This window comes from Prionailurus bengalensis, chromosome X, assembly GCF_016509475.1.
Source record: "Prionailurus bengalensis isolate Pbe53 chromosome X, Fcat_Pben_1.1_paternal_pri, whole genome shotgun sequence".
Lineage (NCBI taxonomy): Eukaryota > Metazoa > Chordata > Mammalia > Carnivora > Felidae > Prionailurus > Prionailurus bengalensis.
In genome coordinates this window covers 122,145,562-122,289,740 of record NC_057361.1, presented here as the reverse complement: position 1 = coordinate 122,289,740, position 144,179 = coordinate 122,145,562, and the positions used below count along the sequence as shown (strand labels likewise).

Genomic DNA, 144,179 nt, shown 5'->3' with positions numbered 1-144,179 from the left:
TTTGTATTCCTTAAATGATTTATAATTAGAATTTGTCATTTACATCAAAACAATTCAATTTGTTTTAAAATTTTAACAGATGAATGAAGAAGTAACTTTGGGGACTATTTAGTGAAATCATTTAATTTTATGTGTAAGAAAATGAGACCCAATCAAGTAAGACACCATTTCAAGGTCACACAGTGAATTAGGGCAAAGCAAGACTTGAATCCAACTTTTCTGACCCCCAGTTCCAGGTTCACTCCACCACACTCCAATTCTGAAACAATACTGAGGTTCATTAACACAGTAAAAAGGTACTGCCACTTCCCAAACCTGTGCTTTGTTCTTTTTCTTTTCTCTACACCTATTTTAGAAGAGTCTGATTTCTCTTAGTGTCAGCGCAATTTCTTCTAAACCCTAAGCTCAAAGGCCCCCTTTTAATTGATTTCCTTTTTATATTCAGATGATCTTTTCCAAGACAGCATGGAATGTACCTCAGCAAAGAGATCAGGGGGCACCTGGGTGGGTAAGTTGGTTAAGCGTCTGACTCGATTTTGGCTCAGGTCATGATCTCATGGTTTGTGAGATCAAGCCCTACGTCTGGCTCTCTGCTGACAGCATAGAGCCTGCTTGACACTCTCTCTCTCCCTGTCTGTCCCTCCCCTGTTTGCTCACGTGCACACGCTCTCTCTCTGTCTCTCAAAATAAACATTTTTGGGGTGCCTGGGTGGCTCAGTTGGTAAAGCGTCCAACTTCAGTTCAGGTCATGATCTCACAGTTTGTGCGTCTGAGTCCCGCATCTGGCTCTCTGCTGTCAGCGCAGAGCCTGCTTCGGATCCTCCGTTTCCCTTTCTGTCTCTCAAAAATAAACACTAATAAACAAACAAACAAAAGAACATTTTTTAAAAAAGAAGAGTAGTTAAAATTCCATACATGTAATTACTTAGACTAAGAATTTCTATGTAACACAAGTTAATCATTCTAACATTTGTTCCAATCTTGTAGCCATACCACATGACACTTCACAGGTTATACACCATCCTCACATCTATTACCTCTGGGTTTCTCACCAATCCTGAGACAGACATGCAGACGGTGTTATTAACCCCAAAATGGGTAAGCTGGAAACTAATAAACCAAATATCTCTTCTTATACCTAATTTTGTTTCTATAATCTTTAAATTACTTTATTCAAGAGGGGCCCCCAAGCAGTATAAGCTATGGACCCCACAAAACCTGGATCTGACCCTCATTTCACAGATAGCAACGAAGGTTAAGTGAAATTAAATAACTACCTTAAGATTTAATGGTCATCAAATTATGTGCATACAACATGACCTACTTAATTATTCTGAAGTCAGTATTTTTTCACATGCAATCATGGCAAAACTTCCCAAACTCGAATACATTTCCAGATAGTTGGTAAGTGAGTTAAGGTGACTCAGTGGTAGAATATCCTGAAATATTCATTGATGTTTTCCCACACCAACATGTCCTTGCATCACTCAAGCCCAAACAGCTAGAGAATTCCACCTACATTGCCTTCATGTTAGGACTGTCACTGCAGAGATGTAGAAAAGAAAAAACATGTGATGTTCCCCTTTTGAATTTCAGCTTTTGAAGCCCATGGCAGAAATAACGAATGGAAGGTGACAGTCTGGTAGGAGTTCCTTGCACCACCACAGCATGGGAGTAGTGCAGACAACTTCTGGAAACACCAGGAGCAAAATTAGATCCTGAGACAGCCCCAGATGGTGTGAGAGGAAGAGAGCAGTGATGCCTCCTTACTCCTAAGAGAAAGTATGAGCTGGTGGGCCCAACAGAGTCATATGGTTGTGAAAATGGGACAGTGCCCGATAAAATGTCACAGACCATATGGTGGGGGGCCAGGAGGAGATGCAACTGTGTCAGAGAGTGCTCCGTGGAGGTGACAGTGGACAAGAGCCATGGGGGATGGTATATGTCCCACCAGCAGCTGGCATGCCTCTCCCTTCCCCACGCCATAAAGTTTTATAAGCCTCCTGTAACCTAGCAGGCAGTCGCGGAAGAGAGTGAGGAGGACGCTGTTGTGAGCTAAGACCTAAAAGTGGCTGAGATTACACGTTGTGCTATCTGGAACATTCAGGACATAAGAAGCTAAATTCGCTTATAGAAACCGTCAGCTAACTTGCGCAACTGAGTTGTGCGGACTATCAAATTTGTAGCCCCTATACAATTCTTTTGAAACCAAACATTACTACGTTGGCTAAAGAAGACATGATTTAGGAGAAAAGGCTTCTCCTTAGAATCAGAAATTCTCTCTTCAAATCCCAGCTCTGCCATTTATGAGCTTTGTGATCTTGAGCAAGTAGTTTAACCTCTCGGAAGCTCTGTTTTCTCAGGCACATGATGGAATCCCTATCTTGCCTTCACCTCGGTGCCATCATGAATATGAAGGGAAATCATCTAGGAGAAAGTGTTTTTCAAAATGTGAAGTTCTCTACACCTATTAGGTGTTATTACCCATCACACATTTCTTCTCACTCATCTTGTACTATCCTTTCTCTTTTTATATTTTTAGATATTATTGTCAGTGTCTGGAGAAACATCTGCTTTGCAAATATGCTATGTTCCTTTTTCATAGAATATACCCAGGGACACGTGAGTTAGATAGTGCAGGTCCTCATTCTAAGCCTAGTGTCCAAGAGAGCAGCTGGGTGCCGGGTGCCGGGTGCTGGGTGCTGGCCACAGGTAAGGCTGCCAACTTTTCCAGTGTATTCATCATTTATGGCCGCAGTAACAAATTATCACAAACGTAGCACTTTAAAGCAATACAAATTTATTATCCCGTATTCCTAGAGGTCAGAAGTCCAAAATGAGTGTCAGTGGGCTCAAATCAAGTTGTCGTCAAGGCTATGTTCCTTCTGGAGGCTATAGAGAACCCACCTCCTTGCCTTTTTCCAGCTCCCAGAGGCCACCCGTATTCCTTGGCTTATGGTTCTTTCCTCCACCTTCAATGCCAGCAGCAGAGCATCATTAAATCTCTCTGCTTCTGAGCCTCCTGCCTCCCTCCTACAAGGACCCCTGTGATTATATTGGGCCCACCCCCAATCAATCAGGAAAACCTCCCTATCTCAAGATTTGTACTCTGAATCACATCAGCAGAGTCCCTTTCCCATGGTATTAGTCTTCTGGGGCTGCCATCAAAATGTACTGTCTCTGGGGCACCTGGGTGGCTCAGTCGGTTAAGCGTCTGACTTCGGCTCAGGTCGTGATCTCACAGTCTGTGAGTTCGAGCCCCGCGTCGGGCTCTGTGCGACAGTTCGGAGCCTGGAGCCTGCTTCGGATTCTGTGTCTCCCTCTCTCTGCCCCTCCTCTGCTCATGCTCTGTCTCTCTCTCAAAAAGAAATAAACATTAAAAAAAAAATGTTCCGCCTCCCAGTCTAGAGGCTGGAAGGCTGAAAGTCAAGGTGTTATCAGGCATACTCCCCCCAAAGGCTCCGGAGGAGGAGACTTCCCTGCCTCTTCCCGCTCCCGGCTCCTGGGAGTCACGGGTGTTCCTTGGCTTGCAGCTGCAGCACCTAAATGTCTGCCTCCATCATCACATGGCGTTCACTGTTCTCACGGTCTTGGGTCCAAAATTCTCTCTTCGTGTAAGGACACCAGTCATACTGGGTTAAGGGCCTTCCCTGCTCCGATCTGACTTCATTTAAGTACATCGGCAGCGACCCCATTCTCAAATAAGGTCACATTCTGCGATATCTGGGATTAGGATACCAACATATCTTCGGTGGTGGGGGATGTAAGTTGATCCTTAACACCACGTAAGGTTCTGGGGGTCGGGACAGGGACATCTGGGGGGTCAGTGTTCTGCCCAATGTATCCAGATTCTCCAGGCAGCTTCGCTTATCCACACTGTCAAGACCTCCAGGCCTCGCAGGAGAGGCCAGGGCCAGCCAGCAAGGACCAGTGTGGTGACGTGAAAAGAGTCCTTCCCTTGCCAGAGTAGATTCAAATCGATCCCTACTCCTCGCAATTGTACAGGCTTAGAGCAAACCCTTTCGCCTTCCTGAGTCTCCGTTATGTCGTCTCGAAACGGGTCTCCTCACCTCCAGTTCCCAAGGTAGATGCCACGATGCCATGAGGCAGGTCTGGAAAGCACACGTGATATGGGAGCTGCTATCACGTGTCCCTACACCCCAACTTTTGAGAAACAAAGTAGAACTTTGTTCCACATAATTATTCTCACTGACACTTCTATTCTACTTTGAAACAGCAAATTTTTCTGTGTGACCAGCTGGCCCTACCAAGGCACAGGAAGAGCTAAACGAAGAGGCCCCAGGCCAGGTGGGGGCAGGGACCACTCCAGGGGCCCACAGCCTCCCATCCTGGCTTCTCCCTTTTGTCTGCCCGTCTTCCCTGGTCTTGGGACTGAAAGCTGCAAAGGACACCAACCTGGGGAGACCCTGAAGCCAAAGGCCAGGGTAGTTCTGAACATGCGAAAGACCCTAGACTTCAAATTCTAAAAGCAAGAAAATCTATACCGTCAACCCCTCGCCCAGTGCCCTTGCAATCATCTCTCCTCTGTCTCTTAAGTGAGCACAACCTCACTTGAAGCCAATTTTGGGGCCGAGCCACAGTTTTTCGGGAGGGGGGAGGAAAGAAGCAGTGCCGGGCACTTGAGATCCGAACTAACTTTGCCACTGTTTGACCACAAGCACGGAAGACTGGTTGGATTGGAGGTTCCCATAGGCTAATGCCGTTGTCAGGGAAATAAGAAAAATGCTTACTCTACGGCTTCTGAGGTTTTCTCCCCCGCCCCAAGTTTTTATCCAAATTCCAGCGAGGTAACATTCAGTGCAATATTGGTTTCAGGAGTAGAACCCAGTGGCTCATCACTTATGTGCGACACCCGGTGCTCATCCCAACAAGTGCCCTCCTTCGTGCCTGTCACCCACCTAGCCCACCCCCCCACATTGCTCCAGCAGCCCTCAGTTCTCTATCTTTAAGAGTCCGTTTCCCGGTTTGCCTCTCTTTTTTCCCCCTATGCTCATCTGTTTTTTTCCCTAAATTCCACATATGAGTGAAATCATATGGTATCTTTCTCTGCCCGACTTATTTTGCCTAGCATAACCCTCTGGCGAGTGTTGCGTTTGGATGAAATAATGGGAGAGGAAGATACGGGAGAGGGATAGAAGGGGGGGATGAGACACAGCACAAGGAAGCAGACGTGGGCCCGGAGAGAGCTAGCAAGCCTGTGACACCCCTGCCTGAAAACATCCTCCCTGCGACGCAATTTCATGAACAGACCCACGTTAGCAAGGATGTTGTATTTATCTGCTACAGCGGCCATAAAAAAGGTACCACAAACCAGATGGCTTAAACAAGAGAAATTTATTGTCTCACACTTCTGGAGGCTAGAAATCCAAGATCCAGGTGTCGGCGGGGCACCCTATCTTAGCACGCCTTTCTCTTAGCTTCCACGCTGCTGGCCTTCCCTGGGTTCACCCCACTCTGCGGCCATCTTCGAGTTGCCTTCTCCCTGCGCGCTTCTCTGTCTTCACCCGGCTGTCTTCCTATAAGGACATCCATCGGTCATGGATCAGGGCCCACCCTACACTAACAGGACCTCCCTCACCTTAACCCTGCATCTCTAGAACCCTCTTTCCAAATAACGTCACATGTTGAGGTACCGAGGGTTCAGATTTCAATATATCTTTTGGCGGGAGACACAAGTCAACTCGTAATAGATGTGAATTAGCCCACGTGTGCCTCACCCAAACCCACAATGCAGACTGCTGTCAAGGCCATCGTGTGCTACGCCAGTGGGGCGGGGCGGGGGGAGGGAACAGCTGGCAATGTCTGGAGACATCTTGCTTGTCTCATCTGGTGGAGTGGGGGAAGGTGTGACTGGCATCCAGAGGGGAAGGGCCGGGGATGCTGTGAACCTCCTACAGAGCACAGGACAGCCCCCCGCAACAAGGAGAAATCAGCCCACAGTGCCAGGTGGAGAACCCTTATGCCACAGAAAAAAAAAAAAAAAAAGCAAAAAAAAAAAGCAAAAAACCAAAAACCTTGTCTGCCTCCCATACTGTCCCCATGGGAAGAGTGGCCCTCTGTCCCCAGCCTGCTCAGAAAGGGCTCCCTCTCAGGAGCGGTCCAGCCCTTTGACTTTGGGTCCAGTTTCCTCCCCTTCCCCTTCCGACTTCAAACTGATGATTTCTAAGGTTTCTCCCTCTGCCGTGCTGCGTGGCTCCGGCCTGCCTGCCGCGCCAACAGATGAACTTGTCAGGGCTGCTGGCTTCCCCGTGTCTAATCCGGGCCTCGGCAGCAGCAGGGAAGGGGGCAAATGCTCAGTAGCAGTTGTTGGCAAAGAAGCACAGCAGCGGCCGGCCCCGGTGATGCCACCGCGTGCACAAAGGCCGCTTTAGCAAATTTCTCCTAGGTGGTCAGATCAGCAACCAGAACAAGGCCCTCTGCTGTGTGTGGGTTCCAGGGAGAGGAAAACACGGGGCTCCTTCTTAATTCTGTGCTGGTTAAGTAGTTTGCATGACTGGCTGGGATCTCGTGTTTGATTTCACCTCTGTTATTAATATTGGTAGATTAAGCTGATCTGTGAAATGCAGTGGGGGATGAGTTTATGTGGCAGTAAAATATAAAGCAGAAAATTTCCACGTGAATGTGGTTTCATCTAAAGTAAAATGGCTTCTGCATTGATTAGGGATTGATCAGCAAACCATAATAAACTACTCCCTGGTTTGCTAGGTTACATTAATTACTTAGTGACCACTGATTAATGTTAAATCACTTTATGATTGGGCACCAATGTGATTTTTGTTCCCTGCTTAAGCCTTGGCTTTCTAGTCCTGTCTCTTTTTTTTACATTTTTTGGTTTTATTTATTTTTGAGAGAGAGATAGAGACACAGGCACAGAGACAGAGTGTGAATGGGAGAGAGGCAGACAGAGGGAGACACAGAATCCAAAGCAGGCTCCAGGCTCCGAGCTGTCAGCACAGAGCCCGATGCGGGGCTTGGACTCAAGAACCATGAGATCATTACCTGAGCCGAAGTCGGACGCTTAACCGACTGAGCCACCCAGGTGCCCCTCAATGAAAATCCTTTTAATTTAGTGGAAGACCAAAAAGCAAGTTTTATTTTTTTTTGCATATTCTTATGCATTAAACAAAAATGATTTGACTCCTCTATTTTTGTCTCTTAATGTTATTACATTTCTTAATCAAATATCTATGTGCCAGCGTTCAGTAATTTCCCCTACAACTCCTGGCCGGTAACATCAAATAGGGACATAGCCTTGTATTTAATTAGGGAGGAAAATGTCTATTCTTGAGATTTAGCATTTGGGCCCTAGTTACCTATTGTTTTGATCTGGTTTGGCTTTGGGATTGAGGAATTGCTAAAACATTCCCATTGCCCTTTTGTTTTCAGATCCGCCGTGCAATTGCAAGAGAACACTCACCCTTGCTCAAAAAGCAAGTGGCTTAAGAAAGCTAGTTAGACACTGCTTTCAGACAGGGTTTGTGTCTGTTTCTAGGGCAGAATATCCCTCCTCCCTTAGTACCTTCTCCTCGTTCCCTTTGCCCAGAGCTCCCCCGTGTGATTTGTCACTATACTCTACAGGGATGTGTTTAGGAAAGCTCTGCCCATCTTTTTATTTTGGTATATTTTGCTTCGGTTTGAACAAGCATGACCCTGTTTCTGGGAGTCTGGAACGTCAGGAAGTGACCCTATGCTGGGCAAAGGGAAGGAGAATTCTATACTCTTCATCAGATACGGAGGATGATGTCCTGAATTCCTTCAACTTACCATTTTAGTTTTATAACTTCATTTCTCATTATCATTTATTAAATATTTATATTAAGCAAAATTATACATCATTCAGCTACTCGCCACCCAGATTTAACAGAAGTTAACATTTTGCCACATACGCTTCTGACCTTTCTCTTTTTTAAGATATAAAATGTTATAGCTCAAGCTCCAACCCCCTCCCATGTCTTCCCTCCTTTTGCTTTTCCAAAGTAACCCACTCTGTGTTGTTGTTGTCGTTGACAGACAGAGAGAGAGAGAGCACGAGTAGGGGAGAGGCAGAGGGAGAGAGAGAATCTTAAGCATGTTCCACGCCCAGCACACAGCCCATGGCGGGGCTTCATCTCACGACCGTGAGATCATGACCTGAACCGAAATCAGGACTCAGACGCTTAACTGACGGAACCACCCACGTGCCCCTTTTCTCTCTCTCTTTTTTTCTTGTAAGTAGGCTCCACAACCCACATGGGGCTCGAACTCACAACCCTGGGATCAAGAGCTAGATGCTCTACCGACTGAGTCAGCCAAGTGTCCCATAACCACTTTCTTGAAGTTGGTGTGTATTTTTCCCATGAATGTTCTTTTTATTTTTTTTAAGTTCATGTTTTTTATTAACCCATATACAATTACTTGTCTTCCGGTTTATTGAAGCAATGGGTCCGACAGTAAATATCCCCATGAATGTTCTCATTCTGGTCTCTATATGTGTGTGATTTTTAATTTGCACAGCTGGCATCAAACTGACCACTTGTAGGTTTCAGTCCTAGGAAACCTTTCATGCACGTGCACAAGGAGACATGTACATTATAGTATATTCATTGTACTACTGTTTGCAACAGCAAAACAGAAAGTGAATACAACCTAATCATCCACCAGTAGGGGAACAGATAAATAGAACTGTGTTTTATGCATACAGTGGAATACTATGCTACAGTTAAAATTAATGGACTAGATCTACATGTATCAACACAAATAAATCTCAAAAATGATGCTGAGTGAATAAAGCAAGTTACAAAATCATACATGCAGAATACCAACTACTCACCTGTTTAACTCCTCTGTAACTTTAATTTTTGTGATGCCTATCCCTTCACATTTAAAATACAGATATCATGGGGTGCCTGGGTGGCTCAGTCCGTTAAGCGTCCGACTTCAGCTCAGGTCACGATCTCACGGTCCGGTCCGTGAGTTCAAGCCCCGCATCGGGCTCTGTGCTGACCGCTCAGAGCCTGGAGCCTGTTTCGGATTCTGTGTCTCCCTCTCTCTCTGACCCTCCCCCATTCATGCTCTGTCTCTCTCTGTCTCAAAAATAAATAAATGTTAAAAAAAATTAAAAAAAAATACAGATCTCAGGGGCGCCTGGGTGGCTCAGTCGATTAAGCGTCTGACTTCAGCTCAGGTCACGATCTCACAGTTTGTGAGTTCGAACCCCACGTCGGGCTCTGTGCCGACAGCTCAGAGCCTGGAGCCTGCTTCGGATTCTGTGTCTCCCTCTCTCTCTGCCCCTCCTAGCTTGTGCTCTGTGTGTCTCTCTCTCAGAAAAAAAAATAAATGAACATTTAAGAAATTAAAAAAAAAAAAATACAGATCTCAAAATAGTATTTACAGTTATTTCATTTAAATATCTTTCCCAATTTGCAAAGCACTTTCATATACACAGCCTCATTAAAAAAAGGCAAATGCGAAGATGAAGGCTTAAATGTTAAAAAGTGCTTCTTCAGTTTTTGAAATCCTGAGAATTGTTAGCAAAGACTTGGTTAGCTTGAGAAAGCTACTTGGATGGGTTGTATTCTCATCTGCAGTACCGTCCTGCCCAACATGTGTAACCCATTAACAAACATAAGCTTCAGACCTTGGTCGAGCCTCCTAATCAGCTATCCCTGGAACCAAAGAAGAGCGGGAACTCACTCCCAGGAAGGTACTGCCTCTACAGATAGCTCACTCCCTAAAATAACTTGAATGTTTCTACAAGATTCATCAGAGGCAGGCATGAAATAGTTCCTTGTTTACGCTTTCAAAATTCTTCTAGAACATAAACTGATACAGCTTTATCACACCGTAGGCCCTAGAGAAGGTAACCCTGATACACAGTTCTTCCCAGCTGTCTTCTCGCGTTATGGAGAAGCCAAATATTTTAAAGGCAGGAATGATGCCTCTATCTTTGCATCCTGCAGGGCATGGTTTTTGCACATACAAGCTGCTTAATAAAGATATAACAGAATACAGAGCAGTGGAAAACATGCAAGCTGAAGTTACTCTAAACAGGCCTGCCTTTGAGGCACCTGGCTGGCTCAGTGGGTAGAGCGTGGGGCTCTTGATCTTGGGGTCGTGAGTTCAGGCCCCACGCTGGGCATAGAGATGACATTGTAAAAAATTAAAAGAAAAAAAAACAGGCCTGCCTTCAAGTCGCAGATCTACCACTCATTGAGTCAATGGATCTGCAACTGACCTTGTGTTTGGGTGGCCTGATTATTTGCCAGTTTCAGCAAATAAAAATACAAGGCGCTCAAGTTAAATTTAGCAGGCATATTTATACAAAAAAATTGTTCATTGTTTATCTGCAGTTAATATTTTACTGGGCATCCCATATTTTATCTGGTGATTCTATTTTAAGCAAACTAATTCTCTGTGATTCAGGCAGTTTTCCCTGGAGAAATGTCCCACAGAAAATCAGCCTTCCCTAATCTGAGTCACAGCATGGATGAGGCAGAGCCCTGGCCCATTCTGCCTCTCCAGAATGGACTCCAGGCTACTAGACACTTAGTGCCCTGAAGTCAGAAACGCTTAAACAACCTACTTGTAGCCTTTCCCAAAGAAGAACGGTCCCTCCCAAAGTACAAATGGTGCCTCGGGGGCACCCGGGTGGCTCAGTAGGTTGGGCGTCCGACTTCAGCTCAGGTCATGGTCTCTCAGTGCGTGAGTTCGAGCCCCACGTCGGGCTCTGTGCTGACAGCTCAGAGCCTGGAGCCTGCTTCGGATTCTGTGACTCCCTCTCTCTCTGCCCATCCCCACTCATGCTCTGTCTCTGTCTTAAAAATAAATAAAAAACATTAAAAAAATCTCTCCTCAAACAAACGGTGCCTCATTTGAGAAGCACTTTACCAGATGCTTGTGGGATTAGGGCAACTGTACTTATTGTACTGTTGAGTTGGATGTGTTATCATGGATAGAAATTGCTCTCTTTGACCATGTATGGTCCTTTGCCACAAACAAAACTGGGATGGTGAAATTATGGGATAACAAGTGAGAGAATGAGCAGAAATCACTCCAATTCTGTTGCCATCACTCCAATGACAAGCAACAAATTGCCATTCCTCAATACTCATGGTTTTCTGAGAGAAAGTTCTTTAACTCAGAATTTGTTCAGACAAGACACTGGACAAATGCATGTTATTTCTCTACCTTGTTATTATTTTCCCCAATATATTTCACTAAATCCCAAGCATTATAGGAATACACGGAAGGTACTATATAGCCTCACCCCATAATCAGATACTGCAAATTGCATGAAAGGAGGGGGAAATAAGAGGATTCTTGTCTTACATCTGCACTGGAACAATCGATTATTCCATAATCAGAATAAAAACCAGAGACTTTTGGCCTGCCTGAATCCTTGGGTGGGTATCTTAACTCATACTAAAAATGTTCCCTCCCCCCCTTAAATGCACTATTACCCTCAATATTGCAGAGTCTGGTCATACATTGGGCCCAAATGGAGGAACTAAGGGGATAATAAGAGTAAAACAGAAAAGAGATCTCAGCAGTTCTCCTCAGTGTCACGTAAGGCAGTGACGCTTTGGCCTCAGACACCTGGGTTCAAATTCTGGCTCTGCCATTTACTAGCTCTGTCACCTTGGAAAGTGATTTAACCTCCTCGTGCTTGTCTTCTCATCTGTAGAATGAGGGTAGTAACACATACCTTGAGGAGCCGTAAGCATTAGAGAAATAATATATGGCAAGCATTTAGCACAATGCTAGGCAGAGAACAAGTGCTCAATATTTATTGTTAAAGAGATCCTCTCAGAGAAGTTTCCCTTCTGACACCACACCAACACAGATACACTCAGGCTAAAGTCAGCCTTGAATAGCCCATGTCTGGACAATCCTAGGGGAATCGCCAGCCTACCTCCCACCTCAGTAAAGCCTTCCAGGAAGCACGCACACGCGAAGCAAAGTAACAGGAAAGCAATTCACATATAACTCAGATTCAATCACATACATATTGAAGGAAACAGCTTTTCTTTTTTTTAAGTTTATTTGTTTTGAGAGAGAGAGAGAGAGAGAGAGAGAAAATCCCAAGCAGGCTCCACACTATCAGTGCAGAACCTGATGTGGGACTCAAACCCACGAACTGTGAGATCATGACCTGAGCCGAAACCAAGAGTCAGATGCTTAACCAACTGAGCCACCCAGACACCCCCAAGGAAAAGTTTTTCATAAGCAACTTATTATTTGGGGAAAAAATGTGATTTATAAATTCTCGCTTGAAGATATTTGGCTCAGATGCCAGTGCCAATAACAAATGCCATTTGGGGGACAGAGTCATCTATAGAATGTCTTCCATAAAAGTGAAAAATTAATTCCCATTTTAGCCAGTGTCTAAAAAGACTATCTCACTCGGCTTTACAAATGGACAGCAATATCTCCATTGTTGTAACTTTCAGGGCCTTCCCTAGCCGGTTACATCCAGCCGCTAAGCACTTTTGACTCATGGTTGTGTTTGACAGTGTCCTTGGACAGTTTCCATTCCTGCCCTCTTCCATGTACCTGCCTACAGACCACGGGGATGGAAAAACAAAAAAGTCAATTTCCCAGGCTCTCTTACATCCAGGATTCTGGATGCGAATTCCATATAGCCACTGAGATGCACTTGCACAAGATTTGGAAGGTGGAAGCGAGGCGAAGACCACCTTCCTGCTGCCGTCGTCACTGCTGGTCGAGTGTCACTGAGAAGTAGTGGAGGCAGCAGCACTGTTGGCAGGGGCTGGAGCAGCATCTTCTGGCCTCTGGGTCCCAGTTACAGTGGTGCCTCCGGATCCTCAATCTTTGAGTCCTTCCAAGGATTTTCTAGGCACTGAACCCTGACTGATGCAATTCCCTAGATGCTCTAAACACCGTAAATACTTCAACAGTACTGAGGCATGAACTCCATCTCCTCAGGGTCTGGGAACACAGCCCCAAATGACCGTCGCAAGCATTAAAGGTCTCAGGCTCATGTTTAATTTCAGAAATGAAGGCAAAATTGGAATTCTGATTCATAATTCATCTGCTTGTTTTCATAGGACATTTTTTTTTAATTTTGTACCTTCAAATAAAATAGATGCTAGAGGAAAACACACTATGCCGATTGTGTATCATAGATCAGTAGCCCCCAAACCAGGATGTGCATGAGTGGATACGTCAATAACTATAGGCTCTTGGACCCAAACCCAGACCTTCAGAATGAGAATCTTTGGAGATGCATGATGGACCATGGAATCTGAATTTCTAAGAGCTTCCCCGTTGATTCTGATGTGCAGCCAGATTTGAAAACAATTGGTTTGGATCTTCAGGAAGATATGCTCCTGCACTGTATACCCTCAGTTTCTCCAAAGAAAGTTTTTCAGTGATTGAATTGTAACTGGATATTTTGTCTGCGTTTCTAGAGATGGTAAATGGAGAAAATACTCAGTCAAAGGTTTCTGTGTCTTTTGTAAACGTCTAATCAATAACATTGTCCAATATGTCACTCAATGTTGCTTACCCAAGGTACCATACAATAAATTTCTTGTAATACTCTTCCTTTAGTATAAATACAAACAACAGAGCCAACCTGCTTGCCTTTTTGGCTTGGGAACCAGAAAGCTCAGAGCTAACTCTGCTCTCTGCTGTGGAGAAGTCATTCCATATTCCTCGTACAGTTATCTCATTCCTTCTAAACAATTTGTCCTTTTAAATTTATACGTTTATTTTTATTGTTCCATTTCAGGTCTTTTAATATCGTAAATAGCTTTGAATGTAGAAAGGATATAATTTATAAGTTAATTAATTGGCATTCTTTGGTTTGGGGTCTGTTCAAGATGAATGACAGAATTGATTATACTGAGCAACAATTATATTCAGCATATGTAGGTCTCAGAGGATTGTGCCAACATATGCTCCCTTTATATCGTTATTCAGACTATGTTCTCATTAAAAAAAAAACATCTTTGAAGGTGCAGGGGGAAAGAAGTTAAAAGTTCCTTTCTAAAGATATACCTATTTTACTATTTCGTCTCTCACTTGCAGTCACATTGCTAACTACTGTTAGTTCATAATCCTCAACGAGGAATCCTCTAACATTAATGAAGTTGAGAGAGCAAAAACATGATAAGAATTCAGTAAATGATACTTTAAACCAACTGCACACTGCCAACACAGCTCAAATGGGCATTTTATTTTCCTTTGGTTGATTCTAATACATGAGCCTTTAAAAAAAAAATCCATACCACCCAGATAGTAAAAACAAAACAAAACAAAAAAAACGCATACCACCCAGATAGCCAGATCAAGATGTTTAGCAGGGATTTTCTTCTACAATCAAGTCAATACACAAGTTTTGAAGACAGCTATCTGCCAGGTTGTTTTTCAATTCCACTGAAAACAAAGCCTCCTCTTTGGTTAGTTCATCAAAAGAAGAGTGTTATGTGGCTCGTATTGCAATCTGTGGAAACTTAGTCCTGATCCAAACCAGGAACTTTAGAAGGAAACCAAGAGGCACAGGTGACACTCACCAGACAGTAGAAGCTTTCTGTAGTCACAAGAAGCTTGGCTTATGTTGTCATGAAAAAGTGAACTCCTGAGGGTCTCTGGGTGGCTCAGTCAGTTAAGCATCTGACTCTTGATTTCAGCTCAGGTCATGATCTCTCGGTGTATGAGTTCGAGCCCCTCATTGGGCTCTGCACTGACAGCACGAACCGGGCTTGTAATTTTCTCTCTCCGTGCCCCTCCCCTCTCATGTATATATATGTGGGGGGGGGGGGATAAATATTTTAAAAATTAAAAATGAACTCCTTTGATAATTGTTTATAAAGAGAAAGTTTTATATGGCTAGCATCTCCATTGACCAATAAACTATTTTTCTTTGGGAAGTAAAACAATAAACAGATGCAAACAACAGATTCTGTTTGGCATGGAATTGCTTTATGTGACCACAAATATTTTGCTAAATACATTTGATTTTGGTATGTGGGTTTGGGGAGTAGGGTAGGGCGGAGGGACATGGAGTGTCATATTCACACCTAGGTCTTCTTTTTTTAATTTTTTAATTTTATTTCTTTATTTTACATCCAAGTTAGTTAGCATATAGTACAACAATGATTTCAGAAGTAGATTCCTTAATGCCCCTTACCCATTTAGCCCATCACCCCTCCCACAACCCGTCCAGTAACCCTCTGTTTGTTCTCCATATTTAAGACTCTCTTATGTTTTGGTGCCTCCCTGTTTTTATATGATTTTTGCTTCTTTGCTTCTCTTCCCTTGTGTTCATCTGTTCTGTGTCTTACAGTCCTCATATGAGTGAAGTCATATGATGTTTGTCTTTCTCTGACTAATTTCACCTAGCATAATACCCTCCAGTTCCATCCATGTAGTTGCAAATGGCAAGATTTCGTTCTTTTTGATTGCCGAGTAAGACTCCATTGTATATGTATACCACATCTTCTTTATCCATTCATCCATCGATGGAGATTTGGGCTCTTTCCATACTTTGGCTGTTGTTGATAGAGCTGCTATAAACATTGGGGTGCACGTGTCTCTTCAAAACAGCACACCTGTATCCCTTGGATAAATAGTAGTGCAATTGCTGGGTCATAAGGTAGTTCTACTTTTAATTTTTTGAGGAACCTCCATCCTGTTTTCCGGAGTGGCCGCACCAGCTTGCATTCCCACCAGGAATGCAAGAGATCCTCTTTCTCTACATCCTCACCAACATCTGTTGTTGCTTGAGTTGTTCATGTTAGCCATTCTGACAGGTGTGAGGTGGTATCTCATGGTGGTTTTGATTTGTATTTCCCTGATGATGAGTGATGTGGAGCATTTTTCCATGTGTCAGTTGGCCATCTGGATGTTTTCTTTGGAGAAGTGTCTATTCATGTCTTTTGCCCATTTCTTCACTGGATTATTTGGTTTTTGGGTGTTGAGTTTGATAAGTTCTTTATAGATTTTGGATACTAACCTTTATCTGATATGTCGTTTGCAAATATCTTCTCCCATTCCATTAGTTGTCTTTAGTTTTGCTGATTGTTTCCTTTGCTGTGCAGAAGTTTTTATTTTGATGAGGTCCCAATAGATCATTTATGCTTTTGTTTTCCTTGCCTCTGGAGATGTGTTGAGTAAGAAGTTGCTGCGGCCAAGATCAAAGAGGTTGTTGCCTGCTTTCCCCTCGAGGATTTTGATGGCTTTCTGTCTTACATTGAGGTCTTTCATCCATTTTGAGTTTATTTTTGTTCACACCTAGGTCTTCTGACTTGCATCCATCTATATCCGTTCATTCCTACATCAATCCATTTAACAAATACTCATTGCCAAGGCACTGCATTAAACTCAAATACTTTCAGAGAACTTATTACAGAAAAAAACGGTTTAAACTACCACCAACTCTAATGTCATTGAGGCATTGACATAGTGCCACTTTCTTGAACCCCTCAACCTTCTCTGTTTGGGGGGTGATAACGGACTACTCTGAGACATGGTGAAAGTTGCGGATATTCTCACCAGAAAGAAATGCCCATACACACAGCATTTCAGATACAGTTTGGACCAAATTTAACAAAATGGTATTTGAATAAAAACAATTCATAGAATGACACAGCCAAATAGCATTTTGTGTTCATACTTATGTACAATTTTTCATATAAATGTGTTCACAAAGCAAAAACAATCCTTTGTTGGATTTCACATCTTGCTTTTCAAATCAGATAATAAGGTCACCTTATAGAAGGCTGCAGAGAAACACATTTTAAGAGTGTTCCTCTACTGCCATCTTGTGGATTTTTGTTGGGAAAAAAGAAACAGTAAAAAGCTACAAGGGTTTTCTTTTCTTCATTTTCAACCCCAAATACCCCTCACCTGTGTTCACCAACTGTTAACATCTTGCTACACCCAGTCCATCTGGCTACACACCCACATTTCCTTTTTTTCAAATCATAGAAAAGTAGGTTACTTTCATCATGACACTTCCCCATGAAATATTTCAGTATCCATTTCCCAAGAATAAGATCCCTTCATTTAACTACATTTGCACACTCCAAAAAAATCAGCAGAAATTCAGTATTCAGCATTTAGCCTTTACTAAAATTTCTTCTGTTGTCCCCAAAACGCCCTTTGTGGCTTCTGTTTTTCCAATCCAGGATACACTCAAGACATTCAGAGCATTTAGTTTGTATCTCTTTATGGTCCTACAATCCAGAACAATCCCCCTGACTCCTTCTGTCCTTCATGACATCAAATCCTTTGAAGACTCCAGCTCAGTTGTCCTTCATCATTCCCCACATTACAGAATTGTCTGTTTCCTCATGATGAGATTCAGGTAAAACATTTCCAGCAGGAACATCACACAAATGACATCGTGTACCTCCCACTGGGTCATACTGAAGGCACTTGGTGTCAGGCTAAACCGTTACTGGCACTGCCGGGCTTAACTCCTTGGTTAAGGTGGTGACCACTGGAATTTCCCATTGCAAGAGCACATTCTCCCCTTTATTAAAAGTAATCTGTGGAGTGATAATTTGAGACTTCCCAGGAACATTTTACCCAGTCATATTTGCATCATCTGATGATCTTTACCTCAACCAATTATTTTGAGAGTTATAACCCTCAATATTTTGAGGGTTATAAAACAGCAATTTTCACTTTTTAAATATATATCTATTTTACAGTTTTTAAATGTGTATTTCTGAGAGACAGAGAGAGACAGAGAACAAGCAGGGGAGGGGCAGAGAGAGAGGGAGACACAGAATCAGGAGCAGGCTCCAGGCTCTGAGCTGTCAGCACAGAGCCAGACTTGGGGCTCGAACCCACCATCCATGAGATCACGACCTGAGTCGAAGTCGGACAACAGCAATTTTCTAATTAAACCATTCCTTTTACATTTAATAGCTGGCATCCTTCTGTAAAAATAAAAACAAAAACAGAGCTTTCCTCTTTTATTCTCTGATTTTAAATATTATCATGGAGTCATGAATTTTCATAACTCAATGTATTATAAGGTATTACCATCATTATTTTTTTTAAGTTTATTTATTTATTTAAGTAATCTCTACACTCAACATGGGGCCTGAACCCATGACTCCAGGATCAAGAGTTGCATGCTCTTCCAACTGAGTCAGTCAGGTACCCCTACCATCATAATTTTTGATGTTCAAATTATTCCAGGCTTAGCTAGTTGGTGTCCCTTCAGTTTGGCTTCTGTGTCCTTATGACATGTTCCCATCATTCTCTGATCTTTTTCTTTTTCTTGTTTTTAAGTTTTTTATTTTGAGAGAGAGAAAGCACAAGCAGGGGGAGGAACAGAGAGAGAGAGAGAGAGAGAGAGAACCCCAAGAAGGCTCCACACTGTCCACACAGAGCCTGATGCAGGGCTTGAACTCATGAACCATGAGATCATGACCTGAGCCAAAATCAAGAGGTGGACACTTAATCAACTGAGACCACCCAGGCGCCCCTCTGATCTTTTTCTTAATTTCTGGTCCAGCAAGATACTCAGGCTCATCTTGTACTTTCCTTGAAATTAGCTATTTTTTCAAGGAAACCTGATTCATCTTAGTTGGAAATGATGTATAGAAACCAAGATCTGAGTGGTAGGAGTGTTCACTGCTACTGGAGAGTTTTTGCTCCTATCTCCTTTTTTTTTTTTTAATGTTTATTTATCTTTGAGAGACACAGAGAGACAGAGCATGAGCAGGGGAGGGGCAGAGCGAGAGGGAGACACAGAATCTGAAGCAGGCTCCAGGCTCTGAGCTGTCAGCACAGAGCCTGAAGCTGGGCTTGAACTCACAAACTGTGAGACCATGACCTGAGCCAAAGCCGGACGCTCAACCGACTGAGCCACCCAGGCGCCCCACTCCTATATCCTTCTGATCAATGTACAGAGATAAAGGGAAATGCATGAATACACATACACACACATTTTAATCATGAGTTCAGAAGACTTCTGTGATAGAGCAGCCTTCTAGCAGATCAATATTCCAATAAGAAAAGCTAGAAAAGTTGGGTTTTAAAAAACATCTTTTGGGAAGGAATCAAGGGACTACTGAAGCAGCCAAGACTTGAGAGATCAGATCAAGAAAAAAGAGAGGCTCATTAAGATAAGCCTTACTTTCTGCACATTACTTTTCCCTCAAGATCTTTTCGGCAGAGATCATGAAACAAAGAAGCCGGCAGATCAACTTTAGGTTAACTCATGGGGTTAGGAAGACCAACAATAAAGTTTGGAGTTGCCAAGACTGTTGAGAGACCAAGATCCTAGAGAGATAGGACGTAGAATAGAATCTAACACTTGGATCTAACACTTGGTTTTCTTCTAGAGGCATTTACAGTTTAAGTTGCGCAGACAGAATGAGGCTAAGAAGTCAGGCAGAAAACATCGGCAAGGCAGAGCATTTTTATAACAAGCTCACAGTGCTGGGGAGAGAAAAAGAGGAGGTTATTACCCGTCAAGAAGAAAGAGCTGTAGCAAACAACCCTGATTCTTACGCGGAATTCCTAGAGGCCTACACCCTAGAAGTGGGGGTGAACCAGAGGCAAACCTGGACATATAAAAACTGCAAACTAGCCTTGAGTCAGCAAAGTCTCTAGTTGAAGTAAGCCAATCTGAATCTCTGTTCCCTGCCCAGAAGAGAGGGGTAATCCTCTCTGGAGGAGGATAACATGATCTGGAGCCTCTACAATTTTTCATACATAATTTTGGGCACTCAATCAAAATTTACAGTCATACAAATAAAGACCAGGAGCAATAGAGAGAAGATAGAAACAGAAACACGGGTGATACTGGAGTCATCACACACACACTCTGAAAGAACTGTGATGAAGAGGTTCAAGAAAATACATGGCAAGAGAGAAATTTTCCTCAGAGAACTGGAAACTATAATAAAAAGCCAAATGGGAAGTCTGCAACAGAAAATAAAATAACTAAAACTAAGACCTCCACAGATGGATTTAACAGCAGGTTGGGCAAAGTTGAAAACAGGATTAGTGCATTAAAAGATAGGTCGATAGATAATATCTAGAAAGAAGAATGGAGAGCAGAAAGGATGGAAATGAGACATGGTAGGAAGTGTACTTGGGAGACCCAGGAAAACAAAAGTGAGAGAAGGGGTCAGAAGCAGCGCTCACAGAAGCAGACAAATTTCTTGAGAAACACAATTCAATAAAAAATGACACAAGAATGGGAATGCAAGCTGGTGCAGCCACTCTGGAAAACAGTATGAAGGTTCCTCAAAAAACTAAAAATAGAACTACCCTACGACCCTACAACCAGTAGAGCAATTGCACTACTAGGTATTTATCCAAGGGATGCAGGTGTGCTGTTTTGGAGGGACACATGCACCCCATGTTTATAACAGCACTGTCAACAATAGCCGAAGTATGGGAAGAGCCCAAATGTGTGTATATATATATATATATATATACCATGCCTTCTTTATCCATTCATCCATCGATGTATGTGTGTGTGCACACACACACACACACACAATGTATGTGTATATATATACACAATGTGTGTGTGTGTGTATATATATATATATATATATATATAATGGAGTATTACTCAGCAATCAGAAAGAAGGAAATCTTGCCATTTGTAACTACGTGGATGGAACTGGAGGGTATTATGCTAAGTGAAATTAGTCAGAGAAAGACAAAAATCATATGACTTCACTCATATGAGGACTTGAAGAGACAAAACAGATGAACGTAAGGGAAGGGAAACAAAAATAATACAAAAACCAGGAGGGGGACAAAACAGAAGAGACTCTTAAATATGGAGAACAAATTGAGGGTTACTGGAGGGGTTGTGGGAGGGGGGATGGGCTAACTGGGTAAGGGGCACTAAGGAATCTACACCTGAAATCACTGTTGCACTATATGCTAACTAATTTGGATATAAATTTTAAAAAATAAAAAATAAAAAAATAAAAAAAGTGACACAAGAAGAAAGACTCCTATATGTGTGTAAGAAATGAAACTTCTTATTAAAATCCCCCCGCCAAACAACGAAATCATGCCATTTGCAGCAACGTGGATGGAACTGGAAGGTATTGTGCTGTGTGAAATATGTCAGTCAGAGAAGGGCAGATATCATATATTTTCACTCATATGTGGATCTTGAGAAACTTAACAGAAGTCCATGGGGGAAGGGAAGGGGGAAAAATAGTTACAAACAGCAGGGGAGGGAAGTAAACCATAAGAGACTCTTAAATACAGAGAACAAATTGAGGGTGGATGGGGGGGTGGGGGAGAGGGGAAATGGATGATGGGTATTGAGGAGGGCACTTGTTGGGATGAGCACTGGGTGTTGTATGTAAGCCAATTTGACAATAAATTATATTTTCAAAAACTTAAAAAAAATCCTCCCCCCAAAAACCTCTTAACAAAGTTAAACCTCATACCTAAATGTCTTCACTGATAAGTTCTTTCAAACACTTAAAGAAGAAATAACATTGATCTTACACAAACACTTCCAGAGATCAGAAAAAAGGGATATCTGCCAACATGTTTTATGAAGCCAGCATAAGCCAAAACTTGGGGGAAATTACAAGAAATGAAAATCACAGAACCATAATAATGAAGGGGGCAGGAAGGAACTTTGGAAGGTGATGGGTATGTCTATGGTCTTAATGGTGGTGATGGTTTCACAGGTATATACTTATCCCCAAACTCATCAAGTCATATACATTAAATATGTACAGCTTTCAACATGTCAAATATAACTTAATAAAGTGGTTTAAGAAAGAAATGAAAATTGTAAACAATAATATATATGTATAAATCTAATCCAGTGGTATTTAGCAATGATAATACATCTGTACCATGTGAAGTTTATGAGAAAATCAATTAGTGGAATTTAGCATATTAACAAGAAAAAGCTAGAAAATTATATGATCATTTCAATAGATGCAGAAAAGGCATTTAATAAAATTGTGCTCCCACTTGACTTTAAAAATAACTCACAGCAAACTTGGAAGAAAAGGCAACTTTTTTTAGTCTGAATAAATGTAACTACCAAAAAATTTGTTTTTTATTTGAATTGATACTTTTAAAATTTTTCCTGAGATCAAGAATAAGACAACGATATCTGCTAGCAACACTTCTATTTAACACTGTCCTGGAGGTCCTAGACAGTTAAATCAAGCAAGGAAAACATATAAAAGGCATAAGGAGTCGAAAGGAAGAAATAAAAAACTATCATTGACATGAGGCATGATTGTTTACATAGGAAATCCAAAAGAATCTAAAACAATGAATTAATAAGTGTATTTAACAATGTTGATATAAAGCCAGAGTTTAAAAACCAATTTAATTTATATAGATCAGGATAAGTAAAAAAAAATTGTTTAATATACAGTACCACCTAAAAACAATCAAATACCTAAGAATAAATTTAACAAAAGATATGTAAGATCTTTACACTGAAAACTAGAAAATATTGTTGACAGAAAATTAAAGGAAACCTATGTAAATGTATAAATATACTATATTCATAGGTTAGAGTCTCAATATTGTTAACACTTTTTTTTTGACAGGAAGAAGGATTTATTGGTGGCATGAACAGGGAGGGGGGCAGTGCCGAGGTTCTCATGAGTGTAGAGCCCACCATTTGTCCAAGGGGCCACAATTAAGGATGTATATGACCCCAAAGCCATCTTGGATGAGACACTTTTCAGCCACCATGTCTTCAAATTCATCTATATTAAACTTAGTAAAGCCCCACTTCTTGGAAAGTGGATCTTCTGGCAGCCAGGGAACTTGAACTTGGCCCTGTGTAGGGCTTCAATCACATGCTTCTTGTTCTGTAGCTTGGTACAGATGGACATGATGATTTGGCTAATGTGGACCCTGGCACACCTCATACCTGTCTGGAGCCTAAATTGGTGATAGCGTGAGGTCAGACATCAATGTCTACTGGAAAGGGCTGTCTCCAAGGTCTCTTAGGGCAACCCATACAATCAATAGGCTGCATACACTACCAAGGAGGCTACTGTTTGCAGCCATTGCACACTGGGCCCCCATGAGAAACACTGTTAATATGTCAATTCATCCTTGATTTATAGAGTCAATGAAATCCCAATAAAAACTGCAGCCGATTTGGGGCACCTGGGTGGCTCAGTCGGTTAGGCGACCTACTCTTGGTTTTGGCTCAGGGCATGATCTCATAGTCTGTGGGCTCGAGCCCCATGTTGGACTCTGTGCTGACAGTGCAGAGCCTGCTTGGGATTTTTTCTCTCCCTCTCTCTCTCTGCCTCTCCCCCTCCCCTGCTCACACTCGTGCTCTCTCTCTCTCAAAATAAATAAATAAACTAAAACATTTTTTAAATAACTGCAGCAGGTTTGTTATGAAAACTGACAAGCTGATATTTAAATTTATATGGAAATGCAAAAGTCCAAAGCAACCTTAAAAAACAAAGCTGGAGGAACTTACACAATCAGATATCAAGACCCACTATTCAGCTATAATGAGATAGTATGGTATTGGGGACAGCAAATAGATATGAAACAAAATTAAATATATAGATAAATATATGAAACAAAATTAAAAGTATGGGAGGGGCACCTGGGTGGCTCAGTTGGTTGAGTATCTGACTTCAGCTCAGGTCATGATCTTACTGTTTGTGAGTTTAAGCCCCACATCGTGCTCTCCACTCTCAGCATGGAGACTGCTTTGGCTCCTCTGTCTCCCTCTCTGTCTGCCCCTCCCCCACTTGCTCTCTCTCTCTCTCAAAAATAAACATTAAAAACTAAATTATAAAAAAATAAAAAGTATGGGAACAAACCATAATTATATAATCACCTGATTTTTATATCCTTAGGATATATCCAACTGAGATTGGTCAGAATCAAAATCTACTTGAATTCTGTCTTCTGTGATTAAGTTATCAACCTGATAAAATTAGGAACATTTGTTTTTATATGCATTCAACTTAAGATTTGCTTTTCTTAAATATCTTTTGACTCTACCTTTGGATATGTTAGATATTTACATGGTTCAAAAGTCAAAATTATATTAAAAGAGTACAAATTAAACAATACACTCCTTCATAACCATAAGAAGAAATCACAAGGGCGCCTGGGTGGCTCAGTTGGTTAAGCGTCCGACTTCAGCTGGGGTCATGATCTCATGGTTCATGGGTTCAAACCCTGCATTGGGCTCTGTGCTGTCAGCTCAGAGCCTGAAGCCTGCTTCGGATTCTGTGTCTCCCTTTCTCTCTGCCCCTCCCCTACTCATTCTCTCTCTCTCTCTCTCTCTCTCTCTCTCTCTGACTCTCTCTCTCTCTCTCAAAAATAAACTTAAAAAAATTAATTTAAAAAGAAGAAATTACAAAGAAAATTGCAAAATACTTTGAGATGAATGAAAATAAACACAACATAGCAAACTTATAAAGTACACCTAAAACAGTGTTTAGATGAAAATTTATAGCTGTGAAGACCTATATTAAAAGAAGATCTCAAACCAATAACCTCATCTTCCAACTTAAGAAACAAGAAGAGAAAGAGCAAACTAAACCTAAAGCAAGCAGAAGGAAGGAAACAATACAGATTAGAGCAGAAATGAATAGCAAGTTGAAAATAGTGATCAATGACACTAAAGGTTGGTTCTCTCAATAGGTCAACCGAACTGACAAATTTTTAACTATACTGACCAACCAAAAAGAGAGAAGACTGAACTTATTAAAATCATAAATGAAAGAAGGAACATTATTATCAACCTTATAGAAATAAAAAAAGGATACATAAATAAAAAGAATACTATAAACAATTAGATGCCAAAAACTTAGATAACTTAGATGAAAGGGATAAATTCCTAGAAAGGTACAAATTACTGAAACTCAAGAAGAAATACAAAAATCCAAATACACCTTTAAAAAACAGAGGTTCTACCCTATGACCCAGCAATAGCACTGCTAGGAATTTATCCAAGGGATACAGGAGGACTGATGCATAGGGGCACTTGTACCCCAATGTGTATAGCAGCACTCTCAACAATAGCCAAATTATGGAAAAAGCCTAAATGTCCATCAACTGATGAATGGATAAAGAAATTGTGGTTTATATACACAATGGAATACTACGTGGCAATGAGAAAAAATGAAATATGGCCTTTTGTAGCAACGTGGATGGAACTGGAGAGTGTGATGCTAAGTGAAATAAGCCATACAGAGAAAGACAGATACCATATGGTTTCACTCTTATGTGGATCCTGAGAAACTTAACAGAAACCCATGGGGGAGGGGAAGGAAAAAAAAAAGAGGTTAGAGTGGGAGAGAGCCAAAGCATAAGAGACTGTTAAAAACTGAGAACAAACTGAGGGTTGATGGGGGGTGGGAGGGAGGGGAGGGTGGGTGATGGGTATTGAGGAGGGCACCTTTTGGGATGAGCACTGGGTGTTGTATGGAAACCAATTTGACAATAAATTTCATATATTAAAAAAAAAACAGAGGTTCAATTAGTAATTTCAACACTATCCCCAAACAAAAGCCCAGGTCTAGATAGCTTCATTGAGTTTCATAATCTCTTCCAGACAACAGGAGAAGAGGGAAGTCTTCTCAACTCATTCTATGAGGCCTTTATTACTCTGATATCAAAAGCAGACATAGCCCTTTCATGAAGATGGTACCGAAAGTGAAGAAGGAGGCCCCTGCCCCTCCCAAAGGTGAAGCCAATACTCTGGTTTCTCTTCAGATCGTATAAATCTTTCACCTTTTACCAAAGCTGAAGCCAAGGCAAAGGTTTAGAAGGCCAAGAAAGTGGTGCTGAAAGGTGTCCACAGTCACAAAAAATATATATCCACATGTCACTTACCTTCCGATGACCCAAGACACTGTGTCTCTGAAGGCAGCCCAGATATCCTTGAAAGAACACCCCCAGGAGAGACCAGCTTGACCACTATGCCATCATCAAGTTCCTCCTGACTACTGAGTCAGCCATGAAGAAAGTGGAAGGCAACAACAACACACGTTCATGGTGGATGTCAAGACCAACAAGTACCAGGCTGTGAAGCTGTGAAGCTCTATGGCATTGATGTGGCCAAGGTCAACACCTTGATCAGGATCATTGGAGAAAAGAAGGCATATGTTTGACTGGCTCTTGACTATGATGCTTTGGCTGTTGCCAACAAAACTGGATCATCTAAACTGAGTCCAGTTGGCTAAATCTGAATTTTTTCATGATAAAAAAAGACACAGACATCACAATAAAAAAGATGACAGACCAATATCCATTATGAATATAGGCACAAAAATTCTCATCAAAGTACCAAATCCAGCAGTATATAAAAAGGATTATACACCTCACTAAATGGGATTTACCTCAAGAATGCAAGGTTGGTTCAACATACGAAGATCAATCAATGTAATATGCCATATCAATAAAACAAAGTGAAAAACCACATGATAATCTTGATAGACACAGAAAAAGCATTTGACAAAATCTAACACCCCATCGACAATAAACTAGGAATAAACTAGGAATAAAAGGAATCTTTCTCAACCTGATAAAGGACATCTACAAAAACTGCACGCTGTACTCAAAGATGAAAGACTGGATGTTTCTCCTAAAGATCAGGAACAGGAAAAAGCTGCCCATTCTTTCCACCTCTATTCAATGTTATACTGGAGGTTCTAGAAGGGGCAATTAACCAATAAAAGAAATAAAAAGCATTCATATTAGAAAGGAAGAAGCAAAACCATACTTTCTATCTCTGTCTATACATAGAAGATATTATCTTTTATATATATAATAGTAAGTAATCTGCTAAAAATAACTATTAGAACTAATAAATGAGTTCAGCAAGGTTTTAGGAGACAAGATCAATATACAAATATCAACAGTATTTTTATTCACTAGCGATAAAAAATAAGAAAATGAAATTAAGAGAACAATTTCATTTACAATAGCAACAAAAAAGTAAAATCCTTAGGAATAAAACTAACCAAGGAGATACAGGACTAGTTCACTGAAAGCTTTAAGGAAATAACTGTGAAAGATATTAAAGACCTAAATAAATGAGATTGTCTTGGGATTGGAAGACTTAATATTTTAATATGGCAGTACTCCCCAAAATGATCTTCAGAGTCCATGAAATCCTTACCCAAATCCAAGCTGCCATTTTTACAAAAATTAATAAGCAGACACTATAGCTCAAATGGAAATACAAGGGGTCTGGAAAAGTAAAAGCAATCTGAAAAGGAAAAAAACAGTTGGAAGACTCACACTTCCTAACCAAAACTCACTATAAAGCAAGAGTAATCAAAACAGTGTGGTACAGGGGCACTTTAGTGGCTCAGTCGGTTAAGCCTCTGACTCTTGATTTTCCCTCTGGTCATGATCTCACGGTTCCATGAGTTTGAGTGCTGTGGCAGGCTCTGCACTGACAGTGCAGGCCCTCCTTGGGATTCTCTCTCTTCCTCTCTCTTTTCCTCTCCCCCATTCATGCTCACATGCTACCTCTCTCTCTCTCTCTCTCTCTCTCTCTCTCTCTCTCTCAAAAATAAATTGATTAGTATTTAAAAAATTTTTTTTTTAATTTTTTTTTCAACGTTTATTTACTTTTGGGACAGAGAGAGACAGAGAATGAACGGGGGAGGGGCAGAGAGAGAGGGAGACATAGATCGGAAACAGGCTCCAGGCTCTGAGCCATCAGCCCAGAGCCTGACGCGGGGCTCGAACTCACGGACCGCGAGATCGTGACCTGGCTAAAGTCGGATGCTTAACCGACTGCGCCACCCAGGCGCCCCTAAATTTTTTTAATTAAAAAATTTTTTAAGTTTATTATTTTTTAAATATAATTTATGGTCAAATTGGCTAACCTACAGTGTGTACAGTGTGCTCTTGGTTTTTGGGGTACATTCCTGTGGTTCATTGCTTACATACAACACCCAGGGCTCATCCTAACAAGTGCCCTCCTTAATGCCCATCACCCATTTTCCCCTATCTCCCACCCCCCCATCAACCCTCAGCTTGTTCTCTGTATTTAAGAGTCTCTTATGGTTTGCTTCCCTCCCTCTCTGTTTGGAACTATTTTTTCCCCTTCCCTTCCCCCATGGTCTTCTGTTAAATTTCTCAAGTTCCACATATGAGTGAAAACATGGTATCTGCCTTTCTCTGACTGACTTACTTCACTTAGCATAATACCCTCCAGTTCCATCCACTTTGATATTTTTTAAAAAGACAGTGTGGTATAGACATAAGGATAGAAATAAAAGATTAATGGAATAGAATTGAGAGTCTAGAAATAAATACATTCATGGTCAATTGATTTTCAACAAGAGTGACAAGACAGTCAAATTGGGAAAGGATAGTCTTTTCAAAAAACGGTGCTGGGACAACTGCATACCCACATGCAAAACAATGAATTTGAATTGAACCCCCGCCTCATACCATATAGAACAATAATCTCAAAATGGATCATATACCTAAATGTAAGGGGTAAAAGTATAAAAGCCTTACAAGAAAACTTACGAATAAATTTTTTGACATTGGGTTAGGTAATGCATTCTTAAATATGACACCAAAAGTACAAGCAACCAAATAAAAATCAACAAATTAGACATTGTCAAAATGAAAAACTTTTGTGCCTCAAAGGATACTATCAAGACAGTGAAAAGACAACCTTATGGAACCTTTCCTTAAGAGGAGAAAATATTTGCAAACCATGTACCTGATTAGAGACTTTTATCCAGAATACATAAAGAAGTCTTATAAGTCAAGAGTGAAAAGACAACCCAATTAAAAACTTGGCAAAGGATCTGAATAGGCTTTTCTCCAAAGAGGATCTAGCATTGACCAAAAACACCTAAGAAGATGCTCAACTTCAACAACCACATGGGAAATGCAAATCAAAACCACGGTGCATTACCACTTCATACGCACTAGAACGGTTATAGTCAAAAAGACAGAAAATGACAAATGTTGGTGAGAATTTGGAGACACTGGAACCCTTATGCATTGCTAGTTTGGCAGTTCTTCAACAGTAGTACCATATGACTCAGCAATTCCAGGTATATACTAGATATATACTCAAGAGAGATGAAAAAGTTGTACATGAAAGTTTGTAAGTTCATTGTTCATAATAGCCCCAAATTGGAAGCAACTCAAATGGCCACGAAACTAATGAATGGATAAACAAAATGTGGTATATCCATACAGTGGAATATTATTGAACTATTAAAAGGCATGAAGTACTGACACATGCTACAACCCGGATGAACCTTGAATATACTCAGTGAAAGAAGCCAGACACAAAAGGCTGCATTTATAGGAAGTATCCAGGATAGACAAATTCATAGACACGGAAAGTATATCAGTTGTTGCCAGGGGCTGGGGAAGGTAAGTCAAAAGGGTAAGTGTTAATAGGTATGGGGTTTCTTCTGGGGTTGATGAAAATATTCCGGGTTAGATGGTGGTTATTATGAAAAACTTTGTGAATGTACTAAAAACCATTGAATTGTACACTTTAAAAGGGTGAACTTTATGTATTGAATTATATCTCAGTAAGGCTATTTAAGAATACCATGCTAAGAGATACTCAGAATTCTTACCCTCATCCATGTTTCCTTTACCCTATTTCTACCCACCCCTTCTATGTAATCATTTTTCTTAGTTTCCAGTTTATCCTTATGTGTCTTTTTGTAAAAATAAGTATATATTCTCATTCCCTTTTCTTTCTTACACAAAAGGTAGCATATTATATAAACTCTCTTGTACCTTGCATTTTTCACTTAATAATATAGCCAGGAAATCACTGTACATCAGCTTGTAGGGATCTCCCTTACTCTTTCTACAGATGCACGGTAGTGCATCGACTGGTCCCTTGTGAATGGTCAGTGAGGTTGTTTCCAATATATTGCTACTACAAATAATGCTGCAATAAATAACCTCGTACCTATGTTGTTTTGCATTTGTGGAGGGATATCTTCAGGCTAAATTCCTAGAAGTGAGACTTCTGTGTCAAGGGATAAAAATCTTGCTAAACCTTTCTCCACAGGAGTCATTTGATAATGATTCCATACTCCCACAAGCAATGTTTGAGAGCAGCTGTTTCTACAGAGTGCTGCTCACAGAATGTGATGCCAAGCTTGCCAAAACTCCTCCATCCTCACTCTCAACTAATGATGTTGCTTCCTACGTAACTGAGAAAACCAGAGCAATAAGAACTTCCAGAGACTCCCACTGCCACAGCCTTTGTTGTCTCTCTGCCTCCTTGCCTTTTATTGTAGATGAGTCTTGCTTGCCCGTGTCTAACGCCACTTCTGCATCAGGTCCCTCCACCCTCATCTGCTGAAGCACATGACCCTGACAATTTTACAACCTCTCTCCTACATCATCAATGTTTTACTCTGTACTGGATCATTCGCCTCAGCATACAAATATGCTCTTATTTCTCCCATGAGAGACAAAGACTTCTTTTAGGGCAAAGACACTTGAACAACATAGAGATGGGAAGGGGGAGGCAAAAAGTATACCTTCTGCTCTTAATGAAGAAATGGAAACATTCTCTGTTAATGATTTTGAAGTACATTCACCTGATAATAATGCTTTCACCAGTGGCTCTCAAATTTTAGTGCGCAGCAGAATCACACTGAAGGACTTGTTAAAGCACAGATTTCTGACTCTGTACGTCTTGGGGTGTGTGGGGGGGGTGCTAACACTGGCATTTCTAACATATCTCCCAAGTGATACTGATCTTGCTGTTCAAAACCTCACTTTCAAAACCTCTGCTTTACTTCCTCTTTTTCCATTTGACACGTCATGTCTTCATTCAACACGATCTGCATTAATTGTGCCTTTGTCAATAAACTTCAAATGGGGAAATACCTTTTTTTTCCAATTATGAAATACATTACCTTAAGAAAACCACACTTCTCTTTAAATTTTTTTTTCAACATTTATTTATTTTTGGGACAGAGAGAGACAGAGCCTGAACGGGGGAGGGGCAGAGAGAGAGGGAGACACAGAACCGGAAACAGGCTCCAGGCTCTGAGCCATCAGCCCAGAGCCTGACGCGGGGCTCGAACTCACGGACCACGAGATCGTGACCTGGCTGAAGTCGGACGCTTAACCGACTGCGCCACCCAGGCGCCCCAAGAAAACCACACTTCTCTTTATCTCAGTCCCCACCACCTACCAACCACTCAACCTACCAACCAATCAACCACTGCTTGATTTCTTTGTTCCTGTCTGAAACAAAACCTCTCAAAAGAGTTGCCTATATCTGTTATCTCTAATTCCTCTACTTAGTCTTTCTTAAACTCATTTGAAGCAGGCTTTCACTCCATCCACTCCACCACACTGCCCTCATCAAATTCTACAATGACCTCGGAATTGACAAGCCTTCAAGTGTAAGCTCTCATCTTATCGACCTATTCGCAGCATTTGGCCGTGGATCACATCTTGTTCAGTAGCACAACCTGTGCCTCCTGTCAGTGCCACCCTGAACCCCTCCTCTTCTGCTCTACTTTTTACTTTTTTCTATAGTATTTATTACATTCTAACATACCACATATTTTACTTATTATGCATATTATTTCTTCTCTTTTTAACACATGCTATGTTCCAAGGAGAAATGGAAAGAATGCTCTTCTCTCCATAGGACCCCTGCCTAGTCTATGGGGCCAATCAGAGGAACAGACACTCTACTCACCAGTGATCACTAAGATTCTGCCCCCAGTGGCCAGACACACACCTAACCAGGCCCCAGGCCTGATGTAATGAACCAATGAAAATGGATGTCTAGATATATCTAAATCTTAGTTTTCACTCAGATAAAAACTGCTACATATAAAATGAGGTGACTGGGGGTGCTTAGGTGGCTCAGTTAGTTAAGCATCCAACCCTTGATAATGGCTCAGGTTGTGATCTTGCAGTCATGGGACTGAGCCCTGCATCAGGATCCATGCTGAGAGTGGAGCCTGCTTGGGATTCTTTCTCTTCCTTTCTCTCTCTCCACCCCTCCCCTGCTCACACACTCTTTCTCTCTCAAAATTAAATAAATAAATAAATAAATAAATAAATAAGGTGGTTGGATTACACAATTTTTCGTCTTTTCTAATTCTAAATGTTATTACATTTAAACTTAGCTTAGACAGTTAAAGTCCATTTTCCAATGAACTAGTCATTTTTAATGCTTATTCCAAGTATGAATGACCCTCTATTTTAAAAAAAAATTGTAAGTCAAATTGTCTAAAAGCTGTTCTGTAACCAATTTTATCATGAATATGCATCCCATGTCTGTCTATACAGAGTGAAGGGCTTAACATTCTGACTGATCAATCATTCAGTTCATTAGGTGATTTTTTTTCACCCTTCAGTGAATCAACTGGTCATTGACTAAACTGTCAAAATAAACCAGTTGTAGAAGAATGTTTTGGAATGTCATTTCTCTAACTGCAGCAAGACACTTTGGCTTATATAACAGTGAAGATGAACAAGGCTTTTCAGGCTATATTTACCTTTTCATTGTCTAACACATTACTCAGGAAGACACACAGATGTGTCAGCCAAACCTCTTCTCCCAACCATGGGGCTCAACTAAGACAAAGTAGACAGAATATCTGGGAGTCCTGTTGGCTTTTCCTGGGTGATGTTAGTCTATAAGACCTAATTTTTAAAAATTTTATTTTGAAATAATTATAGATTCACAGGAAGTTGCAAGGATAGAACAGAGGATTCCCACATATCCATCACCTAGTTTTCCCCAGTAGGTACATCTCATTTGGCTACAGTGCAATATCAAAACCAGGAAATTAACATTGGTACAACGTGTGTGCATGGTTCTTTCATTTTTTCACATGTGTTGGTTCACTGTTACCATCACTGCAATTCAGATACAGAACTATTCCATCACCTCAAAGATCTCCCTAGTGCTACTCCTTTATATTTATACACACCCACTCCTCTCTATGTAACCTGTGTTTAACTCTTAAAAGACTAAACTGCCTCAGACGGGATTTCCCTATTGTGACACATATATACCTAAAAATTCCAAGAGCAGATCTCCATCATTTTCACGACCAAGAAATCCCTGACAACTCATCAAAGCTGTTTTGAGTCTGGACTCACAGCTATTTATTTGCTTTATTACCATAAAAAGAAAAAAAAAACCCGACATATATCAGAGCCTTTCTAAGAATATTTAACATTCAAATATATTTTAGTTAACTTGTCCTGGTTGAAGCATAGATTTTACAAAATCCCCTTAGTAAGCGATTGTTTAAAATGCCTGCTCCAAGGACCTAGTTGCATGCTCAATAAGACAATGCAATCTGGATCCAAGGCTCTGAGGAATAACAGTTGATCACTTTCTCTCTCCAGTGTGAGAGAAGTCATACAATGTGAAAAAAGAGAAAGAGATATGGGTCATAAATGTTTAAAATACAAACCCTCTCACTACAATGGAAACATTCCCTCTGTGCTACTTGTCCCAATCTTCACCAGTTTGCTTTTCCTACCCTACCATCCTTCCCCTTTTCCAAACTGCTCAACCTCAGATTTTTCTCCCCTACCCACAATAATCCACCTTCAAAAGACACTGAAGTCATTTATGTCTGTAGAAATTCTATTAGCTGTCTCAAAATTTTCAAAGACATGAATACATGACATATTTTGTAATAAAAACAGTACTCAACTATACAGTTATGTAATCTTTTTCACTCTACACATGAACATTTTCCCATGTCATTAAACATTTCATTATTCTTAAAGGTTCAATAAGGAGAATTCTGACAAAAGAGCAGATTGAGCTGATGTAGATCCATACCTTATGCTAAAAATATCTAGGAATATTGGATAAAATATAATACCCAAACAAATTTTAGTACATAGACTAGCTTGAAAGCAAAGTAAATTTCCAGGGGTTATAAGGGGAAAGAAGAAATCAGAGCCATAGCTAAGGTGGCTGTCTTGGGTTTAGCATGGAAAGTCTTGCATCCAAGAAAACCCCTCAGTTCTGGACAATCAGAACAGTGGTTATCCTTGCTCGGAGCAATAAGTAAAGGGAAACTGATATGCAATGGACTTGTTATGGACTCTAGGTGCTGGATATAGCACTCTTAACTGTTTTACTAGTCCCAATTGTTTGTTAATTCTCTTGTATTTTCTACGTAAATGATGACACTGTATGCAAATGACAGATTTCCTCATCTAGTCTTTAAAAGATATGTTTCTTTTTTTATTAAAGAAAATGTTTTAATATTTATTTACTTATTTTGAAAGAGAGAGATGCAGGGAAGGGACAGAGAGAGAGAGAGAGAGAGAGAGAGAGAGAAGGAGAGACAGAATCCCAAGCAGGCTCCACACTCAGCCCGAAGCCTGACGCAGGGGGTTCCATCTGATGACCAGGAGATCATGACCTGAGCTGAAATGAAGAGCCGAATGGCTTAACTGACTGAGCCACCTAAGCTCCCCTAAAAGAGATTTGTTTCTATTAAATGATTTCTTTGGCTAGATCCTCTAGTATTATATTAAACAGCAGCTTTATGGGGTGGGGGGCAGGCTGGCTCAGTTCGTGGAGCGTGTGGTACGACTCTTGATCTTGGGGTCATGGGTTTAAGCCCCATGTAGGGGGTAGAGTTTACTTAAACAAAACAAAAACAAAACAAAATAGTGGCTGTGACACCAGGCTTCGTTGCCCTGTTCCTGACCTTAAAGGGAACACCTCTAAGTTGTCTTCATCAATACTTACTGTTTATTGGATTTACTTTTAAAAGGTTAAGGGAGTTTCCTTCTATTTCTAGTTTTCTAAGGTTTCTTTAAATCATAAATGGGTGTTGATATTTGTCAATTGCTTTCTTCTGTACCTTTTCAGAAAATCATGTAATTTTTCTCCTTCAGTTCATTAATGTAATTATATTCTTATGCATTTGAGGATTGGAACATCCTTGTACTCCTGGAACAAATACACCATTGGTTTGTATACGCGTGCGCGGGCGCACACACAAACACACACACAACTTGTAGGATTTTTGTATCTATGTCCTTAAGTTAAATTGGTCTCTTGTATTCTCTAATATATTCTTGCGCTATCTTCTTCTGGTCATGGTATCCATAGCATACTAGCTTCATAAAAGTGATGAGCAGCTTTTTCTGTTATTCTACTTTATGGATCAATTTGTGTACGATTGGGATTATGTGTTCTTGAAATTTCAGTAATATTCATCTTTAAAATATTAATCTTTAAAAATTGTTGACTCCCCATTGTTGACTCTGGGAACAATGAGGGGAAACTAAAGAGTGCAAACCCTTACCCTAATCATTCTGCCATCTGTAGGCCCTGGCCATTGCCTACATTTCCCTTCAGGTACTGACCTTGCCATAAAGCTTTTAAAGATAGATTTTTAGTTGCTAAGTTTGACACGGAGTTCCATTAACTTCTCTATCACTTTTTGGGCATTGGTAAGGGTGAAGGTTGGGGAGGGATCCATATATGATAACTCAATTTGCCATATATGACAACTATTCCTGAAGGCTGGTTTCATGGGCATACAACCTGTGCAGTCATACACAGGCCCAGCTCTTAAAAAGGCCCTGTGCTTGGTTAATGTTCTGCTGTCACCATTTTGAAATTATTTATTATTATTATATATTATTATTATTATTAATCTCTACACCCAATGTGGGGCTTGAACTCATGACCCCGAGATCAAGAGTTGGTGCTTTTCTGAGGCACCTGGGTGGCTCAGTTGGTTAAGCGTCTGACTCTTGATTTTGGCTCAGGTCACGATCTCACAGTTTGTGGGTTCGAGCCCCGCACTGGGCTCTCTGCTGTCAGTGCAGACAGAGCCTGCCTCAGATTCTCTGCCTCCCTCTCTCTCTGCCCCTTCCTCACTCACACTCTCTCTCTCCGTCTCTCAAAAATAAACATTTTAAAAAATTAAAAATTAATAATTGCAAAAAAAAGCTGGTGCTCTTCAGACTGAGCCAGCCAGGCATCCCACCTTCTTGAAATTCTTAAGAACTGTAAACATGAAGCCCTGTGTTTTCATTTTGTACTAGGCCCCACACATTTTAGAGCTAGTCTTGCTATTCCTAAACAATTTTCCATTAAGTCCTAAATATTTTCCAAGTAAGTTTCACCTCCCTCTGCTCTTTCTACCCTGAAGTTACAACCCATGTACAGCTACATTTTTTTGGCAAGCCCTCTGGCTGAAATCTGAGGCAGGCAGGAGCTAACCCACATATTACAGCTTGGTGTGAGGCTTTAAATTCAGCCTGGCAATCCCATAGTAAGTATTATCAGTTTTCCTAGTCCTCCCAAGGGAAAGTTGTGCATCATTTAGACCATAGTCAAGAAATATTTACAAAATTCCATAATGAATAAAACATGTATTCTTATACTTTAAAGAAGACATTTTATGTCTTCCATTGTCCATGATGTTGATATCTAAGAGAGATCTTTTCCTCATTTTCCAAACTACTGAACTTTACATCTATCCAGATCTCTACCAATGTCTGGTTGGCCACAGGCTAAGGAGAAAGAGCTTTGTTTTGACCATTTGGTCATTCTTGGTTTAAAGTCTCAATGTCTCTGTGGAGTTGGGGAGAAAGTGTATCACCTCTGATTTTAAAGCAGTCACCCTAATCAGTTTAAGTTTAGGTTCTGTATCAGAAGTACTTCTTCTGTAGCTAGTGTCTTTTCATTTGGAACAGATACGGTAATGGCTTCAGGGAAATGACTCTGTGACTATTAAAGTCTGCATATTAGTCACACGCTTATGACCTACCAATCTACCTCTTATAGGACCTGGTCACCCATGTCAGACATGATTTAGTAGTGTATCAGGCACTGGTGTTGGAGATAGCATTCTGAACAACCTTATATCCTTCCTACTCTTGTGAGGATCCTTTTGGCTTTTAATCTTTAATAACAACAACCCACAATCGCTTCAACTTCTCATCTCAGGGCCAGCATTTATTCTGCATATCTAGTTGTTTGACCGCCACTCTAAACTCACATTCTTTCCCCTCACATTACCGCTTAATGGTAATCTCTGTCAGTGTCCCCTGCAACCCAGTTTCTAATCTGTCAGAGAATAGTTGCAGACATTCCTATCTGTAGCTCTCAAAGTACTGCATCAGACTATGTTTGTATTCACAGATTGCCCCTGCTTTTACTAAAATTTCAATCTTACATTCTAAATTATTTGTTTCCTTATGAGTTGTTTTATTACTTCCTATTTCTACCCAGAGAACTTCTTTGGTTGGTCTTTTTCATTTAGTTTTCCCTAAATGCAGCTCTTAAATTTTAGAGCAGCAGTACCAGATTCTTGGGGAATGGCTTTAAAAGCAACCACTTGTTTACTAAACTCTAGTCATCATTTGTTGTAGTTTAGCTTGGCTTTTTTCCTAAGACTTCCGTTTGCCTTGGAAGCACCCATAATCATAGCAAAAGTGAAGAATACCACAAAAATATTTTGTTTCCAATCCAATCATACAATAGGTATTTTATTTCTTGAGCACCTAATACGTGCCGGACACTGTCCTAGGCACTTGGGATGTATCCCTGAACTGAACACATAAAACTCCCTGCCCTAGGAGAGCTTATATTCTGGCAGGGGAAGCATAATAAATGAGAAGGATAATAAATAACTAAATTATATGGTGTGTTCACAGGTGATAAACGCAATGGAAAAAACAGAACAGGATAAATTGGGGGTCAGAAGGACAGGTTGAAACTTCCCCACACCCCCAGCCTTTACATTCCATGTTCTTCTACTCCCCTATCTTGAAGATTTTCTCCCTATCCTAAACTACCAATCAATTACTATACCATTGTTCCTCTGACTCCCTTCACAGCCAAATTTCTTCAACAAGCTGTCCACACTTTCACTTTCTCACTTCCCAGTCACTATGCAACTCAAACTTACCTAGTTTCTGCTCCTACCTACCTCATCACTGAAATTGCTATTGCCAAAGTCACCAATGATTTCCATGTTGCCAAATCCAGTGGAAATGAATCAGAATTTTGATACCGTTGATCATTCCCTCTTCCTTGAAACATGCCAGCCTCTTGGAATTCATTACACTGCTCTGTAGGGGAGCAAAATTTGGCACCCTAAAATGTGTCTCTTTGGCATGCAGATTATTTTAGGCTGATTATTTTTAAGAAACAGAAGGCTCATTGTTTTTTGTTGTGTTTTTTTTTTTTTTTTTGCCTTCCTGCTAACTGCCTAAAAGAATTTAGATAGAGGACCTGCTCCAGAAAGGGAGCTATTACCATAGATAACTATAGTATAATATGAACTAGGTGTGGCAGCCAGGGAGGATCCTAACAAAATCTGTTTGTTAAAATTTCTCTCCATATCCCATTGTTTTTGTATGGCCCAGAAAACATTTATTGACCCAACATTTATTCTTTTTCATCTACCTGTCAATTATCTTCTTCCCTTTGAAGTCCCAGACTCCTACCACATTTCTCTGTAGCTCTGAATGGCGTATAAGCCTCAATTGTCTGACTATCTATAGGCCTCAAATTCTTTATGGAGCCTCTGTATGTATATAATTAAATTTTATTTCTCCTGTTAATTTGTCTCGTGTCAATTTAATTCTTAGACCAGCCAAAAGAATTTTGAAAAGTATAGAAAAACTTTTCCTCCCCAACAGCACTCTCCTGCTTTTCTTCATACTTCTCAGGTCTCTCTGATAATCTTTTAAATGCTTGTGGTCCTCTACAGTTTATTCCAGTCCCTTCTTTTTTTATTCTTCCTGGTTGAAATCATGATTTCAATTATCATCTCTATATTGATGGTTCCTAACCTTTTATATCCAGCCAGACCTTTTCCCTGAGCTCCAGACCCATAGATTTATATATAACTGGCTACTAGTTATATATAAACTATATACAACTGCCTACTAGTCATCTGTACCTTGATGGTCCATAAGCACTTCAAACAGCCTATCCCCAAACGATTCATCTTCCCCTGCCAAACCTGCCCTTCCTCTCATTGCCCCACCTCACTGAATAGAAGGTGAATAACAACATGAAATCTCTGCCTTAACACCAACCAAAGTATATCTTGATAACATAACCCAAGTTGCAAAAATCACTACATAGGACCTGAAATGCCACCAGTGCTTTTCATACATTTTTTTTTAATTCTGTAGAAACTAGTTTTAATAAGAAGAATTCAGATCCTGGTTTGATGCACAAAAACAGAACTATCAACTTTATTTCATATTTGTAAGTAAACATGACAAAAATAAGAACAAATTTTTGTCTTTCTAAAATGCTCCATCAGGTTGAGATGACTGGGACAGTCTCTTCTGCTTGGAATGGTTTGTATTCTTCTCAGTGGGAAAAGAATGCTACAGGAAAAAAGTAAAGTAGAGTTAAACAACTCGAAAGGACTAGTATACATACATCACACTTTGTTAGAACTGGAAATGACTGCAACAGAGTTCTCAAACTGTATTCAACGTTATGTTTAACTTATGTATTTTCAGTTTGCCAGTGTACTATCTGTGAAGTGTAAAGACAAAATACACCGTGGCAAATACAATGAAAATTTCTGAATAACAAAGTGAACTTCCATGCCCCAGTAAATGGCACACAGAGATTGTTTGGTCTATTTATGTCATATATGTGTGTCTGTGTGTGCATACATATGCACATGCATGTGCTGCATTAAACTTATACAAAGCAGTAATATATAGGTATGTATAATCATATACACGTATGATTATTATTATATATACTTATGTATTACCTTACATAAATCATTTTATATATATATATGTATATACACACATATATATAAATATAAACTGCCTTGTTGTAAGGATTTCAATTCTTTTTAGATAAGTCACATTTCCTATTCATCTAGTCCAAACTTCTCATTTTGCAGCTTGGTGAACTGAAGCCCAGGAAAGCTAAGGGAGTTGCCCAAGCTCCCATGGTACAAAATGACAGAATTGAGAGTAAAACGAGAGTCTCCTGACACTAAGATCAACAGTCTATTATTCCACTCCTCTCCTCTGCAACTGAGGCTAGAAATTAACAATTTAAATTTGAGTATTGTATTATAATTTTCAAAGCATCTTCACATACATTATATTGTTTAAGCTACACAAAAAATTTCAGCTGATGGTATCAAGTTGCTGATAGGTTAACTTACTTGCCCGTGAAAATGCCACTAGTTAGTGGCTTGAGTCTCCTGACCGCCATTCCAATATTCTATTCCCCAAAGTATACCTCTTTTCTTACCAACCATTTTATTTTTAGTTGGATCTTCATAATTACTTTGGGAGGTGGAAACACAGGCCAAGCCTGGGGGAATCTGTAAGCCTGAGGGCCAGGTAGTCCCTGGCGTATGATTCTGGGATCCACTCTCTCAATCACTTATGATACTGAATTATTTAAGTTTGAGAAACAGAGAGCTGAAACTAACAGCTAGAATCCAGGATTCAATTGCAGATCTGTCAGATTCCTGAACCTCCTTCCCCCAGATATGTACCATGGTCAATACATATGGGGAACTATAACCATTGTTATTTAGCAAAGGTATCTTTCATGGATCCTCAGAGTCAAAGCAAGAAGATTCCATTTGTTTCTTCTGAAGGGCTGAACCAAATAATGTTGTACCCAAAACAACTTGGCACACTTCTTGCCCACCTTCCTGCATCCAAATATCCCTAGTGATAATATGGTTTCAGAACCTGATAATTCTGTGGTCTAAACATTTGTCGGGTAAAAAAATATATACATCATTGAACCAAGATGGTGGTAACAATAATCAAATATTAAACACTTCAATTTTATACCTACCGCCAGTTACCTTTGTTCTCTCACTGCTTTCCACCACCTAAACTATACTCATCTTCTGCTGCTGTCCCTAGCATCTCAGCATCCTTCTTTAGTTTCTTTTTTTGTTTCTTCACACCCTTTCCAATTTTGTTGACTTTCCTTCCTAAAGGATTGGCCCATTTGCTGTAAAATTAAAAGTTCAAAGTGAAACCTTGTTCCTCAACAGTGATAGAACAATAACAATGGTGGGTTCTAAAAGAAAACAATGATGGGGTACAGGGAAAAGGCTAGTTACCCACATAACTCTTTTTACACATTCCCACCTGACCGCTTAACTCACCATATTCGGCAAATCTGATAGAAAACATTGTACCTGGCTCACTCATATTTATCATTGTCACCATTACTATCACTCTGTATAGCGTCATTTTGATCATTTGATCCTCCACAACAGGAATGCTGTCCTACCTTCCCTCTGCTGACATCAATGTTACTCACCCTTCAAGACCTAGCTTCTATGTTATTTGCCTAGGTAGCCTTCCCTTTTATTCCTAGCTTATAGGGATTCTTCCCTCCTACGAATATCAAAACTAAATAGTAATAGCTCATATTATATTATCTTCTACAACTTTAAAAGTTTGCACTTTTACTCACTATTGCGATCATTTGGAATTCAATCTTGTACTTCCTTGAATTTGTACAGTCAGGGTTGGGGGTGCCAGAGAGCCGATATATCACAGGCTAAGAACTTGGCCAGGTGTTTTACATACTTGATCTCACTTAATCCTCACAACAACCCTATAAGATGGATATTGTGTTTCCTGCTTTCCAAATAATTAAGCTGAGGCTTGGAGAAGTAAGATAACTCACCCAAGGTCACACACAGATAGTAAATGGAGATGCTAGCATTTGAACTAAGGTCTGTTTGACTCTAAAATGCACTCTTTCCATTAGACCACTGCAGCATTAGCAGATAATGACTAATAACAAGTGTGATAGACTTCTCCATGTGCCAAGACCTGTGTATAAGCACTTCATGTGCAGGATCTTATTTAATCTTCATGATGACCTGATGAGGCATTTCCATTTTTCAGGTGGGGAAACTGAGGCACTGAGACGGGAAGTAACTTGCATGAGGTCATCAGAATACTCTTTGGTGGTGCCAGGATTCAAATCCAGACCTTCCTAAATCTAAAAAGCAATCTCTCATTCACTATGCAAACCTGTCCCTTTCCCCCCTCAGAGCTTGGAAATAACTTCAGGCTAGAGCTTTACCTTGTAACTTTATATATCCCAGAGAGCCTGGTACCCAATGAGGGTTCTGGAAATGTTAGTTGATATTTATAAGAGCTTCCACTTTCTTTTTTTAAAAGATTTTATTTTTAAGTAATCTCTACACCCAATGTGGGACTCGAACTTACAACCACAATATCAAGAGGTGCATGCTGTATTGACTGAGCCAGCCAGGTGCCCCAAGAGCTTTCACTTTCTAAAGACCTAAGCACAAGCCAAGGAGAAAAACTAGAAAATGCTCAAAGCAAAAGTATGGATGGAAACCCAAAAGAGAAAGAAACATTTGCATATGATATTACCAACAGGGAATGACAGATACATAGTCCTATCCTCAGCTCAAAGCTAGGTAGTGTACAGAAGAGGACACCTGGCTCCAGGTGGTGCTACTTAGCTATACAGAGCAACCAGGTTCTTAGCATGTGGGGCCCAGAGATTGCTAAGCCTGCCCCTGAAATGATGACTTTGAAGGTAGTATTCACTTTTCTCCCCTCAAATTGCATTACTAGGTTGTCACTGAGCTCTACTAGGTAAGAATAGATATGGAGCAAATAAATACTTTTTTCTCAATCATAAAAAAATATCCAGGCATAAATGAAATAGTGGGTGAAGGCCAAAAATGTATTTATGATTTACCTATGGCCTCTTGGTAGAGCTATTAACTTCAGTATCAAAAAAATAATAATAGCTGAAACAACTCTGTAGTTCTCAGTCTCTTGGGGCCAGATGTGTTTCAGAATGCAGAATATTTGGGGTTTTAGAAAGGCAATATGACATGACATACTGAATATTACATGATACTCCCATGAAGTCCCGGGCAACATCTCATGATCAAACCGAGTAATATTTCTACAACAAAATATATGAATATTCATTTTAAGCATCAAGCAAGGACTAAAAATGTCTCAGGTAAGGTCAGCTCAGGTTTTGCTGCCAAAAGACGAAAAAAGCTTTAGGTTTGCAGACCTTTTGGATTTCAGAATTTTAGATAAGAAATTGGGGACTTACACTTTTTTCTAATGTTGTGACTTCAATATATTTTATTTCACATAAATAAAATGACTATGTTTTCTTTATACAAAGATTTTATTTTAAATTTAATGACCTAAATTTCACCTTAACTGACAAAGAAAAATGCAACATGACCTTATTATTTCAAAATGTACTGTACTAGTCTAGGTTGCAGAGAACTAGGTTTTAGGTTCAGCCTTCTAACATTTATTACTGAGATCCAAAGTTAGATATTCTACTCAATATCTAATGAGAATGCCCAAGGGGGAAAGTAGGGTTGAAATGATTTGTCCAGAGTCCTAGAGGTGATTTTCTTCTTTTTATATAAAATGTCATACTGTGGCCAGCATACTCACACTTGAAGTGTACAGATCGACTTATCTCATATGCATTCACTCATTAACACACTTGCTCATTCCTGAAACAAACACCATTCTAAATACTAGAGACATAAAAATGAATAATATATGGGTCCTGCCCTCAAGGAGCTTAAAATTTAGAATGGAAGAGAGATATATAAACTGATAATTCTATCACATCGAGATAATCTAAATAGAGGTAAGCAGAGATTGGTAGGAAACAAACAGGAAACAGACAAGAAACAGATCGACCCAGTCTGGGGCGGAGGTTTGGGGTAAGCTTCCTAGAGGAGATGAACTTTAAGCTTAGGCCTGCATTCAGAGTGGGGTGAGCCAGATAAAGAAGAGTGGAGATGGGAAATACAAGAGCATTTCAATCAGTGGGTGGTACATTGTGTGAAAATATCAGAGTGGTAAAGAAGCATGTTCTTTGTAAACATCAAGCAGAGTGGTGTGGCTGGAAACACTAAGTGGAAACAATGGGAATTTCTTGTGATGCATATCTATATAGTTGTGAGATTTTTTTCTCTAAGAATTCCCAGGAACCTAGATCTAGAAACAGAAAAATGGTGTGGATTCAATTTTAATGAAACAAAGGAACTGGAAACAATGGATTCATGCATCAGACAATAGAATCCAGGCTGGATAAAGAAATCAGACGATGCTAAAAAGACAGAAAACCAGGGGAAAACAGAGAATTAAAGAACCTGGATGTCTCAATGAGAACAGGTGTAGCAAGAGTAAAAGAAGGGAAAAACCTAGAAGACAAAGCACCTATGGTCAAAGAATAGTTTGAGATTTGAAGTTTAAAATTTCAGACACTGAGGTTCAATTTTTTAATTTTTTTGTGGAATTTACCAATTTTGTGAGAGAGAGCATGTCAGGAGGGGCAGAGAGAGAGGAAGAGAGAGAGAATTACAAGCAGGCTCCACACTGTCAGTGCAAGGAGCCCAATGTGGTGCTCAAACCCACGAACTCGTGAGATCATGACCTGAGCCAAAATCAAGAGTCAGAAGCTTAACCGACTGCCACCCAGGCCCTCCTCAGAGGTTCAATTTTTGATGAATGACAAGATTCAGGATATGGGCATGAAAGTGGCTGGCCAATACAGAATACAGGAAAGATTACTCAGAATTGAGTACATCAGAGAACTCTGAAGCTATGGGCTTAGATGGCTCATAACATGGACAGCGAGGCTGCCCAGGGAGATGATCAGATAGAGAAGAACACAACACCTAGCAAGTTCCCAGACCAAAGTAGGAGCTCAGTAAATGTTTGCAGAAAGAATGAATGTAAAAAGGATCGAAGTGGAGAGTCTAGTGTAGTTCTAAATGGACTATGTATCAGATTCATTTGGGGTGCTTTAGAAAATACACATTTCAGGTCCAAATCCCCCACTTATTATATCAGATTCTCTTGAGTACAGCCTAGGAATCTATATTATTAAATATTCCCAAGGTTACTTCCATAGAACCCATCTACAGACTAGAATATGATAAATACTGGTAATAGGTTGGCTTTTCCATGTTTCTTAACAAACTCTAATTCACTGATATAAATACAAATTCTTTAAGACAGTTAAAGAACATAACATAAATTTTATAGACAAAAATTTATCATTTGCAACATCAAAAAGATAGAAAATCCACCAAGACGACTGCCTAGATTACTCCAATCATTATTTACTGAGTTGCCTACCAAACAGTCTTAGAGACCTATGGTTCTCAGACGTGAGTATACATGGGCTTGTTAAAACCCAAATCTTGGGGCTTTAACCCCAGAGTTCTGATTCAGTAGGTCTGGGGTAGGGCCTGAGAACATGTATGTCTGACATGCTCCCAGGGGTTGATGGTGAGACTAGTACAGGGACCCCATTTGGGGAACCACAGCTCTAGACTCAAAGAAGTATGAAGCTTAGCCCCTTGTCCTCACAGAAGTTACAATTTAGCCAGAGAAAGAAAACTAATAACAGGAAACAAAGGATAATTATGTGTTAGACTATGTGGTTAAGAACACAAGTCCAGAAGGAGGCTGGGAGAAAAGAGAAAAGTTGGGGTCAGGAGCCTTTGCAGAACACTTCATGGACGAGTTGCGGCAACTGCAATATGAAGGTAAAGAAAGAATTAAAATGAATGAAGAGGATGAAGAAGAACAATCCTAAGATTTGGGAGCAACGTGGGCAAAAGAACAGAGGCAAGAATAAAGCCTGGGGTATACCAAGAAAAACAAATATAGCTACCTGGATGGAGCAAAAGATACATGTAGTGTTATAAGAAATGGTATTGGAATTATAGAATGAGTCTAAAATAGAAAACTTTGAAAGCCACAGCCCTTTGAGTGGGCTTGAAGCAACAAAATGCCATTGTGTTTTTATCTGCATTTCTTTTCTTCCTGTTTTCTATACTAGAAAAAGCAAGTAACTCAGAAGATAGATTGTAATCCTTGCTCTATCATGTAATCTTAAGCAAGAGACCAAACTTCCCTGCACCTCTGTTTTGAAGGTCATATAAGACAATGTATTTGAAAAATGTACATAAACCAGAAAAGGCCAACATGCTAATTGTTTTTACCTTTAATTTTTTTATGGAGTGTGACTTTTTACTTTGGGGATTTGTATATAGTCCTTATGAGACTATGTGCTCCTTGAGAGCAGAGTATGATCTGAATCACCATTTTGTCCTTCACACCACCTAACACAAGTCTGGAATCCAGATATTCTTGAATGGATTAGAAGTTCCTGAATAATATAATAAAATGAAATAATATACTATCTTTTGAAGATGAATCTGGCAGGATATTACATAATAGATTAGAAGGAGAGTAGATTAGGAGTCCAGGCATATGTTCAAATTGGCTTGGCAAGTACCCTTACAAATCTCCTCCTTCTTAAGGGCAAAGTCATATATTCCTATCAAAGTACCAGGAACCTTCTCCAGGACTCAGCTCCTAGCCATCTTCCAAACCCTACTTGCAGTCCCATCCTAGTTACTTACAGTCTCTCTTGTATAAATTCTTTGGATTGAACACCTCATTCCAATGTCCTCTGCAGTTCTCAATCCTTTCTATGCCCTTGGATGCCAACTAGCCTTGTGTTCATAGGACTGAATGCCTGTGTCCCTAAAACTCACATATTTAAGGCCGAACTTCCAGTGTGTTTAAATTTGCAGATAGGGGGCTCTAAGGAAGTAATTAAGTTTAAATGAGGTCATAAGGGTGGGGCCCCAATCAGTACAATTAATGTCATTATAAAAACTGATTTTTCAGTTTTTTAAATTAAAAACAAGAGAGTTTACTCTTTCTCTCTCCCCTTCTCACATGCATCAAGGAAAGGCAATGTGAGTACACAGTGAGAAGATGGCCAACTGCAAACCAGGAAGAGAGCCCTTACCAGAAACCAAATCAGCTGGCACTGTGATCATGGACACATGATTTCTCACAGTGAGAAAATAAATGTCTATTGTTCAAGTTGCCTGGTCTCTGAAATTCTGTTATGGCAACCCTAGAAGAATAATACACCTTGGGGGGGGGGGGTTGTTGTTGTTGTTTGTTTGTTTTTGCTCCTCTCCTAAAACCACTTACCCAGGACAGAAATTGACACCATAAGACCCGGACTAAGGTAACAATAAATGTAACAATAAATAAATTTGAGAAGAGGCAAATCTCAGACTCATTCCAAAGGAAACCAAAAAATTACAGGTAGACTAAGAGAATAGATTACATATTAAAAATAACGAAAAGGAAATAGTCACAGATGACTGAAAGGTTTCTAGCCTGGGAGACTAAAAAAAATCACTGAAATAAATGGACAGCTATCAAGGGGAGATGGTTTGAGAGAAAAAAAAGAGATAAATTTGCTTTTGTACATGTTGCATTTAAGGTGCTAACAGAACATCTAATTCATGAGGGCATTTGGAAATATGGAATAGGTAGAGGTAAGGATTTCAGGATTCAGATTTAAAAGACTCATTCACTCAGAGAAGCCCAGAATATTATGATCAGAAAGGACCTTAGGGGCGCCTGGGTGGCTCTGTCAGTTGAGTGTCTGACTTCTGATTTTGGCTCAGGTCATGATCCCAGGGTCGTGGGATCAAGCCCTGCATAGGGCTCTGTGCTGAGCATGGATCCTGCTTAAGATTCTCTCTCTCTCTCTCTCTCTCTCTCTCTCTCTCTCTCTCTCTCTGCCCCCCACCCATAATTTTTTTTTAAACGCCAAAAAGAAAGAACCTTAGAAATTATCTAACTCAATTCTCTACCCTAATTTTATGAGAAAACCAATACCGAAAGAAGTTAACCTCAGTATAAAACTGGTAAAAAAGGCAGAACTAGAACATAGATCTTTTTACATGTTCTTTCTGCTACATACCTGTAATATTCTCTGGTAGATGAGAATAAGACTTTGGGAAACAACCACAGTTGAGACAACAAAGAAAAACAAACCGAGAAGAATCAGAATGGTAAAGGGAACAATGAAATCCAAGGAACGAAAGTTTCAAGAAGGGAGCAATCAACAGTGTTCTATGTGCCCAAAAGGTCAAGTTGGATGGGGACTGAGAAAAGGCCACTGCATTTTGCATTGACGTTATTAGTTACTTGGCAACAAAATGTTCTTTTTAATAGTACCTACTACTCCAGACTTCTCTTATGGGAACATTTCAGACATATAATCTGCATATAATGAGATTCTCTTATTATTTCAGTAACTAAATTACCTTGAACAGGGTCCAAGAAGAACTGGCTTTATGTGAGTTTCAAATCTATAGTGAGTCATGTTAGAGCAGGGTTCCAGTTTGCTCACATTCTTATCTGATCATATTTTATCAAAGTTCTTACAGACTAGCCATACTTTTAAAATTTACAGACTTTATTTCCTTTCTCTGAATTCACATGTATATAATCCTAGGAACTTCAAACCTTTCAGCAGTTGGCTAATTACTGCATAAAGCTTTTCAAAATAACATTACTAATTATGTTGTACAGTATAATGAAACACACAAACATGGAGATTTGAAAATGTAAATGCCTATTTTTAAAATTCAATGGGTGATGATTTTTAGGCAATCTTTGACACATTTATTCCCAATTCTTTACCTCCCATTCTAAAAAGTAAGTGGTATTAAGACTATCTGCATAATGAAAACCACATTATAATACAGAGAATCACGCAGCAGGATTTGTCTAAATGTAGAAATTTTCAGTAACAGCCATCTGGCAAGTAGCAACATTGAAAGTGTATGGGGGATGTGCTATTTACATCATCTGTGTATCAGATGATCTACAATCTTAAAAAAACATGGCTTTTTATTAGTTGAAAGAAAACATAGTTTTGTCATTTTCAGACTGAGTTCTGGATTTTTTCTTAATTCAAAGTTGCAAATCCAATCTGAGGAAGAAAGAAACACAAGAAAATGCACTCCATCTGAGTTTAATAGGCATGGTATTATAATATTTGAATTTTCCACCTTACCAAAGCTATGTACACACTCAAGTATCATATCACTATATAATACACAGATGTTTAACTGGTCTATGTATAAAGATTAAACTTTATCTAAAAACAGATAAAGATTAGAAACTAAATGTGGCACTTGAGACTATAACTATTGGCACTCTATTACTGTAACGGGAACAATTCAGCCACCACTCTTCTCTTCTCTCCCACTAGAGCCCCCTCCCCTGCTTCCTTTCATCCTCATCCACCTGATCTCCTCCTTCCTTCATCTCTATGTAAGTCTTAAGCCTGCCAGTGACACTTAAACCTAACGAGGTTTCTGATCCCTATTAATGAGAATAAAAATAGATCTTACATAACCTTGAAGACGTAATGAATTTCAAAACGCATCTTATATGCAAGTTTAATAAGGCTATTAGTAGAAAATTCTTAGAAAGCCTTTCTTTCACTAGTGCTGTCTGCTCTCTTCTGTACATGTGCAACCAATTCAAGCTGGCTTGAGTTCTCGGTGTACCTGGTTCATACCTCACCTGAACTTGAGTCAAGTGGAAGCAAACTAGAGATTATGTTACAGATTATTCCAGGGGCAAAATTCTGCCACTTCTGCTTAGAAATGACAAGCAGTTAAGGGGTCTATAGTGAGGAGATTCCATCTGGATGTAATGAATTATGCGGGAGCCCCCCCTCCAAATCTTGTCCTCCCTTCAAAACTCAGCTCAAATAGTACCTCCACCACAGAGCCCACTGTGCCCTCTCCCATTCATCCTGATCCCCACTGCCTCAAAACTTTGGTAAGTTATTGCCACCACTCTCTTAATCCTTAATTATATTCCATCATATGTTATTATTTAACATGTCATGCTTGGGGCTTATTTTAAGGTAGGTTTAAGCTCTTTGAAAGTAGGGCCTATGTCTCAGACATTTCTGTATCGTCCACAATGCCTAGCACAAGCAATAACTAAATATGCTCAACTGTAGAAAGCACGAATTAGACACCAAAAGAATAAAATACATTTGGCTCTGGAAAGTGATTATCCTCTTCCCCCAAACTGCTTTCATTTCTCCCACCTGCTCATATTACTTCTCATGTTTCATCCCTCTAACCCTTGCCAGTTGTTAGCTCCTGAGGCGATCTGTGAATAAAACACACCGTCCAAATTGTAGGAGCTACGGAACGTCAAAACATCACTTGTTTTGGCTTACAACTGGAGGCCGAGAGGGGAGAGCTACAACATCTGAAGGAACGTATATTTAATGTAAAGGACAGGACCCAGCAGGAGGAGGAGCTTAATAGTTTCTTCCAATGCCTCAAGAGTTCTTCCAACAAATAGGCCCAGATCATGTTACTGCAGATCTGCTTCTGGCTTTTAGCCCCTAGTTAGTTGATTTAGATAAACAACTGTGTTTGGCTACCTCCTTTTCTGTTTTAAACCACTACATATTGATTTTACTGCTGCATCTATTTCCCTTTTATGGGTCATTTATTCTACCTACTGTAATATTTTATCTATCTCTTTATTCTTGGAAATGAAGAACAGGAAACAAGTTAAGGGGATAGTTCTAAAGAGATATCTTGACCCCAAAAAGAAAGGAGTGGTTAGCAGGCTTTGGCTTCCATTTAAGCTCCTTGTTTGGTATCAAGGATAGGATCTTTATTCGAACACAATTATTCTCCTTGCCTCTAAAATCAGCTTACCAGGAAAATCTTGACAGTGCCCCATCCACCCGCACACACCCATTGTTACCGGAAATTAAGCTAAGCACCAAGCACTAAGCACATACTCTGGGGTTGCAAAATCAACCCAGGATGTCTGAAGAAACAAATAAATTTTAGAAATAAATAAATAACTTATAGAAAACCAAATTTTTGGGGTTCAATAAATACACAATTCACACTGTTCAAATCTCTCGAACAGTTTTTTACTATATATAAAGAAGAAAATATATTATCAGGGAAGAATTCTTTGAAATTAATTTTAAAGAAAAATCCAGCGTACCTGAACATCCCTTTAAAACTCCTTGGCAGAGACACAGTGGAGGAGCCATAATGAAATTATTACACCGGCCTATTATACCAGACATCTAGACTGCATGGCATAATCCTAGCCACCATTTGCTAGCAAATATTATTTCATTTTTGTTCATGGTTATCTTTTTTCTGAAATCAGACTCTGAAGAAGGAAGGGTAAAAAATTCCACTCCTATTCTCAATTACTTGTGGGAACAAAGAAAATGGGAGAGGCCTAAGAACAGGGATTACACACTCAGTATACAAAACTAAGTGAAAACTGACAGAAGAACTGTCATATAGCAAATGGGAGGAGTTGAAAGGCTATGACTCTACTGTATCTTCAAAATGGTCTGAGAAAATGATGTGAGTGATGAGAAGTTTAAATTACTATAGGACTGCCTTCCAGGCTAGTCAATGCCATCCACTATATTTCTGTATTCACTCAACCATTAATTTATTCAACAAAAATGTATTAAGTACCTTAACACATGACGCACTGTGCTATGGATTGAAAATACAGTGATGAATATAACACATTCATCAAACTCAAGGAAAAGGTACAAAAAAGAAAAAAAAAGACTTAATGATCTTTATGGAAAATAAGGTAACTTGTGTATAGTCTCAATCTTCCTGTGAAATCTAACCAACGTTTTGGTAACTCAAATACCACTACTTTATTATTAACTCAAATAAAAACATCAAAGATGCTTACTCTTCAACTGGTAGCTTTTCTTTACCAGAGAACTGAAGGAAATACTCTCAGGGTCATGCTAGTGCCGACCCTCCACTTGCACAAACTTCAGAGTGAGTGTCTCCTTAAATTTTGTGCTCTAATTGCCTCACTCACACCACCCTGCTCCTGGCCCTGCTCTGTCTCCACACCCACCGTTCCAGGAGGTAGTGAGCTATTTTTAAAAAAAAAACTTTAGGGGCGCCTGGGTGGCGCAGTCGGTTAAGCGTCCGACTTCAGCCAGGTCACGATCTCGCGGTCCGTGAGTTCGAGCCCCGCGTCAGGCTCTGGGCTGATGGCTCAGAGCCTGGAGCCTGTTTCTGATTCTGTGTCTCCCTCTCTCTCTGCCCCTCCCCCGTTCATGCTCTGTCTCTCTCTGTCCCAAAAATAAATAAACGTTGAAAAAAAAAAAATTAAAAAAAAAACTTTAGATGTATAGGGGCGCCTGGTTGGCTCAGTCAGTTGAACGTCCGACTTCAGCTCAGGTCATGATCTCACGGCTCGTGGGTTCGAGCCCCATGTCAGGCTCTGTGCTGACAGCTTGGAGCCTGGAGCCTGCCTCAGATTCTGTGTCTCCCTCTCTCTCTGCCCCTCCCCCTACTCATGCTCTGTCTCTCTCTCTCTCTCTCTCTCTCTCTCTCTCAAAATAAAAATAAACATTAAATTTTTAAAAAATTTAAAAAAAAAACCTTAGAGGTATCACACTGATAGGCCACAGGGATTTTATATAAGATGCTAAGAAGAAACATGATGCAAACTGGTTTGAAGAGAGACCAAGGCTTTTAAGACCCAATGGTAGATGACCATTTACTAGATGGTGATAACACTTCTAGGAGCCTTTCTGATTTGCAGTTAATAACCACTTCCACTCACAGGCTCCCAGATCACTAATGTATTTTTCCTTCCAAGAGGACATCTAAATTTATGGAAAAAGAAAATAACATGTATTTAAAAATATTATGGTAACTTGGGGCGCCTGAGTGGCTCAGTCGGTTAAGTGTCCGACTTCACCTCAGGTCACGATCTCACAGCTCGTGGGATCGAGCCACGCATCGGGCTCTGTTCTGACAACCCAGAACCTGGAGTCTGTTTTGGATTCTGTATCTCCTCTCTCTCTTCTCCTTCCCTGCTCGCTCGCGCTCACTCACTCTTTCTCTCTCTCAGAATAATAAATAAACATTTTTTAAAAATTTAAAAAATATGATGGTAACTCTATTTTATGTTTTTCCTAAGCTACCTTCTTTTAAACAAAAGGGACCCAAACATAATCCCCGTGTTTCTAGTGCATATGAATAAATGTGTCTACACAGAAATATCCAAATACACTCAGCAATCAGCAAATAAAAGTTTATGTTTGCCTACCTCCTCCGCCAAAGAGAGCAGCAAAAAATGGGCACACATCCCAGGATGATCATGCCGATCACACCAAGCCCAAACATCCGGAACATCTGTGTAGGCTCTGTTGGTTTAATTATATTCTGTTACTTTTATGACTTAAGCAAGAGAAGAAAATCTGAGCTCTTTCATAAAGCCTTTATAAACAACTATCAGTGAATGAAGCAAAAAAGAGAAGTATTCTTATATGACAGGTAAATATCTTTGCTACTCTATCAGTAGCAGGAGTTTATGAAATCTTGAAATACAACTAAAAGCTACACTTGAAATACATGCCTCCCTAAGGAAGCCTTAACAAAATGATCCTACTGTTTTTCTTAGCAGACTATTATGACTCATACTATATATTTCTTCCTATGGCCGAAGTGTGTTTTTTTTCTTGGCCATATGTTATACATCCTAGAGCACTCAAGGAGGGAATTAAACTACGAATAGTTGACTTGTTAAAGGAATGGCTTCTTAAATGTTTACTTCAAATTATAAAACATTAAATAAGAAATCAAGACTTTGCAGGTGAATAAGCATATTTTATTCTTATATTCATTTGGAAATGCATTCTAATATGATTGGGGAATTATAAGTCACGGTACAATTTTTCCCTCCACAAAGGCTGAATGTTTCTTCACACATAATATAAAGACTAAACTGATGAATGAATTATAAACACCGTGTGACAGTGCTGAAACTGTAATACTGTATTCATGATCAGGTTTCAGTTTCCATTATTAATACTAGATGTTCAACAAAGACCTGTAAATTGAATAGGGACTATATTAACCTAAGACATTGTTTTGCATGCATCCTTTTTGTAGTATTTGTTAGTGTTTAATCATATCTAATATGTCCATCATGGGACCAACTGGTAATATGTCCCCACAATCCAAATGCAGGAGCAAAAACAGATGGTCTAGTTCTCAAAACTTTTTAAAGAAAAAATAAATCTTAAGAACCTGATTCAAAAACAATAGAACAAAGAGAAACTAATAAACAAACCTTAACAAGGAACATGCAAGTCTATCGTTACATACTTTGAACGTTATGTTTGAAGACAAGATAAATGGGAAGAATTCTACTCAAGTAGGAAGAAAAGGTGAGAAGAGAAAAATAAGCTAAGGCATGCTCAACTGGTATCTTCTTCCAAGCACTGAAGGTTAGATCTCACAGAGCCTGGAATCTCTGGAACAAGACAGAGATCGACTAAAGCAAAAGAAAAGAGGAGACTAATTTTGAACTGCCAAAGTCATATCAAAGGCTAAGCCGAAACTGTTGATGAATTGAGGCCTGCCCACCTCTGGACTTTTACAGACAGTGTTGCTCGAGGGCTGGGATCCCCCTTTCGGTGTTAAGCTGAGAGATCCAAATTTAAATTTATGCCATTGTGACCTATTTCTTCAATTTTTAAAAACATAGATATAATAAATGTAAGAGGATGAACTTACTATCCTTTAATGGGACAAAACAGTTGATGTTACTGATCTTGAAGGATGAGTAACAGCATTTATATCCCAAACATTCAGTCTTGTTGTAATCTTGCTGCTCATTGCAAGCCTTCACCACCTGATTCTGCTTTGGAATGCATGCTTTTACCAACAAAATCCAAGAAAAATAATTCAGTATGGTTAATAAGCACTTTCCTTAATTAAATAATTACTGCAAGACAAAAAAAAGAAAAATATTCAAACTGGTGCGTTTAAATGTTTTTCAATGTTTTATTATTTATTTTTGAGAGAGAGAGAGAGAGAGAGAAACACAGAGACAGAGCATGAGCTGGGGAGGGGCAGAGAGAGAGGGAGACATAGAATCCGAAGTGGGCTGCAGTCTCTGAGCTGTCAGCACAGAGCCTGACACAGGGCTTGAACTGCAAGATCATGACCTGAGCCAAAGTTGGACACTTAACTGACTGAGCTACCCAGGCGCCCCTCAAACTGGTACATTTAAAGACTGAATGACATGTACAAATGGTGATGAATGTTGAAAAAAAAGAGTTAAGCTAAAAATTACTACAAAGTTATTTAACATCACATTTTCAATTCTAGATAAATGGCAGAAAAATGTAAATTGTTAACAGGTCATTGGTAAGGTAGTTTTAAAAGGACTATAGATCATAAGCTGAGTAGTAGTAATACAAATATAACACAGAAGGAGCTAAGTAACAAGAACATACCAAATGTCCTTAAAACTAATGCCTTGTTAATAACATAATACCATGAATATCCTCTCACTCAATTCTACTAAGCTACAGAAACTCACTGAATGTGTCAATGAAAATGAATGTAAGTAAAATTCAGTTTACTGTTAGAGTGTAAGGTAAATGATACTATTGGTATTGACCTACTTTCTGTGAACACTTACCATATTGGCACTACGGTATGTTTTAAGATTCTTCCTTTTGACCTTAAGTTATGACTCTATAATTCTGAACAGGCAATGATTTATGGCATGAACAAGAAGATTCATGCAACTGCAATAAATTCATACATATCAGAATCTATAAGACTTGCAAGCTCATAAATAAATAAATAAATAAATAAATAAGACTTGCAAGCTCAAACAGCTGATTCTTTTAAACATCCTGCTTTGTAAGAGAAACAAATGACAACCAAAACGGCAGATACCAGAATTTTATTCAAAAAGAAAACTTCTACAGTATGGCTTACGGCCAGCATAGATTCAGTTCAATCTTCAATACTGTCAACAACTACAGACTTAGAAAAGTAATAACTGATGTTTTATAATCACTCTCAAGCACTTGAACATCAGCAAAGAACAGTATGATGTTTACAAGCATATTTTTATCTCTTGGTATATTTTATTATATTCCTCTTTTTTAAAGATTTGCAGTTCCCAAAACTAAGGTGAAAATAATAATAGCTACCATTCACTAGGCACCTACTTGGGCCAGGTACCTTGATTTACACACGTTATTTCTAATCTTTATAACAAACTCTCAAAATGAGTTTTACAACCCCCATTCTAGAAATAAAGAAATGAAGGATCAAAGTAACCTATGCAAGGCCAAAAATTTAATGCATTACCAGTTGCCCTGCATATTCATTTCCCAAACATTTTAGACATATAAGAGTTTGGTCTACTTTGTTGTTATATACACTAGGCAATCTATTCTCAATTCTACCCAGCCCACAGTGACTTCCCTCCCCAGGCTGGAGTGCATCTGGAATACCATGATCAGGGCCCAGTTAGAGATGGTATGGACTACTATGTGCAGAATTCTTTGCTATTGGCATCATTCAAAGATCACTTTCCAGGAATGGAAATCATAGAAGAGATTTTAAATCACAAAAGAGACTGGACTGGATGATTAAGATCTCATCTAATGCTGAGCTTCTGTTATTTAAAAATTTTTTTAATGGGGGGCGCCTGGGTGGCTCAGTCGGTTGAGCGTCCAACTTCGGCTCAGGTCATGATCTTGCGGTCCATGAGTTCGAGTCCCGCATCAGGCTCTGTGCTGACAGAGCCTGGAGCCCGTTTCAGATTCTGTGTCTCCCTCTCTCTCTCTGACCCTCCCCCGTTCACCCCGTTCATGCTCTGTCTCTCTCTCTGTCTCAAAAAAATAATAAATGTTAAAAATTTTTTTTAATGTTTATTCATTTCTGAGAGAGAGAGAGACAGAGTGTGAGCAGGGGAGGGGCAGAGAGAGATGAGACACAGAATCTGAAGAAGGCTCCAGGCTTTGAGCTGTCAGCACAGAGCCCAACACGGGCCTCGAACCCATGAACCGTGAGATCAACACCTGAGCCAAAGTTGGGTGCTTAACTGACTGAGTCACCCAGGTGTCCCTGAGCTTCTGTTATTTTATACTGCAGTTGGATCTGATGAACTTTATGCCAGATACTAAAATTAACTTTCAGACTTAAATTACTGAGACATTGTATTTTGAAGAACAAAAAGGGTAGAAAATTTTTACCAGGTGTTAAGTATATAATTTTGTCCAAAGAGAGAAGGACTGTGTGACCTCTCAAGCTTCCCTGTCAATCGGTCTCAAGGTTATCACTTTAATGTGCAAGAGATAAATCTTTTACGAACAACAGCCTAATGACAAAACAGCAGACTTTTTTTTAGTGCTTAAGTGGGAAGAGTGTTCCTTTTCAATTATACAGGAGAGGAAATAAATTGGTTAAAAGTATTTCCCATTTTATGAACTTGTAGTTATTCTTTTCAAAGAAACAGCATATACATTTTATAAATAATTAATCACTGTTTTTTAAAGATTTGAATCAACCTGGGTCAGATGTTTCTCTTAAAATGGAACCGTCTGATTTTGTTGGGTATCTCATACAATTGATTTTGACTCAATTTACTGTGCCAGGTTGAAGGAATATTTTGGAAATGCAGATATTCTTATTTAGACTGTTTTTATTTATTTACTTTTTTAATTTTGATTTTTTTAAATATGAAATTGATTGTCAAATTGGTTTCCATACAACACCCAGTGTTCATCCCAACAGGCGCCCTCCTCAATACCCATCACCCACCCTCCCCACCCTCCCACCCCCCATCAACCTTCAGTTTGTTCTGTTTTTAAGAGTCTCTTATGTTTTGGCTCCCTCCCTCTCTAACCTCTTCTTTCTTTTTTTTTCTTCCCCTCCCCCATGGTCTTCTGTTAAGTTTCTCAGGATACACATAAGGGTGAAAAGGTGGCTTCAGTGTTTGTATAATGTTGTTATTAGAGGTAATTATGGAACAGTTTATGTCTGTTATCTTCATTAGCTCTAAAGCTTAAATCATCAGGGCACCTGGGTGGCTCAGCTGATTAAGCATCCGACTTTGGCTCGGGTCACGATCTCATAGTTTGTGAGTTTGAGCCCTGTGTCAGGCTCTGCACTGACAGCTCAGAGCCTGGAGTCTGCTTCAGATTCTGTCTCCCTCTCTCTCTCTGCCCTTCCCCTGCTTGTGCTCTCTCTTCCTCAAAAATAAATAAATAAACATTTCTAAAAAAAAAAAAAACTTAAATCATCATTTGTTGTTTATGACCAACTTTGGCACTCTCACTAAGCCATTCATTTAGCTTCACAACATAACACCTTCTCAAATTTCTTTCTTTTTTTAAAGATTTTATTATTTTTATGTTTTTTAAGTAAGCTCTATGGCCAACGTAGGGCTCAAACTTACGACCTAAAATCAACAGTCACATGCTCTACTGACTGAGCCAGCTAGGGAGCCCTCAAATTTCTCTTTCTTCACTCAACTTGAACAGGGTGGTTTTTAAAATTTACTTGAGGGGCTCATTTATTTTGCTATTCTCATTAGTATTAGGTGTTATAATGCCTGTTTTGTACTTGATGAAACCAGTATAGAGAAAAATGAGGAGACTTCTGCAAGATCACAGAAGAATTCAGTGGCAGAATCTGAAATTAAACAAACGGATATGATTTTGTGCTTACATATGTACATCAAATTCTGTTAGAATAAATTCCACATGATTGTTAATAAAAGCTTCATCTTTGTAATTCACATATGTCAATTTATTTGAAGCTTCTCCTTGAAAGGGTACCACATGCTGCAGAAAATGAAACATGTTTATTTGTGGTTAATAATTCTCAGGGGTCATCATGTGCTTGATAAACACATTATATACAGAATCACAAAAAGATGATGTGACTTGAAACCTGAACTTTTTATCATTAAAACAGATGGGAAAACATCTGGTATATTCCGTAACATCAGAGCCACACAGTACCCTGATTAATGATATAGAAGGCATTAATTTCACAATACTGGGTCAGTGACTAAATTTCAGGCAATGCCATTAAGGTAAGTTGTGTAAGGTTTAGATATTTGTGAAGGAAAAGTATTTCTATAAAGAGTAACCTGCATTTATGAAATGTCTTAAAAATACTGTCTCAGGTCATCCTCACAATTCTTTGTGGTAAATATTTTCATTAAAGCTGAGGACACTGAGGTTCACAGATGCTATCTTGCCTACGGCAAAGGGTTGAATCAGGATTAAAACCCAGGTCTATCTCACTCCATTGCCAATAGACCACACTGCCTCCTAACCATTTAACTACTCTTTACAAAATGAGGACACTGGGAGGGGAAAAAAAAAGAACTTACTTGTTGGAAAGAAAAAATTGAACAGAGCTTCCCATGCAGAAGTTTTTTCTGGAGTTTGTCCATCAGCATTTTCACTGCTCCACACATTATATTCACTTGAAGACACAGGATTTGAGGACCCTTAAGAAAAAGTGAAATTATTAATCCCAACATATATAAAGCATTGATCACTCTCTATGGTCCTTTAACAGTAACTATCCTTTGCTTAAATTAACTATGGAAAGCCTAAGAGCTAAGATATTATACTTAAATCTCATAACAGCTTAGGTACTATTAATAATCAGAATGTGATTCTGCTGTGAAACTGAAAAACTAAGTATTAAATTTAAAAAATTAATTAAAAAATTAATTAATTTTAACATTCTTAAGCCATCGACCAACACATCCCATTGCTGTGCTGTAAACTAAATTACAATAGTGAAGTTGCCTCTGACAAACAGCATTGATATTCAGAGGCCCTATCAATTAACAACTTGGAAACAGTATGTATCCCAACTAAATCAGACCCCATCACAGAAACTCTTGGCATATATGTTGCCTTCTTTATTTACTGATAAAAATCAAGGCCTTGGACAATGTAAAACTTTCCTTTCCTTCTTCCTCAATACCTCAAAGAAACTGCATTTAGTTTTCTTTGCACGATTCCTTCCTATATAAGAGGAAAGTATATCTATCTTTGTTCACATAGCATGGATCTGTCCATATTATTCAGTATTTGTCAACACTATCTTTAATAATTTCACAGTATTCCATTATGTGGCTCTATTACAACTGAATTAACCATCTCCCCATAGAAAGACATTTGTTATTCACAAGATATTCATATTATAAAGAACACTGCATAGAACTCATAGATACAAAGAAGAGACTGGCGGTTGCCAGAGGCAGGCAGTGGGGGTAGGTGAAATGGATTCAGGGAATTAAAGGCACAAACTTCCAGTTACAAAATAAATAAGTCCTGGGGATGAAATGTACAGCATGCTTACTACAGTTAATAAAACTGTATTTCAGGGGCGCCTGGGTGGCGCAGTCGGTTAAGCGTCCGACTTCAGCCAGGTCACGATCTCGCGGTCCGTGAGTTCGAGCCCCGCGTCGGGCTCTGGGCTGATGGCTCAGAGCCTGGAGCCTGTTTCCAATTCTGTGTCTCCCTCTCTCTCTGCCCCTCCCCCGTTCATGCTCTGTCTCTCTCTGTCCCAAAAATAAATAAACGTTGAAAAAAAAATTTTTAAAAAAACTGTATTTCATAAAGTTGCTAAGAAAGTAGATCTTAAAAGTTTTCATCACAAGAAAAAAACATTTTGTAACTATGTCTGATGATAGATGCTAACTATAGTTACCGTGATCATTCTGCAATATACACAAATATCCCATCATTATCTTGTACACCTAAAACTAATATAATGTTGTATGTCAATTATACTTCAAGAATCAAAACAAAAAACAGAAAGAAAACTGCAATGATTATCATTGGAACCATATATTTGCAAACAGCTATGAAAATTTCCTTAGGATAAATTGGTAGGGAATGGCTCTTGATCTTGGCCACACTACCCTCCAGCAAGGCGGCCCCAAGGTACACTTCTACCAGTAGTGCAGGCAAGTACCAATATTCTTGCACTCTAGACTTTTTGTTGTTCTTTGCCAGTTTGATGGCCAAAATAATGGTATTCCTTTGGTTTAATTTGCACCTTTAAGTTATCGGTGAGCTTACATCTTCCATAAATTGGTTGTATGGTAGAGAAATTTACCTTCAGTCTGCCACATATGTTAAAAATATTTTTCAAGGTAATCAGCTACATTTATATTTTTTATGATGTTTTGGGAAGTTCAAAATTTTTAAATGTTTTATGTAATCAAATCTATCAGTCTCTTCCTTTACCATTTCTGCCTTTCAGGTCATGTTTAGAAAAACATTCTAAATTCTAAGATTTCCAAGGTGCCTGGGTGGCTCAGTCAGGTAAGCCTCTAACTCTTGATTTTGGAATAGCCCATGACCTCACATTCGTGAGACTGAGCCCCGTGTCAAATGTGACAGCACAGAGCCTGCTTGGGATTCTCTCTTTCCCTCTCTCTCTGCCATTCCTCTGCTCTTGCATGTGCACACACACTCTCTCTCTTCTCCTTCTCTCTCAAAATGAAAGTTCATTTCATTTCTTCATAATCATATTATCACTAAATATAGATGGTTTTGCCTCCTTTCTTTCCAATACTAACAGTTCTTTTTTTCTCTCACTGCATTGCCTAGAACTTCTGAAACCATGGTGAGAAAAAAAACGCTATGATAATGGGCATACTACAGTTGATCCTGACTTTAATGTGAAAGCACTAGTGTTTCATCATTAAGTATAATTTTGGCTGCTGGCTTAGGATAGATATTTTTTATTAAATTAAGGGTACATTGCTCTAGTCCTAGTTTACTACAAATTTTCTCTTTTTTTTTTTTCATTTTTATTCAAGAACGGAAGTGGGGAAAAATTTTTTTAATGTAAAACAAAATTTTTTTTAAAAGGCGGGGGGGGGGGGTGCCAGGGTGGCTCAGTCGGTTAAGGGTCCGACTTCGGCTCAGGTCATGATCTCAAGGTCCATGATTTCAAGCCCCGCGTCAGGGTCTGTGCTGACAGCTCACAGCCTGGAGCCTGCTTTGGATTCTGTGCCTCCCTCTCTTTCTGCTCCTCCCCTGCTTATGCTCTCTCTCTCTCTCTCTCTCTCTCTCTCTCAAAAATAAATAAATGTTAAAAAAAAATTAAGAATGCAAGTGGGATTTTATCAAATGTTTTCAATACTTACTGCCACTATATTTCCCCCTGACTATTAATTGTTAAATATTAATATATCTCTCAATATTAAAATATTCTTGCATTCCTTCCAAAACCAGACAGAGACCCCACTAAAAAGGAGAAGTATAGACCAATTTCCCTGATGAACACAGATGCAAAAATCCTCAACAAGACATTAGCCAACAGGATCCAACAATACATTAAAAAAATTATTCACCACGACCAAATGGGATTTATACGGGATGCAGGGCTGGTTCAATATGTGCAAAACAATTAACATGATTCATCACATCAATAAAAGAAAGGACAAGAACCATATGATCCTCTCAATAGATGCAGAGAAAGCATTCGACAAAATACAACATTCTTTCTTGATAAAAACCCTCAAGAAAGTAGGGATTGAAGGATCATACCTCAAGATCATAAAAGCCACATATGAATGACCCAATGCTAATATCATCCTCAATGGGGAAAAACTGAGAGCTTTCCCCCTAAGGTCAGGAACAAGACAGGGATGTCCACTCTCGCCACTGTTACTCACCACAGTATTGGAAGTCTTAGCCTCCACAATCAGACAACACAAAGAAATAAAAGGCATCCAAATCAGCCAGGAGGGGTCAAACTTTCACTCTTCACAGATGAGATGATACTCTATATGGAAAACCCAAAATATTCCACCAAAAAACTGCTAGATTCATGAATTCAGCAAAGTTGCAGGATATAAAATCAATGCACAGAAATCAGTTGCATTCCTATTCACCAATAATGAAGCAACAGAAAGAGAAATCAAGGAATCGATCCAATTTGCAATTGCACCAAAAACCATAAAATACCTAGGAATAAATCTAACCAAAGAGGTGAAAAATCTATACACTGAAAACTATAGAAAGCTTATGAAAGAAATTGAAGAAGACACAAAAAAATGGGGAAAGATTCCATGGTATTGGACAGGAAGAACAAATATTGTTAAAATGTCGATACTACCCAAAGCAGTCTACATATTCAATGCAATCCCTATGAAAATAACACCAGCATTCTTCACAGAACTAGAACAAATAATCCTAAAATTTGTATGGGACCAGAAAAGACCCCGAATAGCCAAAGCAATCTTGAAAAAGAAAACCAAAGCAGGAGGTATCACAATCCGGGACGTCAAGCTATACTACAAAGCTGTAATCATCAAGACCATCAAGCTGTATGGTACTGGCACAAGAACAGACACTCAGATCAATGGAACAGAATAGAGAACCCAGAAATGGACCCACAAACGTATGGCCAACTAATCTTTGACAAAGTAGGAAAGAATATCCATTGGAATAAAGACAGTCTCTTCAGCAAGTGGTGCTGGGAAAACTGGACAGTGACATGCAGAAGAATGAACCTGGACCACTGTCTTACACCATACACAAAAATAAACTCAAAATGGATGAAAGACCTAAACATAAGACAGGAAGCCATCAAAATCCTAGAGAAGAAAGCAGACAAAAACCTCTTAGACCTCAGCTGCTGCAACTCCTTACTCAACACGTCTCTGGAGGCAAGGGAAACAAAAGCAAAAATGAACTATTGGGACCTCATCAAAACAAAAATCTTCTACACGCTGAAGGGAACAATCAACAAAACTAAAAGGCAACTGACAGAATGGGAGAATGTATTTGCAAATGACATATCCAATAAAGGGTTAGTATCCAAAATCTATAAATAACTTATCAAACTCAACACCCAAAAAACAAATAATCCAGTGAAGGAATGGGCAAAAGACATGAATAGACACTTCTCCAAAGAAGACATCCAGGTGGCCAACCGACACATGAAAAAATGCTCCACATCACTCATCATCAGGGAAATACAAATCATAACCACAATGAGATGCCACCTTACACCTGACAGAATGGCTAACATTAACAAATCAGGCAACAACAGATGTTGGCGAGGATGTGGAGAAAGAGGATCTCTTTTGCATTGTTGGTGGGAATGCAAGCTGGTGCAGCCACTCTGGAAAACAGTATGGAGGTTCCTCAAAAAACTAAAAATAGAACTACCCTACGACCCAGCAATTGCACTACTAGGTATTTATCCAATGGATACAGGTGTGCTGTTTCGAAGGGACACATGCACCCCCATGTTTATGGCAGCACTACCAACAATAGCCAAAGTATGGAAAGAGCCCAAATGTCCATGGATGGATGAATGGATAAAGAAGATGTGGTGTGTGTATATATATATATATATATATATATATATATATATATACATACATACACACAATGGAGTACTACTCAGCAATCAAAAACAATGAAATCTTGCCATTTGCAACTACATGGATGGAACTGGAGGGTATTATGCTAAGCGAAATTATTCAGTCAGAGAAAGACAAATATTGTATGACTTCACTCATATGAGGACTTTAAGATCCAAAACAGATGAACATAAGGGAAGGGAAACAAAAATAATCTAAAAACAGGGAGGGGGACAACACATAACAGACTCTTAAATATGGATAACAAACAGAGGGTTCTTGGAGGGGGTGTGGGAGGGGGGATGGGCTAAATGGGGAAGGGGCATTAAGGAATCTACTCCTGAAATCATTGTTGCACTAGATGCTAACTAATTTGGATGTAAATTTAAAAAAATTAAATTAAAAATTCTGAACAGACAAAAAAAAATATTCTTGCATTCCTGAAATAAAGCCCACAAATGCTAATGCTTTATGTAGGATTTGTGGATCAACATTCCTAAGTAAAGTGTGTCTGCCTTTCCTTTTGTGCTATCTATGTAGGATTTGGCATGGGGTTTATATTTACTTCATAAAATAATATGGGAAGCTTCCCATCTTTTTTCTATACTGAAATTATTTAAACAGCATAGGAAATATTTGATCCACTAAAAGTTTGTGAAAACTTTAGTTTAGTCTGACTGTATTTTGTGGAGGGAATGGTGCCTTAATAACATTTCACTTCTTTGTGCTCATGAGCCAATTTAGATTTTTATTTTCCTAGGAAATCATCCACTTACAAAATTATTATTAGGATGGAATTATAGGAATATTCACTTATAATTTTTAAATCTCCTTTACATCAATGATAATATTCTCTTTCTCATTTTAATGAGAGCAATTTCCATACACATACACTTGAGTAAGTATTCTCAGCCTGTAGGGTACTTTCTTATGATATGAACCTTATTATATGAATATGAGCTTTATTATACATGTTAAATCAAGTTACAGTGTATTATTCAAATGCTCAATATCCTTATTTTTTTTTCTAGGACTAAAAGATATGTATTACAGTCTCCCACCACAATTGTGGTTCTGTCCATTTCTACTTGAATTTCTAAAACCATCTGTTTTATGTATTTTAACATTATGCATAAACGTTCATTCATGACTGTTTTATCTTCACTGTATATTACACATCTTAACAATATGTAAAATAACCGATTTTGTTCTGTTTGTTTTTCCTAACTCCTACTCATTCAATAGATACACATTTAATGCCTACTATATTCTAGGTTTGGAGGATACATTAGTGAACAAATCAGATAAGAACCCTGCCCTTGAAACTTAACAGAAAACCATGGGGGAGGGGATGGAAAAAAAAGTTAGGGAGGGAGCCAAACCATAAGAGACTCTGAAAAACTGAGAACAATCTGAGGGTTGACCAGGGGGGTGGGGGGGGTGGGGGGGTGGGGGGGGAGGGAAGGGTGGGGGGGGAGGGAGGGGTGGGGGGGGTGGGAGGGGTGGGGGGGGGGGGGGAGGGAGGGGTGGGGGGAGGGAGGGGTGGGGGGGTGATGGGTATTGAGGAAGGCAACTGTTGGGATGAGTACTGGGTGTTGTATGGAAACCAATTTGACAATAAATTTCATATTAAGAAAAAAAAATAACCCTGCCCTCATGGGGCTTAAAGTACCGTGGAGAAAACAGGCAAAAAATAAGTAAACTAACAAATTAAATAATTACAAATTGCAGTGAGTGCTACAAAGAAAGTCGTATCAATACAGTATAAGGTAGGGGACCTACTTTAACTAGAGGATGGCCTAGCTGAGATAATATTTAAGCTTAAAAAAAGGATTAGAAGAAGCTGGGCACACAAAGGTCTTGGAAGAGTGCTTCCAGCACAGGGTACAAAAAATGAGATTAGTATTGCCAGGCATACTTCAACAGAGTAGAGGGCTCATTGTCCTACACCATATAGGAAAGGAACTACAATCGCAAGTGGCTCTGACAGGACCAGACACCTCCATTTGTTCACTTGGCGCTCCCCTTCCCCAACTGACTGTCCCAGCATCATCTGAAGAAAGTGTTGGCTGGCAGTAATAGCATACTGTGGCCTGAGTCTCCACTCTAGGTGATCTTCTACAGGTGGTGTGCTTTCTGGAGTCCCTCCAGGACAGAGATTATCCCCAACTCAAAGTACCCTAGCCTCCAGCTCCTACCAGACAAGCTTGGCCTTAGCCTGACGTGAAACGAAGGACGCTGCAACTTTTCTCAGTAGTATGTGGCCTGGCCTCCTCTCTATCTTTCAAAAATCCCTCCAAATTTCTGGCATATTGATGGCAGATGGCATCCTTCTTGGTTCCCTTGGTTTTCAACCATTATAGATCTCTTAGTCATTTCAACGGGCATTTGAAATAGAGGAAGCAATTAAACATTTACGCAGGTAGGCACCATCAGTGGCAGCCTGAACCAAGATTCTGCAGCATGTTTAACCTGCCCTCTACCACTGGTTTCTTCCCTACTCTGAAAGACAATTATTTACAAGTTGCTTTGAGCAGTATATCCCGTACCAACAGCATTACATGAGTTGATTTTAGGAGGAACACAGTTGTATATTTAGGATGTATTTATTTTTACTATTTATGTATTTATTTTAAAAGTATAGAAAGAAATACATACGATTGTGTGTGTCTCTCTCTCTGTCTTTCCATATGACTAGCATATCAAAACTACCATGACACCAAACAAGGTTGACATAATTCACTGCATGGTAAACCTTTATAAAATCCCCCTTAACATCTCTTTCTTTCATCCCTGGGAGCAACTCAACTGTCCTTTTCTCTCTCCAAAATCTCCCATCAGCCCTCACCCAAGTCTTCTCAGATCTTCCTTTCCACCCTATTAGGCTCCAGACTCTTTCCCCGTCCTGAATTGCTTTTCATATGCAGAATAATTCCATCCTCTCTGCCTCTAATTTGCATCTGTACATTCACTAACATGCTCAGCAAACAAAAGATTAGGAGCCAGCTTCCTTAAATGGCAGCAAGAAATGGTAAAGAACCAATTGTTTCCCAGTCGCAAAGAATTTTATTTTTAATTTTCCTGTTAAAAAATAAAAGACTGAAAATCTAACTACATTTCAGAAAACAAACAAACTCAAAGCTGCAGGCTCTATGGCTATGAGACCTGTGTAATCTACAGTCTGGCTCTTAGAAGGACCCTACTCTTGGTTCGATGTTCTTGAAATGTGTAATACGTTTTGAACAAGGGATCCCACCTTTTCATTATGCAGATTATGTTGCCAGCTCTGCTCTGCAGGGAGGTCTCTCAGATGAGGAACTGGATTAAATGGATTAAATGGTGAGGAGACAGAATGGGAGCAGTGGCTAATGGCATATTGATGGCTAATGGTATCACACTGGAGAAGATTCTGCTGGGACTTTAGTAAGTAGAGGGTCTACCTATGCTGCAGTCTTTCTGGGCTTTGGCCTCGACCTGAATTTGCATTCTGGCACTGACACATACTAGCTGGTGAGCTTCAAGTCAGTAAACCTCTCTATGCTTCAGTTTATTCATCTGCAAAATGGGGATACTATTTATTTTGAAGGATTAGAAGGATTAAATGAAGTCATAAATAAAGTGCTTAGTACAATGTAAAATGAGTAAATATGTTGTTATATGCCTTTGTTTATTTTTATTGTTTATAATTTTAAATTTAATAACATTATCTTGTTTTCAGGATATTTATTTTTATAAATAATTCTCTTAATAGCAAATATGACCAGCTTTCCATTATAATTGTGCTACACAGTTAGTGTGTCCTTTTACAATAAATATATTTAAAAATAAATAAATAAATAAATAAAATATATTTATGTAAAAAAGTGAGGCAGTTTAAAAAAATATGAAAAACTGGTAACGTTAAGATAACCAAGAGCTGTGCAGGTGTTATACAAATGACTGAGGCAGGAGAAACATTGATCTAGTGAAATCTCAGTTTTTAGACAGGGTAACTGAAACCTAAAGAGGAAAAGTGATTCATCAAAGGTCCCACAGCAAGTCAACGTCATAATCAAGACCACTTGGGTCTCCTAGCTCTTAGTTCAGAGCTCCTCCAACCACACCACATACACAAATGGTTAAGGCACGAGCAAGCTTGGTGCTTAATGAGGTACATGGCCAGTAGCCAGACCTTCTCTCAATGTGCACTGCCTCATTCACTCCCCAAGGATAGCAGATAAATGAAGTATTCTAATATAATACAGAAACCAGTCCCATGGTTTTGTCCATGGAGCTAAAGCATTCTGAAAATACCACCTATTAGTCAATCTTTTTTTTTTTTAATCTCCCTGAAAAAGATGTGCAGTGAGGACTGTTCCAATAGGTTACAGAGAGTTGGTGGGGGAGGAGGGGATCAAACTCCCAGTCCCGAATCCGCTAGTCTCCTCATGCTGTATGCCACTAGCCTATATGCCTTCTACATAAATATAACCTGAAAAGCAAAGTGGCTTGGGAGCCCAAATGACAATACAAAACTGGAGGTATCCCAGACTTGAGCTACCTCAAGTCCCTCAACTTCAATTTCCATTTGTGGCATTAAATCTAAGAGAACTCACAAGGGTCTGTCTAGAAAGGAGAAGGGAAATTTTAGCTCTAGGATCATATGCCCTGCTTTCACCATTAAACTCCAGCCTATGGCCAAATTATTTTACCCTTCTGTGTTTATTAGTTTGCTAGGGTTGTTGAAACAAAGCACCATAAACTAGGTGGCTTAAAACAACAGAAACTTATTATCTCACGGTTCTGGTGGCTAAAAGTCCAAAATTAAGATGTCAATAGGACTGGTTACTTCTGAGGCATGGAAGAAAAAGCCTCTCCTTGGCTTGTAGATGCCTATCTTCTTCCTGTGTTTATTCATTTGGTCTTTCCCTCTATGAATGTCTAACTCTGTGTCCAGATTTCCCCTTTTTCATAAGGATACCTACCAGTCCTATTGGATTAGTGCTCACTTCATTTTAACTTGATTAACTCTATAAAGACCTCTTCTCTAAAAAGGTCACATTCTCAGGTACTTGGGGTTAAAATTCCAACTTTTTTTTATGGAAGGAAGGGACACAATTCCACCCATAACACAGTGCATTTAGTTACATTAATTAAGTTAAATCACATAAAATGCAAAATGATACTTAATCCATCTAGTCATAGATCACCTCCTCAGAATCTGGGAAATCTGACAATATAAAGAATGAATCATGGATTATTTTAGGAGAAAACATGTTAAACCTATATTGGAAAAAGTCCCCATGGAAATAAAGAAATCACACTGAATAACAGTATTCTTTTTTTGTAAGAGTTCTACTCAAAATAGAAACAGAAAATGAAGAACTCATGGACTAAGAAAAAAATGATGTACAATTTATAGTTTTGTTTTTTAACTTTCTTTTTCAGAGAATGAAAAAGCCCTCAGTTTGTAAGGCTCTCAAATGTATTTGTAACTAACATTTACAAATACAGTAAAAGTAATTCAGAAATATTTTGGTATTTTAGATGAATAGTAGGAAAAATGAATAATTTGAAGTAATATGATTTGCAAGCAATCATTTAAAAAGTATCTTAAGATATTTGTCAAAGAACAGAAATCATATTTTCCTAACTTATGTAAAATAGCTGATAAAAAGAATGCACAGGATATACATTATTTAACTTTGAATTTCATCCTTCACCAAAAGTTATAAACCCACAACTTTATGACATAGTATACAGAAGCCTTTGTTCCATTTACTTACAATGCCCCTGCCCAATTTTTGCCTCCTTCTTTGACTGTGGGAGAACATTGGCTGGGGGGATGGAAGGCACTGGAGCAGGCAGGGAGAGAGAAGTCATTGAGATTAGAGGTGGGGATGGTAGAAGGGCTTTGGGCTTGAGGCTGGGGCTTGAGAGAGGGAGAAAGACTGTGGAAAAGCCAAGGCCTTTGTACAGATGAGGAGACAGAATACCACTGTGAGGGAGTTGGGAGGGAGGGCAGGCCACAGGAGGTAAGGTAGAGAAGGCCCTTTTGAGAAGGCCAACTTGGAGCTAAGGAGAGAGGCTGTGGGGAAAGGAAAAGTATTTGAGTGGGGGCAAGAAATATTTGGAGAAGGAGCTGAGAAAGACTTTCGGCAAGGAGAGTGAGGCAGCAAGACCACGGAGTAAAATGAAGGAAAAGAAGACTTTGGGGAAGAGGGAGACAGTGCCTTTGAGTGGAGAAGAAGGAGAAACCTGTGAGTGGGGAGATGCGGGGGGAGGCTTTGGAGGGCTGAAAGAGGCATCTAAGAGGACAGTGAGTGAAGAAGGCCTGGAGGAGGGTAAATGAGGAGGTAAAAGAAGTATTTTGACTGAGGGAAGGAAGGGCTTTGTGAAGGTAAGTTAGAGAGAGGAAAATGTGAATGAAGGTATTTTCAAAGGGAGGGGAGGGAGGGAAGACCTTGTGTGAGAGAAGTAAAGGGCTTTGTGAGATAAAGAAGACCAACTTTTGAATGAGGGAAGAGGAGGCCTGTAAGGTGAGCCAAGAAAAGTCTGTGGGGAGGTGAAGAATGAAAGGACCTTGATTGAAAGTTGAGAAGAATTTTTGAGCTATAATGATGGAGGGAAGACATTTGTGAACTGCGGTGATGAAGAGAAAGCTTTTAGGAGTGTAAGGAAAGAAAAGAACTTCCTTAAGGAAAAGGGTGAAAGAGGGAAGTCAATTATGAGAGTAAAGGAGGCAGAGGAGGCAACCATAAAAGAAGGGAAGGCCTTGGTATGGGGAAGTGAGCAAGGAAAGGTCTCTGTGAAGGGAGGTGATGGAGAAAGGAATTTGAGAGGTGAGGTAACGGGGGTTAGTAAGATGAGGTTAGAGGTGGAAGAGCTTTAAGGGAGGGTAAAATGGAGGCTAGTACTTTGATTTTTGCATGTTGATCTTGTACCCTGCAGCTCTGCTGAATTTGCAAGATCAACATGAAAAAATCAATTGTGCTTCTATACAGCAGCAATGAACAATCCAAAAAGGAAATTAAGAAAACAATTCCGTTTACAGCAGCATTCAAAAGAACAAAATATCTAGGAATAAAATGTACCCAATGAGGTTAAAGACTTGTACCCTGAAAACGACAAAACATCGCTGAAGACATCTCATTTTTATGGGTTGAAAGACTTAATATTGTTAAGATGGCAAGACTGCCCAAAGTGATCTACAGATTCACAGCAATCCTTATCAAAACTTCAGTGGCCTTGGGAATGCAAGCTGGTGCAGCCACTCTGGAAAACAGTATGGAGGTTCCTCAAAAAACTAAAAATAGAACTACCCTACGACCCAGCAATAGCAATACTAGGTATTTATCCAAGGGATACAGGTGTGCTGTTTCGAAGGGACACATGCACCCCCATGTTTATAGCAGCACTATCAACAATAGCCAAAGTATGGAAGGAGCCTAAATGTCCATCGATGGATGAATGGATAAAGAAGATGTGGTATATATATACAATGGAGTATTACTCGGCAATCAAAAAGAATGAAATCTTGCCATTTGCAACTACATGGATGGAACTGGAGGCTATTATGCTAAGCGAAATTATTCAGTCAGAGAAAGACAAATATTGTATGACTTCACTCATATGAGGACTTTAAGATCCAAAACAGATGAACATAAGGGAAGGGAAACAAAAATAATCTAAAAACAGGGAGGGGGACAACACATAACAGACTCTTAAATATGGAGAACAAACAGAGGGTTCCTGGAGGGGGTGTGGGAGGGGGGATGGGCTAAATGGGGAAGGGGCATTAAGGAATCTACTCCTGAAATCATTGTTGCACTAGATGCTAATTTGGATGTATAAAAAATTAAAAGAAAAACAAACTTCAGTGGCTTTTTTGCATAAATGGAAAAGCTGATCCTTAAAGTCACATGGAATTACAAGGGGCCTTGAATGCTCAAAACATTATGAATAAAAGACAGAATTGGGGAACTCACATGTCCCAATTTCTCAACTTGCTACAAAGCTATAGTAATCAAAAGAGGATGATACTGGCATAGGGATAGATACACAGACCAGTAGAATAAAACCTAAGAGTCCAGAAATAAACCCATAAATCTATGGTCAACTGATTTTCAACAAGGGTGGCAAGACCATTCAATGGGGAATGACTAGTCTCTTCAACAAATGGTGCCGAGACAGCTGGATATCCACATATAGAAAGAATGATGCTGGGCCCCCTAACACATACCATATACAAAAATTAATTCAAAATGGATCCACAACCTACATAGAAGGGCTAGAACCACAAAACTCTTTAAAGAAATCATAGAAATAAATCTTTATGACTTTCTATTTGGCAATGGATTCTTAGATATGACACCAAAAGCACAAGTGACAAAATAATTTAAAAAAACAAATAAATTGGACTTCCTCAAAATTAGAAACTTTTGTCCACCAAAACAAACAAACAAACAAACAAACAAACAAACACATTAACAAGAAAGTAAAAAGCCAACCTACAGGGTGGGAGAAAATATTTCCAATTCACATATCTGGAATATATAAAGAACTCTTACAACTCAGTAACAAAACCACAAACAATCCAGTTAAAAATGGCCAAAGAACACGAACAGACATTTCTCCAAACATACAAATGTCTAAAAGCACATGAAAAGATGCTCAGTATCATTAGTCTTTACAGGAATACTAACGAAATCCATAGTAAGATATCACTTATACAGACCAGGACGGTGATAACCAAAGAGGGGGAGGATAACAAATGCTGGTGAACTTGAGACCCTCGCACATGGTTCGTGGGCACGTAAAAACGGTTCAATCGCTTTGTAGAACAGTTTAGGACTCCCTCAAAGAATTCAACACGGGCTTCCCATATGCCCCGGCAATTTTACTCCCAGGGGCAGGCCCAAGAGAACTGGTACCGCGAAACCTTGTACGGGGACATCCGCGGCACTGTTAGCCACCACAGCCAACACCTGGAAGTGAGCCAAACGCCCACCAAGTGAGAAACGGAGACACGAAATGCGAAATATTCACACAACAGAATATCATTCGGCCACTGAACAGAAAGAAGGGGCGACGCCTGCTCGCACGGGCGTAAATCTCGAGAACGCGACGCGAAGTGGGATGAGCTGGGTCCAGGACACAGGTTCCGTGTTCCGTGGGTACGACCCGTCCCACCGAAGGTACACGCGCAGATGCGGCCAGCCGGGGCGGCGGCCGGGGGGCCGGGGGGCCGGGGGGCCGGGGGGTGAGGGGACCTGCGGGGGGCGGGGGGGGGACTCACAGGTGCTCACGTAGTAGCACAGCCCGAGCAGCAGGGCGCACGAGGCGAGCAAGAGCAGCCCGAGGCACCGGTGGACCCACATCTTCAGCAGACAGCGGCGCGTCTCGGCCCCGAAGGCGCGCAGGATCGCCCGCCAGCCCGCCTGAGGCTTGGCCGTCGCGCCACCCTCGCGCCCGGGGACGCTGCCTCCCGGGTGCGACTTGTCGGCCGGGGTCTCCCCGGTGCACCCCGCGTCACAGCTTATCACCCTGGAGTGAGGCCCCTTCAGCGAGCCGATCTTCGACCTGGTCCTCTTCCGCAACGACCTCCTGTCAGAAGGCATGGCTCCGGACGGCAGCCTCGCAGAGACGACGCCTCAGGACGGCAGGCCCGTCTCCCACAAGCCCCCGGGCGGTGGCGCTTGCGCGGCACCCCCTCGGCCGCGCGTGCCAACCGTCGTCCCCAGGCCCCGCCCCTTTCTGACGGCTATGGGCGGGGCGGGGGTGGTGCCTGGGGCCCTCCCCCAATCAAGGCCCGGGCCGCTGGCGCTTGTGGAACGTCGTCGAAGGAACGAACGAATGGGGCCCGAGGCCCGCGCCGCGTGAGTGTCCGCTCGTCCCAGACGGCACAACGCCTCGCGAGAATCCGACTCCAGCCTTGGCTGCTGATTGTCCCTCAGGTTCAGTCCCTGTGACGCGCTGTGGGCTCTGCGATCCCTACAGTTAGTCCCTGCGGGGCTCAAGACGTAGCCACTAGCCACATGTGGCCGTTTAAATGTAAATTCTAATTCATTAACATTAAACCGAACAGGGGGGCCGGGGTAGCTCAGGTCCTGATCTCACGGGTTGGTGAGCTCGAGCCCTGCCTCTGCACTGACAGCGGGGAGCCTGCTTGGGATGCTCTCTCCCCTCCCTCTCTGTCCCTCCCCCATGCGTGTGTGCACTAATCCTTTTAAAAAATAAATTTTTTTTTGTTTTTGCTTTAACTTTTTATAACTTGTTAGTGTTTATTTCTGAGAGAGAGAGAGAGAGAGAGAGAGAGAGAGGATCTGAAGCGGGCTCTGTGCTGTTAGCCCAGAGCCAGATGTGGGACTCGAACTCACGAACTGTGAGATCATGACCTGAACTGAAGTCCGGCGCTTAACTGAACCACCCAGGCTCCCCCCCAAAATAAAATTTCTTTAAGAAAAGTGGAATAAGGGCGCCTGGGTGGTTCAGTCGGTGAAGCGTCCGACTTCAGCTCACGTCGTGATCTCGCGGTCCGTGAGTTCGAGCCCCGCGTCGGGCTCTGGGCTGACGGCTCACAGCCTGGAGCCTGCTTCGGATTCTGCGTCTCCGTCTCTCTCTGACCCTCCCCCGTTCATGCTCTGTCTCTCCCTGTCTCAAAAATAAACATTAAAAAAATTAAAAAAAATAAAAGTGGAATTAAGAAAGCAGTTCCTCAGTCACACACGTATCAAGTGCTCAGTAACCACGCGTAGCTTCTAGTGACCATATTGGACAGCGCCAATATGGAGCATTCCTTTCATGGCAGAAAGCTGGACTGGCAGAGCGGGCTGTGCATAGCGACTATAGGGAACATGGTAGACATTCCATAGGCAGTTGCATTGTAGTAGGAGCTTTTACGTGGGACAAAATGATATTTGCCTTCAGAGACTTTAAGGTTTAGTTACAAATAAATGGAACAGGACAAAATGAGAACAAAGACTGTGTGAGGAACACTAAAGAGTGCCTCAGAGCACTTAGATTTTATTCCCATCATTTGCCACCAATGAATTGGGCGGCCCTCAGTGCCTTCCTGCCGGGCCTCGGTGCTGCAATGTGCAAATGAGAGAGTTAGCATGGTCTCTAAGCCCCCCTCTGACGCTAAAATCTCACCCTCAGGCAAGATCCCAGTGGCTTGCAAGGTTTCGGTCCCCCTGCAAAAGGACCATGTAGCTGAGGCTGGTACCTGTTAGCTTACCTCATTCGAGTTTTCCAGGGATGTGAAAACTGCCCCTCTCAACTGCATTTGCACCCTTATTCTTACAATATTTTACTTGGGCTTTCCAAATGGTTTTCTACGGATTTTATTCTATTGTTCCTACTGTTCTCTCCAGTGTTAATAGGCATTCCATACGGGGAAAGAGGGAGGAAGGTTTCTATGCAAATAATTCTTGAAACTTAGCCTGCTCCACCCCACCCCCACATCCACGAGCGACTTCTAAGGCTCTTTAGTTTATTAAAGGATCTGACAGGAAAAGAACCTGCTTTTCCTTCCTTGTATTTCTTATATATGTATTTTTTTTTTTGGCCTCAGCTTTTCCCAAACTAATTTAACCAGAAGACACCTGTCCCCCACAACACTATGAAGAGCTTCTGAAACTACTGCTTGCAACTCTGAGAAACTGTGAAGTATCTGAGCTTTTACCCTACTTGGGAGTAACGAGGTAGCCTGCTGCAGTTTCATAGATGCTGGCAGAAGGTGCAAGACAACTGGGTCAGAGACAAAAGACGAAGGCTTCCCTGAGATGCAGAAACTTGAGAGACCCATGAACAGTTGCTTCCCACAGCAGCCCTGTTCATGTCATAGCACATGTGGAAAGTGACCGTGTGACCGGGCACCACACAGCCACCCGGAGGGCTCAGGGGATTCAGTTAGAGCATATGGGTTGGGCACTCAGCTCTTGACCACTTCACAGGTTGTGCCTTGGTTTCCCCGGCTGCAAATTATGGGCTATGGGCAGCCTGATCGTGAAGATTCCTTCCGGCTCTGGCTTACTGTGACTCGTCCTTGACAGTAGCATTTGGGGAGACGTGGCAGTTCTACAACAGGGCAGTACTCCTAAGCATGCCACATTATACCATTAGAAACCCAAATTACTGCAGTGCCTGGGTGGCCCAGTCGGTTCAGCATCTAATTTAGGCTTATGTCATGATCTCACGGTTGGTGAGTTTGAGCCCCGCGTGGGGCTCTCTGCTGTCAGCACAGAGCTTGCTTCAGATCCTCTGTCTCTCCCTCTCTCTGCCCCTCCCCCCTTCAAAAAGAAAGAAACATTTAAAAAAAAAAAAGGAACCCAAATTACTCACAAGAACTCAGAGGGACAAAATCCCTAAGATTATGCCTGAGCGATCCCTGGATTACATAACACTAATTCAAGATTGGGGACACAAAAAGCCATGTGAAGTGTCCATTTTGAAGATTATCAGATGGAGACTTAAAATTCTGCACTGGCTTTCCTTTTTCATTCTATAATCTCAAGGGAGCTAAATTTGATGCTAGTCAACCCAGACCTAATTAGGGAGGAAAATCTGTTGCATGGGCATGAATACAAGAACTGCTTCATGAGATGGTACATAGCACTGCTCAGAATGTGGCCACTGTTCTTGCGGAAAATTGAGAATTGACACTATTTTTTAAATACCACCACAGACAGACACGAAAAGATGCTCAACCTCGGGCAATCAGGGGAATGCAAATGAATCAACAACGAGGTATCCTTTTACGCTTGTCAGATTGGCAAAATTAATAAATATTCATAAGAATATGCAGAAATAGAAACTCGGTCATTGCTGGCGGAGATGTAAGTGGGTTACAACCACCCTGGAGTGCAATTTGACCACACTTTGTACAGTTAAATATCCGCATAGTCTGTGATGCGGAAATTCCACTTTGAGGTATCTGTCCCGCCATCCACGTGTAAAAGGAGAAGGAGACATGTACAAAGACGTTCATTGTTACGGTGAAAGCAACGTAAACGACGTCTCACTAGGGAAATGGAAACACGGGGCGGTTCATTCCTATAACGTAGTATACATTGTACACTATGCATGGAGTATACTCGTATATAGTATACTAGTATATAGTACTTACCGATGGTCAGGATAAATCACCTGAGCCAACATAGTCTTTCTCCTGTTCTGCTGCTTTGCCTAGCGGCATGAAGTGGCAGCCCCACCTTCTAGTTCAGTGGAACCACCATTGCGTTCCCTGGAAGAAATAGCCCTCGCTTAGATAACGAGTTTCTAAAAGAGCTGAAACCAGAATTGTGGGAATGAGAAGCAAAGCGCAAAATTTTTGCAAGTGGGTCGTTAGGTACGTCTCACCACCACCCCTTAGCTCTTAGCCCCCCGCATCTGCTTACGGGTGAAACCACACTGTATGTTGCTTACTGGCCCTAGTTCAGAGTGCACAACACATCCTTCAAGGCAGTAAGTACCTCAAACTTTCAGGGCACTTTCTCCTAGCTGGTGTCATACTGGGTTTTCAGGAAATGATTTCATTGTTCTATTAGGCCAAACTTCTTCTTTTTCAGCTGCATTAAGGTACAATTGATAAAACTTAAGATATTTAAAATGTACACATGGTGATTTGATATACTCTGTGAGGATTCCCTCTATCTAGTTAATTAAGACCCCTATTACCTTACATATTTCTCTTCTCTTTCCTCTTCTTTTTTGGTGAGAACATTTAAGTTCTACTCACCTGGCAAATTTCAATTAGATGATACAGTGTTATTAAGTATAGTTGCCATGTTTTACATTACATCCTCAGACTTTATTCATCTTATGGCTGAAAGTTTATATCCTTTTACCAACCTCTCCCTAATTCCCCCGCCTCCCAGCTCCTGCCAATAACTTTTCTCTCTCTGTTTCTGTTTCTATGAGTTTGACTTTTTTTTTTTTTTAGAAATTTGAGATTCCATATATAAATGATACCACAAAGTATTTGCTTTCTCTGTCTGGCTTATTTTCTGAAAAAATAATCACTTATTGGACTATGTTCTAAACAAATTGTTGTGACTACTGTTGAGTTGTAATAATGAATATGTAAGCTTCAATTGGGCACATTTTCATTACATATCCTTTAATCAACATTGTATTTACATGGAAGTTAATTTGGAGAACTTTCAGTTAGGCAATCCCTAACACCTCTTGGACCCAACAACATATGCTCATTTTTGAGAAGGAGTTCATCACAGTTTAAAATCATTCAAGTTCACTTCAGATACAGTTCATGTCTCCAATACTTGTGTGTTTAAGCAATGATAGCCCAGTGACTGTGAACACAAAGACACAGGGGCAGCTGGGTGGCTCGGTCAGTTGAGCGTTTGACTTTGGCTCAGGTCATGATCTTGCGGTTCCTGAGTTCAAGCCCCAAATAGGGCTCCCCACTGTCAGCCCTGAGTCTGCTTCAGATCCTCTGTCCCTCTCTCTCTCTGCCCCTCCCCCACTTGCACTCTCTCAAAAGTAAATAAAACATTTTTTAAAAAAAGTTTTAGGAACACAGAAGTTGAGTTTCTTTTGTTTCTGTCATTTGTGATGCCACTCGGAGGTGTTTTTTTTTTTAATGTTTATTTATTCTGAGAGAGAGAGAAAGCTGGGGAGGGATAGAGAAAGAGAGAGGGAGAGAGAATCCCAAGCAGGCTCCTCACTGCCAGAGCAGAGCTCAGCGCAGGGCTCAATCCCAGGAACCGTCAGATCATGACCCAAGTGGAAATCAAGAGTGTGACGCTTAACAGACTGAGTCACCCAGATGCCCCTACTACTTGGAATTTTTAAGTGTATTTAAAATTTATAATACTGAAATAGAATATCAACTGGGAGATACAATGGGGTTGTTTAGTAGGTGGAAATGTTAGCTCATAAATGAAATAACACTTCATTCGTGAATGATTTTACTGAATTTGAAAATCTTTACAATTGACATGCATCCTTTTTTGTGCATTGCTGTTCCTCGTTACTCGATTTTTGTTAAACTAGAATGCTATTATTCCTTACTGCAACAGGCCAATATATATATGTAAGTTTGTTCCCCTTTTTCTCCAAAAAAGTTATTAATGTAATTAAGAAGTATTAACCTATTGTTTTTCTTCTCTCTTTTTTGCACTTTAATTCTAATATTTAGTTTATAATTTATTAATTTTTCTGGTGTGATTATAGATATGAAGTTCAATAAAAGAAATTTTTCACACTCCTTGCATTTGTTTCCTGGCCATTTATGGTTTTTCATTTCATTTAATGATTATTACTGAAAATAATTGTGTCATATAGAAGAGAGAAGCGTTGGGGCACCTCGGGGGCTCAGTCAGTTAACGGTCCTACTCTTGATTTTGGCTCAGGTCGTGATCTCACAGTTCCTGGGATCGAGCCCCACATTGGGGTCTGCACTGACAGCAGGGAGTCTGCTTGGCATTCTCTCTCTCTCCCTCTCTCTCTGCCCCTCCCCTGCTCTGCTCTCTCTCTCTCAAAACAAATAAACATTTAAAAAAAATAAAGAGGAGAGAAGTGTTAGGGGAAAATAAAGTGACCTACTCCAGCATATCTGGTGTGAGATACGTTTGTCATCCAATGAAAGGAACTGCTACCTTTCCTCTAGTTGAGACATTGGGCCTCAGGAAGTCTCTTCCAGAACTGTTGGTTCTAGGAAAACACTACTTTAGGTGGGATCTGGGGATCGGGAACTTGCTGCCACAACTGTTGACTCCAGACCCTCACCAGCAAAGTGAGTGCCCTGCATGCCACTTTGCTCCCCATCCGGCTCAGTCTGGAATTCAAGCACAACATAATTTTGTCTAATCGGTCATACCTAAATCACATCCAAAACCCCGTCTACAAGGGAATCTGGGAAATGTGGTTTTTAGCTTTCTGGTTTCTGTCGTGTGGGAAGGTACATCCACACACGTTGGATGTTGATCAAGGCACTACCACCTTCAACGGCCTCACACCCAGCCGATCGGGGCTACCGGCACCCAGGCACTCCCCACTGCCCACCGGCACGCTACCAGCTCCTTCCGCTGTGCCTCGGCACGTAGGCCCTCCTGCGCCTCTCCGCTAACCTCCGTCCTGACACAGAGAAACTACTCTGAATCCTCCCACTTTTCCTTTTCTCTGCTTTCCTTCCCCTTGAATTAGCTGAAGTTCGGCTTCCTACTGATTAAGCCTTCCTGGGTGCATCGCTGGCCTGGAAACCCTCTGTGGTAGGTACTGTTCCTTCCATTTCTGGGTGAAGAGAAGGAGCCAGTAAACTCCTCAGATCCCTGTGCTACCTCAGACTTCGGTTTCAATGCCTGTGGTCAATCTCCTCTGTTTTGGAGCGCCCATCATCTGATGATACCACCTGTTTCACTTTCTGCATCTCAGGGGCCTACGAAATTTCAGAAAATTCTATCCTCTACTTCTCTGACTTCCATTCCATCACAACTCTTGGCCATTACCCTTGGAATGGAACTGGCTACATGGCTCCTTCGCCTTCCGAAGGCCATTGAAGTATTTGTCTTCCTCAAACACTTTGCAACATTTGAAACTGTTTACTTTCCTCCTTCTCTGAGGGAAGCCATGGGTCCCTATGGTACTATAAGCTCTATGGGAGCAGGAATCTCGCTTATCTTGTCTATTGATGTATTTTTAGTGCCTAAACAGTGCGTGGCACGTAGTATCCACTGAATAAATATATTTTCCTGGATAATTGCTATGACAAAGCACAATTCTATGTCCTTCTAATCCTTATCCCATTGGCTAAATGTAGGCATTCCCTGAGATTTAGCCCACTGCTACCTACTTGTGCTGGTTTTTTTCCTGAGTGATATACTTCTTCTCATTTCTTTGGTGATCACTCTGTGTCAGTGATGTTTTAACTTTTATATATCCAGCCTCACCTCTGTCCTAAGCTCCAAACTGGAGATCAACAAAGCAAGTTCAATGTTGTTGCTTCTAGGAGAACCAGATGGGGTAAGTCAGAGGCCCTGGGCTCTGGGAGCCCCACTCTAGCATGGGAAGCAGGCATGTAAAATACAAGTATAACACAATGCGATGAATGCTCTTAAAAACCAAAGTGTGAACAGAGTGTTATAGGAACACAGAAGAGAGGGCAAGTAATTCAGCCTAAAGTTGTCAGTGAAAGCAACTGAAAAGTGACATTTAATTTAGGTTTTGAAGATTGAATAGAAAATGTTCAGGCAAACAAGATGTGAAAGATTGTTTTCGTGGAGGAGCCCAAACAGAGGCTCCGAGGAATGGACGAATATGAGAGATACGATATGTTGCGAGTCCGGGATAAATATCCTCCCACACCTAGAAGTATGTACAAACGTGACCTTTAGATCTTTTTCTCCCAAACCAATGCCTCCACCTGACTTCCTTTTGCCTGTGCACGTTCTCATCCTTCTTCCGATTCCTTCGATTTACAGCCTCTGGGTTATCTTGGATTCTTTATCCCTCATGTCCTGATGAGAGGCCTGTTGATTTTGCTTCAAAATACTGCTCAGTCCCTTTCCTCCCTTCTATTTCTACTTAAACAGTCCTAGCTTTGACCCGCATGACTTCTTCCCTTAACCAGCAAAAGTTTCCTAAGAGTGCTCTCAACCAATACGGTCTCATGGTTCTAACCCACAACTCACTGCAGTCGAATGATTCTTCCTACTGAGATACCTGGCTACAGTATAAATGATGGCCATATGTCGGTTCTCTCCTTCAGGAAGCAGGCTCTGGAGCTCTGGAGCTCCCAGATTTCTGCCTCCTCATTTTCCTACCTGTCTGACTTCTGTTTTTCATTTACTATGCTGGATCCTTCTCTTCTGGGCCCTCCTCAGAGCCCTCTGCTAGGCCTTCTCTTTCCTTCCTCACTCTACACTGCCCACCCCCACCCCACCCCCCAATGATCACATACACTCCTACAACTGACTTGCCATCATGTCCTGATTATTTACAAAACTACAGTTTAGATCTCTCCTCTGAATCCCACTTAGGCATCTCTGTCTGGCTAACATACAGCACTTAAAACTTCTCACATCCAAAACTGAATGATTATCCATCACGAACTTGCACTTTCTCCACTATGTGCTGTCTCAGTCAGCAGTACTGCCTTCTATCCAGTTGCTTAAGTGGGAAATCTGGGAGTCTTCTTTGAGTCCCCATATTTTTCAATCCCCATTCATTCGATCCAGAAAAGCTCTCTCCTCTAACTCTGAAACTATGCCTGACGGTTAGTTTTCTGTGTCGACTTGGCCACAGGCTATAGAACCCAGTTATCCCATCAAGCGCTAGTCTAGGTGTCACTGTGGACGTACTTCATAACTGTGGGTTAGCATCTACAGTCAATTGACTTTTGGTCAAGGACATTACCCTCAATAATCTGGGTGAGCCTTATTCAGTTAGTTGGAAGACACTGAGAGCGAATTTGAAGTGTCTCTGAAGAAGAAATTCTGCCTCAAGATGGCAACATCAACTCTGGCCTGAATTTTCACCCTGCTGGCCTTGCCCTACGAATTTTGAACTGGCCGGTTCCTGCAATCACAGGAGTCAATTCCTTAAAATAAATCTGTACCTTGCACGTATTTTTCATGGCTTTTGTTTCTCCGGGGACCCTGACAGATCCACAATGCTCTTGTTTCCACTGCTTCCCCCTCATCACCTCTGGACTCCCGGATAGTCTCAACTCATCTCTCTTACCTGTAGTCTTGCCCGCGCCGATCCATTCGCCACACTGTGACCACCGTGTACTTGTAGAGACAGAAAGCGGATCGTGTCACTCTCCTGCTTAGTAAACCTTTCAACAGCTGCTTATTGTCTGGCAACCCAAATTCCTTTCCTCGGTTCATGGTTCCTGAGCGCTCACCTGCTCCGCACCTCGATGGCCACCCTGGCCTCAGCTGTTGTACTTTTTCCTTCACGTTAGGACCACACCTAACTTGCCCAGACGCCCGATGCTGTCTGCCGCCTTTGCACATGCTTTTCCGTCCTGTGCTCTTCTTCCTTTGCGCCTCGGCTTAAATATCACTTCTTCATGAGACTTTTCCTGACGGACCAGCTTATATCCCCTTCTGAAACTTTCCTATAAGATCAGGTCACAACACCATTAATCCTATGGTGCGTGAATGTGAAACACCTCCTCCACTCACTGTTTGAGCTTTTGCAAGATAGGATGAGTTTTCTTTGTTTACACTGAGTTTCAGTTCTCCCGTTAAACACACACGCTTCTGAATCTTCTATCCATTTTTATCATCCCGGCACCAAGGTGGTGCACCGAGAATGCCTATTTTCCCCTAACGGGAATTGGCATGGAACACCAAAGGGTCTCGAAAAGTCTGATTCTTCAAGGTTTATGAGGGTGGCTAAAGATAACAAGATGCCAAAGTTGTGGTACCTTAAAGAACAAAGGTTTATTGCCTGCTCACGTTACGTGCCCAACACGGGTAACAGTGTGTCAGGGGAACAGAGCGTGGAGAATCACAGCATCCTGGCTCTTCAACGCTTCAGCCCAGAAAGGACACGTATCTTTCTGCTTTCACCTCAGCGGCCAAAGGAAGTAACAGGGCCGGCCTTCACTCAGAGGAGGCCTGTGCCCGGAGGGAAGGAGGAATCAGGAAAGGTGGTGAACCCTAGAAATGCCTAACACTAGCATTAATACTAACAGCTATCCTTTATGTACGGGGTACTGTGCTAAGCACATGACATTAATCCTCCTAACAGGCCCAAGGTGAATGTTAATATCTCCCTATTTCGGGGAAACTGAGGCTCGGAGAGATTGTGTGATTTGTGCGAGGCTGCAGGTGCTATTGAAGCTGGGATCTGAACCTGTGTCAACTGACTGGCAGGCAGTGCTGGCCCTTCCGCATCACCCACACTACACCCTAGTACATAATGCCCTTTCCACAACTCTGCTTTTGCACCAATGAGGCCCTTGGCCTGACAAAAGTGGGAAAAGCGCATCCTTGCCAAACTCTTTGTTCGCCCCTGGTGATCCGTTTCAAACCACAAGCCCCCCTGTGAAACTTCTCCTGACTTCCTCCTGCAGAATTCGCTGCCCAGCCTCAGTTACCCTCCGCTCAAATCCCTAGGAGAGCACGCACTGCATGCATTTGTTTTTATCTGTTAACCTTCTTGTTTCTTCCACTAGACCGTGGCTCCTTGAACTAGGGAGCCAGGCTCCATTTCTCTGTGTAGTTACAGGACAGAGGCAAAATAGCTTAAATGCAGCCAGCATTGATTATGCATACGTGCCAGACACAGGTCTGAGTGCTTTACATGTGCTCCTTCCACTCTCACGCCATCTCTAGGAATGTTCAGTAACTTGCCCAAAGCCTCATGGATAGTAAACAACGGTGCTGGAATTAGAACTCCCGCAGTCTAACCTCAGAGTCCAAGCGTGCTTAGCCGCTGTGCTGCTGCTTGAAACTTCTTTCAGTTCATACCTTACCCCTTTGCTTCTAAATACTTCCTGTATTTCCTAAAAACAAGAACACTCTCTTATACAATCACAGTACAATGATAAGAAATGGGAAAGTAGCATTGTCCTATTATGTAATCTGCAGACCCTATTCATAGCCCAGTTTCCCAATAATGTCCTTTGTAACAGAAGATGACAGTATTTTCCGGTTCAAGATCCAGTGCAGGACCACATGTTGCGCTTAACTGTCATGTCTTTTTAGTATGCTTTGATTGGAAACAGTGCCTCAGTATTTCTTTGTCCTTTGTGACGTCAATAATGGTGACAAGTACGAGCCTTTTATTTTGTAACGTGTCCATCAGTTTGAGCTTGTCTGATGTTTCCACATTATTAGATGAAGCTTAGTAATTTTGTAAATAGGAACACCACCGAGTGAATTGTGCCCTTCTCAGTGCATCATATGAGGAGGCACGATATCCATTTGTTCCTGTAATTATCTATTATTTTATGCTAATTTTTCTTTTCCCAGTGTCATTTTCTTCTGCATCTCCCGCATCAAATACACGGCTTGACTCATGGCGTATGTTTAAACAACATTAGTTGAATGAATAAATCCTCATTCCTCTAAAAGAAAACTATTTAGCCCAAACTGTGTGAATCATAACCCTGGTTTCCTCCCTTTCTGTTTCCCCACCCATGATAAACACCAAGTCTCACTGATCCTATCTCCCAACTATGCTAGGGATCCTACCATCTCCATTCTCACTGTCACTGCATTGGCTCATTATTCCAACAGCCTGACCTCCCTGCCCCTAGTCTTGCTCCCTTTAATCCATCTTTGGAAGGTGAGTGAAAGAAAGCACGAGTCATGTACAACGGGCACAAGAATAGGTTTGATTGGGATAACTTACGAGCCTAAGTGTTAGCAAGATGAGCACGCGATCTCATGTTCTGTCATTATCCCACAGTGAAACCTGCCTTCCCATTGGGCCCAGAAACGAATTGGATTTGTCAATGGGGTTTCTGGAGTTGGTGACAGTGGCAAAGAAGACGTTGTAAAATGAAGAGGGTCCTAAATAATAATACAAAGTTCAACATGAGAACTGGAGGCCTTAGATGGGAGGCGGTGGTTTAGAGCCCTGTGGCTCGCTCCTATAGTTAATGTTGGACAGCTTCACTTGCAGTGAGGTATTCAGCCAGAAACAGCAGGGGCTGGCAGCCACAGTGCACACTGCCTAGTCAGTAAATAACACAAAGTTATGCAGGTATCCAACACAAGCAGAGGTAGGGAATCAAGAATATCTTTAGGAGCGAAACCCCAGCTAACGCATTGGTAATCTCCTCAGGTGAGCCTTAGAAACACCTCTTGGTGGGAGGACAACCCATGTAAGGTGGTGATAAACTGTGCCCCCAAAGCCCCCAGGTAGATCCTGCTAAATGGCACCAGAAGCTGGGCATATATAGCCTGTGCCCAGTGGATCTTTGATTACTGAAGGGTTGCATGGCTATTCTCAGGAAGCAGGTAACCCTGGATCCAAACAGGAGGCAGGGGAGAGAAAGGGAGGCTGTCTTACTACACAGAAAAAGTAGTCCCGACAGTGGGTGAGAAGAACACAAATGCTGGTTTGAGTTGGGTCCAAGGTGAATCTCTGTACCCATTTAGCACGGACATCACAGGCCATGGACACATGTGTATAGAAAGCTGAGGCAAAGAGTGGCTGAGTCCCCTTGCCCGGTAGAAGTAATAGCAGAGGCCTTGCTTGATAGTGAGGGGCTGGTAAGATCCCTCATAGCCAAATCAAATTGGGGGTGACATATCTAGGGTTGTGATAGTTGGCGCTGTGATCACTGCCGCAGACAGGTGTAGTCTGTCCATATCTGGACTAGGAAAAGAGAAGTCCTTTGCCCCTCGATCTTCTACTTGCTTCCCAGGGTTGGGCCTGTCCACGCCCAACCAGTTGGGGTCCATGAACTCCCCTCAGGAAAGAACCAGGCCTTATTTTACATCCTGGAGTGAAAAGCTCCAGACAGACCCAGGGCTAACGATTCCCTTACCAAAGGCTATCTCTTGAAATCAAGGAAGATGGCTACAGTGCAAAGGGGACTTATTGCATGAGGATAAGAACCACAGGAGTGTCCTGAGCTTGAAGAGGTATGTGACAAACCCAGTGTCAAAGCTGTCTCCCCAGTGGGAGAGGATACCGGATCCCATTTCAAATTTGTGTTCATCGACATTTCCAGGATCTCTTCAGTAAAAACTTTCCAGCTACTCACTACGGTCAATGCAGGTCTAAAAAAAGGGGGGCGGTTATTATTATGTAGTGTGGTGCCACCACAAGTATGCCACTTCAATCTGTTGTGGCGAGCTTAATTGCCTGACAGCCCCAGTTGCTACCCTTCTGGAGCCACTGCTGTTTGTGCCAAGGTCATGTTTCCTGTAGACAATTTCCAGCCAATAATCGAGCACAGTGGAGGTACTAATGCAGATCCATTCCTACGAGTGGAAGAATCCCTGGAACAGGTGACTTTGGCTCAAGAACTTCCCATCAGCCTCGTTGAAGCTTGTTTGGAACTGTATTACAGTCTAAGATCCTTCCTACCCAACCCTCCTTCCTACCCTCCTTCCTTCCTCTTCTATCTTAAATGTCAGATCTGCATCATGGTCTGAAGTCTCTCTTGACCTTCTCTGGCATGTGGCAAAGGTAGTCTGTCACAGCCTTAAATCCATGAGGGCTATCTGACTGGAGGATGTGAAATGCAACCTTATACCTAGAGAGCATGTTCAAACGATGTAAGGGCAGGAGGCCTATGGGATGTATCTTCCAGCACGAGTCAGTCCTGTCTTCTGCAGTATGACCGAGTTCACCCTGAATTAAATGCTTACGAAGCTGCCAGGGTGTGCAGGCTCTGGGAGTGTCAGTAGCTTCTTTGTAAGGCAAATGAAAGCCCTTCATGGTGGTTTTGTTACTGTGGTGGGTCTGGACATAGATCTGGTAGGTCATCACGGATTTGACTGATGTCTCACGGGCTCAGTTGACGTACTTCATGCAGATGCTTTGCTTTTCTCGGGATGTGGCCCTTCCTAGGAGACAAATACATATGTGACTTATTGAGCTTGTGGGTGATTTGTGTTTTTCATCGGGTACGACTTTACCAGTCTCATCCTGGGTCGCCTAATGGCCTGACTAGAGTGAGGCCATGAGCCACAGCCTGTAAGTCTATGAAAAGGCATATTCCATTCATTGAGGAGAATTCATTGAAAGCAGTGCTTTCCAGGTCCACCCATTGTGCAGAGCAACTAATGCCATGGGTGGTCCACACTTACCGTCACTATAACCGATGGCTTAGTATTTTCCTGAACTTGTTCAGCCATCAGCGAAACACGTCTCCTTGGATGGTACCAAGTCTCAAAATGGAGGCCTCTATGAAGCCAGTAACTCGGGCAAAGCAGATAATGGGGGCATGTCAGTACCTATCGAGTGGGTGGCCACCTATTCTTGAGTTGGTTTAGCCCCCAATCAGATGTATCATTTCCATTTCACATTTTTTTCAGCTTGTTGTACTTTAGCGATCATTGAGCTACTGTCTTTCAGTTCCAAACTATCCTTCCGTCCTCTGCTCTGCTCTGCTCTGTGAGCCTGGGGCTGGGGCCGAGGCCGGGGCCCTGCACACCACATTTCTCTGTTGCCAGTACTGCCTATTAGGTTCGGCCGATAAGAGGCTCTAGAGGGAGACTGGAAGCCCACGGTTCCTGGGTCTTCCCTCTGGCAGGAACGGCTTGCTCCACTAGCAGCAGCTGAATTCCATTTCCAGATTTCCCTCCTCTCTCAGAACTGGTATCATCACGTCTCCTCAGAGACACCAGCGTCAACCAGTTGGCTGGCACTCCCTCCTCAGTGCTCTAGGTCCCAGCCCCATGGGGGTCTTCCGGTGAGTTACCAAGGTACCAGAACCAACCAACAGCACCCATTCCTAGAGGTCTGGGTTTCAATTCTGTGGGCCTTTCCTTTGAGCTTCATCTCCTTCCCCCAGGCCTACAGACCCCGCCTCTGTGTCACCTTAATGGTACTGTTTTGAATTTTCAGTCCTTTAATGTCTGCTTAACCATGCTCTATATTAAATTTTCTGTTAAAAGCACCGCTGTGATTTCTATTTTCCCCACTGGACCTTCGCTGATGCCCCTAATCTGATGGAATTTGGTGTAGTGACAGCCCATCACAGGATGGGAATGTTGGAGCTTAGAATCACACTTTTTTTCTTCAGTGAGACAATTTGTCTCCACCAGACCCAATAACTGTCATTCAAAAGGCACGGACCATTCAGTAGTGGAGAGATGACCCATCTATATATATTGGCAGAGTCTTACTGCCAGGGGTATCAGATGTAAGGCCACAGATACTTAAAACTCTATGGAATCAGAATGAGTTGGGGGTGGGGTAGGGGCAGGTACTGTTTTAGTGCTGCCTGTATTGCTTCTGTGGCTTTACTGCATGGGGTCTCCAATGTAATTTGGCTCCCAGTCTGATGGCTTAGTACAGGTTCTGAAATAACATTCCTGGGTGCAGGATGTGCTGTTTCTAATACCCAAAGGGGCCAAAGAGGTGATAAGGGCTCCTTTTGCGTTGCTAGTGTTTGCAAAGCCAACAGTTGTTCCTTATTAGGCTGTGGAATAGCTCTTTGGAAAGCCACTCAAGCCCCCAAGCTGCTCACTCAAGTGGCCTGGTCCCGGTCTCTGTCCTCACTTAAGGCCTTGCCACCTGTGAACAGCTGTGCTTAGAGAGCATGCATAGAGAGCTGTGAGGGCCACCGTAAAAAACTCATCAATATAATGGAACGGACCTGCCCAACTCATTACTGATATATTGCAATTTTTAAGTATTACTGGGGAAGTTCAAAATACCTGAGGCAGGACAGTAAAGGTAAACTTCATGCTCTGCCAGGTAAAAGCAAAATAACTTCCCTTCTTCCTAGAGAGATCTGGAGAAGAGGATATTCGCAATGTCTGAGGCATCCCGTCCAAAAATAATGAGCCACATATGTAATTTAAAGTTTTCTAGTAGTCCTATTTTAATTTTTATTTATTTATTTTTGAAATGTTTATATATTTATTTTGAGAGAGAGCATGTGCACACAAGTGGGGGAGGGGCAGAGAGAGAGGGAGACGGAGAATCCCAAGCAGGCTTTGCACTGCCAGGGGAGAGTCTGATGTGGGGCTCCAATCCATGAACTGTGAGATCATGACCTGAACTGAAATCGCGAGTTGGACACCCAACCGAGCCACCCAGGCGCCCCTCTAGTAGTCCTATTTTTAAAAATATAAAGAAGGGTGCCTGGGTGGCTCAGTTGGTTAAGAATCGGACTCTTGATTTCGGCTCAGGTCATAATCTCACAGTTGGTGAGTTGGGAGCCCAGAGTCGGGCTCTGTGCTGCCAGTGCGGAGCCTGCTTGGGATTCTCTCTCCTCTCTCTGCCCCTACGCCATTTGCTCTCTCTCTCAAAATAAATAAATAAACTCAAAAAAATAAAAATAAAAAGAGACAGGTATAACTAATGTTAGGGAGATAGTTTAGTTAGCCCAATAGATCCAAAATATTAACAATTCAGTATTTAAATATAAAAAATTAGTAAGATGATTTTCAGACTAAGTCTTCAAAATCCATTGTATATTTTACACTGAACAGAACCTCTCAATTCAGACCAGCAATGTTTCAAGCACTCAACGAAGCTGCCACATGTGGCTAGTGGCCAGAGACCTGGACAGTGCAGCTCTAAGGCCACACACCGATTGCCAGCAATGGCCACACTCAGTTCAGCCACCCGTTGGCATATCAGATGCTTTGAGTGCCACGGTGGCCACTATTAAGACCACAAAGATCTGCAATCAGTGGCCACCGACACTGGATTTCCTCACTGGCTAGAGAGGGCTGGGAAGTGGAAGACAGTGTGGCCTCCCGCTCCCTCCTGGCAATGGAGAAGCCTTGTGTTTTCTTTCTCACCTAGTGATATGTGATACTCTTTCAACTGCACGATCCTGGCAGGCTTTGGGATACGAGAGGCCCTGCCTTCACGCGGAAAGATGGCAGTACTCACACCCACTCCGCGGGTCGGCGCACCAGCATACCCATACCTATTATGCAGGGCGACAAAGGGACCGGTGGCATCTGCAGGGATTGTGCTGAGTCTCTTGGCTGTAAGTGCAAGCAGTCTTAAATCCTGCCGGGGAAATTCATTTACCGTGCCCTTATCCGGTCCCAAAACAATTATCCTCGGCCTCCAGTGTCTGGTAGGTCCCCGTCTGCTGAATGCTCCCCATACCTCTGCTCCGCGCTACCTGGACCAGGACAGAAATTCAACAATCCCCTTGAAGAGGGCAGAGGATCGGGCCCGGGGCCAAGTTTGCTTTTGAATGAACTCAAATCTGAATTGAAGGGTCCTCGAGCAGTTGGACTAGGAAATCAGTTTCTGGGGTGGCACAGAGGCCTGTGGGAGATGGGGAGTCTTTGAAAGTCTCTTTCAGCAGCATGAAGATGGGACTCACCACTTAGCGTCGTCCTCTGGAGGCTTCTCCAAGGACACGCATGAGAGGCTTTGCAGATTTGCTAGCCAGCCAGTGGGGAAAACGAATGGCCTGCATCTCCAAAAGGAATCCCCCCACCCAGGACCTCCTTGCATCAGCTCTCTACTCCATAGGGTCCTCTTTAATGCCCGATCTCAGATCAGTTACTGTTTGCTGCACGCCTCCCCAGGTTCTCTCTGCAACCTCCTCAGAGTGATGTGGGTTACTTATCAGCCCACTAGCCTCTACTTTTCTCATCTATGTCCTTATCTAGGGACCCCTTTGATCCAGACCCAGAGCCATCACAAGCGGCCTGAGGGAGCCTCCGAAAAGAGTGCTCTTCTCCTGCCTTTCCACTTCAGGGCCCCTTATCTCCCCCGCTTTGGATGGGGCCTACTTCAGACCCCAGAGGACTATCCCTGGCAGGAGTAAAATTAGGGAGGTCTTCCTGGGGTAAGACGCCACCAGCTTTTCCAGCACTCCCTGAATTAAAGTCATTTGGTCACCAGTTACCCCCGGTGCCCAGGGTTTTCATATAACCATGCTAGGATAGCAAAGCGCCTCAAAGCCCTGTGACCTCAGCAGGGGTCTCACTTTGCATTTAGCGCCTCAGGAATGTCTCCTCCTTGTGGCTGTGTGAAACTGATTTCTATGAGCATCCGATTCAAGCACAGGGCAGGCACGCTTGCTCTCTCCCCATCGGTCAGACCAGCCAATTCACTCGGCAAAAGGGAATCCTGCGGTAAACCCCAAATGCTGGTCACTCAGTGTCACTTACCGCATGGGTGCAGCTTCTTCACCATGTAAGCGGCACAGGCCTCAAGGGATGACTGTTGGCACAAGTCCATTTGCCTGTCAGTGTACCTCAGGCCCACCCCCCACAAGCCCCTGGGTGGTACACTGCACAGTGACAGGTGTCACATCTAGGAGGTCAGATTGCATCTACTATTCTTTTTGTTAAAATAGTATAAGAGGGAGAGAGAGAAACGAGAATGCACAGGGGAGGGGCAGAGAGAGAACCCGAAGCAGGTTCTGCACTGTCAGCACGGAGCGGGACACGGGGCTGGAACCCACGATCCGCGAGATCACGACCTGAGTGGAAACCAGAGTCAGATGCCTCACCAACTATTCTAATGGCATATGGAGCCAAGGGCTCTTTCCCCCCGATTTCTTTCTTCTTCCGGCTCATGGGGCTGGCGGCCTTGGGGGTGCAGAGGGACCAAATGGTTTCAACCCGCCTTGCACGGAGGACTTTCCAGGGCCCGTGAGGCACACGGAACGGCCGTAAGTGAGCACGGCAATACCACGTTCACCAGTGCTTTCTGCTCAGCCAGGCTTCCCACTGCTAGCCCTGGGAAGGTTGTCTCTATCCGGGTATGGCTGAGATGATCCCTTTTGCAGTTTCCAAAAAGCCAGAGCTGGAATAAGTGGCGTTTGCCTCATGCCGGGCACCATCTGTGAAACAGCGGGTGAAGGCACACAGCACAACACCACGCAGAAGGAAGAAGTTTTACGAAGGGAAAATTACCAGCCAGAAGAGGCACACGGATGCCCATTTTCTGTTGCAGTGACATGTAAAGGTCACGGCGTTGCTGGCTGCACCTTGGGGCTGTACTCCGGGGGAAGGTTATTTCTTCTCTGGGAGTCTACCTTTTCACAGGGCAAGCCTGATAATGGCTTTGTCCGCAGAGGATCAAATCGGGGCTTAAAACTGCCAGCTGTCAGGGGAGGTGTCTGGGAACACACACCGCTAGCGCCCGTGACCCTGTGGGAAGCTGGATTTGGGCTGTGGGGCAGAGGAGCCTCCTGGAAGTTATTTGGGCCCAGTCCCTCCCACTAGCTGGTTACAAGGTAACTTGGCAGGGGCTTCCGGAGTCATGGGGCAATCCTGTCTGTCCCACACTTCAAGTGGAAATCTGAACATTTAAGACTCTTCCAAGGCTCCCTAAAGTACAACCTCTAACGTGGCATCACAAGTGTCCCTGACAATACCTCGTCTCACCTCTCTCTCCCTCAAATTCTGTGTCCTAGCCACACAGAACTCTTGGAAGCTTTCCGAACACAGACTTTCTCATGCCTAGATTAATGCCCACAGCACCCTTATATCTGGCTAACTCCTCCTCCAATCTGTTTTAAGGAAGATTTCACTTCAAAATGCTCAACATCACTCATCATCAGGGAAATACAAATCAAAACCACAATGAGATACCACCTCACCCCTGTCAGAATGGCTAACGTGAACAACTCAGGCAACGACAGATGTGGCGAGGATGCGGAGAAAGAGGATCTCTTTTGTGTTGTTGGTGGGAATGCAAGCTGCTGCAGCCACTCTGGAAAACAGTATGGAGGTTCCTCAGAAAATAAAAATAGAACTACCCTATGACCCAGCAATTACACTAGGTATTTATCCAAGGGATACAGGTGTGCCGTTTCGAAGGGACACATGCACCCCCATGTTTAGGCAGCACTATCAACAATAGCCAAAGTATGGAAAGAGCCCAAATGTCCATGGATGGATGAATGGAGAAAGAAGATGTAGTATATATACTGGAGGAGTTGTGGGAGGGGGGATGGGCTAAATGGGTCAGGGGCATTAAGGAATCTGCTCCTGAAATCATTGTTGCACTATATGCTAACTTGGATGTAAATTAAAAAAAATAAAAATAAAAAGATTTCACTTCACCTGAGAAGCTCTTTACTAAGGCTCCACACCACCCCAATTTGGGCAGGTCCCCCTATGTGCTCCCACCTCAGGCTGTGCATTTTAGCACTTAATGTACCATATGCTCAAACTGCCCATTCATTCAAGCTCTCCCACTTGACAGTGAGCTTCTTGAAGGTCCGAGAAATTATTCCTGTATCCCCAAGAAGCCTGTGAAATGCCTACTATATAGTAATTACTCAGGAACTATTTAATGAGAACCAGATGAAATCTGGTGGGTGGTTCATTACCACTGACTCTCTGTAGCTTTCTCCATATAAAACATGAATACTTATTAATGCATGTACAACTTTGCTGCTGGGATACCTTAGCAACCATTTATTTAACCCACGGAAAAACTGAACCATGAAGATGAAATGGCTTACTCAGTTATCACAGAGTTAGTCTATGCCCTGATTAAGTGTGGAATCTATCCAGCAATTCCCTTTTCCACAGAATAACTGCCTATGTCCATTTCTATCATGTACACATACTCTGTTCTTTGATTCAGTATCTTACAGGTTTTGATTTCCGGGGAAATCTGACAAAGACGCCCTGAGTATTTACCAAAGTGACTTTATACCTGAAGAAGTAACACTGGAATTTTTTTCCTCTCCACATAAGCCATCCAAGTTCCAAACTACACTGAATGATCATCACACGCCCCAATTCCCAGGATTCTGTGTAATCATATTCTGTTGACACCCAGTCTTCCTCCCAATTTTCAACCTATCCCTGAAATCCAGTGTATGGTATACACAAATTGGTGGGAAAACCTTCAAGCACTAAATTTTGAAGCTTACGCTTTAATCATTTAGCAGGTGCAACTTGCAAAGTTTTAATGCCTCTCCCATGAACAAAATTCCTTAGCATAAAAAAAAAAAGGATTTCCCCATTTCTTCATGGCAAGTTCTCAGAAAGAAATGGCAGAGAAAATTTCTAAATAGCCCCAAAGAAAATTTTTAAACAGTCCGAAACAAACATACAGTGGAAAAGATGTTCAAGATTTAAATACTGGTACCTGTTAAGCCTTCTGAGCAATTAAGACTAGCATCTGCTAATGGCGATTTCAAAATAACTGGTTACTGGAGGCATGAGGGACAAATGGACTCAACAGGGATCAAGTCAATATACTGACTCTAAAGGGCACTGTACTGCTACCCACCAGGAGCTCTAAGATCATGACCAGATGAGAGAAATGCCTGAGTGAGCCAAGTTGAGTCTCAAGGCTGATGCCGTAAACAGGCTATTCATAAGGTAGCACTGAAAACCACGGTGAAACCAGAAAAATCCCAATGAAATCACTCATGGATTGTTTATGCCTACACCACATCTAATGTCCTGTGTTCAGCTCTTATGGCCCTGGAAGAGCCCAGAACTGGGCAGCACAGGTAGCAGAGAACCAGAGAGGCAGAAAACCAAGATTTTTCAGAGGGGAGCGGGGGGTGAGGGGGAGAGGCAGGACATCACTGTAGGCACTGTCCTGCATTATTAAATCATTTTTGGATTTGACTATCACCTCTCCATTTCTACCCTATTTTCTAGGCTGTGCCAGTTTTTTGAAGTGACCATAATAGCCAATTCAGGCACATTCTACCTACAAACCTGTCATTTATTATGGAGATACTGACATCCAAAGTTTTGCTTTCTTTCTTAAACGACATAGACACATTTAGTATTTCCCAAATGGAAGGATATATTTATGCGTGCACAGACAGGAGTATGTGTTTAATATGGTTTGGTGGTACCCTATGTAATTAATGTGTTGAAATCTTTAACTGGGAATATGGAGAACCGTTTTCCAATAGCCATGCTTCTGCCTTTTAAGGGCACATAAAACATTATTTGCAAGGCATATATGCTTTGCATGATAAATAACTCCCCCCGCCCCGACAGTGCTAAGTTTTGTTATATTTAGAAATTTAAGACCAGGAGCAAACATCTGTCAGACTAATTTTTTGCTTTTTCATAAGTGCAACTTTTTAATAAAAATTTACATCTAGATAAACAATCTTCAGATTTTTGAAACTTTAATAAGATTTTAAAAACATCAGGACTTAGAACTGAAAAACATACACGTTTAGCACACAAATATTGTAATACGAATCAACTCCAACTCCATTTGAAAACATGTGAATCAAATTACAGTTATAGAAGTTAGTTAATTCACATTTAAGCAAGTTAGCGCCTTGCTGAATTCAGCCTTTGTAAAAAAAGAGACTTAGTGCATATTGTAATGGCACAATGTGCTTTTGTACCATTTTGATTTTTTTTCCACCTTATTGAACAAGATCAAGTTCTTGAATGTTGGTAGAGAACAGCTAACTTCCTATGACATGTGAAACTTCCAGTGGTAACAGTTACATTTTGTAACAACACTTTCTATAGATTTCTTTTCCTATCTTAAAATTTTAAAAGCAATCATTTGTAAGGATTGCATCAACATCAATTTAGCAGAGGAAGATCAAACTTTATTGAAACTGCTTGCATACAAAATATATTGCACTATAACCAAACAAATGTCAACATAAAATCCAATCTGTTGTCGCTAATATGTACAGAGAATATTGCCCAAGAGCAGTTACATTACAAGGTCATTCTACCTTGGTTAATTATCTACAGTATTTTAAACCAAACAGCTTACAGATGATGTGTGCAAGGTACCAATTTCTGTTTTCAAATACTATACATTCCCAGAATAAATAACTAAAAATCAACATTAATGTTTGGCAATACTTTTAAAAGACTTTTTAATATTCTTGAACTCATGTGCAGTTTGTTGCCATTTTATATGCTTATTTGTATGCAAGGAAAAGTAACTGTAAAATGAAAATTCAAAGAAACAAACTCACAAAAGACATCAGAGGCAGAACTTCGGTTTGCACGGCTCTGTACAGATTCAGTGGTACCCCTACTTGGGAGTTATTTTTTAAGAAAAATATAACATCTTAAGAGTGAAGGTCCTTCACGTATTTTTCCTCAGTAAATTTCATTCATAAAAATGACTCAAAAACAACCAAAACCCAACACATCAAAAAACAAAAGAAAAAAAAAAACTAAAGAAAAGTATTTGTTTACCAATTCTAGTCGGCTTTCCAAATCCTCTTATACATTAGACCTAATATCTCAAAGTTTACAAACATTTAACCTGCTTCCAATGTTTCTTAGACAATGTACCTGTACTTCACAGGATTATTATGCACACATGAAAATGACCTTCCTATCTCCCCCAAATAAGCTTGAAATTAAAATATGAAAAACTTCACAAAACTTGGGGAGGACAAAATAAAAAAGGCTAAGGTAAAATTGGTCATCAGGCCAAAGAGCAGGCATATCCTACTACCTTTCGACCAGGAAGATTTGTTCCTAGCTGAAAACATTTTAGCCTCTCAAATGAAAAGATAGTTATTTCTTCTCCTGTCTATACAGAAAAATTACACATCCCTCTCAATAACACTATTTGTCAAACTTCAGTGCAACAAAACAAAAACAGAAACAAGTTCTATTCTTTATACTGCCTAACCTGATGTTTCTGTAAGGAAAAAAATATGGAAAGCATGCATTCTTCTATAAAGTACTAATGTTTGACAGGGTTTGCTACATCTTTAACATTTAGTGTTTCCAACTTATCTTCCCTGAACTCTGCATCCAAATATAATATTCCTACCTGCCAAGATATAAAAAAGGCACAGATCATACAACTTTTTTTTTTTTTTTTTTTTTTTTTGCTAATGAAAATGACAAACGTCACATCACACACATCTCAGGGTCCACTAAAATACTGGAAAAGTGGACCAAACATAAACTGACACAGGACATGAAATGACATAGTATTTCATGGACTTCTATAGGAGATTGAAAACGGAAGTGATTACCAAAAAAGCTATTTATTCTGAAAAACTGAAATGTACTGGCGAGTTCTCACCCAATACAGGAAAATGGTCCAAATTAACAAAAAAATATCACTGCTCAGTACTTTAAAAAATAAACCAAACTAAAATCCTGCCCTGAAGTGCTGAAGTATACTTAAAAGCAACGTTTCAAAATTTCAAGGTATCTTTTTGTGCAAATCTGGAAATTGTTGCTTATGGCCAATACCAAAAAAAAAAAAATAAGATTCTTAACAGAATTTGTGTTCATTTCATGCCCTGTGCCATCTTGCCTACTATTTGTCTTTGGCCTAACAAAGTTTTCTAATATGGAATAAGAGTTATGGAAATGGTATAGGAAATGTAACTTCAGAATGATGCAGTTTAGGGTACTCCATTCACAAGCGGTTGCTGACCATCCACGTTGTCTGGCTTTTCCTTCTTCTGGTTACGGTCTTTACCCGTGCGCAGCCGATTACCTTCACTGGAGGTATTCTGTAATGTTTTAGTGTGGACACTCCTTTCATTATTGCAGTCAACTCTGATCTAAAACAAGTTATAGTTGTTATATACACAGACCATATCCTATTGTAATCTGTAATTGGCCTGACAAGAAATTTAAGCCTGAAGTGTAAGTTCCACGTGTTAAAAGGGGAAATGTGGGTGAGAACAGAAGTGCAAGAAATTAAGGTCAGGTAGGAGCTTTATTTAGTTTATGATTTTAAAACACTCTTCTTCTTTAACTGGAACACACTGGTCATCTCACTGCGTCCAAAGTTAGACAAAAACTCACAATCCTACCGTGTCTTCTTCTAAGCAGAAGAAAACAGTGAGAAAGAAATAATTAAAATGAATTACTATTACCAATTACAATAATACATACTTATAATACCAGAGTTCAAAAGAATGGGTTTGTGGAACCCAAGAGGGACACAAATTGATGCCTTCCTATTTCACCTTTACCAAGGACAGAACTCGACGAAGGTGGTAACTAGCCTTGGTTTACACCTTAATTATCTACCATGGGTCTGATCAACTTTCTCTACTGAGGCTCCCACTGTCTTACAGTAGAAAAATCTGTGTTGGTTTCTTATAGCTTGTTCAGTAAGGTAGGGCAGATGATCGTACAATTTGAACTCTGTCTGAAGAATAGTAACGGTACAGGGAAATCTGATAACACTAATGCGTGGAAGGACTGGACTCCCAAGATGCGTGTAAAGAGGAAGGTAATTTAGAAATGATATTCTAAGATTTATATAACAGTTTAAGTAGCAACACGGAACACTTAAAACACTGCTAACAGAATTCCAGATGCTGTATAAAAAGAAGATAATATTGACCAATGGGCTTAAAATACTAGAAATATCGATCTGTTTCAAGTGCAAATGCTACATATGTCAGAATGGCTTGCCGTAATTTCAAAGTGCATTTAACTGTTGGTTACGGTGTGTATTTTTTTAATGTTTATTTATGAGAGAGAAAGAGAGAGCGCGTGCACGTGAGCGAGCGAGCACACGCGCACACTCGAGCATTGGGGAGGGGCAGAGAGAGGAAGAGAGAGCATCCCAAGCAGGCTCTGTGCTGACAGCAGAGAGCCCAACTCCGGGCTCGAACCCACAAACTGTGAGATCATGACCCGAGCCGAAGTCAGACGCTTAACTGACTGAGCCACCCAGGCGTCCCTCAGTGTATATTTTGAAGTGTTTGGTTGTCAAGGGTTTACTTTGATTTGGATCTATTCCCCTACACAAAAATGCAACCTTTTTATTTGATGCTCTGTTTTACTCTGAAGTATAATTATGAATATGCACCCTTTTTAACTAGTATGATCAGATTGCCAACTTCATCCAACATGTCACTTTAAGTGGGTAATGACAAGACTGGCACATAAATGCCTTACATCTTTGTAAAGCCCATGTATGTACACTATTCCAGCAACCTCTTTATCTAGGCCTAAGGTCTTTTCTACGCTGCTCCTTAAGTACTTGCCAATAGTTAACACCTACTTAGGTATTATTCTGTCATGAAGTTTCTGCTGTTAAAAAGCATCTCACTAATTTTGGGTGTTGGTCCCAAACCAATCCGTAGTCAATAAGGAACCGTAACTACTTGGATTAAGAATTAAGAGTTAAAGTGGGCATCTGAGTGGCTCAGTTGAGCATCCGACTCTCAGTTTCGGCTCAGGTCATGATCCCACGGTTCGTTGAGTTCGTGCCTGACATCAGGTTCTGTGCTGACAGTGCAGAGCCTGCTTGGGGTTTTCTCTCTCCCTCTCTCTCTGCCCTTACCCTGCTGGGTGCTGTCTCAGTCTCTCTCAAAATAAATAAACAAACTTAAAAAAAAAAAAGATGAATTAGGAGTTAAAGAAGTAGAGGAGAATATGGGTTCTGGAAATCAGACACCAGGGTTCAAATATCACTCCACTGTACGCTAACTATGGGACCTCTTGGCAAAGGACTGAATCTTTCTAAGCTTCAAGTTTACTCGCCTATAGGATAGACAAATGAAACTACCTCAGGGGGCTGCTGTAAGATTAAAGGAGATAACATGCACACAAAGCACTCAGGAACGGTGCCAGACAAGCTCGGGTAATTTTAAAAATTTAACAATGGGTTCAGTGTAGGTGATGGCCCACTGAGGTGGGATTCTCAGGATAGAGGCTGGCTATGAATAAGCAGCTGACAGATTCAGCATGTACTAGCTGAACATGATCAGCCCTGTCACGATTATTACCTAGGAGAGAGACACCTTCTTTTCCTCACTTTCTAGAGAGGACCCCCCTAGCCCTGCACCTCAGGGGAGGAGGGATCCACAGGGCTTGCTCAGGTTTCTCTCTCATTACATTCCAGGATGTTCCTTTGCTCAGGGGAATTGGGAGGAACCACCAATGTGGTAATGTGGTCCTAATGGGCTCTCAAAGTCTTCACAAATGCTTAAGACTGCATATTCTCTAGAGACATCTTCTTTGAACACTTGTCACAAAGATCTAAGATTGCCCACAGTTGTGATGTTGAAAGGAAAATACTTCACGTGTACCAGTACTGCAACTTTTGAACATGTTTAAAAATCAAGCAAAACCAACTTCTACATGTCAAACTGCAGCAATTCAAATAATTTAGAGGTAAAGAGACGCACAGCTTTACCTGGAGGGATCCATCTCCTGTTCTTCCTTTAGCCTCTCTTGGATTACGCGGGCGATTATCGGTTCGGGAGTGATCGTCGTTTCCTATAGGGTCATTTTCAAAAGGATCAACAGTTACTGACTTTGGCATGCTTATTGGAAGTTCTTTATCCCTATGTTCTCAACTTATTCAGACCCCGGAATCGAAAATATATAATCAACAACCTAGTGATTCCAGCCACACAATGCTTAGAAATCTAGCATGCTACCCAGGAGACGATATTTCAAAGGCATTACAATTCTGCATCCACTGTGTTATTGGTCAGCCTGTGCTAACGATCAGATGTTATGTGTAGAATCCCCAAAGAAGCTGAACTAGTTACCAGTGTTTGTTCATATATTTATTCCACACAAGCCATAGGAAGGCTGTCTAATGTTCTGTCGATCACTGCTGAGCCTTTCGTCAGGTGACCAGTACAAAACAGGAGAAATGGGGTTTCAGTAACATGTCCTTGAATCAGCAAGATTTCTCACAGAACTTCAGACAGTTGTGACAATTCACCTTTATTTATTAAGAAATGAAAACTGAGGAGTCTGGGTGGCTCTATCAGTTGAGCGTCTGACTTGGTTTCAGCTCAGGTCATGATCTTGTAGTTCGTGGGTTGAGCTCCGCATCAGGCTCTATGCTGACAGCGTGGAGCCTGCTTGGGATCCTTTCTCCCTCTTTCTCTCTGCCCCACCCTGGCCGCGTCTCCCTCTCAAAATAAATAAATGAAAAAAAATTACAAGACAGGAAATGGAAACCTCTGTACCTTTGAAGCCACCTCCGCGTCCTCTTCCTCCCTGTCCTCTTCCTCCACCACCACGCCGTCGACCGTCTCCTCTGCGCAGAAAGTTCTCCCTCTCTTCCTCTGTTGGAGCTAATGACCAATCACTGAGTTCATCTCTGTGGTCAGATTCTGTTTCAGAAGCATTTGATGCTTCAGAATTAGTTCCTATCGAGAGTTAAAAGTTATATACCGTTGTCCGACTTAAAAAAAAAAGTTAGGTTAACAGAAGCTTCCAGAGACGTTTCAGGGGTAATCCAATACTCTTCCCAAATTTATAAGCCCAAAGAGTATTATCACCTTCCATTTTGTAAAACAAATTATCTTAAATTCAAAATGAAGGGTTTCACAATGTTTGATGTAATTTTGGTTTTAAACATTTTTGGTTCTCGTTAAGAAGAATAAAAGGTATTTTATTAACCATCTAAGTTCAAACCTGAGTATGCCACATCATTAAACAGCTGTGCTCCTTTAAACATCTGCGCTCTCTGGAGGAAAAGTTGTCTACAACAGTTAAATGCAATACCTTGATAAACAAAACCTCTATAAAGAGAGTTCCTTTTAACAAGGTTTGGCCCAGGGACAGAGGGGAATGCATACATTTTGCTCACCTCTGAGAGGGTGGCAAAGACCACCATGGCAACTGTCTCAGGGAAGGGTCTTTTGTGGAATCAGGGATTGAACTTAGCTCAAGGGGGATGTGCTCACCTGGTCCACAACCTTCCCTCCCACTCCCACTGGAATAATTTATCATTAATAAAGGCATTATTAAGATAAACTCATTATGCATGAGGGGTGGGTTAATGATATAGGGGATGGGAGTGGGGGAAAAGAGCTCCACGGTGAGGTGGGACTCCAACAGCAAAAAGAACACACTGTTGGGAGAGGGGTTAGGGGTTAGGTTCAAGGTTGGCCTTAGGAGTAGGTGTCTCTCTCCCCCACTCCAGAATATCAACTCTACTACCTCTCTCTCTTCCTCTGTTGGAGCTAATGACCAATTATAGCTTCACCATTATAGCTTCTTTCCTGTGGATCTTGAAGGCTTTTCCATCTTAAAGAGTTCCTTTTTGAAATGCAAATATTTGTGAGATGGATTATACCTTATACCATTATTAGCAAGTTACATAGTAGATACACAGTTGAGCAAGAAAGACAGTAGGCACTGGCAGGTGGGGGCAGTGTTGTTCAGTGAAAGGTACTGGGAGAGAAGAAAGAAGCACTGACAGAAGAGCTGGGAAGGCAAAGAGAAACTTTGCCTGCTTCTTGACTGTGCCTAGGGCTGACTTTGGCCATGACACTCAAAATCACCTTATGAGCCATAGGATGCAGAGCCCTGATTTACACAGTCCATCCAGCAAGTATGACCAGCACATGCCTGACAAAAAATGAGCCACAGTACACAAATGAAAAAAATTTTGGCTATACAGTAATAAAATCAGGAAAGGCCTTAAGAAAGTCATCAACACACAAGGGCTTAAAGCAGATTTATCCCCGGTCAGAACGTGGACAGAACTCACACCTGCCCTGTAAACTGTGTGTGGTATCATCAGTTTTTAAGTCTAGGTCTCTTGCAACACAATTTGACCCACTGTGAATTGGAAACCATGTAGTGAGAAACCGTTATAATGGGGTTCTAATGAATATTAGAGATTAGCAGCTATTAAGTCTAGGAACAGATAAAGTTACTGAGTAAAATGCTTAGTTTGTACCTGAAGTATATCCAGGACCGCGTCTGCCGTGCCCCCTATTTCTGTAAGGTCTACTACCTCGACCCATTCCTTGACCATCATCAGTCACATAGCCTTTTTCCTTATCTGTACGATTTGGTGGTGGTCTAGAACTAGCTCCAATCTGTCGCAACTGCTCATCAATTTGTAATCTCTCCAAACGCAACTGGTCTACTTCCTATTTAAAATATACAAGATAACAGTAAAAATAATTTGACATTTTACTTAATAATACCTTTCTCCTTTTCATCAGATAAAAAAATATACTGGAAATATTTCAATTTCAGCTCTAAATTTATAGTAAACACTGTTACACAGAATTATCAGGAAATTGAATGGTCTCCTTACAAAGAAAAATTACTATAGATAACAGATTATTGATGACCATGATTAGAGATACAACAAAAATACTCAGCATTAAAATTCTACTGAATAGAATTTGACGTTGTTTGATTTGGCGCTATAATCCAATAGAATCTCTTAAGGCACAGATACGCTAGTTTGGGGACTTCTTGATGACAGGATATCGAATAAAGCAACTCTAAATAAAATACAGGCAAATGACAGTTAAGGCTTACCCAGCTAACCTTAAGAATCACACACTGTAAATAATCTTAATTGAAATATATTTGCCAGTTAATATCTTAATTTATGAAGCACTGAGTTTGAGCTATCGTCTGCTTTCAAAGAAAATATCCTATGGTATGTCTTTGGATGCAATTGTACAATTAAGGAAAAGTTATTTCCAATGAACTGAAAAATGCTCACATGCCTTATATGGTGGGCGGGGGGACGACTATTTAAGAGCTGACCAAACAAGTTAGGTCTTAACATCATGCCTTGAAACCTCTTAAAGACTGCAGCTCTGCTAGAACAAGTACAATGAACAGTATTGATGTTGATCAAAATATACACCCGGGGTCCACTGACAGACCATTACACACAGTGCTTCGGATATGCTGGGTTCTGTCATATCCAGATAAAGTCCCAATTCTAACCCTTGTCCTTCAATCTACCCATACACATCTCCTTTACTGCTTTAGGGAACTGGATCCATAACTCTAGTGGTACCGGGTGTCTGAGTAAAGCACAGGCCATCACAGGGACTGTCTACGTGGACAGTCACTGGATAAGCCCCTGTGTTAAGCTAAGTTCTTAATCTTGCTTGTGGAAGCTTCTGGAAAGGAAAGGGCAGATAGTTTGATCTGTGCTCTGAACCAGAATTTCTGTTTTACGAAGGACCTGAGCAAAGGAGAGACTGCGTGAGTGGCTTACTCCAAGAGTATAGTTATAGCTCATGGAATGGGTGGGTGTATCTTGCAAAACAGAATGGTGGTCTAGGTTATCCCACTGGGGCAAAGCAGTCACCTTTTGGTGAGAGATGCCAGGCCCAATCAAGGGAAGATCTGGTGATGGAAAGAATGGCAACAGGACAGCTGCTGATAACCAAAGATATTCAATTGTGAAGAGTAAGTAAAAAGATCTAAAAAAGAACATTAGTCAAAAGAACAAGGGATTGATTACAATGCAACCCTAACTCTCCAGGTCATTGGAATTCTGTAAGCTAAGAATATGAAGAAACACATACAACAGATTACAAATAAAACACACTTTAAAACAAAAACAAAGAAGCAAACCAACGGGGTACCCTACCCATGCAAACCTTGCTGGATGAAACCTTCCCATTTTCAATTAGTAACTGACCACCAGAAGGAGGAATGCAATGCCTAGCTATTGCACTTTTTCCTTCCTTATTTGCATCCAAGTCAAAACTGTTTCTTTCTTTCAAGAAATCAGCAAAAATGTTAAGATAGCATCATAAATAAAATAGGAAGTTAGATTATTTGTAAAATACTATTTAGTACCAGTCACTTGTAATTTTGATGTATATGGATATAAAGAAGAAATTAGAACAGTGACATGGGTAAGACTACATTTCATTGAACTATAGAACATTCAGGCCAAAAGAAATTTTAAAAACCATCAGGTATAGGGAGAAGTGACTTGCCTAAAGTCACATAAGCTAGTTCATGGCAGAAGACAGACTAGAAGCAAATCACTACACTGCCAATTAAAGTGCTCTTTCCACTATACCTTGTGGCCTCCTACTTCCTGATTTCCAGTTGGCAATCTAGGAGGCATAACTGTACAAACACTAACTACAACGAGCATCTACAAGACACAAATTGTTTACATTCTGTATAATGGAGCATAGAGAAAAATACAAGGGGTAAACGTTTAAACATAGGACTTCATAAAACACTGGGATTTCCTTGATAAATGACATAAAAGGGACAAACAAAGCCAAGTGTTACAGACACAAAATTTGGCCTGGAAAAAAGTCACAAAGGCTAGAAAGGATCAACTGAATGAAAAGGCTATGTACAGGAGTATCTAAATTGAGTGTAAGGGTTAAACAGAAGAATAATGGGAAATAAGGGAATTCATTGAGAACTGGGATACCGGTCCTTAGATTTATGATGACAGAAAACTGACTTTTGTTTTCAGAAAGAATATAATATAATAAGCAAAACAAAGCGAGTATTTTCTGTATTACCTTTTACAGGTCATTCATCGTAATGTACAGGCTAGAATGAACCTTCACTGATGAAAGATAGACTGTGGAGTTTTTATATGTTAGCACAAAAGGATCACAAGTTAAAATTCTTCTTGTTCTCACCTTTAAATAGTTCAGGTGATAATCCAGAAGAACAGTGGCATTAGCAATGCTGTCCTTTGTTCCCACAAAAACAAATGGTACCATACCCTGAAAAATAAATGGCAACAATGATCCTATAATATTAATAATGGATTAACCTGAAAAAATGCAAATAATGACTAAATTCCTAGCACAGGGCCTGACAAACAGTAGGCACGCAAATGTTTGTTGAAAATATAAAGCAACATCTAGAAACAAAAGTAGTTGGTACATTTTACACATCTACTGTAATGATAAATCAATATGGCAACCTCTTGAGTGCAACAGATTATTGTGTTTTAAAGACTACTATTAAATGTTGGCAAAATCACAAATTATGTAATTCCAAAGTATACAAGCTCTGACAGAAGATGCATAAACAAAACAAATACTTTAAAATAAAATAAAATAAAATAAAATAAAATAAAATAAAATAAAATAATTAATATACTACAGGTTTTATCTAGATAAAATTCTTTAAAGAGAAATTCTAAGTTAAATACTAGGGCACAGAAGTAAAAACTAAATCAATTTTGCTAACCAAGTCAAGAGTACAAACAAAACACAAACAAAAAGAATTAGAATAAATCAAAAGGAACTAATTATTCTGTGCGGGATGGGGAGGGGCAGAGGCAGATTGATGAGCACAAAATTTAGCATTTCAATACATTTTAATACTGTACTCTAAAAATAGTAAAAGGTAGAATCATATGGAAAATTTGATCTTTTCTCAATGGTACTATTTTCATAGAGATATGTTTTTAAAAAGGAGTATATTAAAATTTTATACTTCTAGCCCATCAGTACAAATGAGAAAAAATTTTTTTCTAGTCACAAGTTATAGGTGTCGTGCAAACTAATACCTGGCAATTATGACATTCAAAGTTTGACGATACTTCATTTTATTACTGAACAAATACATATGATTGCTGATATTCACACATGACTATGGTAAACCATACGGTGGCTTTGACGAGGATATAATTTTCTAGGCAAAGTTTCTAAGTATGAAAAGCCAAGACGCTGTCTCTTTAGTAAGTATCACTCTTTGAAAAAGAGCATTCATTTGATAGGTGTGACTGCTTTTGCTTGCCTGCTCAGTAGACAGCATCTTAAATGTATGTGAGGCTGGAACAGGTTTTTTTCTTTTCCCTTCCACATGAACCTGGCTGTTGACGGGGAACAAAACTGAACAATTAGGAAATACTGCTTGTAGAATGACCTTCATTTGGTAGGCAAGGCACCGCATCCTAGTAGCAATGATCACCTAAGAGTCAGGTGCCACAGAAGACCCATGGGCTTCATATGGGTTTTTGTTTGCATTGAGTAACACATAGACTACTGAAATAATCAGGACTATGAATCAGATCTCCTTTCCTCAAAAACACCTTTGACTGTTTTTTTTCCCCAACTGATGTCGTTACAGAAGCAGTTAAATCTTATTATTTTCCAAAATGTCATATAATGAAATGCTACACTCTTCCCTCTGGATCATGTATGACCAAAATAAACCTTAAAACCTTATGTCACAGATTTAGTCTGATCAACTTTGCAGCAAATAATTTTACAACGTTTTCCCTTTTCCCAATGTCTAAACTGTTGTACCCAAGTGCCACTCTAATTTGAGCACATCACTAGTGGACCAGAATAGTAAATTAAAACAAAGATGGGCAAGAGCACAATGGTGGCCTTCAATATAGACACCCGGAGAAAGGGACTCCCTGACTGGTGTAAGAACTGGGCTCCCCAGCAGAGAGGAATATCCGATCCACTTGTGGTTATATGTCCCTTTATAAAATGGCATTTTTGCTTTTAATCTCTGGTAAGTCATAACATTTTCCCCATAAACAGGTCTCTCTGGCCACTTAGGGAGCCCTGTCCTCAAGGAACTCATGATGTGGCCAAAGAGATTCACCAGTCAATGTCTATGTAGTATGCGCTGCGAGAGGGATGAGCACACTGGAACACAGAAGGGGGCAAGGCTCTGGAGGGAGGGGACCTGTGGCAAGTACACAAAAGAAAGCTGCACAAGGAAAAAGGTCAAAGCAAGGTGGCGAGTTGGAAGGGGAAAGAGCGCTCTGGCAGAGGAAACAAGTGCATAGAGAGAGAGAACAGTGTTCAGAGAACTCTACTTCAGTATGGCCCAAGCCGCTCTGGAGGGCAAAAGGGAGGAACGATCAGAGGTGACAGTGGACAGGTGGGCGTCAAAGCAAGGCCTTACAAGCAACAGGAAGGAATTTGAGCTCTCACCCCAGGGCAATGGATGAACATACCCCCAAACACTCTTCCACCATCCCCCAACCCTGATGATCATTTGTAGTCTCTCTTAACAAGGGGCATAAACATTGAAATATAAAATTAAAATGTATTTTTCAAGGAATGTTTTCCTACCTGCCAAGCCTTGAGTTCAGGTTTCTGGGATTCCCCTGCTACAATTGATGAAACCACTAACACCTAAAGCAGTATAAGGAATGCAAGTGATGTCATTAACTATAACAAATGATACACAGAAGCCTGAACGCAGGACTTTCACTGTAGGACTTCTAAACCCATTTCTAAACAGTTAGGTTAGTTCAAATATTGAAAACCAGTTTCTAAAATATGGCTCTAAGTAGTAACTAATGCATCTAACAGAAGGTACATTTTGAGCTACCACAACCTGTAAAATCTCAAGAGATACAGCATGAAAAAATGAAAGACCACCCTCAAAAGAAAAATGTGATCACTAAATGTAACCCCATATTTTATGTTTATAGCATCACATTTGTCACTGTGAATAAACTGAGAAGTAGGTAACACTTTGGTTTGTAATCTCTCATATAAGCTGGCAATCGGATTTCAAAAACAAAACAAAAAACAAAAAACAGAAAACAAAACAAAAAAAAAAACAGGTGTAGCCTTATAAGCCTAACCAGAGAAAACACCTAAAACACCAATTGTGACATCTGGGTCAAAGAAATTACTTTGAGTATAATTCAAAGTGATAATTATTTCTTACCCTCTGGACTTTTGTACTGTTAGGTTGAGAAAAATGAGTGCTGTTTTCCTTTATATCTATATGTTTTTTTTCTTCTGAGGGAGTAGGTCCAACCCTTGAGTTACTGGAAGGTAGGGAATTTGGTGGCATAATTTCCTTGGTAAAAAACACAAAAGGAAAAAATGACCAATTTAAAAGACTGTATTTAGCTCCATTTTTGTATCAATGACCATGTTTTACAAATATAAATTATCATAAACATTTTTGGCAGAAAAAATTACAGAATGCAAGTATTATGCAGTAAAACGCCCAAAAGATTTAGCATCAGCTAAAAGAACCTTTCACAAAAGAAGATTCGACAATATGTGAAAATTATGGCAATCTGGGGGGATTTCAAACAGTACTGTTGCACAGAAGAGTATGTCCTTGCCTCCCCCAACCCACACAAGTACTTTTACCAAAAAGCATATATTCATGAAGATAAAAGTGAAGATTATAACATTTAAAGACTGGAAAGAGATGCTACGCCCAGATAAAAATTTAAAGCGCACAAAATAAACACACATACACACAAACTCAAAAAGCCAAAGGATGAAAGCCAGAAAACCTAACCAGTGACCCAGCTTGATCTCTGTCGGCAACATTAAGTAATATTTGAAAAGTGCCTCATATTCTTTTTTTTTTTCATATTTTATGACCATCCATTTTAAAGATTAAGAAGATTTCAAGGGATTCAAGTAACTAGTCCCAAGTCACTGTCCAACTATGACAATGACTGGCATGGTTAATTGTCAGAATTCTTACATTCCCAGTATGTGCATATTACAGAGGCCTCAAATTTACATGTTGAATAAAACATTAAGAAACTTTTATCAGACAGCGCTCCTAGGTGGCTCAGTCGGTTAAGCATCCTGCTTTTGGCTCAGGTCATAGTCTTGTGGTTTGTGAGATCGAGTCCCCGAGTCGATCTCCGTACTGACAGCGAGAAGCCTGCTTGGGATTCTCTCTCTCACTCTCACTCTCTCTCTACCCCTCCCCTGCTCATTCTCTCTCTCTCTCTCTCAAAGTAAATGCACTTAAAAAGAAACCTTTTATCAGACAGACTAGAAACACATGCACTACAACATACCTCTTCTTGGGGAACACTTTTCTCATTTTCAGCCTCAATTCTCACCCTCACGACTCCTGATTTGTCCACAATTTCCTGAATCAGTTTTCCATTTTTTCCTATTACTTTGCCTAAATGAAGAAGTGAATAATTCATGTTTGGTTTTAAAATCGATCTCAAACCAGTAAGCACTCTCCACTGTAAACTATCACATTATATATAAAACTGTAAGATTTCAGGGCGCCTGGGTGGCTCAGTCAGTTGAACATCCAACTCTGGATTTCGGTTCAGGTCACGATCTCCCGGCTCGTGGGTCCAAGCCCCATGTTGGCTCTCTCTAAATAAATAAACTTAAAAAAGTGTAAGATTTCAAAACCAAACCAAAACAGAAACTCTTTTCAAAAAGAGTCCAACTGGTTTGTTTCGTTAACTTGTCACTGTTTAAACTATTTTGGTAAAGCGTCAGAGGTATTTACATCTCATGAACTGATGGGGTAATTTTGAATCTTTAAGGAAGTTCAAAGATAGGGTCTTATTTTGCATAAAAGGGTATACTTGAAACTTGCTACAATGGCATGTATCACTCTGCAAAATTCTGTGAAAGGAATTAAGGGGAAGGACACATACTAGAAAATACATTTGCTTATTCATTCAACAATTTCAGTTCTATCTGTACCTGATTTAAATCTGCTTTTCTGCCCATGGTAAATATTTTTAGAATTTCATATGGCACATTTATAAAAGATACTCCAAGTCTCAAAGTGATTTAAGCAGCTATACAAACACCTAAAAGAAGTGCACATTCTTGAGGCCAATGTGTTAACATGATATTACTTCTGTGCATCGCTCATAGATTTTATCAGTATATTAAAAGGTGAGGTACAATTTCTTAATCTTTTATTAGTCACAGAATGAAAGATTAGGAAGTCACACTTTAAGATAACTCAAAATCACAATGAGAAAACTTAAACCAGTTTGAGATTAACGATTGTTCAATAACATCTGTTAAAACTCCAAAGACGTCAAATATCAGTAATTAACAGGCACTCTTCCCCTCCTTTGTACAACTGAATCAATCATAGCCTTAACCGGGAAATGACTGCTTTCATAGCCATCAGCATGCATTAGTGTAAAGCAAGACACTACAAATGAAAGAAGTACTGGTTTTAGAATTTGACATGTGAATTACCTGGGATTCTAAGAGCCAGCCCTCCCAAGGCACCTAAGGCACCCCTACACTGGCCAGGTCCATCACGTGCTTGGTCTACCACCTTAGCAAAGGCAGGAATAGGGGAAAAACTGGAAGCCCAAATTTGCTTGGAGTTAATCCTAGATATCAGAACCTAGGGAAAAGGCCTCACAATAGGATCTTGTGGTTCATCTAATCAGCATAACCTTGGCCCTCTAGCCATATCTTGCAGCCTCACTCACCCTCATAACCTCTTTTGACTGGTCAGTGGTCAGGGAACAAAACTGACACTAAATCAGGATTCCTGACATAGGTAGGTCCTTTCATCAATTATTTCTGCTTCTTTTCTCTTCAAATGAAAGAGGTGGGTGGGGGGGAGAGAGAAGTTGTATGGAGTCATCCCACGGTTCATTTTTAATCTAGAAAATTTGGATTTTCGTGAATGAATGCTGATTTTAATAAATATCTAAACGAGTTAGGAAAGAAAAATGAGTTTGTCACATGTTGCTATTAATATCTTAACCATCCTGAGTATTGTGTGTTAACTATAGCTAACAAAATAATTAAACGAATTCACTGTCAAAGTGGGGTGAAAAACAAGCAAATTTTCAGAAAAGAATTGACAATCTGTGTACATAGTAGAGTTTGTGAAAAATAGAGATCATAAATCATATACAGTGTGACTCCAAGAAAACTCATTCAATACTAATTAGACATCTCCCTAAAGATCTGCCTTGCCAAATCTTTTACAAAAATGCTTTCTGAAAACTCTCAACATTCCCAGTATTGTAGTAGACAATCTCTAAAACAGAACTGTCTTATTGTACTCACTAGAAACTAAACAAAACCCAGGCTGATCATACTTCAGCAGGCTTTCTTTCTGTTGAAAGGTCAGTTCTGGGAGCCTCTTCTCTTTACGTAAGACCACAGGTAGAACCCACTTTTAATAGCAGATAATGCAATTCTGCATCACACAGTTATTTCCAAATACCAACTGACAGCTTATTACAATTCTGCTCTACTGAACTGGATGGAATTGTTCTCAATGAGAGGTAATATTTACAGAGTTCCCTACTACGTGCAGACCTTATAAGGTAATGTATATCTACCTCTAGCTTTCTTCCTACAACTTCCTGTTTAGTTATCAAAGCAACCCTGTGAGGTGGACACTATTATGACATTTTTAGAGGTAAGGAAAATAAGAGTCAAGGGGGCTGAATTAGTTATAAGGTTAAATAGGTACCAAAAAGTGAAGGAGGGACCGAAATCTAAATCCAACACCCGAGAACTTTCCCCTATAGGCATCATGCCATTGCCCAAATGAACTTCAATGAATCTGACACCGAATTTTTTGTTTGGTAATTATTGAAAAAGCAGTCTATTGGCTATATTTTATAAGAATTCCTAAATTTAAGAGAACTTTTCTAATTACAAAATGTATGCAATTGCTTGAAAAATTGTAAACAAAAGGAAAAGAAGTATCATTAAAAACCCTACTTATTCTTAGGAAATCAGGACAGTGCTATCCATAAAACTGGTGTCCAACTTATCTCGATAACATCACATTCTTTAGCTGTCTGTCCAACACAGCTGAATTAATAATTCTGCATTAATTTTACCAGTCTTTATCCTTTAACAAATTTTCTTCAGGAGAATATTATTTCCAGTGTTTTTAATGGCATAGGAAGATGTTTATAATTCTATGCTGACAAAAAATAAAAGCAGGCTAAGCAGGACTGAAACTATGAGAACAAAATGCATAGGAAATCCTTATTTTCTTCTTTTTTAAACTTTCCAAAGACCTGGCATTACTTTTTGTAATCAGTTGTGATATCAAGTTCAGAAAATAAAAAATGTATAGGCAGTATGTCCCAATTTTATGTATAAATTAAAAACGTAGGTAGTGCTCTTGATAAAAACTGCACCTTATTTTGATTATGTTCTGCTAAAGACATCTGCAGCATTTGAGAGCACTGGTGAAGAGTTTCTGGTATTTTCTGGTACTTGTGATGGTGATAGTAATGAAACAATAGCACTCAAACTCAAAATGGAGAATTACTGTTAATGTTGCAAAAAGCCCCGGAGACCTTCGGAGTTACTTTTAGCTTTGCAACTTACTAGATTTAAGTAACCTACATTCATATCTTCAACTCAGAGATAATTAAGAATGCCATCATTTCATAGCCCATCAGAGATCAAATACCAATCTCCTCCAAATTGTAAAGTCCTCAAATATCATTTGTTTTAAGGAAATATATTTAATTTTAAGATATAGAAGATACACACCGAAGAGGCTGTGCAAAATTTATCCTTCCAGGCACTAGTAGGTTTGAACTAGCAAAGCAGTATCTTTTGTACACCTTCTCAGTTTTGAGCATATTTATCAAATATTTTCTGTACACTGTAACAACAGATCATACTTCAAAGATACAGCTTCAATTAAATGACTCTCCAAGTGGTTGAACATGGAATTCTATCGGTATAACTAAATCGTTTAACTGTTGCTTTTGTAGTGTATGTCAACGTAATTTCTGACTCACCAACTAAGTTCCTTGGAACCTGTATTACATCTTCAGCAAATTCCAGAAAGCTTCTAGCCTTTTTCACTGCATCCTGATCCTAACAGCAAAGGGGAACAGATTTAAGACAAAAGATGAGCCACATGAAATATTGTTTATTTTAGAAAAAAGCTACTTAGTAAAATTTTACCTCTCCATAAATGTGAAATGTGCAGGTATCTTCATCTAAATCGATAGCAGTGACCCCGGGTACCTTTCTAGCTTGCTGAATATTAGCACCATGAGTACCAATAGCCAGACCCATCAAATCTTCTCGTACGATAAACTGCTCATGAAACCTCGAGGCAAGTTGCCTTGAACTCTGAAGAGAAATGCACATTTGATTAATATGCTTTATCAACTATTAAGACAACTGTATTTAGGCCAGCCATGTAAATTATCTTGACTCTACGTATCAGGGGCCTATAAATTACTTTCAGTTGTAAACTTTCAAGGTTTGAGAACCACCCCGCCCTCCCTGCAACAGCATAAATACTTTTTGGGTTACTGAAGGTCAATGCCATCTGAGAGATTTTTGTTAATAGCAAAGGGCTTGTTGACAAGTTTCCAAGGTAACTTTTGAAAACCTTTTTGCAGGGCTGCCTTAGTTAACCAATGACATCAACCATGTTATACTTAAGAAGCAGATCAAATGTTCCCAAATAAAAACCAGCTCACTGGATCTGACAGACTCAATGTTATTTAAGTAAAAAAAGATGTTTTAACATCTTTTCAGAAAATTGTATTCACTTCATTTTTATTGAAGGATATCAGTACATATACATATTTTTTTGTTCTTTTTTTCCCTGGAAACTGCACCATTTCTGTAACTTATCATTAAATACTGTGGTCTAGATATCCCTCTGATGAAGCGATGACATTAAAACAATACTCTCCTACCCCCACCTCCCCAACCTGAGGAAAAGAATCATAAAAAATTGTATCAAATGATTGTAGAATGTCAAAGATTTACAACTTATCTTGCAATATGCACGTGCAACCTAAAAAGAGATCAGAGTCTGTAAGACCTTGTGATCTGGATCCACAAGTATGATGAATTCTTTCAAATCTTCAGTCATGACTGAACTTAGTTACACGGAGACCCCAAACTTGTGGATAATTGCTCTCTTTAAACAGCATTATCAAAATTTAATGTTTAGTTCTAGCATGCCATTAATGAAAACCAAACATATTAGTGGCTCATGTTGAAAAATGGAAATTTCGTATCTGAATATGTGGATCTCTTTAATATTAGTAGTGAGGAAAGATAGGCATGCACACGAATTTCTCAGGATTCAACGTACCTGCTAACTTGAATGTATGAGTGTAACTACTGTAAACAATTTTAAAAGTATAATATCCATTTTGTAGATTAAAGTAACAAAATGTATCAAATATTCCTAGGGCTTTTCAAGAAGTCTTGTTTCTGAGTCCTGGTTCATTCACCTGGTTCATTCTTTTCACTGATAATTTTCTGATAAATGGTAAGCCAAAGGTATCGTAACAGATCATTTAAGAAGAATTAGATGTTTAAGAGGCAGGAGTATGTTTTCCATAATACTCACAATGAAAATAAGGAGGCTTTTCTTGCCTAAAAGTTATGAGAGAATTGCTAAAGAAACCACAAATGGGTGAACACAGGGACATTAATAAAGAATGAGAGTAAAAACCAATTAAACAGACCTCCATGGCCGTAAGGACAACAAAGTAGCAAGAGGAGACAGGAATGTCTCCTCTCCTGTAAGAGTTCAGCAATCACACATCAAGTGGGAAGGTGGCAAGTTTCACAGGCTATTTACAAGAATACAGCCTTAACTACCTTCTCTCTTAAAATGCAATTTGGAACTCTTTTTCTTTATTGTTTTAACTGCATGGTGTTTTCCCTCTAATGAAATGAATAATGATGAGCAACTCTGGAATCTGACAATACCTCGAATTGGGACATTAAAATCTATTTAGTTTCTATGGTAATGAATGGAAATACTAGATAGTTATCAATGAAAATAAATGTATGGTGATGGAAATTACTGGAGGATTAATAAAAGTAGATAAAATGCACCTGAAGAGACGCAATAGTAAGTTAGGGAAATAGCCTCTGGCAGGAATCTGAAGACAGGAGTTTTAAAGAGTGACAACCAATTAGAATGAAGAAGTTCTATACCCTTTTAAACAGAGATAAACATACATAATGAAAGGAATATGATTAGATATTTAAATACTCTCTAGTACTTATATGATAACATGTTATATGGAAGAAGCATTGCCTCATTTTATTAGCAGCTTTGATGAACTTCTAGACAAAGTGAGTTGACCAGAAGTTCCTTAATATACATCAACGGCTACTTAACTCTGAAGCCTCAGGCATGAAAAACTTTAGTATGATTAGGCTTTGTAATTTAATTTTTCCAAATATAAAATATAGGGAATTGCTAAGAAACAGTAAATAAAGGACAACCTGCCCATATTCAAGTTTTATGACTCCACAGTTATCATTTCTAGATAGCCTTACAAGCAGCGCTAGGGAAAGCCACATACCTCTAGCTGCTTACTGGCTTCTTCATTCCTCAGTATCAGAGACAGCTTAGTGCGCAGACTCCGAAAGTGCATGTCAATTAGCATGTGTGCTCGTTTTGAGGTGACTTCATTGATAGACTAACGGATATAAATCAATACCATTATTATCAAAGCAAATACTCCAAATGAAATATAACAAAATAGCCAAGTCAAAAACACTCACCAAAATGACAAGCTGATAATTCTCTGGATCGTAAGTTACAGAAAAGGCACCGACTGCCTTTTTAAAGTCCTTATGTGCCGATTCTTTGGCACACCTAGAAATAAAAATATCCACCGTGAAGCTAAGATGTAGGATTAGCAACTACTGGCATAAATACGAGCAGAGATCTGCACCTAGTACAACTGTGAAATCATGGAAAACATAATGCATGCAAAATATGCTATATCCATTTAGAAGTTTAGTCCCTTTGTCGTACATCTCTGAAATACTTAGTCCACTCCAATAATTGAAATTAAAGAGAAAGGTTCCTTTGCTGTACATCTCTGTAATACTCAGCACAATCAAGCATTTGAGATTAGAGAAAGGAAAACACCAGTTATGCTCTTAAGAGATTAATTGTGGTCTTAGATTACCAAAGGTGACATTATTTAGGGGAGGTACTCTCCTCTGCCAAGCTTTCTTATTTCAGTTATGTAGGATTAGTCAGTAATTTTCTTGAGTTAACTGTGGAAAACTTTTGAGGATAGCTGCAGGGTACCCAATTTTGTTTGCTTGCTTCTTTTCTGTAAGAAAAATTGCTGACCAACTTACAGGCGAGAAGGAAATGTATATGAATCGGAAAGCACAAAAATTTACACACAAATGCAAGCCATTTTTTCCCCAAGTTCACTGAATTTAAAACTTGAATTCTATTGTTTTAAACTTTATATTCTTTTAAATTAATTGCATATCACCTGTAAAGCCTCAGCATTTCTTGCATACCAACTTACATTTGTCGTAAGTCTTCTGGCACGTCCAGTTTGATTTTATGAAAAGTATCTTTTGTGGCAGGTTTGTTGGGATTAACTGATCGCAGACGTTCGATTGTGACAATTTCATTGTATGTAGCATCACATGCTGCATATTCTATTACATAAAACTGAGAGAAATAGATAAAGTCATGCTTGGTCATAAGGTTTGAAGTAAGAACAATAGGCTATACCTAATTCAGTTATCTTTAAGCTCTCTAGAGGGAAAAAATTGATCAACTAACACACATGAAACATACTGAACATGTGGAGAAAACATTTTAATGAAATGACAAGTTACATATTACTTTAAAATAGAAATCCACACTGAAATAGAATACATGAGTTGAGAAAAGGAAAATAGTATAAAAAATTTTAAATATGCATTTTCCTACCTCACCCTTTATCATCCTCACTTTAGCTAACCACCAACAGCAAGGCTCTTTTTCATTTGCTCTGGAATAAACCTACACAAAAATTACAACATAGATTATTTCATAATTAACATCATTCAGAAATCTACAGATTATCAGACAATGAAAAAAAATTATTAAAATGAGCCAGGTGTCTTTCAAACCCGTATGTTTTATGCCTCAAAGTAGACTGCAACCTTACATCTAGACATAGATACATAATCAGAAACTACTTGATTAACTGGGAAAGCCCTGTACAAAACGCCTTCCTATTTTCTTTGTTCTATGGCAGTAATCATCAGTTCTCTGCATATGAATACTCAAGAAAAGCTGGCTGTTCATAAACCTGGGCATGCTTTCCTTGGATACTTTGTGAGCTACAAAAACGTATTTAAAAATGTACAAACTTGTTTTTGTTTTAGTCTAATAAGTACCTAAGTGATTGGAAGTTATTGGCCCTGGCCTGCTGCCAGCTGCATGGTCACTAAATGAGTGAGGCCTCTGACCACTCAGCCCGCTAAGGATACCACCCTGGCAGTCATGTCTCCTGAGGCCTAAGCAAACAGAACCTGGGTCACTCTCTGGTCTCCTGTCCCCTCCCTCTCCCTCAACTCCAAAAATTGGACAACTCCATGCTGGCAATCCTCTGGATACCATTTTCCTGCTCTCACATACCGGATAGCTCTTCTAACCCATCTCTCTAGTGATCTCAAAGTTCACTTACAATGTGCAGCATGAAAGCTTTGGTGATGACACTAGCAAATCAAGGTTAACAGGAAAAGAGACAGCACAGTATACATGAAAAGAGATAAAGACAAATACTCAGAGGCAGAAGGAACAAACAGGGAGGACGAGGGGGATAGGAAGGAGAGGACAGGTGAGGAGAGGTATAGAGCCTAAGGCTAATGAGTAACTCGAGGCTCCAACTCGTCTCCCTTTTGCAACTGAATTTAACAGTGACACAATGCAGTGACAAGTTAACTCAACCTACCTTTCTCTTTTGCCCCCATCACTTCTTCACAGTTCTGCTCTAGCCAGAGGAATAACCTCAGTTAATTGTTATATAATGCAGTGAGGTCATCCTGAGAGCAGCACCTCATTGGTCCCCACGAGCCATGTGACTAAGTTGGGGGGAAAAGTTCCCTTAATCCATCACTATTTCAAGCATTCCTTATATACACACACCAAAAGACCCAGTGCTCTTGTGTCCTTTTTACAACCTAAGTTAATGGTTATACAATATAGTCAGGTATGTATCACTGTTGGGCAACACGATGAGGCTACAGTATCTCATTGGTCACCACCTGTCATATGACTCAGTTGGAAAAAAAAAAGTCTCCTTTGTCCCTCTAAACTTTATTAGAGCACTTCTGACACAGAGAGACCAAATGTCCTAGCCTTCAGGAAGCTTGTAATCTCCTGGGGAAGTGGACAGCTAAAGGTCCTCAGGTACTGATGGTGTTCGTGTTTCCTACTAGGACACCTCACAAAACCAAGCTCAGCTCCTTATACCTGGTAGGTACTGAGTACATTTTTGGCAAATAAATAGTACTTGATTGTATTTCCACTTTAGAAGGAGAAAAGAACACGGGCCTAGACATCCAGAGACCTTCCCTGAATATTCTGTAAATTAAAATTACTGCCCCATATCACCTTCCATCCTCTTAATTTTTTTCTCTAGAACTTAATCTGCCATAATTATTAGCTACTCTGACTAGAATGCAACCTCAAAGGCAGGAGACTCTTCAGTTTTCGTGTACCACCTGTACCTGGCACAGGAAATAAGAATTCAAGGACCTAGTACACTTTACCTTACCTGTATATAAATGTCTATTTAGCCGCTGCCTTCATACCACAAATATTCACGAAGTTGCAAGTATTAACAAGGCATTGTAGAGAACGAAGAGAAGCAGCTTAAAATGGTGTGAGAGGGAGGAAGGAAACAACACAGACTAACTACAACATAAAGCAGACTCCAAGTGCTGTAAGTCCCAAAAGCATTTTCAGTGGCTAGAGAAATTATAAACACAATGTTTTTGTTAACGTGGTGTATCTCCAGAGCACATTTTAGTCAAAGACATGAATGGCACATGAACACGTGGTTCACAGCATGCTCAGTGAAAAGATTTTTTCCCTATATGTGTTTATACTAAAACTCATAGATGGGCTTTTAATAATACACTGGGAGGATTCGCTGCTACTTAAAGAAATTCTAGAATGCTGCTCTACTACAAGGCATGACTTTTTTTCCTCTGTAATACTAATTTTCCTAATCCATTTTGCTTAAAATGGAGACAAAGTTGTCAGCTAACAATGTATTATTTTAATAAAGATTCAGAGATTGAAGGAAGGGGCAAAAGAAGTACTAGCAGGCAAAGGAAATTAGTGGTGACTTCTAAAGATGCGCCCCGAATGCTGCTCAAGCAGCCAGTTAAGCATCACATAGTGTTTCAACTCGGCTGTCAAAAGCACATGTCCATTGCAGCTGTAATTTTCAAGGTAGTTTTAAACAGTGTTAAAGAGAAGGGGTGCAAAAGGCTCCGGCAAATTAAATGCTCCCACTCCTCAAAGGCAGGGGAAACTTACCTCAACTTCGTCACTTTCATTTATATCTTTATTATAACCTACGGGTGGTGGGAATCTCACATCATGGAATGGAATCTGCCTCTCTGGCTGCCAGCTGCAAATAAGCAAACACATAATTATTTTACACGCTTTCTGGTTTCATGGAAACAATGACCACCACACTGCCATCAACTCTTGGCCAAACGTGAACCTCTGTTTTTCTAGTGTAAAGAAGCAAATGCTTTTAAAATAGTCAGTATTCTGCTGAGTAGGGCCTAATGGCAACGTAGAGACATTTCAACAAAGTCTGCATGCAGCACAGCAGCCTTGTAGTTCTACTTGGAATACTCCTCTAAACACAACAGATCAACATTACAATTTTCCAAACAAGTCTTTCTTCCAGTAATTTCAACCTCTAAGAGTGCTAAATGCAAGGCCACAACAGCAATTTCTTTTGATGCTTAAATTAAATGTTAGTATATGTAAGTGTTAGTAACATCATCACCATATTTCTACTTGCAAAGGAATTTTAACCACATTCTAAGGACCACAGGAACTGGTCCTAAATGCCCTCTAATTCCCAAGCAAAATGGGGCAGTCAGCACATTAGCAATTCAGAACTCACTTTTCCCCCTTTAAATTTTAGATCCCACGAGGTGGTCAATTCTTGCCATGGATAGCTGGCTGCTGATCAGCATGGCCTGGTAAGGTCTGCTAAACCACAGAAACCCGATGAAGACAGCCTACAGGAGTTTGGTAAGTTGCCTATGTCTTTAAATTTAAGATGATATGGAACAATTTTGAAAAACACCAGGTTATTCTTTTATATCCAAAATGATATAAAATATTAAAAGACAAACTGCAGAAACACTGGAGGGATTCAACTGCTGCAGTCATTTCTGGTTTTCTTCGTTGTTGTTAAACTTTCTTAGTAAAATCCTACTGAGAAAAGTGCTAATTTAAAAAAAAAAAAGAGCCATATAGAAGATAGGAGGGTAGGTAATTAAGTTAGAATTTATGGAAATCTGATTAGGTCTATATTAGACTGAACCCTTTCTCTGAATTATACACATTTGAAAATTATGACACTTTAGAAAACGCTGTCTTTACTTCAGAAAAGCCTTTTTATATATACTGAAAATTAATGACTTTTAACATGTCACAAATTCTTTGCTAAGTGTGTTTTCAAAAACATATAATACAAAATATAGTTTTCTTGGTTCCAAAGAAGGAAGAATTATCTTAAATCCTAAATGTACCGAGATAAAAATTCAAATTCTTTATCCAAAAACGTGAAATATGGAAAGTAAAAACATAACATCTAAAATAAGCTGGTATTATGGCAATACGACTTTCTTTATGATTGAAAGGAAAGAAAGAGTAGATATAGTGTGAAGTTCTATAAAACATTAGTTTTTCTTAAACAGAAAAACAAAAAGGAAACACCCAAGGATGGGCAGGGACTACTTTGGTAGGGACCTATCAAACCCTAGTGATGTGCTCAAACCCAGCGGTGAATCTCAAACATATTCCACGAACACAAAGAATACAGCTGATTTATTTCAAATCCCCAGAATGACAGTTTGAAGAAAAACTTTTATGCAGCTATATAGTATAGAAGAAAATAAGGAGGTCCAAATGTAATTTTAGATTTATAATACAAATCTGATTAAAAACAAAAGAGAACTGATCTAATAAGACAGTGCATTAACCAGACACATTCTTGAATGCAGAGAGGAAACGAGTGTTTGCTTAACACTTAGATTAAAGACTACAGGAGAAATTAAAAGAGTGGCAAATAAAGATAACTCTTCCTTTATGGGAAACAGTGTTTGTCTAGTGATGGGAGCAAGCAGATAAGAGTATAATTACAAAAAAATTACTCTCATGTTATCAAAGATTCTTCTGTTAAAAGTGTGATGCTGCTGTCTAGTGTATAACCATGCAAATCCATGGATACTTGAAGCAGCAGAGGCAAATTCTGGAGCTTTTGGCTCTATGCCTTCAGAAAAAGTTACTCTGTTATTCAAATTTATATTCTGGACTGAGGTTAGTGTCTAGAGCTGAGAATAGGGTTCAATATTTTAAATCCTTTTATCCCTGTCCCCCTAAATGTGTTGCAGGCATCTGAGACTACTACTACTTTGTCCTGTTGGTAGCTCAAAGAATCTGCTAACGATAAAATTGCAGTATGTCTGGGTCAGATACTACATTTTAACAGATTTACCGATATAACTCACATATCAAATTATCCATCCACTTAAGTGTATGTACAATTCAACGGTTTTCAGTATATTCACGTGTGTGCAACCATTACCAGTCAATATTACAATATTTTCTTCACGTCAAAAGGTAATCCCATGCCCTTTAGTTAGGACTCCCCATCCCCTCCAGCCCTAAGCAACCACTCATCTTTTTCTCTATGGATCTACACAAACTGCTTTTGAGAAGCTATCAACTCTCTTGGCACACAGAAGCCAAAATGTTGTAATTGTGGACCATTCTTCAGAGTTCAACATAATCCTAAAATCATGACCACATCTACACTCTGGCTACAGAGTTCATATGTACTTTAGAATCTTGAATGGCTACTTTGAAAATACCCTTTATTAGTATTAAAAAAAACTCAGTCAAGAGACTTGTCTCTTCCTATAAAATGCCAACATCTATACCACAGGTACCTTCGTATAGCTAATGTTCCTAGGCCCCTAAGTATTTCTGTTTACTCTTCTAGCAGAAAAGATTGGTCACTGATATTATTGATTATAAATACATGATGAAACAGATATAAGTTCATGAGTAAGCATGATTATTCCTCATAACATATACTAGACAATTAGACCATCGATTTTACATTTAACATTATAAAACCCTCATCAATTTTACCAATACCCATGAATCCATTTTCATGTTGTAACAATCACAAATATTTCTATCCAAACTCAAAGTTACTAATACAGAAGAATCTGGTTTTTTTCCTTACATTCAAGGGGAATGGGATGTAGGGATCAAGGTTAAACAAAAGGGATCTTTGAGGTTAACAGCAGGAACACTCATTCCATTGGTTTTAATATTGAGTTGTTCAGGATCTTCCTGGTGAGTAACATGAAGATCCATTCCTGAAAAACACTCAAACTAGACTCAAATTTTTTAAAATGAGGAGCAAAAAGAATAATTAGTATGAAATATTAAGGAACCTGAACCTTAAAATAAGACACTTACTTGTTTTCAAATGCAACTGTTATTGAATCCTCATGAACATCCTTTACAAAAGCCTGTAAGAAAGACACCAGTTACATTAACTTGTAAGCTTAAAGATCATTTGTTTTTAGTTAAATTTTATAGAGATACCAAACATTTTCTGTTTAAGAATAAAATGGAGCTTCAAATGAAAGCTTCAGTTTGTGAGGATGACTCATTCATGGATCACATCTATTAGCTGGCCACCTACTATGTGCTAGGTCCTAGGAATATGGATTAGTTAAAACAAAACATGAAAACAAAACTGCTTGTTCCAGAGGTCAGCATCTAAGGAGTGAAGTAATTGGAAATTACAATGCAGGTATTGAGTACGTACCTCGAGGTGCACTTTAGGCTAAAATTATTGAAAACTAAGAAATTTGATCCAGCACCACATGCCAGCCAGTAAAGATCTCTTGTAACCTATCTTCTTCTCTTTAATACAATTTTAGGAGACTACAATAGTAAATGACTAAGTATAATCTCAAATCTAGGTATATACAAGCACAGTAAATTTTCCTGAATGGCAATATGCTGCTAATGCCACTAAAAAGTCCAATTACCAGAGTTTAATTAAATTCTCAATCTCATAGGCACTTGGAGGAAAAAACAGTAATATAAAGTAGAGGTTTAAATCTTTTAAATCTGATGACGCAATTGCTAGTAATCTGCAGAAAGACATAACAAAAGTAATAGCTAACTAATTACCAAGAATTCTTTAATCAGCATGCCTGTTCTTTAATTCTATAAAATGACATAACTAAAGTAATAGCTAACTAATTATCAAGAATTCTTTAAGCAGCATGCTGTCCGTAATTCTATAAAATTAAGTTTTTAATAGGTGCAGGAAAGGTTTTTGTTTTTGTTTTGACAATTAGAGGAGTAGGATAAAGCATAAAGAAACCCACAGGGGCTTTATATCTTAATTCATTTTATAATGGCTTGAGAGATTTAAGCTTCTTACTCAAATTTGTTCTGTACACGTTTCTCTCCTTCCATGCTTTCTCCCTGCTTGTGGGATTATGGCCAAACTCCTTTTTTGGCTGTAAAAGGCCCTGCGTGACCTGGCCCCACCCCTCACCTCTCCAAGCTTCATCTTTCACATCCCTGGAGGCTGCGGATCCAGCAGTGCGAAACTATTTGGGCTTCTCAGTAAATGCTGTTCCTTCTTACCCACTGTCCTTCCCCTCTTTTCATCTAGCTACCTCTATTAGTCTCTTAGGTCTTGGTTCAGGTGCCACCGCTTATGCGCAAACCCAGACTAGGTTACATTCCGTCCTTGCATTCTTACAGCATATCCTATGCTCACCCCTACTATAAACTCCCCCCACTATATTACTATTGCTCGTCTCCCCACTAACGGTAAGCTTCCTAAGGTCTTACTTTATTTACTCTCAGACTTCAGACGACCTACTAAGAACTCAATGAAATGGATCATTGCTCAAGGTGTTCCTATCCTACCCATAGAGAAAAGATTGTGTGTGTGTGTGTGTGTGTGTTGTGTTCATCAGGGAAGACAAAGTAAAGGTGAGTTTTCTTATCAAACTTGGAAGACTGAGGAAGAGTCCGCAACACAAAAGGGAGCGGAAGATGGAAGAAGCATGCCAGGCCTAAGGGAAAATAGGAACAAAGACTCTGAGCTGGAGAAACAGCGTGGGGTGTGATAGAAAGAAATCCTCTGTGGACATGGAAGCAAACACAACTTAATAGGGAAAAAGAATAGCGTTTTCAACAAATGCTGCCAGGACAACTGGATATCCATGTGCAGAAGAGTAAGTTTTTGACTCTTAGACCACATACAAAAAACTAAAAATGTATGAGACCAAAATGTAAGACCTAAAACTATAAACAAACAAGTGATCCAAGGCAAATGTCTTGCTAAAAGTCTTCCAAGGCTTGAAGCTAAAGGCTTAATCAAAAACTTACACTTCTCCAGATACAAAATTAAAATGTATCAGTCAAGTATCAATTAGTTGCTCTTAAGAAAAACAATGGCAGGTGAAGCAGGGCCCTAAAAAACTTTTATATGGAAGCTACATAAACAGAGACACCAGTCTTCTGCAATTATGTTGAAAAGAATAAAAGCAAAGCTATGCTAAAAAAAAGTTCCCTTATAAGATCAAGAGGGACTATAAAATGGAATCCAAGTGTTCTGCTATACCCAACATGGCTAAGTTATTATTTCTAAATTCAGCATGCACATATATTTCTATAGATGCTGATTTAAAGGTGGGGAGGAATCCATATTTTCTTCCCATCATGTTTCCTCAGCTGTATTTAAATCATGAGCACTTTCTACAGCATCTTTTGAAAACTCCAGTTTAATACTAACCACGATGTTTTAGTTTAGAATGGGAATAGCAGACCCCCTCCCCATCCACTTTTGAGGGGAGGGAATCCAAAGACTAAAATCAAGATTCCTATTATGAGGTGATCCCTTATTCACCAAGAAGGGGCATGATTTGTTTTCATTTACAAAAAATGTTTTTTTTTATTTGTGACAGAATGCGCAAGGGAGCACGAGCACACATGAGCTGGGGGAGAGGGGCAAAGGGACAGTAAGAGATTCTTAAACAGGCTCGATGCTCCATGCGGAGCCCGATATGGGGCTCAATTCTATGACCCTGGGATCATAAGCTGAGCCGAAAGTAGGAGTAGGACGCTCCAGGCACCTGGGTGGCTCAGTCCGTTAAGCCTATGACTACTGATTTCGTTTCAGGTCATGATCCTGTGGTTCGTGGGATCAAGCCCCGATTCCGGCTCTGCGCAGACAGCACGGGGCCCGCTTGGGATTCCTCTTTCCCTCTCTCTGCTCCTCTCCTGCTCGCTCATTCTCTCAAATAAATAAACTTAAAAAAAGAAAAAAAGACTCAGACATTCAACTGACTGAGCCACCCAGGTGTCCTGCTTCTGTTTTCATTCTTGTCTCAAGTTTTATGTTTGCATGTCGCCGCAGCAATTAACATTAGTTCCTTACTGTATACTATGCAGAAAATGTTAAGTCCTTTAGTCAGTCAAGAGAACCTTGTTACAGCTGAATGAAAAACTGTTCTCACTTAATTAGGCATCTTTCCAATACCATTGCTCTATTCTAAAACTATGCTGTCTACCATAGCAGCCACAGGCCATATGTGACTATTTATATTTAAATTAATTACAATTAAATAAAATAAAAAAATCAGTCTCCCAGTCATACTTGCCACATTTCAAATGCTCAATTGCCACACATGCCTTAGTGTCTGTTGTAGTGAGCGGCACAGGTAGAGATCAGTTCCGACATCGCAGAAAATTCCACTGGATGGCACTGATTTAAAAGCATTTTACAAATGTTGGGGACTGTTTTCAAATCCACCTTACTGACTCTAAAGGTCAGTCTCATTGCTTTATTGCTGTTATTTTTATTTTTCTCTTTGCCAAAAAGTTATTGCACAGTTTAATCATACTCATTCACCACATGTGCCTAATACCTAAAAATCAAACGTTCCCTCAAAGCAGGAAGATCTGCAACTGTTGTGACTATTAACAACCAAAGGCTTTCAAAGGCTTTGAAAGCAATTCTGGATGTAGAGTGTCAGAAATGATTTGAATAATCATCACAGCCTACTAGCCCTTGGCTTTCTAGTTAATGAGGCTTATTTGTATGTGGATGTTTGTAGGACCATTCCAAAATCAGTCATTTTTAGTCATTGTTTGCATATTAAGTAAATACAGAAGGCACAGAATACCTTCTTGTTGCTGCTGTAACAAGCTGAATAGAAGAAACTATTGGTTGCATCTGGCCTGCTCTCACACCCAGGAGAAACATCTCGACTTCTGAGGCCTTTTACTAACCTGTTCACGTCCAACCAGGGTCCCATCTTCCTGCGGCTCAACATTCTCCAGTAACCGTTCTTTTGGCCACCCTTCCCTTACCCCAACACTCATACACCCTCGTTCCGTGGACACGTCCAGGGCATTACCACCCTACCCACCACCAACCTGGAAAACTAGTAATCCCCACCTATCTACACCAAACAAAGTTGGTATCAGGGGAGAAGATAGGTTCAGGGGGATCCCTGAGGTTACAAAGACGACAGACGGAAGGGGTTTGAATAGAATGCACAAAGGGAGCTGCACTGTACTGAGAGCCAGGGCTCTTACGGGACTCAGGAAACTTAGTGGTTAAGAGTTTTGCCGTGGGGGCTCCTGGGTGGCTCAGTCGGTTAAGCGTCTGACTTCGGCCTGGGTCACGATCTCGCGGTCCGTGAGTTCGAGCCCCGCGTCAGGCTCTGTGCTGACTGCTCAGAGCCTGGAGCCTGTTTCAGATTCTGTGTCTCCCTCTCTCTCTGCCCCTCCCCCGTTCATGCTCTGTCTCTCTCTGTCTCAAAAATAAATAAACGTTAAAAAAAAATTAAAAAAAAAAAGAGTTTTGCCATGAAGGGGGTGCGCCTGGGTGGCTCAGTGGGTTGAGCATCCGACTTCGGCTCAGGTCATGATCTCACAGTCACAGCTCATGAGTTCGAGCCCTGCATCGGGCTCTATGCTGACAGCTTGGAGCCTGGAGCCTGCTTCGGATTCTGTGTCTCCCTCTCTCTCTCTGTCCCTCCTGTGTGTTCTCTCTCTCTCTCTCTCTCTCTCTCTCTCAAAATTAAATAAAACATTAAAAAAAAAGTTTTGCTGTGAAGGAGACCTAGGCTCCAAATTTTGGTTCTACCAGATAAGCTTTGAAAGTCTCCAAGTAGTCTCTGTGCCTCAGACTCCTCAACTGCTAGTAACAAATGGATACAGGGGAACTGGATCTGCCTTATAAGGGTGTTGTAATGAAATCACACATGTCTAGTGCCTACCACAATGCCTGCCTGGCACACAGTTGGCACTAAATAAATGAGAGGTAAAGCAGAGAGGGGTGTATTTTATGAAAGATGCAGAACCATAGGGGCGCCTGGGTAGCTCAGTTGGTTAAGCGTCCAACTTCTGCTCTGGTCATGATCTCACGGTTTGTGGGTTCAAGCCCCACGTCGGTCTCTGTGCTGACAGCTCGGAGCCTGGAGCTTGCTTTGGATTCTGTGTCTCCCTCTCTCTCTGCCCCTCCCCTGCTCGTGCTCTCTCTCTCAAAAAAAAAATAATAATAATAAATAAAACGTTAAAAAAAAGATGCAGAACCATAAATACTCTTGCAGTTCAGAAAGTTACATCTCAACAAAAGCACACTAAAGAAAAAAGATTTAAGAATTGGGATACAAAAAGAAAAGACTATTTCCTCAAAGATACTAAATACTGAAAGGTTATTTAGACTCTGAGAAGAAAAGATGTAATGAAAACCTTTAGGGTTTGAGAAAGATGCTAAAGTGCAGTGCTAAAGACAGATACAGGCTCTTCATCAGGAGAAGAAACAAGAAATCAAAAAGTCATTATGGGATCCCCAACTTAACTGGCAACTAGATCAAAGAAGCAGTAGCAGAAATCATACTTACCAAAGTGTGCAATGACAATTCAAACATTACACTACCAGGACTGATGAAGCTAAGAAGTCCATCCCTATTTGGGTGAACTCTTACCCTCCAACTCACACGTCTTCACTTGGTAAACTCACTAGTCACTAGTCAGAAGAGTGGTTATCATAGAGACAACCTGTATGTACTTCAGTGTTAGCCCCTGATCCCCACAGAACACAGCTACTACACCATCACTGAAGACAACACATGTAGTGCAATGGTAATTCTCGTTAGAGAAAATGTAGAGCACGGCAAAACGTCCCTCCTAAAGAAAGCCCACAGGACCAGAGCATAGGGATATAGAATTCAAACCCAAGGCTTCACATACAGAGTGGGGTTATCATTTGTCACCCTTTGAATGTGGGCCCTAACAACACAAAGGAATGAATGGAAAGGGAAAAGCACAATTAACCTCATCAACAACCCTTCTCCAACCACAGTACATGTCCAGGATTACTTGACTTTACTTGGGCACTTAACACAAATTCTGAGAAAAATGCATTCTTCCTGATTCATCTTGACTCTAAGATAGCACACAGGTAGAGAGAATAGTATTAACTTTCCTGTGTGCGTATGTATTCAAACTTTTTAATGCTTCAGTTCTTATATGCTCCATATGACAAAAGCAATTTCATAGTGAGGTCAAAGATTTCCAACTTTCTCTTTCCTTAGTAGGAATTCATAGGAAGAATTACATAGTAAAATATCAAGATGCAAGAGGTAATTTAATAAAAAGCTGATACAGAAGCTGCATATGTCATGGCATCTTTGTATGAACAGTAAAAAGTGGTAACATCACCTTGCAACTCTTACAATGGTACTAAGGAGGTGTTACGCTAACAAGATACAATCGGAAGGTTATAATGAAATTTTAAAAAGGGCAGGAAATCAAGTCCAGTTTATTTCTTCAAGTTAAATTTCATCATTTCAGAAATGATGCTATGTGATCTCAAATCACAAATCTGAGAACCCTTACTAGCTATGAGTCTCAGTAGTAAACCACTTACCTAATCTCTTTGTACATCTCTGTCCTCATCTACAAAATGGGAATAACAATAGCACCTCAGGATTGTGGGAGAGGATTAAATAAATTATTCACAGATGTAAAGTGTCTAGAATAGTGCTTGGCACCTAGAAAGCTCTCAGTACCTCTCAACAGTCATGATCATGATCACAGCCATCTCAGAAAACACATTCCCACAGTGGACAGGAACCAGAAACCCAACTATTATACCACTGAGCTTTGTATTTAAGTAATAATTTGGAGGTTTCTAGAATGTGTGAGCATGAAGTTGGAAAATGCACACTTCGAAAGGGGAAAAATGGTGCTTCCACAAAGACATCAAACCCTAAAAAGGCTAGACTTGGGGAAGAAAAAAAAATGTGGTTGACCTGAATAACCCACTTCCTTGAAGTATAGAACACCTATAATGCAAAGTTAGATGTAGAGACTTCATAATAAACATGAATAATGCCTTCTGCAAGTTTATTTGTAGTAAAACATGATTTCTAGCAGGCTATGTATGTAGCTAACATGACATGTTGGGCCACTAATGTCTTCATCAAAAATACCTCTTCCTGATTGTACATTTTGTCATAAGATAGCTGCTAGTTCAACAATATTACTTACCACATTAAAGTCTGTCCTCAGATACCAAACTTAAAAACATAAGATGTATTAAATTAAAATCTAAAAATAAGAATACAATTTAGCATATTCACACCGTATTACAATATTGAATCAGATGTCACTATAGTTTCAGAAAACTATCTTATGTTTCAAACACATGATTTATCCATCTTTAGTAATATTCATACTAGTATCCAAAACCTAAGAACTTTAGGATATAGTAGTACATTCATATCAGAATGACATACGTTCTATATTCTCAATACATTAGAACTCTCATTCCCCCCCAAAGAAACCCTTAACACCAAAACAAAACAAAAGCCACCACTACACTATTTTAGGTAGATGCCCCTAGAATAAAGAACCTATTTCAAAATTATTTGTTTAGGAGATACTTTGGAAAGATTTTGTGACATTTGTTCATGTGTCCTCATGTCTTAAATAACATAAGACTCTAAGTTGTACATGAGACTTTTTCCAAGTCAAAGGAATAAGCAAGCATAAAAGTAGTGGCTCTGACAACTACTAAATGTAACTTTCAAGTTTTTAAGAATAAACACTAGAGGGAAAAATAGAAATGAACTCTCCAATCTTAGAGTTTTGGTTTCATGATTCTGTTAATTGTGAATCTTGAACTTTAGTTGTTTTGCAGAGAAAAGAATCCAAATATTTGCAGCTATACTCTATCCAGTTTATATTGTAAACTTGGACCATGTGCTCAGAAGATGGAGAATCATCCCTTGCAATATGGTGGTTGTGTTAGGCAAATAGAAGTGTGAATTCACTTACACTGAAGTTGTTGGAGTTGTTCAGTTTTTAAAGGCTTTTCTTGATGAACCAGGTTCCTATCTTTTTCATAAATGTAATGTTTCTCCATAATAGTTCATTTTTTATTGGTGTTTTATTTCCTATCTTTCCTGTCCATCTCACTGGACAAGCAACTCGATTTACTTTTTGCTTTACAATTCTTGACAATATTTTGAGTCCTATGAAAAGTTAAACCTCTTCATTATAGAAACTATTTTTGTACCAGCACAGACCATTTGAAGTTTTCTTAAAAATAAACTTTAAGTAAATGTAATAGCAATTTCTCTACACGTATTTGATGTTTCACATTTCCTTCAAGAAACTAAGGGACAATCCATTCTTTTTATTTACCTTCATATTAAGCAAATTCATTAAAAAAATACACACACACACAACTAAAACGGAGGATTAAGAGCAAAGATAGAGGGCATTTCTTATTATAGTCCAATCAGCTTGCAAGCAAAATCACCGCAGCAAATGATAGGTTGCTGGAAGGGAACAATAAATCCTTCAAGACCAGGATGTGCTACTTGCCTTCTCATAGCAGGCAAACTCCACTGAAAGACGGTAAGAGTGGTGCCCAATCTAATATCAGAGATCTATTAGAACACTGCCCAACCATTAACCCCTGGCTTATATTGACTACAGTCAGCACCACAAATCTAGTGAGCAAAACTACCCATCTAGGAACCAGAATGATTCCACACTAACTAGCAGAAATTATTATGGATCACTAAAATAAATGCAAACCAACATTTTGACTACAGAGTCAACATAAACAATTTTATATTGGTGAGACTAACAATATAAATGTTGGGTTTTTCCTTTCATAGCTACAGGTTTTATCTTTTGGCTAAAAGTGTTTCCATACTTTATGCACTTATGAAATACATTGATCTCAAATATCTCCACAGAATTGGTAAATACACACGTATGAAGTCACTTGTTAATTTTCCCATAGCCAATTGAGTCTTCTCTGAAATGTTTCAGTTATGCTATAATAAATTTAAGAAATGTGTTGGACAATGACAATAGCTAATTTCCACACTTCCTTCCATATGTACCTTCTATTGCCAAAATACTAAAGTGGAATTTTACTTACAGGAGTTATAGAGAAACATTCAAGAGAAAACAAGAATTTATAGATCTACAGTGTAGATCTACTAGATCTACAGTGACTACTACCAACAGATGCCCTACTGATACGTTAAGAATGTTTTAAATCCTCCTTTTGAAAATGTAAGATATTAGATCTGCAGTGATGTAACTTAAAAGAGAAAACCCCACATTACTACTATGCATGCCTATTTAAAACCTCAACAATACTGTCCACTGCAACATTACACATTGAGAAAAGATAGTCAAGTATTTGGAGCACAAAGCAATTATTTCTATTCGCGATTTGAAATTCTCTAGTAATAATGTACTCTCAGTTAATTTCCTGAAGTTTCATGGCATATATTCAGGCCTTTCGAGGGTTAAAAATTGTTTCCTTAAGTAGCAGAGTTGCTAATAATGTTTTCAGACGCTGAAGCATCTGTATTCCTGAATCTGGCCGCATTTATAACAAGGGAGGGGGCCGCCAATATTCAAGATTACAAACTTCTCTAATGCATTACTCGGATATGTCAGGGTCTTCCTGAAACTTTTGGATCTCAAAAATCTCTTCTGAAATCCACAAAGCGAGGTCACTAAAAATCAGTTGCCATTGTGATTCGGTACCGACTACAGCTTCTTACTCCTCTTTCTTCACACCCCTTGCCCAGAACAGTGGAGCTCTCCGAAGTCCCAACGCTGGACCACCGGAAAAGAGAAGCCAAAAGAGATCTCAAACCCTCTGTAAGAGGCAGGAGGCGGCTCGACGGAAGCGCCCCCAGCTACTCAGCAACTACCCACACGTCAGGCCCGGATCCCACGGTGAGAGGATATTTAGGAAAGGGAAATAAGCCGTCGCCGTCACTTCGCGCGGATACCGGCCCTTCCCGCCGGGATCTTGTACCTGCCGCCGGCCCTGGCCCATCCCCAGCTCTCCCTCGGCCCCCGAGAGGACACGCTCTTCTCCTTGCCCGCTCTCATTCCGATAGGCGCCGGGGCCTCTTATAGGAGAGGCAGCGGGGCTCGAGGGGCTTCCTACAGGCCCCAAGTCCGGTTCTTCTCTCCCAAACATCCCAACGAGCGCACCGTGACCCCCGGGCGCCGCGCTCGGGAAGAGGGCCCCAGGCCTGCCTCCCGCCGAGGCCGAGAAGAAAAGGGAGGGAAAGAAGGACGAAGATGGGGCCTGCCCTGGAGCCAAGTACCTTGTAGAAAGCGCCATTGGAGCCCCGCACTTCCACCACCAGCTCCTCCATCTTCTCGAAAGCCCTGCTCGCGCCGGGAGCCCGCCCCCGAGAGGTGGGCTGCGGGCGCAAGAGGCCCAGCCGCCGCCGCCGCCGCCGCCGCCGCCGCCGCGCTCCCGCACGCCCCCCGGCAGCGGCGCCGCCGTCACCGCCGCCACCCGCGCTCGCCGTCGGCTCACCGCCCGCTCGGAGGCGGCCCCTCACCGGAAGTGAAACCGAAACGGAGCCGAGCGCCTGACTGAGGCCGAAAGCTCCGGCCGCTCCGCGTGTAAACAGTGAAACAGCGTCACGTGACCGACACCGCCCCTCCCCCCGCGGGCTTGGCCCCCCTCGGCCCCGCCCTCTTTCTCCCCGCGGGCCCAGGAGCGCGCGCATGCGCGCTGCTTGGAAACCGGCTGGGGGCCGGGCCACACGTACTGCGCGCGGGCTAGGCGTGCGCGGGCTCGTTGGAGGCGGGAAGGCGGGAAGGGCGGTGACAGGTCGCACCGCGGGCTGAGGTCGCGCCGCTTCGTGGCGCCTGGCGAGGGCCAGAGCGCCTATTCCTGTAGAGGGTCAGGTGGAGGCGTGGGAAAGATCCTCCTGTAGTGATCAAGTGTATTCACTTATTCGAAGTCTGGGCTGGCTTGGGTTGGAGGCTTTTTTTTTTTTTTTTTTTTTTTTTAAGTGGGGCACATCTAATTGAGCTGGAGGTGGAGTACGGGTCAAGCCTAAAGGTGAAGAATTAGATCGAAGGCGACTTTGAACTAGTTACAGTGGCAACCACGGTGACGCAGGCTTGTGTGACCCTTAGAGGCAGAAGGTGAGAATAACGCCGCCCCCTCCCCCAAGAGATTTTGGTCTGTCCTATGGATACATCCTGTGTCCTCTGAGACACAGCGGATTGTGTCAGGACCTCTGCAAATGTTAGTCCTCCCTCAGACCCGGCACTGACCCAAGTGCTTCCCTTCCGGCAATTCACTTTCATACTTTTACTTGACATACGTTTAAAAAAGAAAAAAAAAAAAAGAATGTCTTAAGCACTTGTTAATTCCTTTACAGTTTATTTTCCTATTATTTTGCCCCTACTGTATACCCACCCTGTACAGGGCGTCGGGGTGGGCGTTTGTACAGCAGTCAGGTGACCTGTCTACCAGGGACAGCGCACCTGTTTCCTTGCAGCTCTCCCCTTTTACCCGCCCCCCCCCCCACAGTACAACAAACCCCAGCTTTTTCTCATTCCTGTTTCTGCACTGTCCTTGTATCCACTTTGACCTAGGTTTCTTTTGGAAGGCTTTTATCCAACTGAGACGTTTATTGAGCCCCTACCACATACCGGGCATTGTGATAAGTACTAGTGAGAAATTGGTGAAGAGAAAAAAAAAAAAAAAGATTGCCAGCATTTAACTGGGAATCCAGAGGCATAGGTGGACATAACTAAATTATCAGAAAAGTAAATGTCGAGTTGCAACTGTGATAAGGGCTATGAAGAACTAGATACCCCTAGAATAGTGGGACAGGACCCAGTCTGGGGTGGGGGAGGGGTGGTCAAGGCTGGGAAATGACTCCAGCTAGAATGTGACCAGAGAGAGTTAACTGGCAGCCCTGAGCTGGTGGAGGTGGGGTGAACGGCCCCCAGGCAGATGCCCCAGAATTAGAGGCATGCTTGGGCCTCCGGTTCCCTTCCCACCCCACTCCTAGCCAGAGCAGCAGTGTCACTGGGGTGGAGCTCCAGTTTTACAGCAGCGGATCAAGGGCCACATTCCTTGAGGCCACAGTACACAGGAGTGACCCATTGGAATAGTCACAAGATGTGAAGACCGCAGGACGGCTGGACGGGGGCAGAGCATATGATCTTTCACCCTGATGTAGTGAAAGGGGACAGATTGATTAGAATGGTCATACCCTGCACGTGTAGGGTGTTATTCAGTTCACCCAGGAGTTTCAAATGCTACCGGCTCTTCACAACCTCTACAAGCCATGCTAAACCTGGTGCTGTTCCCTGAACCTATGATTCACTCTCATGCCTCCATGTCTCTACTCACACACTTCTGCTTTCCCAGAACCACCCTTCTCCTTAGGGTTATCAGATGGATTCCTATTAGCCAGTTATTTTACCTCAGGTGCAGGGAATTCAGTTAACTTTGCTCCTCAATTCGCAGCACATTATCATCATCAGTCCCTGCCAGGCCCCTGTCCCATTTACATTATTTTATATTATTATTTTCCCTCATCTTAGTACCCACTTTCATTCTTCCTCTAGATACCAACTGCAATGTGTTGGTATAGTTCCTTGATAGTTTAAGACCTGCAGTGTTTTGTGTATGCTTTTACATTTACAGAGATGGTATTGGACTGGAAACGTTTTTCTTACTGCTTTCGCTCAACCCTGTGTTCTCGAATTATATCCACATTGCTGTGTGTACACCTAGTTTTTTGCTTCTTCCTGCTGCTGAGTATTCCATAGATTTTACTGATACGTTTCCCTAGTGCCGGGCATCTTGGTTACTGCCAACTCCCTGCTGTCACACTGTGGCGAAAACCCTTGTGAATGTGTGTACGAACCTTTGCAAGAATTTGTGTGTGTCTGTGCTCTCGCAGAACTTTGTACATATCTCCTGCTTCCTCACCACACTGCTTGGCACATTGCAGGGATTCGGTAAATGTTGAAATACCTCTCCTGGGATGCTTGATGTACTATGATCACTTATTTGTATTTCAGTTTCCCTCACTGGACTGTGAGTTCCTTCCAGGAAGGGAAGATGTCTTAGTTTTCTTTGTATTCCTGACACAAAGTGGTTGATTTTAGGAAATGTTTGATGACTGAGTACCTGCCTAGCCTCACTTCCTGTATGTACATGCTCTTAGTCTTGCCCGCTTAACTCCATCTTAGCCTGTTCTGATCTCTAGCTCTTGAAACGCCCCGTTTCAAGACAGCTTAGCTGAATTCAGACACGGACTCAGTTCTGTTTGTGAGCCTGCTCCTCTCATATTCTCTCTCTCTCAGTCACTGGCAACCCTTTCTTCAAGTTAGTTTCCCAGGCCTAAAGCCGAATCATTTTGTCCCTTTCTCACACACACCTAGTCCCATCAGCAAATCCTTTCGGAGTCTACAATCCATTTGTCACCACTTGTGCCACTAAGACCATGTTCCAAGCCCCCATCTTCTCTTACCTGGATGAGGGTAACAGCTTCTCTGGTCTCCCTGCAGCCACTCTTACCCTCTTGTCTATTCTGAACACAGAAGAGACCGTGACCCTATTCAGGTGTCTGTCAAGCCACTCTGCCACTTAAGACCCTTCCAAGTTGTTCCCTAAGTGTCTCAGGGTAAAAGCTAAAGTGCTTATTTATTCTGGACTCAGTGCATTACATACTCTGGCGTCTTATCTGTCTCACCTTCTACCTCCTCCTTCACTCCATTCCAGCCATACTGGCTTCTTTGCTGTTTCTTCAAAACACCAGGTGAGTTCTGTCTCCTCTCACTAGAATGTAAGCTCGGTGAGAACAGAGATTTTTGTTTCTTTTATTCACGGCTTGTCCCCAGTGCCTAAACACTACAGTGTTTGGAACATAGGAGGTGCTTAGTAAATATTGACTGCATGAATGAATGCATATGAATGCATGAATGAACGAATGAATGAATGAATACGTGTTGAGGACTCAGCTCAGATCAAGTCTGCTCCCATGCCCGTATTTATCTGATATTGGAATTGATGCTTCAGCACTTCTAGCCTTGCCTTAGCCCCTAGTTTCCATTAAATTGCTGCCTGTTGTCTTTGCATTGATTTATTCTGTGTTATTTCCTGCTCCTTCGCAATTTGAGCCCTCTGAGTCTTTTTCATGCCTCAATCCCAGCTGAAATGCCCTTTGTCCTTTCTAATTCTAGAAATCCTATGTATCCTCTAGGACCCAGCTAAAGCTTCCCTTCTTTCATGACACTTTCTCTGACAATTTCACCTCACTTTGACCTCTCCTTCGAACTAGATATTATAAACAAAATGTTTTTTTAAAAAATTAATAATCTTTGTGTTTTAGAACAGTTTTAGATTTACAGGAAAATTGAGGCAATAGGAGAGAGTTCCCGTATCAGTTTCCTGACACCCCCTCCCAGTTTCCTCTGTTATTAATATCTTGTATTATTGTGATACATTTGTTGCCACTGATGAGCCAATACTGAGACATGGTTGTTAACTGAAGTCCATAGTTGACATTAAGGTTCACTCTTTGTGTCGTACAGTGTATGAGTTTTGACAAATGCATGATGTCATGCCTCCACCATTACAGTATCATATAGAATAATTCCACCACCCTAAAAATCCCTGTGCTCCACTTGTTTATTCATCAGTTCAACCCCCTAACCCTTGGCAACTACTGATCTTTTTACTGTGTCCATAGATTTGCTTTTTCCAGAATTTCACGTGCTTGGAGTCATACAGTATGGGGCCTTTTCAGATTGGCTTCTTTCACTTGGCAACATGCAGTTAAGATTGCTGCACCTCGTTTCATGACTTCATAGCATGTTTCATTTTATTGAGGAATAATATTCTATCCTCTGATGTATATGATTGTTTATCCACCTGTCGAAGGACATTTTGGTTGCTTCCAGTTTTTGCTGATGATGAAAAATACGGCCTTAAACATTCATGTGCAGGTTTGTGTGGATGTAAGTGTTCAACTCATTTTGGTAAATACCTACGTGTGCAATAGCTGGATTGTATGGTGACTATGTTGGGCTTTGTGAGAAACTGCTAAGTGTCTTCCAAAAGCACTGTGTCATTTTGTATTGCCACCACAAACGAAAGAGAGTTTCTGTTGCTACACAACCTCACAGGCTTTTGGTGTTATCGGTGTTTTGAATTTTGTCCATTCTGATAGGTGTCTAGAGGAATCTTGTTTTATTGCAATTCCCTAATGACGTATGGTGTTGAGCAACTTTTTATATCTGTATTTGCCATCTGTATATCTTCACTGATAAGATCTCTGTTCAGATCTTTTGCCCATTTTTTAATTGGGTTGTTTTCTTATGGATGAGTTTTAATAGTTCTTTGTATATTTTCGATACCAGCCCTTTATCAGATTGTGTTTTGCAAATATTTTCTCCCAGTCTGAGGCTTCTCTTCGTTCACTTAACAGTGTCTTTCACAGAGCAGAGGTTTTTAATTTTAAAAACAACTAACTTAGCAGTTTTTTTCTTCATGGGTCATGCTTTTGGTATTGTATCCTAAAAGTCATCGCCAAAGCTCAGTTCACCTAGATTTTTTCCCATGTTATCTTTTAGATGTTTATAGTGTTACAGTTTCCATTTAGGCCTATGATATATTTTGACTTAATTTTTGTGAAAGGTGTTAGGTCTGTGTGTAGATTTTTTTTTTTTTTTTTGCATATGGATGTTCAATTCTTCTAGTACCATTTTTTTGAAAAGACTACTGTTTCTCCATTGAATTGCCTTTGCTCCATTGGAAAAGATCAGTTGGCTATATTTGTATGGGTCTAATTCTGGTCTCTCTCTTGCATTCATTGATTTGTCTATTTTTTCATTAATAATGCCATACTCACTGTATGGTATTACTATAGCTTTAAAGTAAGTTTCACAGTTGGGTGTTGTCAGTCCAGCGACTTTGTTCTCCTTCAATATTCTGTTTGCTAGTATGAGTCTTTTGCCTTTCCATATAAATTCTAGAATCAGTCTATCAATATCCACAAAATAACTTGCTGGGATTTAAAAAATTTTTTTTATTGTTTTTAAATTTATTTTTGAGACAGAGGGAGACAAAGCACGAGCAGGGGAGGGGCAGAAAGAGACAGAGGGAGACTCAGAATCTGAAGCAGGCTCCAGGCTCTGAGCTGTCAGCACAGAGCCCGACTCAGGGCTTGAACCCACAGACTATGAGATCATGACCTGAGCTGAAGTCAGACGCCCAACCCACTGAGCCACCCAGGCGCCCCACTTGCTGGGATTTTGATAGCAATTGTGTTATTTATAGATCGAGTTGGAAAGAAATGATAACAATATTGAGTCTTCCTGTCCATGAACATGGAATATCTCTCCATTTAGATCTTCTTTGACTTCTTTCGTCAAGGTTTTGTAGTGTTTCTCATATAGATACTATATATATTTTGTGACATTTATGCCTAAGTATCTCATTTTTTGGTGCTGAAGTAAATAGTATTGTGTTTTCAAATTTCAGCTGTCCATTGCTCATATATAAATCTTCTTCCAATCACTGCTTTTGCCACAACCCATAAATCTTGATAAGTCCTATATTTTTATTTAGCTCAAAATATTTTTAAATTTCTCTTAAACTTCTCCTTTTACCCATGTGTTATTTAGAAGTGTGTTGTTTAATTTCCAAATATTTGGGGATTTTCCAGTTATCTTTCTGTTATTGATTGCTATTTTAATTGCATTGTGATCTGAGAGCAGACATTGTATGATTTCTATTCTTTCAAATCTGTCAAGGTATGTTTTATGGACCAGAAGGTGGACTGTCATGGTAAATGTTCCATGTGAACCTGAGAAGAAAGTGTATCCTCCTGCTGTTGGATGAAGTAGTCTGTCGATGTCAATTACATTGAGTTGATTGATGGAGCTGTTCAGTTCAGCTATATCCTTACTGATTTTCTGCCTGCTCAATCTATCAATTACTGACAGAAGGGTGTTAAAGTCTTCAAATATAACAATACATTGGTCTATTTCTCCTTGTAGTTCTATCAGCTTTTGCCTCATATATTTTGACACTCTGTTGTCGGCTGCACAGACCTTGAGAAATTTCATGTCTTCTCAGAGAATTGACCTCTTTATCATTATATAATACCCTTCTTTATCCTTGATAGTGTTCCTTGCTCTGAAGTCTGCTTTATCTGAAATTAATATAGCTACTCCACGTTTCTTTTGATTAGTGTTAGTCTAGTATATCTCTCTCCATCCCTTTACTTTTAATTGATTTGTATTTATATTTAAAGTGGATATTGTGTAGAAAACATGAGGTTATATCTTTGATGGTCTCCATTCTTTAGTTATTTAAAAAATGTTTATTTATTTTGAGGAAGAGCACGTGCATATGCAAGATGGGGAGGGGTAGAGAGAGAGGAAGAGAGAATCCCATGCAGTAGATCCTATGCGGGGCTCCATCCCATGACCATGAGATCATGACCTGAGCTGCAATTAAGAGTCAGACGTTTAACTGAGTCATGCAGGTGGCCTGACAGTCTCCATCTTTTAATTCATTTTTGTAGATTATTCACATTTAAGGTGATTATTGATATAATTTGGTTAAATTTTTTAAATGTTTATTTATTTTTGAGAGACAGACAGAGAGACAGAGGTGAGCAGGGGAGGGGCAGAGAGAGAGGGAGACACAGAATCCAAAGCAGGCTCCAGGCTCTGAGCTGTCAGCACAGAGCCCGAAGTGGGGCTGGAACCCATGAGCTGTGAGATCATGACCTGAACCGAAGTCAGACACTCAACTGACTGAGCCACCCAGGCGCCCCTGATATAATTTGGTTAATTACCATGTTTGTAACTGTTTTCTATCCATTGTACTTGTTTTTTGTTTCTTTTTTTATCTTCCTCTTTTTCCACCTTCTCTGAGTTTAATTGAGCATTTTATATGATTCTATGTTCTCTCCTCTCTTAGTATATCAATTATGCTTATTTAACATTTTTTAGTGGTTTCCCTAGAATTTGCAATATATATTTACAGCTAATTTAAGTTTACTTTCGAATGACACCAAATAGCTTCATGGGTAGTTCAGGTACCTTGTTATACAGTATTTCCAATTCCTTTCTTCTCTCTCCCTTGTCATTTAATTTCACTTATTCATATACTAAAATCAGTAGTGCACTGTTGCTATTATTGGTTTGAAAAAAAAACAGTTACATGTATTAGATCAATTAAGACTAAGAAAAACAAGGGTTTCTTTTTTTACTTTCATTTTTTCCTTCTCAAAAGCTCTTCCTGTCTTTATGTAGATTTGAGTTTCTGACCTGCATCACTTTCCTTTTCTCCAAAGAAGTTTTAATGTTTTTTGCAAGGTAAACCTACTGGTTACAAATTCTCTGTCTTTAGCTGAGAACGTTTTTATTTCTTCTTCTCTTTTGAAGGATAATTTCACTGTATGCAGAATTCCAGTTTTTTTTTTCCCCTTTCAACAATTTAAGTATTTTGCTGCACTCTACTTTTGTTTGCATGGCTTCTGATGAGGAATCTGAGGTAACTCTCCTTACACCTCCATAGGTAACCCCCCACTGACTTCTTCCAAGTATTGTCTTTAGTTTTCTTCAGTTTGAACAGGATGTGCCTACATGTGGATTTTGTTGGTATTTATTAAGCTTGATGTCCTCTGAGCTTTCCAGGGCTGTCGTTTATTGTCTGCCATTGATTTTGGAAAATTCTCAGCCTTTATTACTTCAAATATTTTTTCTCCTTTTTGTCCTGTTATTCACATTATGCTAGTGTCACACCTTTTGCAGTTGTTCCCCGTTCTTGGATATTCTCTTTTGGTTTTTTTTCTTCTTCCAGAAGTTTTTTTTCTTTTTGCATTTCTTTTTGGGAAGTTTTTGTTTACATATCTTCAAGCTCACTGACTGTTTCCTCAGCCACGCCCAGTCTACCAATGAGCCCATCAAAGGCATTCTTCATTTCTGTGACAATATGTTTTTATTCATTTCTATCATTTTTTTGGTTCTTTCTTTTGCTTAGAGATTTCATCCCTCTGCACTACTGATTCATTCTTTTTCATACTTCATACATATACATTTTTAGTTATTTCTATTATCAAGCAGTATCAAACTTACAGAAAAACTCTGAGTACAATACAGAGTCCTTTTTTCCCTGAGCTATTAGGAGGTAAGCTGCTGAGCTGATGGCCATTACTTCCAAATACTTACATACAGAATACCACCATCAAAATCAGGAATTAGCATTGATAATAAAATATGAATAAAATGCTACAATAAAAATACTACTGTCTAATCCTGGTATTCTTTTCAAGTTTGGCCAGTTATCTCAGTAAAGCTATTTATAGCCAAAGGGTCCAGTTCTACAATAATATTTTTACGTTCAATTGCTGTGTATCTACAATAGTTACTTGGTTTTGCCTTGATTTTCATGCCTTTAACACATTTCAAGATTATAGGATACTTGTTTTGTACAGTGTTACTCAAATTGAGTTTATGTTATATGTTGCCAATATTAGATTTAGTTTTATACATTTTTGGTAGTAATATGGAAGTGACTGCAATATTTTCTTCCTTTAAAAATGTTTTTTTGAGAAAGAGTGTGAGCACACTGAGCAGGGGCAGGAGCAGGGGCAGAGGGAGAGAGAGAAGAGGAGGGAGAGGGAAAGGGAGAGAGAGAGAATCTTAAGCAGACTCCATGCCCAGCACAGAGCCCAATATGGGGCTCAATCTCAACCGTGAGACCATGGCCTGATCCAAAATCAAGAGTCAGATGCTTAATTGACTGAGCCACCCAGGCCCCCCTGATGCTGTGTTTTTCTTACTGCATTCCGTTCCTGCTTGTTACATTACTGTTGATGCTCGTGAAACTATTTTTGCTCCTCAAATTTACACTAAAACTGTAATGCTGGAACTTTTAAAGTATAAGGGCAGGAAAACCAGGATTAGAGACAATTGCAATAATTGTAAGCTGGAAACCAGTTGAGCATATGGTATCTGATTTTGACCACTGATTTGTTCTTGCATGTTGTCTCCTTTTTCCCATTAAATATTTAACATACTAATCATAGTTACTTTAAATTCCCTATCTGATAATTGTAAAACCAGTGTCATATTTAAGTCTTACTCCTGTGTTTGCTTTAACTGTTCACACCGTGACTTTTTCTTGCCTTTTAGCATGCCTCTCAACTTTTCGTTGGAATTCAGGCATGATGTATTGGGTAATAGGAACTGAGTTAATTAGGATTTTAGGTTGAGGTTTTATGTTAATTCGGGTAGGAGCTGAGCTGTGCTTACTATTTGTTCCAGCTGTGGGTGGCAGATGCTTTAGTCTCCTCTAGTGTCCTTGTTTTTTGTATGTGTGACCTTTGTTATCTTTGGGTTTCCCTAAGAACTCCTTCTTACATAGTCTGTCTCTCAGCTCTCTCAGTTCTACTGCACTGTTACACTGGAGCCCTGTTGGTATGGTGGCAAGGTGTTAGGGAGGGGAAGCATTATATCATCTTATTACCTCCCAAAATTTTAGTAGGGCCTGAGTCCCTGGGGTGTCTTCTTCAGAAGTACTTCTTAGTTTTTTTCTCCCTTTAGGTGATACAGGAAGGCTAGAGGGGACTTGTACTGGCATATAGCCCCTCTCTCAGGTCACGACAGGCTCTGGTAAGTAATTTCCTTCGGAGGGCAGGCTTTTGTTGTGGAGAACACAGACTGTAT

The 144,179-nt window shown here is 40.4% G+C and overlaps 2 protein-coding genes and 1 non-coding gene across 24 annotated transcripts; all 3 read right to left on the bottom strand.

Annotated features, from left to right (window-relative positions):
* Positions 1-22,934: 22,934 nt before the first annotated feature.
* On the bottom strand, positions 22,935-23,062 carry LOC122478125. Its single transcript, XR_006295875.1, has one exon. It is a non-coding gene; the product is annotated as a small nucleolar RNA SNORA70 (small nucleolar RNA).
* Positions 23,063-39,151: 16,089 nt separating this feature from the next.
* FMR1NB (FMR1 neighbor) lies at positions 39,152-73,793 on the bottom strand. 3 transcript variants are annotated; one of them, XM_043570969.1, is made up of 6 exons: positions 73,370-73,793; positions 59,077-59,196; positions 54,441-54,581; positions 52,969-53,065; positions 40,778-40,939; positions 39,152-39,318 (listed from the first exon to the last, which is right to left on the bottom strand). In XM_043570969.1, the coding sequence occupies exons 1-5, from the start codon at positions 73,689-73,691 to the stop codon at positions 40,798-40,800; spliced, it is 822 nt and encodes a 273-aa protein (XP_043426904.1). In that variant the 5' UTR covers positions 73,692-73,793; the 3' UTR covers positions 39,152-39,318; positions 40,778-40,797. The 3 variants fall into 3 exon arrangements, with proteins under 3 accessions (XP_043426904.1, XP_043426903.1, XP_043426905.1); XM_043570968.1 differs by having other exon boundaries at positions 40,788-40,939; positions 73,370-73,790; XM_043570970.1 differs by lacking the exon at positions 54,441-54,581 and having other exon boundaries at positions 40,788-40,939; positions 73,370-73,786.
* A 9,668-nt stretch (positions 73,794-83,461) lies between these two features.
* FMR1 (FMRP translational regulator 1) lies at positions 83,462-134,074 on the bottom strand. Of its 20 annotated transcripts, none has more exons than XM_043570957.1 (17): positions 133,775-134,074; positions 123,549-123,601; positions 120,348-120,441; positions 117,744-117,815; positions 117,331-117,479; positions 116,561-116,654; positions 116,359-116,475; positions 113,975-114,145; positions 113,806-113,884; positions 110,098-110,207; positions 108,990-109,124; positions 108,383-108,445; positions 105,974-106,060; positions 103,276-103,471; positions 101,552-101,734; positions 100,762-100,844; positions 83,462-87,575 (listed from the first exon to the last, which is right to left on the bottom strand). In XM_043570957.1, the coding sequence occupies exons 1-17, from the start codon at positions 133,823-133,825 to the stop codon at positions 87,537-87,539; spliced, it is 1,776 nt and encodes a 591-aa protein (XP_043426892.1). In that variant the 5' UTR covers positions 133,826-134,074; the 3' UTR covers positions 83,462-87,536. The 20 variants fall into 20 exon arrangements, with proteins under 20 accessions (XP_043426892.1, XP_043426902.1, XP_043426882.1 ...); XM_043570947.1 differs by lacking the exon at positions 83,462-87,575 and adding an exon at positions 95,763-98,164; XM_043570950.1 differs by lacking the exon at positions 83,462-87,575 and adding an exon at positions 95,763-98,113.
* Between the last annotated feature and the right edge of the window lie 10,105 nt (positions 134,075-144,179).

Bases quoted from the DNA above. Each gene is read 5' to 3' on its own strand.
- FMR1 (XM_043570947.1), bottom strand. From the start codon at position 133,825: ATGGAGGAGCTGGTGGTGGAAGTGCGGGGCTCCAATGGCGCTTTCTAC. The intron at 116,655-117,330 runs GTAAGTTGGTAT...TTTTATTTCTAG, and splicing joins CCAGAAGACTTACGACAAAT to GTGTGCCAAAGAATCGGCAC. The intron at 108,446-108,989 runs GTAAGAAATAAT...ATACTGCTTTAG, and splicing joins ACAGTACAAAAGTCCAGAGG to GTGTTAGTGGTTTCATCAAT.
- FMR1NB (XM_043570969.1), bottom strand. From the start codon at position 73,691: ATGCCTTCTGACAGGAGGTCGTTGCGGAAGAGGACCAGGTCGAAGATC. The intron at 54,582-59,076 runs GTAAGTTCTTTT...TGTTGGTAAAAG, and splicing joins CAATTTTTTCTTTCCAACAA to CATGCATTCCAAAGCAGAAT. The intron at 53,066-54,440 runs GTAAGTTCATCC...TTAAACCAACAG, and splicing joins TTTTGTCCCATTAAAGGATA to AGCCTACACAGATGTTCCGG.